The sequence below is a fragment of the Pleurodeles waltl genome, chromosome 9 (assembly GCF_031143425.1).
Source record: "Pleurodeles waltl isolate 20211129_DDA chromosome 9, aPleWal1.hap1.20221129, whole genome shotgun sequence".
Classification (NCBI taxonomy): domain Eukaryota; kingdom Metazoa; phylum Chordata; class Amphibia; order Caudata; family Salamandridae; genus Pleurodeles; species Pleurodeles waltl.
This window is the reverse complement of record NC_090448.1, coordinates 400,223,163-400,367,341: the sequence shown is the minus strand read 5'-3', so window position 1 is coordinate 400,367,341 and position 144,179 is coordinate 400,223,163. Positions and strand designations below refer to the sequence as shown.

At 43.6% G+C, this 144,179-nt stretch overlaps 1 protein-coding gene across 3 annotated transcripts; it reads left to right on the top strand.

The window, feature by feature from the left end:
- Positions 1-51,461: 51,461 nt before the first annotated feature.
- On the top strand, positions 51,462-132,467 carry OTUB1 (OTU deubiquitinase, ubiquitin aldehyde binding 1). Of its 3 annotated transcripts, XM_069207116.1 has the most exons (8): positions 62,747-62,764; positions 64,167-64,308; positions 77,045-77,106; positions 78,303-78,401; positions 92,778-92,896; positions 103,135-103,219; positions 119,561-119,755; positions 132,080-132,467. In XM_069207116.1, the coding sequence occupies exons 2-8, from the start codon at positions 64,254-64,256 to the stop codon at positions 132,275-132,277; spliced, it is 813 nt and encodes a 270-aa protein (XP_069063217.1). In that variant the 5' UTR covers positions 62,747-62,764; positions 64,167-64,253; the 3' UTR covers positions 132,278-132,467. The 3 variants fall into 3 exon arrangements, with proteins under 3 accessions (XP_069063215.1, XP_069063216.1, XP_069063217.1); XM_069207114.1 differs by lacking the exons at positions 62,747-62,764; positions 64,167-64,308 and adding an exon at positions 51,462-51,589; XM_069207115.1 differs by lacking the exons at positions 62,747-62,764; positions 64,167-64,308 and adding an exon at positions 51,754-51,775.
- Positions 132,468-144,179: the final 11,712 nt, after the last annotated feature.

Sequence of the window (144,179 nt, the reverse complement as noted above, 5' to 3'; positions counted from 1 at the left end):
TGATAAATACAGACTCAGCAGTGCAGCAATATTAGAATTAATTGACCTACTCAATCCGCAGCTGCAACGCCAGACTGCGCGGCAGCGCTATCCCCACACATGTGCAAGTGCTACGCTCACTGCACCTCTTGGCCTCAGGTAGCTATCATGGGGTAATTGCTGTGGCAGGTGGGGCACTCTCACGGTTCTTCAGATGTTTCTTGGATGCCATACTCACACACATGTCCAGATACATATACCTACCCAGGAATGAGGCAGAAATCAACAGCACCAAGTTGGAATTCTACAGAATTGCCAACTTCCCTCATGTGATAGGGTGTGTAGACGGGACACATATACAAATATGCCCTCCTGCAAATCTGGAATATCTGTTCCGCAACCGGAAGTGTATCCACTCACTGAACATCCAGGTGGTATGTGATGCCCATTATGTTATCACTGACATGGTAGCCAAATTTCCAGGGAGTACACATGACTCTTACATTTTCAGGCACAGTGGCATACACCAAAGCCTACAACGTGGGGAGTTTGGAGACGGATATCTCTTAGGTATTGCTGAATACACCCTGAAGCCGTACACACAGGTCACTGTAGAAACCATCCATGCCCTGCTAACATTGTCCATTTATGCCAAACAGGTGACAGTGCATATGCGCTACGACCATGGATACTTACCCCGTACCTAACACCCAGCAATGAGAATGAGAGGCGATATAACAGTGCACATAGGAGGACTAGAAATGTCACAGAGAGGACCTTTGGACTGTTAAAGGCAAGATTCCGATGCCTCCACAGAAGTGGAGGTGCGCTCCAGTATGCCCCAATAACAGCATTCAAAATAGTTGGCGCATGCGCTATACTGCACAACATTGCCACCAGACGTGGGATACCTCTCACTCCTGAAGACCCAGATTCGGAGGATGACGAGCAAGAGCTACCACATCGCCATCATGGGGATAGAAGCATTGCAAATCAAGGCAGGCAGAGACGGGACCACATTGCAAACCAATACTTTGGAAGGTACGTGCTAACTGTCACCACACACACTAATGTCACACACAAAGAGCCCAGTTGTGAAGTGGAACAAACAAGAACTTTTATTAAGTGAACTTAAGTAATGATGAACTGAACTTTTGGGAAGGGGCTGTAAATGTCCACCTGCAATGAGGACACATTCACTTCATGTGCCTCAAGTGTCCTGCAGTGCATGGGCTCATCACCTCCGCCTGGGACGCCCAGCATGGCTAGTGCTTGGTGTGTCAGCAGACTCCTGACGTGCACTGCCACTCCTCAAGACACGTGTGTCCGTGGCAGATGCGCTGCTGACGGTAGACCCCTCCTCACTATCCTGAGATGTCTCTGCCGTGCCCCTAGCCACCTGTCTAGCCTCCATCATGTCCACAGCGTGGCTGATGTGACCCAGTCCCCGAGCCACATCCCCTGCAAAGTGGCCCAAGTCCACCTGCAAACTAATTGTACGGCGTGACGGCCCTGTGGTGTTGACAGCGAGGCGGACGATGGATGCAGCCATGCGGTCCAGTCTGTGTACCAGTTGCTGCTCACGGTGCCTTGCACTCTGTCTCTCAGACACTAGTTCTGTGACCAGTTGACGTATGGAGAGTGCAAGGTCACCAACATTATCGTTCAGTCGTGTGAACTGTGTGTTCACCTGTGCCAGCCCAGTGGTGAAATTATGTTCCATACGTCGCATTGCCCCAGATATGACTCTCATCTGCCTTGTTTGCAGGCGCTGACCAGATATGAGTGCTGCCTCCGCTGCGGACATAGATGAGTCACCTACATCCTGCTGGGACACTGCTGGGACATGGAGTCTGTGTCTGCGACGCAGTGGAGCTTCAGGGTCCTGCTGTATGACACTGTGGCTGGGACCAGGTGCTGTGTCGATATCCACAATTTCCATTGGTGCAGCTGGAGGGGACTGTGGTGGTGTGGTGCTGGGCCCTGTAGAGGCTGCTTCGGACTCCTGTGCTGCCTGTTGGCTGCTCTCTGCACCCTGGACGGACTGGCTGGTGGGGGTGTCTTGTGGGAGACCTGTGGGACATAGGGAACACACTGTCAGTATCTAACATCTGTTGTATACCTCCTAATAAACTATTACCTATCAGCTGACTACTGAACTACATTGCCCATAATGCACCATTCTGGTGGTTGCAAGTCTGGAATGGAGCTAGTTTGATTGTGCATACTGCTGTGTACTGGGTGGGTGGGGGTATGGCAGTTATGGGTGTACATGCATGTTTCATGGTACTCACTTGTTGATGTCCCTGGCGCTGATGTGTCCAGCACTCCCATTCCAGCCACTGCCTCAGGCTCAAGGGTCTGTTCCACCAGTTCCTCCATAGGTGTGGGTGGTGGGACGGTGGATGGGCCTCCTCCTGTGCCCTGCATCTCCCTGAGGCTCTCTGCCACCCTCTCCTTGGTCCTGGAGCGCAGGTCATACCATCTCTTTTTTATCTCCTCTATACTCCTGTGGCTCACCCCTATTGCGTTGACCCTCTCCTGGATGTCATTCCAGATCCTCCTTTTTTCCATGTCTGGAACACTCAGGGCTGCCCTTCCAAAAAGCTGGTCATGGTGCTGGCAGCATTGCTCTGTCAGCACCTCAAGTTCCTTTTCTGAAAACTTCAGTTTTCTCTTCCTGCCTGCACTGCCAAAGTCTTCCATTCTTGCTGCTGTTCCTCCAGGTGGTTGCTCAGCAGTTAGAAAAGGGTGTGGTCCTCCCTCCTCCCAGGTGTATTTGTTAACTTCCTGGCTGTGATGTCATCAGCAAGAGCCAGGAAGTGTTTTTCAAACTGTTATGCTGCACCTGCATGCAATTTGCGACACAGTCGCAATTTGCGACACCCACTCGCAATTTGCGAGTCTGTTTTTAGCGAGGTCGCAAAAAGCGACCTCGCAAACAGCGGACTCGCAATCTGCGGTGCGACTTCACTTGCGAGTCGCAAAATGAAGTAACTTTTTCTTGTTGGATACCGTTTTGCGAGTCGGAAATTGCGAGTCGCAACGACTCGCAATTTCCGACTCGCAATTTTTTAGCTACCTACATCTGGCCCTTAGAATCACACATTTGAAATTCCCAGTATATTAAAAAAACTTGGAGAATACTATTTTGGCATATGATTGCTTTAAAAGAATGATTACACAACAATTCTGACTGTGGGAAATGGATAAGAAAGAAGATCTCACTCCTGTTACAAATGTAGTTTTGAAGAGAATAAGTGAAGGCTTTACAGTTAAAATCAACAAGAATAATGTAAACTATTTGGCTTCCATCAGATCATATTTGATGGGAAAAGCTGTAGTAGCTTCCTAAAAGATGTTGACTATTTATAATTTTATAAAGATATCACCAGGAATTGCTGACTGTCGGGTATATGATCTCAGTCCAAAATATTGCAGTTACCTGTTAAGGCTTCACCCTGAAGTCTATCAGAACTTTTACAAAGCAACCCTTTGGAGAATCATTTTCTGTTTCCAGTGTCAAAGACACTGCCCACATGTCTTTACTCATTTATTGCTTCTTTGCATTTTTTCATTAGCTACACTAAAAACTATATTTAATCGATATTCTATGAAACTGGAATACAAAATGTGGAAGGCATTTGGTTATTTGTTAGATCTGTGTTCAGAAAGAACTTTCCCTGCTGTGGCTTCATGTTTTAACACAACTAGGAAATGATTAGTGATTTTAACATTGGATATATCACTGTTTAAGTTTTTTGTGTTTTCAAATGCATGTTTGAACTGTTTAGTGTTAATACGTATATTTTTATGGACAAGAACTTTAACAAAACAATATCTACACTTGATGCTCCAGATCAACAACATCCTCATCATGTCTCATCTAGACAATGCAAACAAACTCTATCAACGGGCCTCTGTGTGACTACACTGAAGACTGCAAACAGTCCTAAAACAATCCTAAATATGGAAGAAATTAGGGTCATGGACCTTCGCCAGTGTGATATCACTTCAGCTCTTCAGTAGCTACCCACAAACAAAAGTTCTGCATTCAAAGCACTGCTCATGAAGACATCATCACCAAGGGCTGTACAAGAAGAAACACATAGGTGGAAAATTGCCCTCAATACAGCAGCAAACTATAGAACTCCCTTTTTGCCAAGACAGGCAACCTCCTAGACAATCTGGAATTCAGGAAGGCAGTAATTGATAGATGATGAAAGGTCTAACCATTCTGTAGAGAGACCCATTTTTCAACCCAAGAAGGGCATGAATGCCACAGAATCGAGGCTCATGGCCACTTCAAACTGAGTACCACTTCTTCCTTAAGGACAAAATGAAAACCACATGCACAGGTATTTCTCACTCTTTCACTCCACTCCATGCATAAATGTAGCTTCATGTTCGCAGTGACATGGTCTTTGGCATCTCTAACATTCATACACAACACAGAGACACTCAATACAAGGTCAGACTGCATTCCTGCACCCTTACAACCTAGTGCAAAGCTTTATAAGCTAAAGCATCTGTCATTTTTTGCTTCACTGCACACAGAGGTTGAGCGAAATATACCACAGTAAATGTGCAACTCTGGTCATCACATGCACACAAAACCTTTTTCCACGTTGGACATACTTGTGATACAAAATACTGTCCCCCTAACCACCCAGAGCTGCAGAGGTTGCATTTCTTACCCTCTGTGGCAAGGATTTAGTTCAATGCATCATCAATGAATTAGAAAATCAGTTGGACCGCAGCCCTGACATTAGCCACTGGGCAATCTTGCGCAGGCAGTGTTTTCTTTATGAATAGCACTCTCGAAGATAGCACTTAGGGCCATATGTACGAAAGCTTTTTCCCATAGACACAGAATGGGTAAAATCCATTGGTACATCTGGCCCTTAGAAACTGGAACATGTAGTTTAAAATGTTTATTTTTAAACTCTCAGTCTACTGCATGTAAAATGTACAGTAGCAACACAGAAAAAGAAAACAGAAGCAGTTAGGCATGTAACAGCCAGCGAAAACAAGATAAATGTTTCTAACATTTTTAGCGAGTTTTTTCATCTTAACACGGTTTCTAAACACTGTGTTAAACCTCAGCTACAGCAATACATAGCAAAACGTGCCCTGCGGGTTTCATAAGATGAATCATACTTTTGAGTAGTTGGCTGCAGCTATTTGTTATCAGATCTCTGCTGTAGAAGCAGGGTATGTGTTCACAGTGAGAAACACCTTCAGTTTGGCTTCTGGAAACAACTCTCCGACTGACAGCAGGGGGCTTGGCAATCTAGCATGAGCATTGGTGATAGCTCTAGTGCAAAGACCTCTCCTTATCAATGATCAAATCCTGGGGGGTTTAAACCATTTCACCACTGATTTTATCTCTCATTTATAAAATAAAACAGGCTTTGTAGACACTAGGGGCCAGATTTAAGGAATGTGGTGCTGCAACCAGTGCAGCGCCACTTTGCTTGCGCCCTTAGCGCCCTCCGACCCCAACCCCACCATGTGTGTCGAAAACTTCCACCATAATACTCCCTCAGGTCACGCCTGGAACTGCAGATAACATTATATAGAGATCGAACACGGGTTGCCTATTACCTAACGCCAACTGAGAGATATAGTGGACATGATCCGACCCTTCTCAGGAGGTGGAGGAGTTTACGAGGACCACTAAACAAAGATACACAACATTGTTTATTGTTTATTATATGATCCTGATTGGGGTCCTGGTCGGGGTGCCCAAGCTGCAGGTACTGGCCTGAGATTTCCCCATTCTGTTTATGTGGATCAACCCACATTGTTTGGTTGAATTTGAACTGGTTTGGACAGGGTTTTTTGTCCTGATTTGTCCTGGGGAGGGGATGGATATTGAAATGTTGGGAGGTTACTTGTTTGGGGTTGCAGAGATTGCATAAATACACTGAGCAGTTTGATGTGATTGGGGGCTCCAGGGGCACATGTGCTGGAATTGAGGGCGGACCTGCAGGGCATTCAGACAATTTATGGTTATCATGGCTCTGCAAGCGAACTATAAATTGATGTCCTGGAATGTCAGGGGCATGCATACGATTTCTAAAAGGTATAATGTCTTCTCATATTTAAATAGAGGAGGCACACATATATCACTGCTACATGAGACTCATCGGACGGACCAGGAAGGAGGCGGCATTGCAACGTAGATGGCGAGGACATGCTTCCTAAACTAGATACTCTGCCTTTGTTAGTGGGGGTTCTCATCTGGGTGAGAGCAGGGGTACCATTCCAATGTACAACACAAGCAGTGGATACCCAGGGATGATAAGTAGTAGTGAGCGGGAGGCTTGAGGGTAGGGACCTGACAATAGTTAGCATCTGTGCTCCAAATGTGGATCAGAGCTCATTCATAATGAACCTGTCAGGGCAGTTGGCTAATTTTTTGACGCACACTATACTAATTGAGGAAGACTTCAACTGTGTGGTGGATGTAGAGATGGATAGATCACACCCTCTGTTGAGAGAGCACCGGCAAGGAGACTAAAGTGGACGTTTGCGCATTGGCAGGGGGAATGGAGTTTGGTGGACACATGGTTAGCGACCCATCCCCAAGATAGGGATTATTCCTATTTTTCTAGTTTATATAATTTGCATGTAAGACTTGACACATTTCTGTGTTCTCCTGATGTGCATGGCACAGTGACGTACATGGAATACTTGGCCCTTACGATCTCAGACCATAATCCTATAATATTGAGCTGCGTCTGGCACCAGCCCCAACCTCAGATACCCACCTGGAGACTCAACCCTATAATGCTTGAGGATCAAGTAGTAAGAAAGAAGTTAAGACAAGGTATAAATGATTATTTCAAGGATAATGAAGGGACGGCCTCAAGCACGTAGGTAGAATGGGAAGTATTTCAAATTACTCTCATGGAGCAATGTTTAGCGACGGAAATGGGAGTGAGGAAGACCTTGGCGGAGGAAGTACCGTTTGGTGAGGAGGAGCAGCGCGAGATTGAGAGACAGTGGCCTGAGCACCTGGACATGCAGCAGCCTTTGTTAGAAAAGAAGGAGGAGGTAGCCACTAAAGTAGAGAGACCCGGATGTTTTGACTACAAGGGATATATGGGGCATGTGCATACGGAGAGTGATAAAGCAGGCACCTTGTTGGCCTGGTTGGCCAATCCTGCAAAGAGAGGGACCCCAATTCTAGCATTAGTAACGGACAAAGGGGCCCGAGAATTTAGGCAGCAGGAGATTAATGATTGTTTCCTTTAATACTATACTCAGTTATACTGGAGAACAAGCACCTGGGAGGTAGCAGCAGGAGGGGCGTATCTGGACTTAGTAGGTCTGTCGCAGCTTGCACCTGAGGAGGCTGAGGACTTGGGGACAGATGTCACACAACAGGAGATTAAAGCAGCCATAAAGGGCATGTCAAGGGGGAAACCCTAAGGGCAAATGGATTTCCAGGGGAATGGTATCAATCAATCAGTTTTTGTAAAGCAGTGCTACTCACCAGTGAGGGACTCAAGGTGCTGGGTTGGGGGAGGGGAACTCATCTGAAGAGCCACGTCTTGAGGTTCTTCCTGAAGATGATGAACCATGGGCTTTGTCAGAGGTGCAGGGGGAGGTTGTTCCAGCTCTTTGCTGTTATGTAGTTGAAGGATCATCCTCCGGCTGTGGTTTTACGAATGCAAGAGATGGTACATAACGTATGCAAATCAATTGGCACCCAAATTTGAAAAACTTCACAATGAAGCCAGAACAATGGGCCGACAGCCTGACACTACTCTGTAAGCATTGATAGTGCCATTATTGAGACCTAGCAAACCTCCCTGGGATTCAAAGGCCTACTGGCCCCTGTTGATGTTAAATGTAGATTATAAAATTCTCAGTAAAAATACTGGCCACGCAATTAATTTCCCATATGCCTCGGCTGGTGCACCCGGCCCATGCTGCGTTCATTCCTGGGCATAGCACGTTCCTCTACATTGGACGCCTACTCTCTATTCTGGACTAGGGAATCCGGACTACAGTGGGGCGGTGATCATGGCTGTTGATATAGGAAAGGCATTTGATAGCCTAGAATGGGACTATCTACATGCAGTGATGGCACAAATGGGACTAAGGAGCGGCTTTGAGGCCTGGACTAAGTTGCTGTACACAAACCCAACAGCAAGGGTGCAAACAAATAAGGTAATTTCACAAAGTTACAGGGTGGAGAGGGGGACGTGACAAGGGTGCCCACTATCCCCACTGCTGGTTGCTTTAGCCGTGGAGCCTCTGGAAGCCAGGGCCCGGTTGGGAACACACTACAGAGGACGGACAGTGAAAGGACATTCGCATAGAATAGCATTATATGCTGATGACATGTTGCTATTTCTACAAGGTGCTAGCTGGGGCTAGGATCAGGCTGGAGGAGTTTGGGAAATTATCGGGTCTTAAGGTAAACTGGCAGAAATCATGGGTGTTCCCAGTGGTTGCGGAATTGGCACCACCGAATGGCCTAGCCCCCTTGCAGTGGGCCCCAACATGTGTGTCTTACTTGGGTGTTTGGATCCACCATGATCAAGCAGATTAAATGGAAATGTGGGCAGTGCCCACTGAGCACTGAAAAGTAGCATAGCATTTTGGTCAACCCTCCCGCTGTCAGTCAGGTAGAATAGCGCTGCTGAAGATGACTGCCCTTCCTCGCCTCCTATATTACTTTGGAGCACTGCCCTTGTGGATACCCCGGGCTGCTTTCAGGGAGTTGAACTCGACCATGATATCATTCATATGGCGTTTCACCTGCAGACGGGTGATTTTAGAGCAGACTATGATGTCCCTAGGGAGCACTTCTTGTATAAAGCAACTACTATGGCAACACGCCGCCAATGGAGAAATGGTATTGTTGAGCCGCCGGTAATGGGCTGTTGTGGGTATATGGCCCTCTTCTCAGGTACTATTAAAATGGTTTCCAATCTGTTCAAGGCTATAGAAGACAATCGCCGCCAGCCACTTGAAAGGCTGAAGGCTAAGTGGGAGGAAGATTTGGGTACCCCGATATCAGAGCAACAGAATGCCCAAGGTCTCACCAATGCACGTTTTAAACTGATTTAGTTTTTAGTGCTGCATAGAGCGTATTTGACTCCAGAGCGTATACAACGGTGCTTTTGAGTGGAGGAGGCAGGTTGTCATAGATGTCGGAGAACGGGGCAGTGCTGCTCCACATGTCATGGAGCTGCCCTCAATTGTATCAATACTGGGGCGGGGGTCACAGAGCAGCTAACCTGTGTATTAGATGGGACCATCCCCTGCAAGCCGGGGCACTGTCTACTGAGCTGGTTCCCTCACACTTCAAAAAACTGAATGACCAGTAGGTTTCAGGATTTGGCCTTCCTACTAGCGAAGCGTGAACTAATGCATAATTGGAAAACAGTGGGTGGGGCCAGACTACCACAATGGCGTAAAGAACTGGAAAAATGGGCAACAAAAGAGGTTGCCATGTTATTAAGGGAGGCAAAAAAGGGGATTGGATGCCTGGAGAGCGCATGTGCATGGGACACCAGGCTGCCACGGTAGATGAGGCTGCCTCACCTTGAGAATATTTTTTCCTGGCAATGGCTGATGCTGATATGGGGTGACCTCTGAGGAAGGAGGGTTTGTTCTCCTACTCCCAGATGAATGCTAATGGAACTATCATGCATGTGGCCTGGATACCAAGCACACTGCGCAGCCTGAGACTCATCCAGATGAGGACTGTTTTAATACCTTACATCAGATGCAATCGAGGGGGGAGGGAAGGGTAGTCGTGGGATTGTTGTAGTTGTTGGTTGCTGAGGGCTGACGGAGAGCATCATTTGTAGTGGATGCATTCATATGATTATCTATGCCAGGTACGAAATGTATACTCATGATACTGCTACCTAATCTTATAAGTGAAATGAATGATGTAACAATGAGCCAAGCCGGGCCTCCTGCTTTATTGAAAACCAATAAAACATGTTTAAAAAAAAAAGACTTGCGGAGTTTATTATGTTTGTGGTTGTAGAAAATGTTGCGTATGTAAAAAAAAATTGGTGTTGATGAATGCATAATGTGTGTTGCTGCATGTAAGTTTAATAGCTTCGAGCACACCTGCTTATCCCATCCTAAGTTGTGTCCAACTTAGAACGCTAAATCCATGCAAAAAACCTCCTATCCAACACTTGTTATGAATGAATTAAATAGACAGTGAAAGCATTTCCTATGATAAAAATCAAAAATGAAAGCACTAATTCACTAGTAATCTTTCTTGCAATGTGAACCCACAACAGAAGGTACACCATATGCCCTTACCTTATAACATAAGTAATCTCAACCTTCAAATTCTATATAAGGTCCAAAAGTATCCAACCTATCCCAAAAGCTGGAAAGAAATACAAGAAATACCAATCAGAACACGCATCCTACCTACAAAGTTATAATATATCACTCCATTGTTAAGACCAAGGCCCATATTTATACTTATTGACGCAAACCTGCACTTGTGCAGGTTTGCGTCAAAAAGTTTAACGCCGGCTACCGCCATTCCAACGCATCAGCCGGGCGTCATATTTAGTGAATGATGGTAGCCGGCACATCGGCCTGGTTAACGTCAAAATAATTGACGCTAACCGGGCAGCGGAGGAGTAGGGAAGACTGGGGGTTGTGCGTCAAAGAATGGTGCAAGTCAGGTTAGAGTAAAAAATATTGACTCTAACCTGAGTAGCGCCATTTTTTGATGCACAACCCCCATGGAAATTACTCCTGTCTTAGCAAAGACAAGAGTCATGCCCCCCTGCCCAATGGCCATGCCCAGGGGACTTCTGGCCCAAGTTAGGCCCCCCTATGCCACTTAAAAAAAAAATACTTACCTGTACTTACCGTAAATGGGTCCCCTCACCCATGGGTGTCCTCCAGGGGTCGGCGAGGGTGGCAGGGGGTGTCCCTGGGTGAAGGGAAGGGCACCTGTGACTGCTTCCATGGTCAGAGACCATGGAAATTATCCCACAGGTCCTTTAACGCCTGCCCTGACCCAGGCGTTAAAAATTACTCTAAACAGGCTTAGAGCCATTTTTTAAGGCTCTCCTCCTCCTGTGCGTCATTTTTGCTCGGGAGTATAAATAAGGCGCAAATGCCTTTGAGTCATTTTTTGCCTGGGAACGCCTACTTTGCATCTCATTGACGCAAGGTAGGTTTCCACGGTATGACGAAATGACTAACTCCATAAATTTGGTTGGAGTTAGGTTTGCGCCGGATTTGCGTAAAAAATGACGCAAATCCGGCACAAACAGAGTATAAATATGGGCCCAAATTCACTCCCTAATAAATTGTGGGTGAGTTGCATATCACTAAGAGAACTGATGATGTATGCTCTTGAAAGAACTGGCAGGAGTACACATTTGATAGGTATGAGGGTGATCACTTGTGGATTTATAAGATGAGGAATTACCAATGTTCCTTTGATATGGCCGGTCATTGTTTCATAAAGAACCCAATGGATCAGTGAATTCATTGGTAGAGTGATTGGATTCATTTGGTTATTAAGTTTGTCTGGTAGGATAGTTAGTTAAGCAGAACAAAGTCTTGTATTGATGTTGAAAAGATTCTGGGATCAATCGCTGCTCGAAGGGAGTCACGGGACTCATTAGGGTGTTATTGAGGATGATTTCACTAAAGAAAATCAGTTGATAGTATGAGATTGATTATATTAGACAGTTTGGATTTGTCTTATTAATTGTGCGGGTTTATGTTGCCGTACTGAGTAATTACAAAATGATCCATAACCTTTATTACATGGTGGTTATGTGTATAGATGTACTGCCGAATTTAGATGCCCGGAGTTTGTAGTTTGTGCGGGGTGATATTGCCGTACCGAGTAATAACAAAATGATTTATAACCTTTATTACATGGCGGTTATGTGTACTGACGTACCGCCAAATTCAGATGCCCGAAGTTTGGAGTTTAAGGCCTTCCAATATGGCATCCGTTTTTATGAGAAAAGAGTACACTCTTTTACGTCCTGGATCACTTGACTATCGTAGTCTATGATCATGGAGCGTTATTTAAAGCCGGGCAAGATGGCACCTGAGTTTCATAGGTTGGAAGGTCTAGATGCGACGGGACCACTCTACCCGGTTATTGAGAGGTATGGTTTGTTGTGTATTAGTTGAATATTACATGGGTAGTGAGGAATTTTAAGTATACTGTTGATGAGATGTTATGCTTGGTTTGGCGTTTTTAATCCCATGGGATTACTGAATTTTTCCAATGTACACGGAAATGTAATTTGTGATATTCTAGTACATTGAAGATTGCGTGCTCCAAAGCGCATTGCTCAATTGAAAATGATTTGCATATAGTATGTTTTATTATAATTTTTTGTTATAGATAATTACCATTGTACTTTTCCTTGCTTTGTTTTGTACCGTAAATTGGATAAGAATACTGTAATTATTATTATTGCTTAACTAAGCTGTGGCCGTGCCAGGTGAAATGTATCCCTACCATGGGGGAGATTTAGAATGGCACTGACATGTACAGTGGGTATATCCAATGTGCTGTTCTTACGTGCTGCTCATATTTTGTTTAGTTAGCATGTGAAAATGGATTAGTTCTGCTAAGAGTGCTAGACTCTGATAGTGGTTGAGTGCGGATGAATTTGGTCTTAACAATGGAGTGATACATTATTACTGTATAGGTAGGATAAGTGTTCTGATTGGTATTTCCTGTATTTCTTTCCAACTTTTGGGATGGGTTGGATATGAATGTATGATGGAACAACTAATGTTGGAACCATGCTTGCCTGAACAACGCTGTTGGAACAACGGCTGCGTTGTTTCCACGAATGCCTTTACCACGCATGCCTTTACAACGATTTTTCATTGTAAAAGCATGCCTAGTAAAGGCATGTGTGGGAACGGTATGTGTGGTTCTAGCATGTGACCCCCCACCAGCCCTAAGGCCCAGAAGTACCCCACAGCTAATACTAAAACTACCTGACCCCCCACCCCTAAAACAAAACTGCCACGGACACCTTCCACCCACCCTGAGCCCTAAACTCTTCCCGACCTCCCCCACCTGCCCTGAAAACAACCAACCCCCCACCCCACCCCTAAAAACCAAACTACCCCAATTCCCCCAGCCCCAAAAACCAAACTACCCCGCTCCCCCCACCCGCCCCTAAAAACAAAAGTACCCCGAGCCCCCACCCTCAAAAACCAAACTACCCCGATTCCCCACTGCCAAAAACCAAACCACCCCCACCCCCAGAAACCTAACTACCCTGATCCCCCAACCCCCACCTCCAAAAACCAAATTACCCTGCCCATCCCCAAAAACAAAATTACCCCAAACCCCTACCCCAAAACCAAACTACCCTGATCCCCCACCCCCAAAAACCAAACTATCTGACCCCCACCACCAAAAAAAAAGTACCCCGATCTCCCACCCCCAAATACCAAATTACCCCCACTCTCAAAAACAAAAGTACCCCGATACCCCACCCTCAAAAACCAAACTACCCCGATTCCCCACTGCCAAAAACCATCCCACCCCACCCCCAAAAACCTAACTACCCTGATCCCCCAACCCCCACCTCCAAAAACCAAATTACCCTGCCCCATCCCCACAAACAAAAGTACCCCAAAACGACACTACCCTGATCCCCCCACCCCCTAAAACCAAAATATCTGACTCCCACCACCAAAAACAAAACTACCCCGACCTCCCACCCCCAAATACCAAATTACCCCCACTCTCAAAAACAAAAGTACCCTGACCCCCACCCCAAAACAAAACTACCCCAACCCCCATCCCCAAAAACCAAACTACCCCGATCCTCCCCCCCACACTTCTAAAAAACAAACTATCCGACCCCCTACCCCTAAAAATAAAAGTACCCTGATCCCCCCACCTCCAAAAACCAAATTACCCTGCCCCACCCCCAAAAATAAAAGTACCCCGAACCTCACCCCAAAACCAAACTAGCCTGATCCCCCAGCCAACACCCCCAAAAACCAAACTATCCCGACCCCTACCCCAAAAACAAAAGTACCCCAATCCCCCACCCCCAAAAAACAAATTACCCCACCCCAAAAACAAAAGTACCCTTGACCCCCCTACCCAAGACAAAACTACCCCGACCCCCACCCCAAAAATCAAACTACCCGATCCCCACCCCCAAAAAAGCAAACTACCCTGACCCCCCCATCCCCAAAACAAAATTACCCCGATCCCCCACCCCCAAAATCCAAACTACCCCAACCCCCACCCCCAAAAACCTAACTACCCTGATCCCCCACCCTCAAAAACCAAACTACCCCACCCTCAAAAACCAAACTACCCCGATCCCCACCCCCAAAAACCAAACTACCCCAATCCCCACCCCTCCACCCCCAAAAAACAAAATACCCTGCCCCACTCCCAAAAACCAAATTACCCTGACCCCCACCACCAAAAAATAAACTACCCCGATCCCCCACCCCAAAAACCAAACTACCCCGACCCCCCACCCCCAAAAAACAAATTATCCCGCCCCCAAAAACAACAGTACCCCAACACCACCGCCCCTAAAAACAGAACAGTCCAGATCCCCCACCCCTAAAAACCATAACTACCCAGATCCCCCCACCCCTCCCCTAAAAAAACAAGCTACCGCAACCACCCGCCCGAAGCCCCTCACCCTTAATAACTACCCCTATCCCTGCCCCAGCCCCACTAACCTGACTGCGTCCTCTCCCAATGCACTCTCCATTTTTCTCTGCCTTTACCACGCATGTGCGCTGTTCAGCACATGCGTGGTTAAGGCAGAGAAGAAGGGAGTTGTTGTTAACGCAAGTGGGGTTCCACTTGCGTTAACAACGGAATCGTTGTTAGTGAGTCGTTGTTCCGGACGTTTCCCATTAGATATACTTGGCCCTTCTATAGAATTTGAAGGTTGAGATTACTTAAGTTATAAGGTAGGCGGATATGGTATGCCTCGTGTTGGCATTGCAAGAAAGATTACTCGTAAATTAGTGCTTTAATTTTTCATTTTTATCAAAGGAAATGCTTTCACTGACAATTAGATACATTCATAACAATGAGTTTGGAGAAAGTTTTTGCATGGATTTAGCGTTCATTGATGGTTTTGGGCACAACTTGGGATGGGATGAGCATGTTTAGGTAACTTGATTGCGGTGGTTGTAGAGTTCCATTAGTTTTTATTTCCATCTTTTTCACTATTAATCATAATGTAATTTCTTTCATGGGTGATGATGGTTTCTATTGTGAGGGTACTAAAAGTGGAGGTTTGAATCAAAATTCTTAATAGATTTCCACTATTTGGTAGTGATTCACAACTTGGAATTGCTCCTCCCTATACTTATTTTTGTATATGGATTTATTTCAGCCCTGAAGAAGTGAGCTGCTACCCATGCAGCACTGATGAAACACGTGTTGGCTTTATCTTGTGTATTGTATAATTTTGAACGATACAAGAATTACAAGAAATCATTTATGAACCATTGCATGATCTATAGTTATGGTATGAAGTTCAACCAGACATGTGGGATGTAACGAATAAAGTTTTGATCAATCACAAATGTGTGCTCGAAGCTATTAAACTTGCAATTGACTGAGGGAGATTCTGGTAGTTTTCCTACCTTCTTGGGCACCAAGTAGTAAGCTCGTACTTTTTCCACTTGCTACTACTGTGGTAACTTAGTGAGAGCGCTGTCTATCCCAGCCACCCATTGGAGCTTTACTGTGTTGCTGAATGTAACTTGGGAGTACAAGGTTAAGGTGTAGTGGAATGCTTCAAGGCATTGCAGTGTTGGTGCAATACGTGCAGTTCCAGTGTAAAGTGAGGAGAAACGTGCTCAGGAGTTGCAGACTTGGTGCAAGTATTATGCAAACAATTCCTCTGTGGAGAAATTTATCAGGACATTGCTAATTGATAGGGAGTAACGCACTACCATTTAGCAACATCACAATGTGTTACATTTATATGTATATATATATATATATATATATATATATATATATATATATATATATATATATATATATATATATATATAACCAAACGGAGGAAATAGGTAAGATGTCCGTTGCCACAGTGTGTGAATGTTCTTCCTTTATTTCAACGGTGACACACAATTCAGGATCTACAGCAAGAATAATCCTGCTACTGAGGCCAGGAAGTTTGCACCAACGTAGTACAACTCCTGAATCTTCATGCCAGCCTCTGGCAAAGATGTTGGTTTAGACTGGTCTGCAAGGTAAATTCCCTTAGGAGCAAGGTAAATTCCCTCCCGGAGTAATTTATGGGAAGGGGAGGCACTGTCAGATTTAGTGGAAGGCAGTATATGAAATGAAAAGCCTGAGCACGTTCTTTAGGACATGCCACAGATGCTGTAGCCTGGGTGCAATGAATTATCGTGCTAAAATAACCTGTGAGAGAGAGGGTGCAGGCCAAAGCAATATGTCTCGCAGATGGAACCTATTACCTTTGCTAACAACTTTTATTTACGCTGTATAGCATCCCCGATTGTGTGCAGTGTGACTAAATAACTGCACCAAAAAAAAATTATACCAACACTTTTTTCTTCGTTTTATTTGCCGATCCAATTCGAATTTCATAAAGGAAAAATGGCCCCTTATCAGAACACTTACTGCTAATGTAATAGGAAAACAATTATGCCCATATATTTCGCCTAATAGACACATCCTGTGATATATCAGATTGTCATTCTGTGGCAGATTATCCTTAAACATGGCCTGATAAATCCACCTTGCAAGCATAGCAGCCTAGCTAAGCGGGATTGTACGCCAGTGCCGTTTGTCGCTCTAAATGCCCGCATCAGTCATGAGTCTTGTGGCAACCAATAGATTTATTTTGTGATTGTTGTAGTGAATCAGTTGAGCGCTCACTTTTTTTCGCCTTGAAGAGGCAGTGGTTGATTGTTAATCAGCCTTCTAACTGCATATTGCTTTATGCAAGGTCTCCGTATTCCTGGGCCCTGTTATCATATGAACAGCTCATTCTTGAGTACCATTATGTACAAAATCTGTCTGGCAACATTTTCTAAAGTCCTGATGATGATCCTATGATTCTGTAAGGATCAAAGAGCCAGATGTATCAAAGATCCGTTTTGCATTTCTTAAATAGCGAATTTTAAGAAATCGCTATTTAAGAAATGCATAATGGTATGTATGAAATTTGCGATTCGGTAGTAGCGATTTCTTAAAATTCGCAATCGCTATTACCGAATCGCAATTAGAGAATGTGACTCCATTTATCCCTATGGGCCTGTAGGTGCAAATGGTTTTGTATTTCCCAATTTGCGAATTCCAGTTAGAAATTTGCAAACTAGGTAATGCAAACCCCGGGCTGCTAGGGGCCTAAGGCCCCCTCTGATGCACCCCAAAAAAATATTTGCGGACATGTGAAGCACACACATGCCCTAAGGGGATGTGTGCGCTACATGTCATTTTTAAAAATGCATTTATAACTCATTTTAAAAATTGCACATGCTTACCACCAAATTGGATTTGGTGGTAATTGCCTTTCCTAAATGCCCAACTCGCATTTAGGAAATGCTTGATACAGGTGCTTTGGAAATCGTAAATAGGAATTCCCTATTTGCAATTTTCTATTTAGAGAATCACAATTTGCGATTCTCTAAATGTGGTCGCAATTTTAAGGAATTGCTATTTTAGCGATTCCTTAAAATTGCACAGCGAATGCCTTTCATACATCTTGAAAGGCATTTTTGCATTCACAAACGGCTAATTTTGCGATTCGCACCGTTTTTGAATGCAAAATTGCTTGATACATCTGGCCCAAAATGCCGTCGACTCTGCACCTTGCCCCTATTATAATGTTTATTGTAATAAGGACATAGGTGCTGCTTTAAATTGTGACTAACCTAATTTCTTGGTTTTTTTTTGTCACATACTAGTGTCTGAGTCTCTTTATGTGTGCAATTGTTTGCTTTTTGTGTTAACAATAAAAATGTTTATTAGACAAAATAAATTGGCATTATTGTTCAAATGAGTGACCATTGTTCCTTTATAATATTATGTACCCTTTGTCCCTCGCTATCCATGCGTTACCCTTGTCCTTTATAAAGATTCAAAAAAAGATTGCCAAATAAAAGGAAAAACAAACATGCTGAAGTATTTTTATTTTGGAAAGTGGGTTAGGGGGAATGGATATGGGCAGAAGGCGTGGAAGCAACAGAGGGGCAAAGCAAATGTGGGTGAGACATGCTGTGAGGGTGCAGAAGCAATATGGGGGGCTGTTGCAATAGGAGGACCAGGAAGCAACATGGTGGGTGCCAGCACAGAGGGTGAAGGGAGCAATCAGGCAAGAAAGAGAGCGACATGGTTTTAGGAGGGGGAGAAGCACAGGGATGAGAAAGAAATATATGCAGGGAGCACACAATAGTGAGTGCAACATAAAGGGAGGCTAGGGAGAAACTACACAGGTGATAGACAGCAGTGTGGAGAAGAGCAGAGAAGCACACTAGGGAGGTAGCTGGAAAACACCTGTGCTTTTGTGGGATGCTTAAACAAAAAGAAAAAAGTAGCACCTGAAAGAGAGAGCTGTGCAAGAACATAGTAATGCTTCCATGCTGCAAAGGAGCTCCAAACACAAAAAGAAGAAGTATAGCTCACTCATACTAACAAATGAAAGTGACATGGAAGCCAACTAATAATAAGCAGTGGGAGGGCTTTAAACCCACTATTAGCTAACTCTACGTCTCACAACAGACAGTGCATGCAATGTCTAGTATGCAAGACCTATAAAGGCACACCAAAAGCTATTTGAGAACAAGGCAAGATTTCCTTTTTTGAAAGGGGACCCGACTTACCTATAGGTAGCTTGGCTTTTCACTCTACCGTGTGCAATTTCAGGTTACATAAAAGCCTGATACAGATAAATAGGTTTTCCAGACAAAGCCTGGTACCCCTTGCCGGGGAACCTGAGCCTTTAGTGGCAATACAACGTACGCTTTGAATTTGAATGGGATTGCTTCAAAATTAAAACACCACTTATTAGAGTGCTTACATATGTAAAGGAAAATGATAACTAATAACAATTAGCAACAAGAATCTAAAGTTGATATCCCGACCACCAATAAAAGTACTTGGTTTTGGGAGTAGATTAGTACTACAGCATGATGGTAACAGAAGGACATTATACAAATGCTACTAACATAACTTTTAACAGAAACAAGATATCACTTAGATATGAAGTTAAAAGAACACTGAAGTTTGCACATAAAATGTCAGTCTCTGTGTTACAAATCTTGCATGTAGTGGTTCACCAATTAAATAGGAATCAGAAAAGGTTTCAGACATACTGGGGCTCCGGACTTTTATTCTTACAGTACCCTTGAAAGTCCTGGGGAAGATTAGAATATTCGAGACAGTTGCGGATTACATTCCCTAATATGAACTAGGTATGAAGTTGTAGGCAAAGGCCAACATCTGGACGAATGTATTAAAAATTGATGACTTTTAGATATTCTAGAACAGAACTTTTTCTTTAAGGGTAAAGGCTCAAGGCCATATCACATAAGTATGATATTGATTTAAGATACATTTACTTACAATTATTTTTTGGGGGAATTATTTGCATTGTTAGTGGTTATCCAGTATAATTGGCATAGACCCCAGCCCAGTATACCTATGTTACATAACCCTTTAGGAAAACACCCCTACTTCTCAAAGCAAGACAAAGGTTATATAAAGAAATAATCCATTTGAACCACATATGATGGCATCCCTTGGGGTAGATAAATTTAGTTCTGCTACTCTAGGATAAAATCTTTTGGCGTATTCAGGGCAGATGAATGTCCCTGCATAATTTCAAATTATATATTGCAACAGGCCCCTGGCAAATTAAAATGCTTCAGGTGCTTAAACACTTCAGCGTACCAATGTAAATAGGAGCAGTAGAATTTACAGTATCTACTCTGGAGAAGGGTACAGAAAAAGAGCAAGAACCCGTGTCTGTCTCTTTTAGACTTTGTTAATTTATATCTGAAACATAAAGTAACGGAAAACGAGAGGGAATGTTTTATTCAGTTATGCTATCCTGAAATTTAAAGAGATAAACATAAGTAATGAGAAATTCCAACAAGTAAATCCATTGTATGTATAGTGCTCACTTTCTACACTCTTACTGCCAGCCTACCCTGTATCTTGCTACACCCTTGCATTTAAATCTGAATACAAGAACGCTCTGGAAAGAAAGATATCATTATGAACCTTTCATCTTAATATATCTGAGTGGAATCTTAAGATAGTCCCAGTGTTATTTTTGTGTATCTACCATAGTTAAATGGGTAGACAGATCCATTTAAAGCGTTGTTGTATATAGGAATTTCAGTGTCCTTCTTTGCATCTTTTATTCTGTTTTTCAGATCTTGCTTTCACAACCTTATGTATCAAAGTGCATTTGTATCCATAGCCTTTGTGTGAGTATTAGATAAGAATGAATGTGACATCTCGGTTAGGTGGAATCCAGGGCTTTTTTTCTGTGCTGTTTTGCATGTTAAAGCTGCTTGATACAGATCTACTTTACTTCAGATATATCAAATTAAAATGGTATAGCATTAAAAATAAATGTTAATGTTGGGAGAATTGTATTTTCAGAATGTTGCTTCTTCCAATCAGGGATAGAAGGAACCCTGGCCATTTTAAAGGAGAGTTTTACTCCATACTGCATTTCTTTAGAATGATTGATGCAATTTTATTTACCTATGGGAGAGGAGACCAATGAAGGATCGTCCTCAGGGTGCTAGTGACATGGAGATCGTGAGATGGGATGTTGGGAACGGGGAACAGAGAGAACCTGAACTGTGGCGAGACTAACTGAGGACAAAATGAAAGATACTAAACCATCCAGAATAGACAATCAGCAAGGACATGGACTCGCCAAACCAAACTGAATGTGTAACATATACCACTGGGGTTGGGGGGGGGATGTGCGAGTATTGTTGCAATTGGTTACTACTTTGACAACCTTATGTCAATTGCAAATTGAAATAAAATGCTATTCTAAAAAACATAATAACCCATAAATTAAGCAGCCTCCTCTTGATAGTGTTGCTGTTCCAGATCATGATCTCACTCTTCTCTTCGTTCAGTTCATATTCTGTTAATCTTGAGAAGCTGTCTATAATTTCCTTGACTTTGGGGATAATAACTTCAAGGTTAGTTGACATAACCACCACATTGTCTATCATAACGCAATTTTAACTTAAAATATTTGAACATTGGTCTTAACAGAATGGTTGTCAGTTTACATGCCAGACGTTCTAAATATTTTCTAACTATGTCTGCTGCCCTATTCAATCATAACATTTCACATTAGTTTTGAGTTAATAAAAACTTTAGCTGTGGGTTTGAAATAGCATTTTGTATTGCTGAGATAAATGTCTGGCAAGGACAGCTTGACGCATTACTTTACAGAGGTATGGCCAAATTAACTATCAAATACATTGAATACATCAAGAGAGTGTGTAGCCAAAGGCTTTCCATCGGACTCAGCAATTTCAGTTGCAGCAATCATTAATTGAGTCAAGTCTTCAAGAAATCTGCCTTTGATACACCTCTTTTGGTTATTATGAATTAAGAAGTTTATTAGACTCTGGTGTATTTTAGACACAATGCAAGAGAACAGTTTTTGATCTGAATTTAATAATGGAAGAAGTGGATAATTTTGCAGTAATGGGGGTTTTATCAGGTTTGAATATTAGGTTAATAGCAGCATTAGAACACTATTTAGGTATTTTATTACGTTGCTGGATGTCATTATAAAGCATGGGTACTCACAAACATTTTCCCAGGGGCCGCACTGTTTGGTCTGTGATGTGACCGATGGCCACAGTCGGAGGGCTGGGGGTGGGGAGGGGTAGTGTTAAAGTGGTAGTAGGGTAAGTGAAGCGTATACATCTAGTGTCTGAATTGCGCAATGTGAAACCAGAAACTTGGGTATAAATCCCGGCTTTTCTACTTAACCAAATTGTGTGATCCTAGGCAAATGTTTGACTTCACTTTACCTCCTTTTTTCCTTTTTCTTCATCATCACATATAAGAACCTTGAAATACATCTTCAGGATGTATGCTGCATTATACCTTCTGTGTCTGATTTAATAAAATATGTTGTTCATGTATAATAGAAACCCAGCCCTCCCAAAGAGTTCACATAACAACTGGCTTGCCTCTTAGTTTACAGTTCACATTGTTGTCAGGTTGTGGGGGGGGGGGAGGGGGAGCGGATGAAAGTTTCTAAATTTATGTTTCAAAACTATCACTCTAAAAATACTCCTCAATACAGTGACATAATTGTGTGTACTAAGGTGAAACAGTTCTGCAGGTTAATGAAATGCACTTTTTAAATTTCAAACAGATCATACTTTTATATTTTTGCTGCATGATGTCTTTAATGATGAAGGTGTTTCTAAAGTTGAGTTCCAGGACAGCCTAGTTACTCACTTTTGAATTAGCCTCCAATTAAATACTTGCCCGTTTATTTAACCATTTTTAGTGCTGGTGCCAAGTCGAACAATCAGCAGCACAGTGCTGCTGTTGACCTGGGGCGGCATGTAAATGTCAGGAGGGCCGCATGCGGCCCCTGGGACGTACTTTGAGTATCACTGTTATAAAGCATAGTCCAAACTGGGGTCAGCTGATCTTTCTATAGTTTTTACAATTGTGACAGTGAACCAGCTGCTTTCTTATCTCCTGCAGGTTTATACCTTCCAGAATATTCAAGTAGTGAAATCCTTTTCCAGTTTCTCTCTGTCTTCTACGCTGTGTTGGGGATTCCAAACTTGTCAACCACTTTTCTATTTCATCTGACTAATGGTAGGTTTCCTCTTTCTGAAGACTTCCCAAACATTTCCAAAAAGTCGGTTTCATCTCGCCATCTGAGGTTATGAGTGCTGACCTATCCTGATTACATATAGCTTTGTTACAGGGTCCATCTGATTTACTCTTCCACACAAAGATCAATTTCACTTTCTCACTATACTAAAAATGTTTTAGCTTGCTGGTTTCCCATTTTTAATATGATAGTGTCTAATGTGGGCTGCAGTTCAGCCTTAGCTCTGTTAACATTATTTTTGATTTGTAATCTGCAGGTATCTCCTATATCTAAACCTAACATTTCTAATGTTAATTGCTGATATATTACTCATAATGCTTAATCTCTTCTCTTCTTGTTTATGTTGAGTTACACTAGTGGAGGTGGTTACCCCTTTTGTATGTATCCCAGTCTGAATTGCAGTTGGAAGACCCAAGGTTAACCAGGAAAGAACCTTTTCCGGATCCTGAGATAAATTTATTTGCATGCTCTGCCTTTTAGTGAAGACATCTCCTGTGTACTTTGTGGAATTGATTTTACCTTAACAATTATACTGTTGGTTGTTTCCACAATTGCATGATCTGTGAGCTGAATTGGAAAATGAAGACTTTTAGTTACTACAGCTATTATCTGTGATTTACAAGGAAGCATTAATTAATTTCTATTGCTCTATATAGCATTAAGGTCGAACTCAGTCATGATTCTTTTTAAAACGAATCTAATTTTATTCATTTGAGGAGGTAAGTGTGAATTTGATCCATCCAGTTTGTCATCTACCACAATGTTACAATTGTTTCCTACTGTATAAGGGGAAACAAACCAGGCCATTTTCAATAATACATTTTTGTAACAGGCTTATCTAGATTTTGGCTGCACAGTCTGCTTGGTTACGCAGGTGCACAGTATTTTTTTGTATGTCAATAGCTGTACCACCTGTTATTAATAATTAAAGTATCTCCCCTTCTTGACATCAGCCCAATATTTGATTCTGCTTGCTTAAGAATGTCTCCTGCAAAAATGTTATGTCATTTTGTTCCTGATCAATATACTCCAGGATTCTGTTCTTTTTGGGAGTGATTCCATAGATCATTGACATTCCACGTTCAAAATCTCAGAAGAGAAGTATTGTCATCACAAAGGCTCATACCTATAAATCTTGGTTACTGGTGAAATTATTCGCCCCCCCACCTCTATTTGAATTGTAGTGGTACCACTCACCCACCCTGAGCAGTCTCTTAACCTCTCCCTACATTGACAAACATCCATGTCCAAAATATATCCATATTGGAGACTTTTCAAGCTCTCTTGTGTTTTCGCTCTCGCTGTGGTGGGTGTACTAAACTTTAAAGTACAAAAGTACAATACAGGTGCAAAATATTTAGGAACATTAACAAATTAAGTGATGAAGTGATTCAAAATTTACATTCCCATTGCTTAAGCTCCTTAATACATATTTCTGTCAGTAATCCGTCCACTTCCTTAATAGTTTGCCAAATGTACCTCTTATTCTCACACATAACTTTCAATAAAGCTGGGAATACTCTCTTTTAAGCTTTGATAAACGTTTTATCAAAATTTTCCTGAGTTTTGCTGTAGCAGGGTTATACTTAAATGGTTGATTTTGTACTCTCTGAATATCACATCTTGAATCTTCACTTAGCTTGTCCTTTCAAACTGACTCCTGTAAAAATGTGACCACTAACTCCTTTATTTCAGCGCCTTCTTCTTTTTTTGTTAGTTAAAAGGTTAATTCATCCTGAATGGTTCTGCAGACTTTCACGACTAGCTGACGGAGACTGAGTATTCTTTTCCAACCTAAGAATACCTTGCACATTATTTAAAGTTGTATCTGTGAGATCCTGCAGGCTGGTTTATAAGTGTTTTATCTAAACTACAAGCTTCCTAAATTTTGTTTTGGTATTGCTCAGCTTCTTTCAGTTTTTCTAAGCTCTCCACCCTCATTGCTCTTAAGACAGCTGCTAATCATTCTCTGTCAGGGTTTTCGATAACAGGGTAAGTTGTTCCTATTGCTGGTGTTACTCCTCTACCCAAAGCTCACGATTCCTCTTCTACAGATAAAGAGGAAAGTGACTATGTATTGCTATTCCTTCAGGTATTCTATCAAAGGATGTTTAATTGTCTTCTGGAAGTTTTTTTCCTTCGGACTAGCACCAGGGCTTGATTTATCATCTGTCACTGAGGTCCCTATATTTCTGGCTTTAGTTCCCAACCCTGTATGCCTTTTGATTTTATTGGGTGGGTCTAATGATTATATTCATTATTTTTAGTATCATATTTCTGTATCTGTGCTTTTTTGTTTGTCCTACATCCACTATGTGTCCCTCATTGCCAGTTGTTTTATCGGACATCATGTTGGAGACTTTGTGAAAATAATCTTGCAGAGAGAGTATTTGATAATGTTGTTTTTATGTTTTATTTTTGAGGTACAAGGCCTTGTCTTTCAGTGAATTATCAGAATTACCTTTACAGCCCTGAAGATAATTGGTATCTGCAGGTTTAGCTCTCTCTCTCAGGTTAACCCCCAACATTTTGTCTTATTTGAATAAAGAGTCTTGGGGCATTTTAGGGCGTGATTGGTATTTTCTGAAGAGGTTTATACGCACTTATTATTTCCCTTTTGTTCAGTTGTGTCCCTTGTTGCCTCCCTCTCTAATTACCACTGAAGGCTGAGGGGCTGGTCCCTGCCTAAAAGACAGCTGTCTGGTTGCTAAAAAAATACTGTGGGCTTACCAGAAATATACAAGGGTTTGAAGCATGCCCACTGCCCACTGCTAACAACTGGTTGGCCTCCTGTCACGCTCAGTTTATTGCTTCTTATTCACGTCCCAGCTCATCAATGTTGTGTTTGTCTCTCTAAAGGAGCACCACCTCCTTACCGTCTCTTTTGATTGGTTGGCATCTGTGTTTCCACTGCTTCCTTTTCAAGCACTATTTTTTTCCTTTGGTTAAGCACTCCATGAGAATGCATGTGTTTTGTCAGCTGCCCCCTTGTGTACTTCTCTTCTGCACTCAGTGTTGCTCAATGTTCCTATGTGATTCTCCCGTCCACCTCCATGTTGCGCTTGCCCTTGTGTCCTCCTTGTTGCCTTGTCACCTGTGTGCTTCTCTCCTGCTAGTTCCATGTTGCTCTCTCGCCTGCCTTCTCCTCACCCACACTCTCTGTGTTGCTTCCCCCACCCACTCCTTCCTTCTGCAGTACCCACTGTTTCTCCTACTTACCCACTGCGTGGCTTCCCCAACTCACACCCTCTGTGTTGCCCCACCTGTGCTTTGTTGCTGTCCCCACCTGCACCCTCAGTGCTGCTCCCCTACAACTGAACTTTAAAAAAACAACATTTTTATATGTTTTCTTTTTATTTACCAGTCCGATTCGGACCGGCAAATAAAAAGAGCCATACAAGGTCACATAATTGGTTCTCACACCTACAAAATCCTTTTGATAGGCTTTCTTTCTCATTTAGCCACGCCGTGCTAAATGGCTAAAAACCACTGACAAAGCCAATATGTCTCAAAGGCAAGACCTAATGGCTTTGCAAATGCGTGTTTAATCTCTGGTAAACTTTCCCCAAAGTAAATACATGAGAGGTTGTCGGTCCAACTCAGACCGGCAAATAAAAAGAGCAATAAGACGTCACGTCAGTGGTCTCACACCTACAAAATTCTGTCACCGACCATTTGATAGGCTTTTTTTTCTCTTTTAGACATGCCGTGGCTAAATGGCTGAAAACCACTGACAAAGCCAATATGTCTCAAAGGCAAGACCTAATGGCTTTGAAAATGACTGTGTAATCTCAGGCAAACTTCCCCCAAAGTAAATGTCATGTAAAGGTCAGGAGGTCTGCATGCAGCCCCTTGCACTACTTTGAGTATCAATGTCCTAGGGAAATATTTTATTTTACTGTGCTTCTTTTTCCTTATTGTATTTAAGAGCACTTTGAAATGTGGGAGTTCAGGGTGTGTACTATAAACTCAGCTGTCATGTGGCAGATTTAAATATACTCTAACGTTGCCCCATGTGTGAAGTTAGGCCACAAAGAGGGTGCACCCCGACTTGCCTCTTTACTTCGCTAACGGCATCGCTTTAAAAAATATATTTTTATTTGGTTTGGTAAGTCAGTGTAGCAGAGACTCAAATAATTGCCCATTGTAGAGAAGGATAGAATTCGGAAGATCGTCATTACATCAGGTATCTCTACATAATTCAATAACAGTGACTTGAGGGTACTATGTGAATCAACAATATATTGACAATCGTAATAATGCAAAATACATGGGTCACTCATTTTGGTATGTTAACACTTCATTTGTCTCACCCTGTATATCCAGCACATAATATTTGATCCAATCTCCCATATCGGATGGAATTTGTGTGGACAGCCCTCGCTCTTATACGTGACCCATTTACTGCCACGTATAAGTCCATCTCTCTTTTCCATTCCCGGTTAGTTGGGACCTCAGGGGCTCCCCAGTGTTTGGCCAGATCTCTTTTGGCTATCACCAGGCCCAAATTACAGAATTATACTTTAGCTCGGGAGAGGTCTACCTTGGTGGGTATGCCTAGGAGAATATACTTAGAGTCTACAGGTTGTGTTGTCCCTACGTCAGCTCTAGGTTTTGTTTTTGCCAGAAAGCATGTATAACTAGGCAGGCCAAAGTGTATGCAGAACACTCACCTCTGTTCTCTACAGCACAGGCATTCTGGTGATGTCGCCCCTCCTCCCCCCCAATTTGTGTAGTTGTGCCCTCTCATATTAGATCCAATGAAGGACCTTAAGCTGAATGAGAAGCAGCCTAGACATTGTCACTACTTCTCTCTGCAACATTAACGCTGCTTCCAAGTCCAAATCTTCCAATTCCCCTAGGTCATTCTCCCATTTATGTCTAAGCTTTTTAAGGGTATCTGGCATGTTATTTTTGATGGTCTTGTACACAAAGTAAATCACCTTTTCTAGAATTTTCCCTATCAGGAGCCTACCTTAAAGTGGTGCATATTCTGGGAGTTCTGCAGTTATGCCCTCAGTTCTCCAGGAATGCTTAAGTTGCAGATACATAAAATATAGCATTTTCTGGAGTTGATATTCATGTTGGAGGGAGAAAGGGGCATAATGGATCCTCCTTCAAGTAGGTAGCCCACCTTTGAGATGCCAATACAATCCCAGGTTTCAAATCCCTTCAGCTAGCCTAGCTTCTTAAAGTGACTCCCTACCCATAGTGGGTTCTCGCCGGTGAATTTCTAGCCTATCCCAAACACCTATTTGTTTTATTCCATGCATCTATTGCTATTTGAGTTGCAGGAAGAAATTGCCTTGTCCCATTCCCGCCATAAAGATAATGATGGTAGGTATGATTTTGAAACTGGGTCCTCTCTAGCGCATAAGTAGGGTGGTCCCCATCTGCATAGCCTCAGTCGTTTATAACAATTAAATGGAAGGCCTAATAGTATGCCCTAATGTCTGGGAGAGCTATGCCTCCATTGTATGCATTTCGTTGTAATGTCTGCAGGGCTATCCTGGGATGGGCTTTGTTCTACAGCAGCTTCCTGATTTCATCATCAATTTTGATGAAGACATTGTCTGTCATTCTATAATAAGTGTTTTGCATGGCATATAAAAATTTGAGAAGGGTGATCATTTTGATAATTGTTGCTCTGCCCAATATCGTTAAGGGTAGTGTCCTCCAGCGAACCGCATCTAGACAGAATTCTGTCCAAATCCCCCTTACATTGCACTCTATGCTCCTCTTAGAGTCTAATGTGGCATAGACTCACAAGTAGTGGAAGCCCTTCCAGTTTATTCAGAGCCTCCCCAGGAGAACTACTTGTTCGAGGTGACAACCTGTCGGGTATAGGACTTATTTGTCCCAATTGATAGTATATCCAGAATGGGCACCATATGTTCCAAAAGCCAGAAACACTGTGGGTGTAGGAGGCTGGATCAGTTTATGGTGTGGCACCCATACTGAGTCCGGGCAACCCTTAGTGATAGTGTTTAGGTGTCCAGATAGCAAAAGCTCTCTAAGGTAGCTGTGGTGAGCATCTAAAGCTTATCCAGGAGGAGTGTAAATGCACTTGGAATACCACAATAGTCAGTCAGTAACTGCTACACAAGAATGAACCACACCAGGTGTTGCAAAAATAAAGCATTCTTTATTACAACACTAAGACTATACTAACATTGATATATCTCCACTTGGAGATAGCTACACACAAACTATACACTTAGAAACAAGCAGGAAAAGCATAGATATACATTGGACCCTATTGGGGGCCAAACCATATACTAAGAAAGTGGTAAAGGAAAATGGAGGAGCCCAACCAAGGTAAGTATGTTAGAATCCCAGGGGCAGTATGAAATTACTAAAGGTAAGTACCAGGGATCCCACAGGCGCCCATGTGCAGAGCTGTTATCGAGCTGGGTGTCCATAGGCTAACACAGGACCACTGTGGTTGGATTTGTATGGATTCAGGACCCTTCCCAGTGGACCCTAAGGAAACCAGTTGGCACAAAGAAGGTTGAAGAGTGCCCTCACCCGTGGATCTGTGGATACCCAGAAGACCGAAGTACCTACACCAGGCAGCCCAGGTGCATTGGGGTGAATTGGCATTGGAAACCTTTGGTGGAGTTACAGGATGCCTCGGTTGACCAGCTGCTGTCCCGACCAGTGGACCAGGCTGGTGAAACCCAAGGGTGGATTCCGGACATGAAGAACCTGAAAAAGAAGGGGGCAGTGTCCAGACCACTCCGAGATGTCCAGGCGGTGCAGGTAGGCAATGCCCACCCTCTTGGAGGTAAAGTTCCAGCATGATGGTAAAGGGAGAAGTCCAGCTGCAGAGTCCAAGGGATGCAGGAGATCCTTGGAGTGGTCCCACAAGGTGTCCCATGTTGGTTACCGGATTGCAGGAGTGTCAATGGTCAGCAGGACCACCAACAAGCCTTGGTAAATGCAAATAGTTGTTGCACAGAAGATTGTAGGTTTTTGAGGACCAGCAATGTCCTAGAGACTCAACCCTTGGAAAAGGGTCAGGGCAGGCCTTCAGCAGGGAGGAAAGCCAGCCACAGTCGGAGGAGCCCCTACGAGTGACCTACTGGCAGCAGGCACACGGAGTCACAGTGAAGCTTCAGCAGCACAACAAAACAGGAGTCTCACATCACAGGAGCTTCAGAGTGGAAGCGGATCTCAGAGTTGCAGAGTGCTGGAGCACAGTCGCGATGCACAGGGGTTCCGTTCCAGTGGCTGCAGCAAGGGCCCACCGTCTCCCAAGTTGGTCAGAAGACAAGTTGGACCCAGAGAAGACCACAGAACCATCACCTGTGAGTAGAGCCTTTTTGTTCTCCGTAGGAAAGCAGGATCCATCAGTGGGTCGTTATCTTGAGGTGCCTGCGGATGCAGGGGAGTGACTCTTTCACTCCAATGGAGATTCCTTCTTGCTTCTTAGATGCAGGCAATGTCCTTGTGACCCTGCAGGATGAATAGCCATGGAAGCTGCAGACATCTTGCAGAAGCTAGAGAAACAATGTTGAAGTGGGAGCCCTCCCAACTGGATACACAGTAAGTCTGTGGGTCCCCAGATGATCTTTTGCGGAGCTTTGGGAATCCCTGTCGCATTAATGTCTCAGGGAGGCTTCCGGGGATTGTGGTGGTTTGCATTAGCTCCCGTTGCCCTTATCATCCCCTTAGAGTCTTTGTTCTCTATATGTGCACTTTCTACTGCTTGCTCTGTAATATTTTAAAGTTTGCTCGTTTAATATTTTATATTTTTTACAATTTTTAAAGCTTTTAATTTTTTATTTGGAGGTTCCAGGCGACCTTTCGGCTACTGGATCACTACGTTCAGGGTGTAGGGCATGTTAGAGCCCTTCTCTATTCCCACGTAGCGGTGGCCATTTTGGAGGTAGCAGGCGGGGGCGGTCTAGCCGTCCGTCCGACAGACGCGGCCTGTTTTCCCGGCCGCATTTAAGCGGAGAGGATGCGGCCGCGCTGCTGGCGCGCCAGAGGCGCAACTAATACAAGCCTGACTGCGCCCGTCTGCATCCGAACGGGGCCGGGGACCGGACACTTTGCCTCAGGGAATTGCTCCACCACGCTTCGTAAATACTCCAGAAAGGAGCTTCTCGATATTGCAACCAGGCAGACTCTCAAGTTCTGCGCTCAAGTTGGTCCTAACCTTATGTGGGGATGGAGCTGTGAGACATGTGCCTGGGACCCTGCAGCGACACCCCACTACGATAACCCACCATTAAAGCAATTGACGGTATCGGTATGCAGAAATCAAGGAGGCGAGACTAGGCAATTTATTATATGTGGCTTAATTAATGCCCGATCACTAGGCCAACACTCCTTAGAAATCAGGGAGCTGATTGAATCCACCAACTTAGACTGCCTTTTTATCACAGAAACATGGGCTAGAGAAGATTCTAATCCCGATTTTCTGGCTTCCTCACCCCCAGGCTACTCATTCTCCAGACTTGACATGACAGGGAAAACGGGAGGGGGGCTCGCAGCAATTGTTAAGCGCAATCTTACCTGTACAGTTGAAGATATCAGTGTGAAACCAGCTGTCTGTGAAGGGGCCTATTTCAAGTTACGCCTTCATTACTCCATACTCTTTGAGGGCCTTTTAATATATCGCCCCCTGAGCCCCAAGAATGACTTTCTTTCTCCATGGCCTGCTATAATCGAACCCATTGCCTTGATCCCCAAAGCTGTTGTACTGGGAGATTTCAATTTCTTCATAGAGGATAAACGGGACCCAGTAACAAGAGAATTTCTTGATCTGATGTCAAGCCTTGACTGGTCTCTCACTGACATGGCTGCGTCACACCGTGCAGGACATACGCTGGATGGCATATTCATCCGACATGATAGTTTAACTAGCCTAGATAACACTGTCTTGGATTGGACAAATCACCACTTGTTAACCTTTAAGGTAGCCTATTCCATGGCTGGTATTAAATTGCCCGCTGCCCCTAGGTTAGGCAGGAAATGGCATAAGGTAGAGGAGCAGAGCCTGGCCAAGGCCCTTACGTCTGGATGGGATTATGCAAGAGAGCGGGGCCTCTCTAAATTGGAGGTCTTTGATTCGGGGCTCAGGGCTGCCATCGATATGCTTGCACCCTTGGTGACGTTAAGTCCCAGGCCGGGGTGGACCCCTTCCTCTCCATGGTACTCAGAGGATCTGAAGAAGCTACCGAGATTTTATTGCCGTCAGGAACGCAGATGGAAGGCCCGTAAGACTGTAGCGGAGAGAGTCAAGCTCAGGGCCTCTCTTGAAGGATTATAAATCAGCAATTAAAAAAGCTAAAACAGAATACTTCTCTTGTAAAATCAGGGAAGCACAGAATGGAGCTAAATAACTTTTTAAAGTGGTCCGCACACTGACCCACCCGCCGGCCTTTTCCTGGCTTGAGAACTCGCCTACCTTTTGCCAAAGAGTCACTGACTTATTTAAGAATAAAATTATTCAGTTGCATGCGTATTTTGCACAGCTCCCTCCAGAAGGGGATGGAGGAGACCCAGAGGGCACTCTGCCCTTAGATTCCAGTGCTGAGCTGCCAATTTTTCACCGTTATCAGCTAACAGAATTACAGAGTTGCTGGAAGGTGTAAAGTCAGGGTCAACTAATGACCCTTGACCCGAAAGGATACTAAAGTTAGTGCCTGACCTGGTTTCTGCTGCTTTGGAACCGGTTTACTCTGACATATTAAGAAAAGGGTGCTTCCCTCCCGCCTGTGATCCCCCTTATAAAGAAGCCTAGTGGTGAACCTAATGACTTGATAAATTTACGGCCCATTTCTCTTCTACCCACCACTGCCAAGATATTAGAGAAACATCTTAATACCAAACTGGCTGATTTTCTACAGGCCAGTGGCAGACTAGACCCCTCTCAACATGGGTTCCGCCAAGCTCATAGCACAGAATCCGCTCTGTTATCTCCGGCAAATATCATTCGGAGAAGAGTGGATCAGGGGGAGGGAGCCATTCTTGTTCTATTGGATCGTTCAGCAGCGTTTGACACTAGATCCCCTCAACTGTTGATCCAGCGGCTCTATCAGGCCTGAGTAAGAGGAAAGGCTCTTGATATTCTGAAATCTTTCCTGATGGACAGATCTATCACAGTGAGTTACAGCGACTTTAAGCCCACTAAGTTTCAACTTTCTTGTGGTGTCCCACAAGGGTCTTCGCTCAGCCCTACTTTGTTCAACCTTTATGTCGCACCTCTGGCCAGAAAGTTTAGTTCATTTGGCTTTCAAGTGGTGTCTTACGTGGATGATACTCAAAATTATTCCTGTCAACCATAATTAGGAGGAGGTGGCAGACAGATTTTATGACTGCATGAGCAAGATCAACAGCTGGATGAGACATAACTGGCTCAAAATGAATGGAGATAAGACAGAAATTCTTTTCTTTGGCATGGACACTAATTTATGGAGCCCACGCTGATGGCCAAAGTCTTGCAATGAGTGTCCAGTCCAGAGATCATCGGCCAGGAATCTTGGTATTGTATTCAACAGTATTCTATCATTTGAGCAACAAGTCAACCATACGGTCAAATGTTGCTACTGGTCTATGAAAATGCTAAAGAAAATCTTCCCATTTCTTCAGGATGAACTTAAAATTATAGTTATCCTAGCTTTAGTCATTTCTAAATTGGATTACTGTAATGCGCTCATGTTGAACATCAGCAAGGCTGCCCTACATAGACTACAGCTTATTCAGAGCACTGCGTCCCACCTTGTCCTGGATCTACCTCGCTCCGCATCAGCCAGCAGGAGCCTGAGATGGCTCCACTGGTTACCAGTGGAGAAACGGATTAAGTTTAAGACACTTTGCCTTACATATAAGGCTTACCACCAGGCAGGCTGCTCTTACCTGAGCTCGATTTTACATCCCTACCAGCCTTGTCGCCAGCTCATATCTGCTACTCTCCAGCTCATCTCGGTGCCCCGCTGCCATTGGGCTTGATGGGGAGACAAAGCCTTCTCTGCGGTGGTAGCGAGACTATGGAACACACTTCCGCCATCAATCAGGCTGGAGGAGACGTATCTCCACTTTAGAAAGCAACTCAAAACCTGGCTGTTTTCACATTAGGTAGAATGTACCTTCTTGTTGTCTTAGTGTCTTTTATTTCCTGGATCAGGACCCCTACGACTTACTGTCTCCCTCAGCGCTTCGATGCTACAGCCGGAATGCGCTTTACAAATACTACAATACAATACAGTCTTGTTTCGGTGCTTGGCTAGATCTGAGTACATACTTCACTGGTCACCCACTCCCTATATTCCGTTCACAGAACTTCAATTTGTTGTATTGTCAGAGGGTCTGGTGCAGCTGTATTCATTCCTTCTAGTCTCGTCAGTCGTCATTCTAATTCATCCACTTCCCCTTCTTTTTGAAGCCTATAATATTCTGCCCCCTCTCCCTCACTACCATCTAGTAAGCTTCCCACAATATTATCGCTGAAAGAGCTGAGTCTTTCTTTTCTTATAAATAGAGTTCCAATTACACTTGGAGCTCCGGTACTACTGTCTTGTCTCTTAGTTCCCACGCATTCAGTATCCACCCAGTCAGTTCCCTGGGGCTTCTGTCCCAATGATATCCCTATAAGGAGTGATCGGATAGCCCTCGGGCTAAATAGTCTGCCTTTTGGATTGTCTCCACTTCCCCGGCAGGTGCAAAAATATAGTCTAGTCTGGAAAATGGTTTGTGCATCCCGAATAGTAGGAATATCCTCTGTCTCTGAGGTGATGTCGGCCCCACAGATCCAACAGCCCCAGTGCTAATGGCATTGTTGTCAAGGCATGGCGAGGAGCAAGAATATTTTAGGTTCATGTTTAAAAACTGTCACTTTTAATAAATGCCTCTCTATACAGTCATGTAATGTGAATTACTAAGTAGAAATGCTTCTGCATGTTAAAGAAGTACACGTTTTTAAATTCTAGAGAATCTTTAGCTGATTTTTAAATGGTGTTTGTTGCACAATTTAGATACCAAACATTTTCAGGGCTCTGCTCATGGATGGACTCTTGGAGCCCATTCAGACACTCGATTTGGCTCTCCCTATTAATTTGTTGGCTCACCCACCTCCACTGGTAACAGAAGCTCCTGAAGCCTTATTAGGGGAAAGGGCACACCACCGCTTGGATTTCTTAGTCAAAGAAAATAATTGGCCATTGATAGCTGTTATAACCATGAGAAAAGTAAACTTCATAGGCATTGTAGTAGTCATATGTATATATGAATTATACGTACATTTGATCAGGACGTCTTACCTTTTAAATACTCACAGGGTATTATGCAACGAAGTTTGGACACTGTGCTTTAGTCACAGACGCATACATCAATATTATTTTATATATATATTTATTACCCCTTTCTAATGGGAGTTCTAGGTATCTGTAACACAATCTAATTTATTATTACACCTAGAACATGATTCAAATTATTCCCATTAGTAAACACAATAGAATGAAGAATAAAAAATATCTTTAAATAATAGGAGGAAGTAAGAAGTAAACAGGTTCACTCCACTTTCAATCTACCTCCTTCTCAAATATCTCAGAAGTAGAGCTTAGAGGACACTTATTAGGTCCTCCACAGGCCCTACACCTCGAGAAAAGTGTGACAATAGGGACTGCCTGAATAAGACTCTATGGGGAGGTAGAACATCAAGAAAGATATTATCTGACAAGAAATTTACTTGTGATAAAAGACAAACCGTAAGGCATACAAAAATAATATGATGTAATGTGGATTGATATATGTCAGGGGTGCACAAATCTTGTTGTTTTTAGAGAAACTATATGATTGGGAATTTCAAAGATCACTGGTCCTGAAGAAAGCCAGTTTAAGAGGTATTTCTAATATGACTAAAACAAAGACCCTGGTTTTGATATGGGCACGTATAATACCTCTACTCACATCAAGATTTTTTGTTTTTAACTTTATCATAGGTTCCCCCCAACAAATTTCAAATAAGGAAGGGGTGCCTGCGGATAATTTTTTAAATACAACATCTCTCAATAACATCTATCTTCCCTATAATTCAAGCATTGAAGCACATCCAGATACATTAAGTATACTGGGTGGGAACCCAATGATAAAGGATGCCACTAGTACAACTATTGGGTGATTGTTCTTTTACAATATCATGGGAACCCCTGTTGGCTTCTTTGATCAGGGAGGCAACACAAGATAAATACTTCTATGAGTTCTCTCTTCTGTGATATTTGAGAATAAAAAAATATATTATATTTGTCATTAGTTTAAAAAAAAAATTTCAATTGCTGGTTTTATCTCAAAACACTAGGGGGTTCATTTTGACCCCAGCGGTCAGAGGTAATGTGGCGGTGGTACCGCCAACAGGCTGGTGGTACATACCGCCACATTATGACATTGGTGGGTTGGCTGTAGCCAACCCGCCAATGTACCTCTCTGACCGCCATGGCGGTAGCAGCTGCTAGGCTGGAGATAACAATCTCCAGCCCGGCGGCCGCCATTGTACCGCCTCAGGCATTTTGACCCTGCCTACCGACATAGTTTTTGTGGCATTCGTAATGCCACGAAAACCATGGCGGTAGGCCCTATCAGTGACAGGGAGTTCCTTCCTTGTCACTGATAGGAGGCCCCCTCACCCCCAAACACTCCCCAGATGCCCCCCAAACACTTCCCATACGCCCCTGACCACCTCCTCCATCCATGCTCCCCCCTTCCAATCCCCACCCCCCTACACACACACACATGCAGACACACACCATGCATATACACACACTCACACAGGCATACACGCATGCATCCATTCATTCATACACACATCCGTACCACATTCACACTGACACGCAGACACGCATTCACATATCCATTCATAAACACATTCTCACACATGCATACACGCACGCAAACAACACTACACAAACATTTGCATTCACGCCCACACTCGCACATTGAAGCACACCCCCCCCCCACACACACACACACACAACACCCCCCGACACCCCTCCCTTGTCGGAAACCCGACCTACCTGAATCCAGGGGGTCTTCTGGCAGGGGACAGGATGGGGCGCTGCTACCGCCAGAAGCGCCTGCCAGCAGACCACCGCCAGGCCGTATTATTTTTCATAATACGGCTGGCGGCGGTCTACTGGCGTGGCGCTGTTGGTGGTAGCAGCGCCACCTTAACACCATCTGCCACCATGGCCACAGCCGGATTTCCAACCTTCTTGTGGCAGAACTCCAGCTGTGGTCATTATTTGGCAGACTGCTGTTAGCCGTGGCGACGGTCTTTTGGCGGCCGTCGCCGCAGTGCCAATGTTTTAATGAGAGCCAATATCCCTATTCTAATAACATCATTTCTTAGATTTTTTAAAGTAATATTAACTAACACTTTAGAAAAAAGAAGTACTAATTAACCAATCGAAACTCACACCTACACATACCTTGGAAATTGCAGGTGTACAGATATGACTATTTAAGGTTTCTCATTTAAGATCTTTCACATCTCATGAGAGAGGCATGACTGCTCCCTTATGGAAACATTCCAAGTATCTGGTTCAGGATATAGCACTCAAATGAGGGGAAAGAGGTGCCAGTTATAGATGCAGGCTTTCCTGTTTCTTTGGCATTGTTCCAACCAGCATCTGATTGAACACTCAGACATCTATCTCCTCTATCTCCATAAACAGATCATAAAGACTGTCAAGACCAGTTTTTATGACTGATGTGAATACGTCTTTGCACATGATTGGCTCTCCCTATCAGATTTCAACAAATAAGATCTAAGTACATCAACTGCACGTGCTTGCAAATCTATCTTTTTTTTCTGGGTGATGGAAATCTAAATTAAGCCTCCAGTCAGAGACCAGTTCATGCCAGAAGGAATTACATCCCTCCCTTCTCTGTTCCAGACTTGCGAAGAAAGTTTCAACACGTTCTCAAATATCCTCCTGTTCTCACATCGAACACAAACATTCCAATATTAGCATGTTGATTACTGCACAACACACAAGCACCAGAATTAAATGGTCAAACTGTATGTATAACGTTAAATGTTAATTCTGTGAGAGCTTCATCATGCTATTTTGAATATTAAGAAGAGTTCAAAAGAATAAAGAGATCGCAACAGCAGGGAATTTGAGGAATCCAAACCGCTCCCCTTCAGCTGAATACAGAATGTCTGGAGTACTTTTACGGTTTGGGGGGATGTCTTTGTCCCTTTTTGTTCATTTACAGACCTTAAGGATGGGTCAAGAAATCCAATCTGTTTCCCACCGCAGGATCCAGGATGCCTGGAGTGCTCTTGTGGTGTGCTGCCTTGTCTGTGTCCCACTTTGTGGCGTTGCTGGACATTTCCGCTTCACTTCATTAGTGCGTCCCCTTACTGTAGGCTCCTTTCTGGTTCAGAAAGTAGGCAACTTTAGACAGAGTCTTTACTGGAGCACCTGCATCCAATCCTGCTTTCCTGGTGAAAGCCAGTGCCACAGCTTTCACTGAGGATCAAGCTCTGCAGACCACAAAGCCTGCAGCAGCCATTTGCGGGTGCATGTACACCCAAAAAGAAGGCATCTTCAAAGCTTCAAACTTAAAAATAATAAATGTGTAAGATAAGTGAGTGCAGGTGCACAAGGCATGATAGCTTCGGCAAACTGTCCTTGCTGCTGCCAGTTCCCCTTCTGCTTAAAACAATGCATGTCAAACCACATCTTGGTGAGGTTTATGCCTGGTTAGAAATGTGCTGGAAGCAATACTTCTGGCAATTGTCTCTATATGCCTGCAGAGCTTTGAAGATTGAGATTTACATAGCAGCCATCTGAACCCCTGCTACTTACACTGGTTATAAATCAAACAAAAATAATGTTTTATAAAACATTATGGTAGATTTCAGTTGTTTATGCAGGAATAATAACTATTGCTTTTAGGGTTTGGAGGCCTCAATGAAAGTGCTCATGCTGCCGCTATTGTCTTTATTTGTTTAAGTAAATCCTCAATATAGAATTGTCGAATGTTTCTTGGGCACCAAAGTGCTGTACTTTCTCCCATTTTAGGCTGTTGAATGGAACATATTAGATTGAATCTAACACAACAGATATAATATTATAAATCGACGATGGAGTCTTCACAAATACAAAGGTTACTGACATGCAGAAACAGTTCCATATACAGAGAAATGTTATTGTACCAAATGGGTTTTACGTACAACATAAAGTCGAACCTATTCAATAAAATCCATCACAAAATACATTAGGCTACACAAAGTCCGCTGGTATGTTACGTCAGTGGGTGAGCCCACTGCGCAATACAGCGGAAGGGATGATCCTATATGGTAACCCTGTGGAGGTGTTCCCCATGGTGCAGGCCATGACGTAAGGAGACAAAGTAATGAAAATGCCGGGGTGCGCACTTCATGGTCATTCCAGCCACCTACTAGTGTGCAAGTCGGTCATTCAGCATGCCGCTACTTTTTTTATATAAGGGCCTGCATCGCATATAACAACTCGCGACGAGGAGGGCAGATTCTGCTGCCTCACCTCATCCATTCCTTCGCTGTCGGCTGCCTACCACTGCTCAGTTGGTGGTCGAGCTGTACCACTTTTTTTTCAGTTCATCAGTGTATGGCCTGACGAACTGGACCTCGTCCTGCGGTGTCTCCCTGTTGGCTGTGATCATCGTGTGCAGACTGTCGCCTTTGTGCGCTTTACTGCACTTTCCTGCACAAGTATATGCTGTGGCTGCCAGCTACTGGCGGTTAGTGGTAACGCGCCCTCCTCGGGTCCTATATTTGAACCAGATTCTTCACTATCACTATCCTTCAACTGACTACGGAGGAATCATGAAGCCCAAGGCCATTGATGAGGTACCGTGTAAGGTTCACAATAAGGCCACACGACTCACTGCTTGTGGGATGCTGGCCACATACATCTGACCACTGCAATATACACGAGGGACAACCTCTTCTGTGGTGGTGGTGTTCTAGTCACATGACTGTAGGAGACTGTTAGTGGGAGAGGAGAGCGCGTGCTGTGTTTTCAAGAATCCAACTGCACGACAACATTGTACAATTGTTACCAGCTGCAATCCCCAAGGTGACAACCATTCCTCCAATTGAACTATTCATAGTTGATGGCCCACCATTTGTGCAAGCCACGAAGTGGAAAGAATGGGTGGAGTGCCTCAAAGCATATTTCCCAGCTGTGGCACTAAACAATGATAGACAGTGTTCCGATGCTCCTGCATTTGGGTGGCACAGCTATCCACAAGCTAGGGAAATCCGTCGCAGAGGGACCACCGTTCACCCATGGCACTCTGAAACAAGCCTTAACTTCACACTTCGAACCACTTTCAAACCCGGACACAAATGTTTCCTGCTGCGCCAAGCTAGACAACTACTTGATGAGCCAGTGAATGCTCTTTATTCCCACCTGAGTGATCTGGCCAGCACCTGCATGCTGTCCGATGTCAAGGATGAGATTTGAGCCCAATTCATCCAGGGGTGTTGTTCTGCTTTACTGCTGACCGAGCTGAAATACAAACACACTGAAAAGAATCTCTGGAATGCACCTCTTAGGCTAGAGAAGACATTTATTAAATCACTCTGCAAGGCTCGTAAAGGAAGGTCAGTACAACTGAAAGTGCACGTTTAAGATGTGCGCAATAATGAAATGAAAACATGTACAAAGAATCTTCAATCTATAGACAGTAAATATATATTTGCAAAGATACAAATACCTATATAGATATATTCATACACAATGCAAAGCAAATAATTAGTAAAAATTCATCATCATCGGGCACAGTTGCTCCTTCATCTTTCTCTCAGTAGCATCAAGTCATAGACCCCGAAGATCGACTGTCAGGAAAAAGAGAGATCTACCCTCACGGGATGGCAGACGTCAGCGTTCCAACTCTGCCTGAGGTCTCTGAATCTCCCCACCGTCAATCCTGCATCTCTTATATACCTTAAACAAGCTAGACATGAGATTTGTATAAACCCTCCCCCCCCTCGCTCCGCAATTTGTTATTCAGAAATGCTGGCTACTTCAGGTCAGCTTTGAAAGGAACATGTTGGAACTGTCCAGATTCCCAAGGTGTCCCTCCCAAAACTAAACCATTCCCTGCTGTATCCTAAACATCATCCTAGTACATTCTTATCATACTAACTCCCCTGTGTTATGCCTTAGCTCTTGATGAGAAAGAACACGCAGACATGTAGAATAAAAACATGAGCGAAAACATGTTGCGCACAGAAAAATACTTCAGTTTTAACGTGGCAGTGAAGCTAAGGCTAAGATAATTACAAAATGGAGTCTGTAGTTGGTAGCTGCTAATGTGACAGTGGACAAGCTAAGCCAAGTGCAACGTAGTGCAACATGGAGTCAGTGGTCAAAACACAGATATCATTACAGGTGTCCATCTGTAAAGCTAAGAGAAAGCCTTCTCTACGTCCCAGGTATGCCAATGGCAGACATGCTGACGATGGGAAGGTCTAAAGAATTGTCCAGGCTGGAAGCAGCGTATATGGAAGCTGCATTGCAATGCCAAGTGAAGACGGAACCTGTCAACACAGTCACTGCCGGAGCCCCTTAAAAGAGGAAAACATGTGGGAGGCCCAATCCAACACCCATAACGTGCTACAGATGTGGAGGTTCGCACCCTCACCAAGGACCATGCCAAGCACAAGGAAAGAGGTGCTCAGCATGCAACAAACCAAACCAATTTTGTAAAGGAGTGCCATTCCTCAACGCCCCAGAAAGGACAGAAGACAAAACCTGTCAACGTTATGCACATCTCAAACATCCCAGGCGATAAGGAAGACATGGATGATGACAACACTGAAAGGGTGGTTTACGTCATACATGCTATACAACCAGGGGGACATTCCTGAAAACGCATCCCAAAATGCAATGTGTTGCTTGCCAGCCATCAAGTGCAGGCGCTGATTGACACTGGAGCATTCATTAACATTATGGCACAGTCAGTAATGCAGACATTCCCTTATGCAGCCTATCCTGTGCCCCACCTCCACACAAAAATTTGCACATGGATCTACAACTCCAAACCCTTTGGCCAGTGTGTTCATGATGGAGATTGCTCAAGAATCTCACTCCACTCGTGCCAAAGTGTATGTCACAAAAGGGGTTCAGGAATGCTATTAATCCCTTAGCTGCTGGGCTGCCCCCCCACCCCCAGTGCTGAGCCCTTTTTAGGCTATTTGGGGTAGTTCGCGCTTAGGCTTTCATAACTTTTTGACCACATAAGCTATCCACGCCAAATTTGCGTCCTTTCTTTTCCAACATCCTAGGGATTCTAAAAGTACCCAGAGTTTGTGGATTCCCCTGGAAAAGACCAGGAAATTAGCCAAAATACAGCTAACTTTTGTTTTTTCCAGAAAAATGGGAAGAAAGGGCTGCAGAAGAAAGCATGTGTTTTTCTCCCTGAAAATGGAATCAACAAAGGGTTTGCGGTGCTATAATCACCTTCTTCCCACCTTTCAGGAACAGGCAGACTTGGATCAGAAAACCACATTTTTCAGCACAATTTTGGTATTTTACTGGGACATACCCCATTTTTACTATTTTTTGTGCTTTTAGCCTCCTTCCATTTAGTGACAGAAATGGGTGTGAAACCAGTGCTGGATCTCAGACAGCTAAACATTTCTGAAAAGTAGACAGAATTCTGAATTGAGCAAGGGGTCATTTGTGTAGCTCCTACAAGGTTTTCCCACAGAAAATAACAGCTGAAATAAAAAAATACTGAAATTGAGGTGCAAAAAACTGCAATTTTTCTCTACGTTTTACTCTGTAACTTTTTCCTGTGATGTAATATTTTCAAAAGTAATATACCGCTACGTCTGCTGGACTCTTCTGGTTGCAGGGATATATAGAGCTTGAAGGTTCATCAAGAACCCTAGGTACCCAGAGCCAATAAAGGATCGGCACCTTGCAATGGGTTTTTATTGTATACCGGATGTACAGCAATTCATTTGGTGAAATATAAAGAGTGAAAAATAGGTATCAAGGAAACCTTTGTATTTCCAAAATGGACACAAGATAAGGTGTAGAGAAGCAGTGGTTATTTGCACATCTCTAAATTCCGGGGTACCCATCTTAGCAGGTGAATTACAGGGCATTTCCCAAATAGACGTCCTTTTTATACACTGTCTTACATTTGGAAGGACAAAATGTAGAGAAAGACAAGGGGCAATAACACTTGTTCTGCTATTCTGTGTTCCCCCAAGTCTCCCAATACAAATGGTACCTCACTTGTGTGGGTAGGCCTAATGCCTGTGACAGGAAACGCAACATGAACACATCACATATATACATTGAAATCTGACGTGTTTTTTGGAAAGTGCCTAGTTGTGGATTTTGGCCTCTAGCGCAGCCGGCACCTAGGGAAAACTTACCAAACCTGTGCATGTTTGAAAACTAGACACCTAGAAGAATCCAGGATGGGGTGACTTGTGGGGCTCTCACCAGGTTCTGTTACCCAGAATCCTTTGCAAACCTCAAAATACGGCAAAAAAACACTTTTCCATCAGATTTTGGTGCTGCAGAGTTCTGGAATCTGAGAGGAGCCACAAATGTCCTTCCACCCAGCATTCCCCCAAGTCTCCTGATACAAATAGTACCTCACTTATGTGGGTAAGCCTAGTGCCCACAACAGGAAATGCCCTAAAACACAACGTGGACACATCAAATTTTTCCAATGAAAACGGATGTGTTTTTTGCAAAGTGCCTAGCTGTGGATTTTGGCCTCTACCTCAGCCAGCACCGTGGGAAACCTATCAAACCTATAAATTTTGGAAAACTAGACACCTAGGGGAATTCAGAATGGGGTGACTTGTGGGGCTCTCACCATGGTCTGTTACCCAGAATCCTTTGCAAACCTCAACATTTGGCAAAAAAACACTTTTTCCTCACATTTCCGTGATGGAAAGTTCTGGAATCTGAGAGGAGCCACAAATTTCCTTCCACCCAGCTTTCCCCCAAGTTTCCCGATACAAATGGTCTCACTTGTGTGGGTAGGCCTAGTACCCGCGACAGAAATAGATCACACAACGGTCAATGCTGGTCCTTACATGAAGACAACTGTTGACCCTAGGGTGATCCATTCCTGAAGCAGGCACTAGGTACAGGCACTCAAGGGGGGTAGCGTTTATATCCAGACAGGTGGGGAAACACTGGGTGGTAGGAATTTTGTGGATCCCAGCATATTCCTGTAGTTTGTGTGACAGAAATGTAAGAGAAAATTTAGTTTTTATTCAACATTTCACCTTTGCAGGCTATTCTGGGTAAGAAAACTTTTGGGAATCCACACAAGTCACACCTCTGTAGACTCCCCCGGATGTCTAGTTTCCAAAAATGTCTGGGTTTGGTAGGTTTCCCTATATGGCCGCCGAGCCCAGGACCAAAAACGCAGGTCCTTACCTTACAAAACCATGTTGTTTGGTGATAGATAATTTTCATGTCTCCACAATACGATTTGTGCTGCGGAATTTGGGGCTGAACTAAATTGGGGAGCTCCCAAGAGAGCACTCTCTCTTTGCTTGCCGCCGCATGCACCTGCTCTCTGGGTTGGGCTAACCCAATATTGTCCCGCTGCACAGACTGTGCTTGTGAAGGGACAGCAGGACTGTCCTCATCACCTCCTTCATAATCAACAGAAGAGGAGTTATTGAATGTGACTCCTCTGACTGAAAAATCACGCCAGAGTCTGCGCCACTGTCCTATCCCTCAGATGCTGTCTCAGTATCTGCTGTCTCAGTCTCTAATCCTACGTCAGATCTGTCCCCTATAACCCGAGTGAGGGCTTGAGCAGGAGTCATCCAATGAGATGCCAACTCTGCAACTGACTAAACTGTCGCCCTGAAACACTAGCCTATGTAGAAAGTCACAAAATTGCTGGTGGCTGTGTGTGTGTGTGTGTGTGTGAGATACGTGTAACAGTAGAGGTTACCTTACCTTCGCTTCTTCCCTCAATCAGCACCTTCTTTCAAGACACTCAAAAAAAGACGCACTATTACTTCACCTTGTCATACACCAATCGTCATAGTCTTTAGCGCCTCTAGTGCCCAGTCCCACAATCATTATTGGTGCTCCCACTCCCAGGACCTCCTCCTCGGATTCCCTCACTACCACCCAGCAAAAATGCCCTTCATCTCTCCATAGCCCCCCCGCACATACATTTCATTTGTATTATAGCGCAGGTAATGGCTGACTTTACTAATCTACTCAGCTATTTACATAAAATACAGAATTGATCTTTGCAATAGGCATATGAACCTTCTGCGCTACCTTATGGCATCAAAACTGCCACTAGACAAAAGTCAGATCCTTTTGTAGCAGAAACATAATCACAAGACTTACTTAACTTTTTTATTGCTGCCTAAAAGCCACAGTTGAAACGCGTCAGTTGACAAAAGTGATCGCTATATATATCTATATATAGACATCTATAGATATATACATATCTATAGATATATATATATGTAGATGTCTATATATACATGATATATATACAGGGAGTGCAGAATTATTAGGCAAGTTGTATTTTTGAGGATTAATTTTATTATTGAACAACAACCATGTTCTCAATGAACCCAAAAAACTCATTAATATCAAAGCTGAATATTTTTGGAAGTAGTTTTTAGTTTGTTTTTAGTTTTAGCTATGTTAGGGGGATATCTGTGTGTGCAGGTGACTATTACTGTGCATAATTATTAGGCAACTTAACAAAAAAAAATATATACCCATTTCAATTATTTATTATTACCAGTGAAACCAATATAACATCTCAACATTCACAAATATACATTTCTGACATTCAAAAACAAAACAAAAACAAATCAGTGACCAATATAGCCACCTTTCTTTGCAAGGACACTCAAAAGCTTGCCATCCATGGATTCTGTCAGTGTTTTGATCTGTTCACCATCAACATTGCGTGCAGCAGCAACCACAGCCTCCCAGACACTGTTCAGAGAGGTGTACTGTTTTCCCTCCTTGCAAATCTCACATTTGATGATGGACCACAGGTTCTCAATGGGGTTCAGATCAGGTGAACAAGGAGGCCATGTCATTAGATTTCCTTCTTTTATACCCTTTCTTGCCAGCCACGCTGTGGAGTACTTGGACGCGTGTGATGGAGCATTGTCCTGCATGAAAATCATGTTTTTCTTGAAGGATGCAGACTTCTTCCTGTACCACTGCTTGAAGAAGGTGTCTTCCAGGAACTGCCAGTAGGACTGGGAGTTGAGCTTGACTCCATCCTCAACCCGAAAAGGCCCCACAAGCTCATCTTTGATGATACCAGCCCAAACCAGTACTCCACCTCCACCTTGCTGGCGTCTGAGTCGGACTGGAGCTCTCTGCCCTTTACCAATCCAGCCACGGGCCCATCCATCTGGCCCATCAAGACTCACTCTCATTTCATCAGTCCATAAAACCTTAGAAAAATCAGTCTTGAGATATTTCTTGGCCCAGTCTTGACGTTTCAGCTTGTGTGTCTTGTTCAGTGGTGGTCGTCTTTCAGCCTTTCTTACCTTGGCCATGTCTCTGAGTATTGCACACCTTGTGCTTTTGGGCACTCCAGTGATGTTGCAGCTCTGAAATATGGCCAAACTGGTGGCAAGTGGCATCGTGGCAGCTGCACGCTTGACTTTTCTCAGTTCATGGGCAGTTATTTTGCGCCTTGGTTTTTCCACACGCTTCTTGCGACCCTGTTGACTATTTTGAATGAAACGCTTGATTGTTCGATGATCACGCTTCAGAAGCTTTGCAATTTTAAGAGTGCTGCATCCCTCTGCAAGATATCTCACTATTTTTTACTTTTCTGAGCCTGTCAAGTCCTTCTTTTGACCCATTTTGCCAAAGGAAAGGAAGTTGCCTAATAATTATGCACACCTGATATAGGGTGTTGATGTCATTAGACCACACCCCTTCTCATTACAGAGATGCACATCACCTAATATGCTTAATTGGTAGTAGGCTTTCGAGCCTATACAGCTTGGAGTAAGACAACATGCATAAAGAGGATGATGTGGTCAAAATACTCATTTGCCTAATAATTCTGCACTCCCTGTATATATACTTATAGATCTATATAACCATACAAATATTGAAAAAGATTATTGCCCCCACAGGGGGTCACCCTGCTCATGGGCGACCCCCTGTCAATTTAATTTTTTCTAAATGTATTTATTTATTTATTACATTGTTAAACCCCTTGGGGGCGCGGTCGAGCGTGACCGTGCCCCCCACCCCCGGGAGTAAACCTACCTCTTTTTTAAATAAAATATACCTGTGGGGGGAGAGGCCGGCCCCTTTTCTGAGGGGGCCGACCCCCCCCAAGTGAAACCCCTGCTGCGATCGAGGGCCAGGAAACCGATTCAGAAAGGCCTTGTTTCAAAGGAGAGAATCTCTGCTTTCAAACAAGGCCTTCCCGAACGTCGGGGAGGCCGTTTGGGCCTATTTTCTCCACTGGAGCTGGAAGCGGGCGCAAGGTCACTTACTGCTCTGGTGGAGAAAATTGATAGTGACGTCAGCGCGCCTCACGGTATGCTGACGCCACAAAGGGGCGGGTGGAAACATGGAAGATCTTCTGTGTCTCCCGGGGTTTTTTTAAATAATTTTTAACCCCCTCCCTGGTTTCAGCCACTAGTCGTGACTCGCACCAGGGAGGTAGTGTGGGCGTCAGCCAGTGGCCAACACCTGCACTGAAGCAGTTAAGCTGCCGGATGGCAGAGCATTTTCAACTGGTCGCCTTCGCTTTCAGTGTGCACCAGGAAAGTGTGGATGGTCTCGTGAGAGAGTATGCACCTCTGTTTGAAGGTATGGGGTGTCTCAAAAGATCGTCTGATACATCTCCACATCAACAACTCGAACCAACCCGTGGCACTAAAACACTGCAGAGCAGCCTTTTACCTGAGACCAAAAGCGGAAGAGGAACTGAATAAGTTGGAACAGGCTGATATCATCTAGAGGGTCGAAGGTCCAACTCCAGGGGTGTCCCCAGTTGCAGTAGTGTGCAAACTTAACCAACCCGGGAGATTTGGATTTGCGTTAACATGCGCCTACCCAGCCTATTCAGTTTGGCCATTAAACAGGAATGTTACTTAATGCCCACCGTGGATGTAATTGTGGCAGAAGTGAGCGGATCCAACTGGTTCTTCAAGATAATGACCCAGAGTCTCGGGCCATCACTACTTTCTCCACCCATGTGGGCCTCAGGAGATACAAGCGCCTCAGTTTTGGAGTTTCAAGCACAGGTGAAGTATTTCAGGACACATTCAGGAGCATGCTGGCTGGCTTTGAGGGGGTCCTCAACATTAATGACGACATATTCATATATGCTCCCTCACTGGAAGAACACATTGACTGCCTGACAGCCACATTCAGATGACTGTGCGACAAGGGTCTCACGCTTAACAGAGAAAAAGTGTGCATTCCTCCATAAGCAAATAGCATTCTTTGGCTAATGATTCTCCCACAATGGAGTACAACCCGACCCAGTCAAAGTTCAGGACATCCAGTCAGCACTGGTGCCCACTACAGTTGCAGGAGTGAGAAGCTTCCTAGGCACAGTCACATATTGTGGACAATTCTTTGAAACCTGACTGACCTCGCAGCCCCGTTGAGAGAACTATCAAAGAACAATACACTCTGCAACTGGGGACCTGATCAAGAAAAGGCTTTCCAAGTGACAAAACTAGCATTGTCTGCCAGCATCACCCTAGTTTACTTTGATCCCACCTGAGAATCAGAACTGTTGAGGGATGCAAGTCCTACTGACAGGGGGTAGTGTGATCACAAAGACAGAACAATGAGAAATGGGCTTCAGTGGCCTATGCCAGCTGTGCGCTGACAGAGTCTGAACAACGGTATTCCCATATTGAAAAGGAGGCTATTGCCATACACTGGGGCTGCTGTCACTTTCACCTGTATCTATATGGCCAGCCTTTCATTGTTCATACAGATCATAAACCCTTCATTCTGCTGTTTCTGGGATTAACCTCAAAATCCCAGCCGAGGATCGAAAAAGGGATTCTGCAACTGCAGGAGTATCATTTCACAGTCGCCTAGCACTCTAGGATCCAGAATCCAGAAGATTATCTATTGCGACAAGCACGACCGGCCACAAAAGAGGAAGAGTTGGACCCGGAAGAAGTGGAGGAATATGTTCGGCTGGTTGTGGCACGTTCCAGACCGCTACCCATTTCTCTTGCAGAGATTGTCAAGACCATGGCTGCTGATGAGTGTCTCCAGTTGACTGTTTCAGCTGTAGCTTCAGGAAGATGGTGCACCTTAATCGACAAAACCTATTGCATGGAGAAAGCAAAGTTGACGTTAAACTCCCTGCATGATGTCTGCCCAGAACTGGCAGTGTCTCCTGAAGGATGCCTTATGAGAGGCTCTTGTCTGGTGGTTCCTGGGCCTCTCCAACAATGAGGGGTTGACCTCACTCACCTGGCTCATCAAGGAATTGTTAAGACAAAGTCCCGACTGAGATGCAAAAGCTGGTTTCCCTGTTTAGTTCGTTAGTGCCCACTGTACCAAGCTGCTGGCTCAGCAGAACCGCCAGCACACATCATCAAAGAGAATATCCCGCCGATCCCGTGGAGGAGACTAAGTGCAGATTTTGGAAGCCTGCCTTATGGCAGGCACATGTTAGTTGTTATAGATGACTTTTCAAAATATCCAGAAGTTGATGTCATGGACTCGATGACTGCAAGTCAAACAATATCGAGGTTGGAAATCATGATCACCCATTGGCTCCCTAAGAAACTGCGCACAGACAATGGCCCTCCGTTCTCGAGTCAAGAGCTTACGAACCCAGGGCATTAATCAACCGAAGGTCACACCACGCTGGCCACAGGCAAATGGAGAAGAACAATGTATGTGCACTCAGTTTCCTCAGGGAATACCGCCTGACACCTCACTCGACAACACACATCAGTCCCACCTCCCTGTGTTTGAACCGGCCAGTGGGTGATGTCATTCCCCAGATTGAGGGGCCACCAGTGATACAGAGACAGGTTGCTGAAACACTACAATAGCGCCTGATACAGAATGACTGCATGCCCCCAGTCCACAGAGCGAAACAATGTTCCATCACTGTTGGAAATCTGGTGATGGTGAAGAATAGAAATCCCAGGAGTAAATTTATGCTACCTTTTGAGATTGAGCCATGGAAGGTGCAGTCAGTAAAAGGGACAATGATAACTGCTCAGAAAGCTGGAGAGACTATCACAAGAAACATATCCTTCTTTGAGCAATATGGGTCTCCTCTGAGCAGTCCTAGGATGGATCGGTCCACAATCCCAGGAATTGAAACGGAGACTGATGAAAAAGTTCCACGGGCCAAACTCCCCAGACCACTAGAACCATCTCCGACTGTGAATTTGCGCCAAGCAGCTGTAGGAGGTGCTCTTTCTCGGAGCAGGATCCAGATGTGCCGTCAGATTCTAGCAAATCCCCACGGCTGGCAAGTGAAGATGAGATGAGAGAAGAAGCCACTCGCCAAGGAACCGAAAGATATCATCTCCAACCTTGTCTGAAGGATTTTGTATTAAACTGAATCATAGTTGTATTCTCTCTCTCTCTCTTTTTCTTGTTCTCTCTGCTTGCTCTCGATATCTCCCTTCTGGTATCCATGTTTTTGTCTATGATCAGGGGGTCACAACTCTTATTATATCTGATTGATCCCCATATTTTTTTGTTTGGAGTAAAAGAGGAATGTTATGTTGCTTTAGTGGGTGAGCCCACTGGGCGGTAGAGCGTGAGGGATGTGCCTGTGTGGTATGCCTTCAAATGTGTTCCCTATGGTGCATGCCGTGAAGGGGACAATGTAATAAAAATGCCCGGGGCACGCAACTCGTGGTCATTCCAACCACCTTGTAGTGTGTGAGTCTGTCATTCAGCGTGCCCCTCCATATTTTATATAAGGTCCCGCATCACACATAACATTCGCCAGCTGCCGTATAAATGACTTGCTCTTCAACATTACGACACAAAAAAAAAATGTAATATCAATAGACCACTTGGTCAATGGGAATGACAGAACAGGAAAGAAGTTCATATTCCAAGAGTGAAAAAACATGCACCCAGTAGAAATACTCTATACTAACGCAAAACAAAATACATCTATTACATACTGCACACGTTTTCGATACAGATGCCACCAAATCTACAAACTGTAAAATACTCAAACCAACATTGGGTAGTATTCCTCAATAAGAATAAACTATACCTTTGTAAAAAACACAATCTTTGGTTCAAGGGCTTGCTTATACGTAAATTGAACTTTAAGGACACGGCGAGTAGTTTAATAGACAGCAAATGCAGCGATTCCACATTTACAAACACATTGGCTAGTCTACTTACAGTATTTATGGTTTATTTATGGGACCGCGTAGATTGATTTGTAAGACCGATAAAAGCAGCGTGTATAAACAAATTTAGTCCATTGTTTAAGAAAGCGAAAGATTTCCTTAATTTCAATAATAATCATGTGCACTCCAGCTCACATGTGCAACCCCCTCCAACACCCTAATCCAAGAAAAGGCACTTCCTGTTTAGCTTGCCTTTCCGAACCAGTGCGTCATTACTACATCACGTCCCGGAAGCTTCCTCTTTCAGAGCCGGTCGTGTCACTTCCGGCTTTTACTGACCCGGATGCTTTCAGTGCTGGAGAGTTTGCGAAGATGGAGCCGGAGGGACCGCGGGGGGGTCGAGAGGAGGAGGGTAACATCCGGGGTTTCAGGGTGTGGAGGGTGGGAGGACGTAGGTGAATGTGTTGCATGGGACACCTGGGAGGTGGTAACGCTCCATTGGGGGCTTACAGGAAGCAGCAACACACCGAGACTCGGGATATTGAATCGTATTAGTGGTCGGGGGAGGTGCACTGGTGATGCCGTGTCAGATTGGGCAGTAAGGGTGCTGCCTTGTAAATGCTGTATTTAGTGATGTGATTGTGGCCCCGGTTAGAAGATAGGTGAATTAATTACAGGGGTGGTCGTGAGAGCCTCTAGGCGATGAACTCGAAGATTGTACGTACGGTCCTGAAAGTCAGCGATATTGGGATGCAATGCTAAAACGTAGAGTGTTTTCGTGGGAGCGAAGGGTTTGAAGTCCAGTTGGTGACAACAGCAGGATTGACTTAGAGACTTTGTGTATGGTTTTCGTGGGGAAGCATGGACGAAGTTTGAGTTTTTAATATGTTTGTAGGTAGGGGTGGGCAGGACTTTGCAGCACACAGTGATAGAGTGAGGATGAATCAAGTAAAACATCTTTGTTTTCTTGCAGTTTGTTAGATTTTAGGGTCGTTAACCCTCCTCTCACTCTTTCCCATCTGCTTGCTTTCCAAAAGATCCCATTGTGTTGTGGCAGGTATGGAGATCCATCCTCTATCAGGGTCTTTCATTGGAGTGGCATGTGCCCCTGTGTGATGCAGTAAATCTCTAACAGTTTTTAACCAAATCTCAAATGGCCACTTTTGTATTATAACTTCACTGGACGCTTTGCCTGTGTGGAAAATTCAAGACATTTTTTGGTGGGTGATAGTGACTGTGCGTCTTGTACAGAAGTGTTGTTGTTTAATTCTATATCTCCCGCCTCTAAAGGAGTCCATCTTGAAAGTTCTAATTCGGTCCAGTGTGTACGTTTCAGCCATGGATCTAGGATACTTGATTGCTGGCCTCAGCTTTGCTCCTTCATCTAAATATGTTGAAAATAAACAGTATTCTAAAGAATGCAGGGCTCACACACAATGACCTTTCTCGAGGAAGAGCAGCCCCTTGGCCATACCATAGGAATTACTGTTGCTTCACTTGTAATCCAGTGTACTAGTTGGAAACGTGGAACCAGTAGACATTTTTTAATCACAGCCATCCATTTTGCCAAATTGTGTGCCTTGGGCATCACTTTTAGAACTCAATTCCACTGCTCTTTTTTTTGTTTGGCACAAATGTATTTAGAATACATTTAAAAGCATGTGGGTAAAAAAAAAAAAAGACTATTACCCGTCAAAAGTGTACGGTCTCATGGTATATTGCAATACGGTGGTAAGTGTATAGACTTTCAGCAAGTATCAATGTGGTGCAGTCTTGGTTTCTACAACTTTAACAAACGTTTTGATCCTGGGCAGATTATACGCTCCCCTTGCCTCTGTCCACAAACCTGTAAGAATGTCAACATTGGAAAACTGTCTTAATGGAAGAAATTAACTCCAAGATAGGTCCCCTGCACAGTTTTCGTTAGCACATCCAGGACTGTTTACAGGCAGGTGACTGAAATTGGTTCGCTGTAGCTGAACTTGTCCCACTAGCTGTATTATGCAGAATCCCTCCTGTGCTGTAGCTCCTCAACTCCTTTCACCAAAAGGTATCTTTTTTTTTTCACAGCTCACAAAGGGCCGATTGAAAGAGTCAGAGTTGCGTGTCCTTTGAGATAGTTTAAATTGGTAGGGAACTCAAATGCGGGACAATGAGCATCTTGTAATGCCTATGTGCAGGCAACTTGATAGGCGCCATGGTTGCAGGATAGACCTCCAAAATGCAGGGTGCTTGGCTATCCCAAGTTGAAAGTAAAGACACTTCATTACTGGGCCCCAGTATGGTAAAACATACAAAATGAATCCTTACTCTAGTAGTGAACTGACTGTCGTTTAACCTTGGCTGGAGTACGCATGGAAAAATAGTCTTCACAGGAATGCAAAATAAGCCAGTAACTAAAATATCTTCAGTGTGCATCAAAGTGAAAGCAAACAGTTCTCTACACAAGAACAAGTAGAGGATACCAACAGATCTTACAAATGCCGAGGTCCCCTTGTCAGAAAAGCTGTCTGCCCATATCCCTTTTACAATGTGGTTCAAGATCAGTTTAATTCCATCGTCCAACTTTCATTACCTCTTTCTTTATTTAGAAACATCAACGTAATGCTTTGATGAGATATGTACGTAGTATCTATGGTGCTACGTAGGTCAAGGAAGTTTTGATTACATGTATAATGCACACGATAGGTTTTGGCGAATTATAATATCTGTATATGATTGGTTAAAAACAACATCTAATACCAGGGCACTAGCCTAGTTAAGTTTGGTTCTAGGTTTTGAATAGTATGTTATAAACATGTGAGTTTGAATTCTTGTAATAAGTTTGAGACCCGGTGGCAGATGGTAAGGCATTCCAGAGGAGTGGGGTTAGCATTTAGTAGGCACAAAACTGGGAAAAGCATTTGCTGGTTAACTGTAGTCAAAAGGGTGTGGCTATCCCATAAAAAGGTATGTTGTGCCGAGTAGGGTGATAGGTTATCGTCTATATAGATAACTGCTGTTCTTTGCATTTAATCAGTCTACTTTGTGGCAGTAGGTGGATGTCTGCCAATAAAGGTTAAATAAAGTTCTGGTTTCAAAACTCAGGGCCTTATTTCGGGAGGCCTAGTGGTAGTTAACGAGGCCAACCAAAACACTAGTAATCCAATCTGCTGTAGACCAGTTGATGAGTAATGTGGCCTTTTTTAATAGATTTAGATAGTGAATATTCCACATGTTAGGTAATTGGAAGCATGCTGCTGTGACTGTGATGAATAAACAGTTCTATTCTGTTTGAAGAGAACAGAGAGCTTCTTGTGTGAAAAGACAGCTTTAAATGAGTTGGAGGGTGGGCCCAATATGGAGCTTGATAGATGGGAAGGTGCAGAGGAGTAGGGAAGGAAAGCACTTCAGTTTGACGGAATTACACTTCTACCAACATAGTGCTATCCAGTGGCGAATGGCTGTGAGACTGTCAGACATACATGTCTGGGGTTCAGGTGTGAAATATGGAAAGGAGAAGAAAAATAGTGTTGTCAGCATAGAGGTATTAGTAGAAGCCAAAGGAGGAAATTTTATCAAGAGAGGTGTGATTAGAAGGAAAAAAAAAAGGTCCGACAGCTGATCCGTGCAGGATGCCCATTGGGGAAAAGGATCGTACAGATTTGTAGAGTCCCATGTGAAATTAAAGGAGAGTGTAGAGACTTAGGGGGATATCCAGTAGTGCTCTAGGCCAGCAATGCTGACTGAATGAAGGGGGAAGATAGTGTGGGGGTAGTCAACAGTGTCAAATGCAGCACCCAGATCAAGAAGTCTGAGGGTTAAACAGAGTTAATTGTTGCGAGTAGTAGTGATAAAGTCAGTCACCTGTGAGCTGCTTCACTGCAGTGTGAAGTACAGCTGCATCATCATGATGGTGTAACTATGGTTCTTAGTGGATAGGTGTCATGAAAGACAATTAAAAGCCTGTCTTATATCCACTGAAAGAAAAATAAAGGGTGCAGGAATGTTATAGTAAGGTTCTGAATTTACTTGTACAGAACTATAGAAATTCAGCAGTTACACTTAGAGGTATTTCAAGTAACTATAACTCGCGCCCCAAGGTAACTATTACTTGCACGCTCACCATGCACTGTTTTTCCATCAATAATTTTTATTGTAAATGTAGTATTGATAATATCAAAGATGCCATGGAATGTGTCATCAGTGAGATAATATGTTGAATAATTAGCTGTGCATGGCGAAGGCGCAAGTTATAGCTTCTTTAGTGCACAAATTATAGTTACTTGAAATAACTCTAACTGCTGAATTTCTATGGTTTTGTACGAATGTAATTATATTTGTGTTTTGTCCACTGACTCCATGTTGCACTTAGCCTAGCAGTACACCGTCACATTGGTAATCAGAAGCTTCTTTTTGCCTATTGACTTTATTTTAGCGTTAGCCACTGCCATGTTAGAGGTGCAGATGTTAGAAGTGCAGAAGCTGCAAGTATTTTTCTGTGCCCATGGTATGCAATGTGCTTTTTGCTCATGTTTTTATTCTACGTGTCCTTTCTCACCAAGGGCGTAGAGAGAGAAGGATGTGCTAGGATGATGTTTATGGTTTGGCAGGGAACGGTTTTGTTTTGAGAGAGCACCTTGGGATCCTGGACAGTTCCAAAGTGTTCCTTTCAAAACTGACCTGAAGTAGCCAGCCTTTTCGAATGACGACTTGCGGAGCGTGAGGGTTTTTCTAGAAATCTCCTTTCTGGCTTGTTTAATGTATATCAAAGACTCAAAACCAGATTGACCGTGAAGTGATTTGGAGACCTCTGGCAGGGTCTGGAAGCTGATGCCTGTCATCCTTCCTGTGAGGGTTGATCTCTTTCTCTTCACAGTCGATCTGGGGTCAATGACTTTGTGCTGGTGGGAGAAAAATGAAGCAGCTGTGCCCATGGTGATGAATTTTTAATTCCTATTATCTGCTTTACATTGTGTGTCTTTGCATGTATATTTGCTGTTTATAGACTGAAGATTCCTTGTACGTGTTTTTCATTTAATTATTGCACACATTTTAAACATGCACTTTCAGTTGTACTGACCTTCCTTTATGAGCCTTGCAGCGTGATTTCATAAATGTATTCTCTAGACTAAGAGTTGCATACCAGAGATTATTTTCAGCTTGGTCAGCAGTGAAGCAAAACAACAAGTAAATGTAGAACTTAACTATAATGTCCCTGTAACCTTTTTTTTCTTTTCTTTTTTCAGTGAATTTCTATGGTTTAACGTAAAGTAATTTTAATTACTATAAATTAATCCAACCACCCATGTGCAGTAGGGGTTTGCAGCAGCCAAGCCTTTATAACCACCTAACCCCATGCAGTGATCAGCCTTTGGCTGTGTGCAGTGGGGGTTGGCCACAGGGCTTGTCTCTATCAATAGATCTGTAAGCGGTATGTGAGTGGGTCTGAAAGTGGCTGTATGAGTCTGAGTGGGTGTGTGATTGGGTGCACAAGTCTCTGAGTGCATGTATAAGTGAATGAGTCTGAATGTTTTTAAATTTTTTTTTTGTGTTGCTTCTTCCCGAATATCTCGCATGGTGAAGAAAAATCATTTAAAGCCCATAATGTGCCCATCAAACGCCCCTATATCAAACCCATAGGATCAGGGTATCTCCACCCAGACCCCTTATGCTACTTTCGTTTTTCAGGCCTGGGGACCCTGTCCCAGGACCCTAAAACATCTGCTGCAACTTTCTGTTCAGATTGGGGCCAGCCAATTACAACCCTTTTGTTCGCGCACGCATTCGTGAATATTCATGATTGTTCCCAAATTATTCACTGTCCTTGATTTCCCGTAAACTACTGAACGGATTTACACCAAATAACAAAACTGACCTTCTATGGACCAAAAGCTACCTTTCTGCCAAATGTGGTGGAATTCCATCCAGTGTCTCAGGCCGCAGGCATGTCTAAAGAGTTTATGGGAAATTAACATAGGAAATGCAACTTTTTTTACCCCCTTCTACTGCATTTTTCTTGGCCCCCGCTTTATGGATCATCCTGAAAGTTTCCCTGTGAGACAAGTATCACGGCTCACTTTTTTTGGGGAAGTTTTTGTGAAGGTTGGTCAAAGGTTTTTTATGTATGTGTGTATATATATACATATATATATATATATATATATATATATATATATATATATATATATATATATATATATATATATATATATATATATATATATATATATATTTTAAAGAATGATAATGTATGGGGCTGTCTTAAAGGACCTGTGGAGAGAGGAGTGTTCAATCCAAATGGTTCATATGAATATGTGGGTGAGGTTGGGGGCATTTAAAGTGTCTCAAAGTTGGAGAATTTGGCATCATCAAGAGCAGTAGATGGTATACATGGGGCCTTTTTGTACTTCTCCAAGTTTCTGGTCACTGAATTTGTTCCATTGGAATACAAGGGCTCTCATTTTGGTTCTAAGAGTACTGACATTAGGTGAGATCTGCTGGCAGCTTCATGAAGTTCGGGTGAAGGAACGCTGTGCGTCGTGATATTGAAAAATGCAGCAGAACATGGAGTTGAAGAGGCTGAGTGATGTGTTGTGCTGGAACCGGATGAGGCCATTGTAGGCTTGATAATAAAATGTTGGGAGATAGTTTCTTCCTACAAATGAGAATGTTTGTGGGGTGGGAGGTTCAAGCATGTTTATCATATTATGTATGATTTAGAGTGGGCAAGAGTTAAAAGTAGACCTCAAACCTTGATGTGTGCAGCTCACAGAGAGCGAGATGAAGTGGGCGCGAGCTGAGCTGGTGACAAGTGGGAGTGAGCAGAGTGATATGTTGTGTATGCCAATGGTGCTGTGAAAAACTAAGTGGGGGAGGATGGGATAGTAACATAGATAACATCATGGAAGAATGAGAGAGGATGAGTTTAAAGCAGGTGATGAAAAACAGAAGCAACTTCATAGCTTGAAAGGATCGTTGCCAGGTAGAACTAAAGAGTATCAGTTGTTACATGCATTTTTAATTGAGTAAATACGTTTGCTTAACAGCAATGTTAGTGTAGAAACGCAGAAACGTGAACTGTAATGCTGAATATAAAGTTAGGGCAAAGGTTACAGTAGATTGAAGCTTTGAATGATGTTAAGTATATTCCTTCTTTTTTCACCAAAGGGCACAGTATTCTGTCTTGAGGGAGGGAAGACACCAAGATTTTATATAAGCTGTCAAATTCCATCTGGTGGTGTGTTAGTGCATTGAACTAAGGCAGAAGGAAAGGCGATTTCATTTCATGGTGTAAGAAGAGAGCAGGATAGACACACACAAAAAAAAACATAGCATACTGATCGAGATGCATTGCTACCAGAGAATTTTCGTGTTCTAGTCTGAGTTTGGGGGGAAGCGACCAAGGTTGATGGCACTGGCCTATGACTATAGTCAAAACCGCCAAAAACATTGCACTTTCTCATAGCTTCTGTTACACTGTGCCCGGGTGTGCTGTGCAGCAGCCATAATGTGCTGCTTAAGTGCTCTTAACAGGAGCCTTGGATTTTATAGTACACTGCCTTGTGGTAGTTTGTGCAAACCTGTGTTTACAAGAGAAAAGTTAAACAAAAAATCCGGGTGAATGGTACAGCACCCACACTCCCAAAAAACACTCTTAATTACATCCTTTCACCTTATCCTGTTTACATAATATCCACAGTAGTATAGGTGGACCAGGACACCATCGAATAGTTCAGATCCTTTTGTCCAGTACTGGACTCAGAAGGTTTATTTAGGTCCTTGTATGTTTCAGATGTGCTATAATTAAATAACGTGTGGACTGCGGAGTATGTCTTTATTTCACCTTGTGCCGCTATTTTCCACCCTCCTTCACTTCCTCTCCCTCTTGAAGGTTCTTTTTATGCCATGCCACAGTTTTGATATGAAACTTTTACTCTATTTTCTGTGCTCCGAGTAAAAGTCTGGTGATGAAAAATAGACCCAGATTCCCCATAATGATTGCTTGAACCCAACACCAGCATTTATTATTACATCTAGCATTCGAACTCCCTTATGGCACTCCTTTGTCACAATTCTTTCCTCTGTTTACCTAGCCCCACTGGTTGACATTTTTAAGAACAACAGCATGGGTGTACATTCCGATGTTAATGACACACCGGTCTTTACAAAATGTAATGAAGGGCCATATGTACGAACACATTTTCCCATTGACACAGAATGGGAAAAACCCTTTGCTACATTTGGCCCGAAGACCCCCGCCTTGCTGGGTACATAGAGTACTGAGGGACGTATAGATGTGAAATAATAACAACTTTCTTCTCCTTGATACATACGAACCAAAGATGATCACGTTTGGGACCAAAGAAAATACTAACTTAGTATGGCTTCCGGACCAGAGAACTGCAATGTGGTGAACTTTTCTAATTTTCTAACTCCTAACAGTAGTAGGTATGGTTGTTGTGGTCAAGTGCTTCCAACAACTTTTGTACTTCTGACCCAGAGTGTCCTTGTTAATCTTCAGGCATGGAACTCTGATAGTGGGGGTAGCTGTTAATTTGAGATTAAGGCTTTCACAATTGTCTTCAGACTGGTTTACCAGCCACTCAGCTAAATGGCATCAGTGGCCTCGAAATAATGTGGTTAGATTGATTTAGAGTTGGGCAGGAGAAGACACAGAATTTCCCCTAGTACTACCTGTTAGGGATATAATTAGATTCGGGGTTAGCTTCTGCATGTTTAAGTGGCCCATTTGACTATTTTTGTCAGCTGGGTGCCTCGCTGCTGTCTGACTAGAGCATTAAGGATTTGAGGAAAAATACTACTTTGCCTCCCAAGGGTTACGCTGCAATACCACAGGCGCATGCTAGTACCAGTCTGGTTTTGAAATCTTAGCTTACAGTTAATGGAATGGATTTAGCAGTTACAAGGCACGAAAATGTCACAGTTTTGTAGTACCAGCTACCGCAGGCACCACCTAACCTTCCATGAGGTCTGCTGTACGCAGTCCGTGTTTAGAAGCATGTGTAAATGTTTTTCAAAATACTTGGATTGAACAACCAACCACCGTTAAGCCCCAAAGCATTTCTCTAAGTTGACATGTTCTTTAGTTATTAAATTTCCCAAAACGTTGCTTTACTCGCCTACTTTCTTTTTTTTACCATCTAGTTAGACTAAAGAGGATTGAGCAGCATGACAGTTTGCGTTGCCCCCCCCCGCCCCCCCCAGAACGTTCTGCGTTCAGGCTCAAAACTTCATAAACAAAACATTACTTGTCTTCGTTTGAGGTACATGGGTTTTCTCATTGTGCTGTTAGTTCAGTTGTCTGTGATCATTTTTTAAGGAAGACAGATGTCTTAGATCAGAATAGTTCCCTGTAGACAGCTTTCAGCCCAGCATGGACTTCATTTAGGAGTAGCCAGGGACATCCGTTGGGGCTCAAATCTTTGTTTTTTGTCATTTTTATCACATGAATATATCATGTATTATTCACTGTTCGTGTACTAAAAATTGAGTAGAATTAGCAGGAGGATGAACTTAACTGGCATCAGAGGACAGTAAAAAATGTTTTTAAATGTATGTTGTGTGCAGGTTAGTGTGTTTATATGAAAGTATGTGTAGGCATGTTTGTATGGGGGGGGCAAATGTAGGGATCAAATGTCGTGTGATGTTGCTTCTACACCAGATATTTTATTGAATTGACGACCATACAGCCCAGGCACTCAAAATGTAAGGGCATCTCTCTGAAAGTAAGTATTGTTTTTAAGATTTTTCAGGGCCGCTTTACAAGCTCATTGGCCTGCATTCTGTGCTTAGGTTGCTAGTGATACATTCCATAACCGTAATCTAGGTCCCACAATACCCTCTCTTCTTTTGTTGAACTCATCAACATGCTCCTGGCAACCGCATCATGCACAAGTTGTCTGGAACTTGCCCACTATGATCTCACAATTGGCTCTCGGTCCGGAACGCTGGTTACCCATCAGAGGTAATGACTTCCACTGAGCTTTGTCCTGACACAGGGGTCAGTCCGCTTCTGTCATCTTCCTGAGGTCAGGCCCCCACCTCTCCGAGTAGAAACCTGGCAAATAATTCAGAATGGCATTTGTCAGATGCCACTCCAGCCAACAGCAGTGTTTCCCTTTTCCCAGGTATGTGCCTATTATTTCCTTTGTAGGTGTTGGCTGTTGATAGCATATCCCTTCACATACTTGACAAGAGTGTCAAATATTGGCTCATCTTAAATCACTGCTGGTTCTGTCTCCATTTACGTACGATTCATTGTAACAGCCTGTGAATGTATTTGTGTAACTGCGCTCTATTAGTTTGTATGGAGATTAACCCCTTGGGTGCCATGGACGTAGTGGTTAAGTCCGTGGCTGAGGTGCCACGGACGTAACCATTACGTCCTCCTACTGGCACTCGGGGGAAACGCTAGCCAGCCCACTCTCCAACCCCCCCCCCCCGCAGCAGGGCTGGAAGGGGAATTGCTTCCCCTTCCACCCCGACCTCCCCCAGTGATGTCTGAAAACATCAGTACGCAATCGCGCATTGACCTCATCAGAGGGCTCCCCCTCAGCTTCCAGCGTGGATCGGAAGAGAAATGCCAAAGCATTCAAAGGGAGGGAAAGCAGGCTTCAAAGGGAAGGAAAGGAATTTCCTTCCCTTTAAGGGCTTTCAGAGCATTTCAGTAGCCAGATCTTGAAGCGATCTGGCTGCTGAAATGCCCCCTAAAACACCAGGGATTGTTTTTTAAAGTCAAATTGGCATAAGGGGAGTGACCCCTTGGAAAAGGGTCGCTCCCCTTGGGGGCAGAAACCTGTAGGCGCCAGGGATCATTTATTTTTATTTTCTGCCTATTTTTGGAAGGCCCATATGCCCCCAAGGGAGGCAGAAAGCACACCAGGGAAGATTTTGTTTTTCCAAAATAAGAGGGAGGGGGCGGGGTGGGGGGGGGGGGTGCAGAAAGTCTACTAGATGCCAGGGAATAAAAAAAAAAATGTGGTGGTGGCTACCAACCAGTATGGCCATGGTTATGCCCCCACCCCAACTGAAGGGGGTAACAGTCTTTCAGCTCTCCCCCGCACACTAAAACATCTAATCCCATGGCAAGCAAGAGGACATTTGATTATTTTGGGGTTTGGTTTTACATTTGGGCCATAAGAGCTTGGCTAACTCTCACAATCATCCCTCTTGGAATAGTGAGGGCTGCACTTTTTGGACTGGGACGCTGCCATGTAGAAAAATCCACAAGACCTAGACACATCTGAAAACTGAACAGCTGGGTGAGTCCAGGGTGGTGTGCTTCACTTGCACCCCGCACCATTTTCTTACCCACAATGCCCTGCAAACCTCCAACTTTGCTGGAAATCACACATTTTTTCCCACATTTTTGTGATGGAACCTTCCAGAATCTGCAGGAATTCACAAAATTCCTACCACCCAGCATTGTCTCGTCTATACAGGTACAAATTCTGCCATACTTGTCAGCCTAAACATTTTTTTTTTTTTCAGACTGCCCTCTTAGACCCGCTTTGGTCCCCCCTCAGTTTCAACATGTTTTTGGCTCTTCCATGTCACAGGCACTTGGCCCACCTACATAAGTGAGGTATCATTTTTACTTTTACTGGGAGACTGAGGGGAATGGCGGGTGGTAGGAAATCTGTCCCAGTGCGGTGGGAAAAATGTTTTCGCTAAAAGGTTTGCTGAGGATTCTGGTTAAGAAAACATTTGGGGATCCACTCAAGTCACACCTCCCTGGATTCCCTTGGGCGTCTAGTTTTCAGAAATATTTGAGTTTGGTAGGTTTCTCCTATGTGGCTGCTGAGTCCAGGACCAAAAACACAGCCCTCCCCCCCCCCCCCCCCCCCCAACCCAAGCTTCGACAGGTAGTTTAGTATTTGATCATTTTCATGTGTCCACATAGTGTTGTGGAGCGTTTCCTTTTGCGGGCACTAGGCCTAACCACACAAGTGAGGTACCATTTTTATCGGGAGACTTGGGGGGAAAGCTGGGTGGAAGGAAATTTGTGGCTCTTCTGAGATTCCAGAACTTTCTGTCATTGAAATGTGAGGAAAAAGTGTGTTTTTGGCCAAATTGAGGTTTGCAAAGGATTCTGGGTAACAGAACCTGGTGAGAGCCCCACAAGTCACCCCATCTTGGATTCCCCTAGGTGTCTAGTTTTAAAAAATGTGCAGGTTTAGTAGGTTTCCCTAAGTGCCGGCTGAGCTAGAGGCCAAAATCCACAGCTTGGCACTTCGCAAAAAACAGCTCTGTTTTCTGTGGGAAAATGTGATGTGTCCATGTTGTGTTTTGGGGCTTTTCCTGACACAGGCGCTAGGCCTACCCACATAAGTGAGGTACCATTTTTATCGGGATACTTGGGGGAACGCTGGGTAGAAGGAAATTTGTGGCTCCTCTCAGATTCCAGAACTTTCTGGCACCAAAATGTGAGGAAAAATGTTTATTTTTTATGCCAAATTGTGAGATTTGCATAGGATTCTGAGTAACAGAATCTGATGAGAGCCCCACAAGTCACCCCATCCTGGATTCCCCTGGGTGTCTAGTTTTCAGAAATGCACAGGTTTGGTAGGTTTCCCTAGGTGCTGGCTGAGCTAGAGGCCAAAATGTACAGGTATAGACTTTGCAAAAAACACGCCCGATTTCAATGCAAAAATGTGATGTGTCCATGTTGCGTTTCCTGTCGCGAGCATTAGGCCTACCCATGCAAGTGAGGTACCATTTTTATCGGGAGACTTGGGGGAACACAGAATAGGTAAACAAGTGTGTTATGCCCCTTGTCTTTCTCTATATTTTTTCCTTCCAAATGTAAGGCATTGTGTAAAAAAAAAAAGTCCATTTGAGAAATGCCCTGTAATTCACATGCTTGTATGGGCACCCCAGAATTCAGAGATGTGCAAATAACCACTGCTTCTCAACACCTTATCTTGTGCCCATTTTGGAAATACAAAGGTTTTCTTGATACCTATTTTTCACTCTTTATATTTCAGCAAAATAATTGCTGTATACCCGGTGTAGAAGGAAAACCCATTGCAAGGTGCAGCTCATTTATTGGCTCTGGGTACGTAGGGTCCTTGATGAACCTACAAGCCCTATATATCCTGCAACCAGAAGAGTCCAACAGACATAACGGTATATTGCGTTAAAAAATCAGACATTGCAGGAAAAAGCTACAGAGTAAAATGTGGAGAAAAATGACTGTTTTTTTCACCTCAATTTCAATATTTGTTTATTTCAGCTGTTATTTTCTGTAGGAAAACATTGTAGGATCTACACAAATTACCCCTTGCTGCATTCAGAATGTTGTCTACTTTTCAGAAATGTCTAGCTTTCTAGGATCCAGCATTGGTTTCTCACTCATTTCTGTCACTAACTGGAAGGAGGCTGAAAGCACAAACAATAGTAAAAATGGGGTATGTCCCAGTAAAATGCCAAAATTGTGTTTAGAAAATGGGCTATTCTGATTGAAGTCTGCCTGTTCCTGAAAGCTGCTCATTTTAGCACTGCAAACCCTTTGTTGGTGCCATTTTCAGGGAAAAAAACACTAGCCTTTTTCTGCAGCCCTTTTTCCCATTTAAAAAAAACAAACGATTTTTTTCTGTATTTTGGCTAATTTCTTGGTCTCCTTCAGGAGAACACATAAACTCTGGTGGGTACCTCTAGAATCCAAAGAATGTTGGGGTAAAAAGGATGCAAATTTGACGTGGGTAGCTTATGTGGACAAAAAGTTATGATGGTCTAAGCGTGAACTGCTCCAAATAGCCAAAAACAAAAAGCCTGGCACCTGAGGGGGGTAAAGGCCTGGCAGCGAAGGGGTTAAGCTGTAGAGTTTTCTCCGTAGCCAACAACACAGCTACACCAAATTAATTGTTGTGCTGGAAAAAAAAATGTTTTTTTTGTTTTTGTTGTTGTTGTTTTTTTTTTTTTTTTTTTTTTTTTTTTTACACGTAAACCAGGTTTGACAATCTACGTTATTAACGTGACTGCAAGTCAGATCAGTGGCCATTCCTAGCTTGAGTATTGAAAATTATGTGTTGTCTAAACCACACATATTCATGATATGTGCACAGTCACAGCTCAAATTACAGTAACGTAAACGAAACACTTAAAGGTAGAGAAACCACGCTCTGAACCTGGTATTAATATTGTGTAGCCTTGGTTTTCCAAAGAAAAGACTCCAACTCTCCATATAAATAGAATTGTGAGTGATAACACAGCTATAAATATTTCTTGATCTGAAGTACACAATGGACCAGAAATTCCCAATGTGTAACACATGTACATATTATACCTAGAAATGTGACTATAAGAATTATCTGATTTAACTACTCAGAGAAGGGCTGATGTTAACATTTTAGCAAAGTTAGAAAGCCCAATATATAACAAGCATTTACAATGCAGTGGGTCTTGCATTTGCTCAAGTTAGAACTATTAATGTTGTAAACTCCTAACCAGACTTTTCTTGCCACATAAATTGAAAATGAAAAGTAATACAGTTTCACATATGCGAGCCGATTCAAAGCGACACACCATGAGCGTGAAGGAGACACACAAAAGGAAAAAAGACGTTTGCTTGCAGTCAAACGTATCAGCAAAAGTGCAGTTAGCCATGGAACAGGGTCGTTGTCCAAGGCGGTAACCAAACTGCCCCAGGAGGGACAAATGTAAAGCATTTAACAATGATAACAAATGATTTTTGAAGGGCAAGCCCATGGACGAGCGATAGTGATGAGTGTGAGGTGGGCGTGGTAAAAAGCCCAAATAGATAACACGTCTGAAAAGCAGTGCTTGCATGCTACTATGCTCCACCTAATAAAGTTGAGCAAGTCTCCAACCTGCTGTATCGATGACATGATGTTTGTGTTTGATCGAACTACATTTGGCAGTGCAAACAGAAGAGCAGACAACGAAAATAACTAACCAGCCCTGCAAATAACCTTGATTCGAACTGAAAACATTTACAGTTGGCCTGTCTATGTATAATATTGTTCAGTAACAAGACGCATGCAACTAATTGGAAAGTCAGTTCCCGTATAATTTAGAACTAAATGCAACACTAGCACTACAAAGTCTTTAGTGCCTAATGAAGGTCAGTAAGTGATTTTATAAATATACAAAACAATCAAAGGGAATACACTGAAGTTAACCTTCCTCATGCATTTTCCGTAAAGAATATGCCAACTTCCACCCTCTTGTATTTCTTTCTTTTCTCTGCCTTTTCTTTTTCTAGATAGAAATCAGTTTACACTTTTGTGTGTTTGCATCATGTTCTTTTTTTCGTGCATAACAGAGGGTTACATCTACTAGGTGGATAGGCAGACCAAAATGTCCACCATCACATTGAGAGTGTGATTGTCGTTATCAAATTACTGATAAATATTCTATAAATCAAATTGCTGTATTGATGACAAACTTGGATTATCCAGCACGAAGTGCAACAAGGATATGGAATTACTATAGCCTGACACCCAGGACATATTATTTGGTGTCGAGGACAACAAGTTTTCATGTTTATTTCGTCCTTGGAACAGGTAGGCTCAACCCCATTGGAGCACAAACCCTTTGGCTGCCAGTTTACAGTACCACAAGGGAATTGTCTGCAGTTGAGGTAATATTTGTGTGCATATAATAATGCTGTACAAACTTGTGTTTATGGTTCATTCATGCAAAGCCTTTAATATTAGGCTGAGCACTCTAACCAAACGTTGTAAGCTCGGACTGCTGTACTGGCAGTGCTTCCAGTAAATAATGTGTACACATATTTGCAAAGTTTAACAGGATGATGCTACATATGATGCTTTCTGCTTGAATGCAAATATCTGCAAAAGCTTGAAAACAAGATTGATGATTCTTTACCTTCAAAATAAAATGTTCACAAAAAATGCAACTAGAATTTTTTTTTTCTTAATTACTGTGACATTTTAGGTACCATTTCTTTGAAGCATTGTTTAGTAAAAATGTGTTGATGTATTCTAGTTTTTCCAAAAATATTCATAAAGAAAAATCAGTGTAACTAGTTTAACCTCTTGGGTGCCTTGGACGAGATTATCTCGTCCAAGGCTACAGTTCCCCTGTGCCTTGGACGAGATCATCTCGTCCATGGCACAGGGGAACTTGGGGGCGCGCTAGCGCGCCCCCCGTGCACCCCCCTTCCCCCCCCAAGTCGGGGATGGAAGGGGAAGACCTTCCCCTTCCACCCCCGACCCCCCCCCACCCCCCTGTGACATCAGCGCGCGCGCGCTGATGTGTCACAGGGGCCTCCCTCGTCGCGCTATGAAAAAGAAATGCAAAAGCATTTCTTTTTCAATCACTTGGGAGGCCCGGAGGGGCTTCAAAGGGAAGGAAAAGTATTTCCTTCCCTTTGAAGTCCCTCCGAGGGTTTCAAAAGCCGGATTGCTTGCAATCCTGCTTTTGAAACCCCACTAGACACCAGGGATTTTTTTTTTTTTTTTAAATTGACAAAAGGGAGCGACCCCTTGGGCAAGGGTCGCTCCCAGGGGGGGCATTTTTTTTAAAAGGGCCAGAAACCTCTAGGCACCAGGGACCATTTCTTTTTTTTTTTTCTTTTTTTTTTATTGAGGTGGGGAGCGACCCCTTAGGCAAGGGTCGCTCCCCTTGGGGGAAAATTATATTTTGGCCATTTCTGCCCCCCTTGGGGGCAGATTGGCCTATTTTGATGAGGCCAATCTGCCCCCAAGGGGGGTAGAAACCACTAGACACCAGGGATTTTTTTTTATTTTTTATTGTTATTGACAAAAGGGAGCGACCCCTTGGGCAAGGGTCGCTCCCAGGGGGGGCATATTTTCGGGAAGGCCTTTTCTGCCCCCCCTGGGGGCAGATCGGCCTACTATTAGGCCGATCTGCCCCCAGGGGGGGCAGAAACCTCTAGGCACCAGGGACCATTTTTTTTTTTTGTTTCATTTTTTTTTTTTTTTGGTGGGGAGCGACCCCTTAGGCAAGGGTCGCTCCCCTTGGGGGAAAATTATATTTTGGCCATTTCTGCCCCCCTTGGGGGCAGATTGGCCTATTTTGATGAGGCCAATCTGCCCCCAAGGGGGGTAGAAACGACTAGACACCAGGGAGTTTTTTCTTTGCGTGAAAAAGGGAGCGACCCCTTAGGCAAGGGTCGCTCCCTGGGGGGGAGGGCAATTTATTTTAGGCCATTTCTGCCCCCCCTGGGGGCAGATCGGCCTATTATTAGGCCGATCTGCCCCCAGGGGGGGAAGAAACCTCTAGGCGCCAGGGCAATTTTTTTTTGTGTTTTTTTTTTTTTTTGTTCTTTCTTTTTTTTTTAGAGATGGGGAGCGACCCATCAGGCAAGGGTCGCTCCCCTGGGGGGCAAATTGTATTTAGACCATTTCTGCCCCCCTGGGGGCAGATTGGCCGATTTTAGGTCAATCTGCCCCCAAGGGGGAAGAAACCACTAGGCACCGGGGATTTGTTTTTTGGCGCCAATGTCACGCAGGGGGAGCGACCCCGTAGGCAAGGGTCGCTCCTGGGGGGGGGGGTTGGGGGGACAAATTTATTTTAGGCCATTTCTGCCCCCCCCGGGGGACAGATCGGCCTATTATTAGGCCGAACTGCCCCCGGGGGGGGGGGGGGGGGGCAGAACACTCTAGGCGCCAGGGCAATTTTTTTTTTGTGTTTTTTTTTGTTTGTTGTTTCTTTTTTTAGAGATGGGGAGCGACCCATCAGGCAAGGGTCGCTCCCCTGGGGGAGCAAATTGTATTTAGACCATTTCTGCCCCCCTGGGGGCAGATTGGCCAATTTTAGGTCAATCTGCCCCCAAGGGGGCAGAAACCACTAGGCACCAAGGATTTGTTTTTTGGCGCCAATGTCACGCAGGGGGAGCGACCCCGTAGGCAAGGGTCGCTCCCGGGGGGGGGGGGTGGGTGTTGGGGGGGCAAATTTATTTTAGGCCATTTCTGCCCCCCGGGGGGGCAGATCGGCCTATTATTAGGCCGATCTGTCCCCGGGGGGGGGGGGGGGCAGAAACCTCTAGGCGCCAGGGGAATTTTTCATTTTTTTCTTTGTTTTTTTTTTTTAGAGATGGGGAGCGACCCATCAGGCAAAAGTCGCTCCCCTGGGGGACAAATTGTATTTAGGCCATTTCTGCCCCCCTTGGGGGCAGATTGGCTGAGTTTAGGTCAACCTGCCCCCAAGGGGGCAGAAACCACTAGGCACCGGGGATTTGTTTTTTGGTGCCAATGTCACGCAGGGGGAGCGACCCCGTAGGCAAGGGTCGCTCCCGGCGGGGGAGGGTGGGGGTTGGGGGGGCAAATTTATTTTAGGGCATTTCTGCCCCCCCCCCCCCACCCCCCCACCCCCCCCCGCCCGGGGCCGGCTGAGCTACAGGCCAAACACCACAGGTAGGCACCTTGCAAAAAACACCTCTGTTTTCTGTGAAAAAATATGTTGTGTCCACGTTGTGTTTTGGGCCATTTCCTTTTGTGGGCGCTAGGCCTACCCACAGAAGTGATGTACCATTTTTATCGAGAGACTTAGGGGAACGCTGGGTGGAAGGAAATTTGTGGCTCCTCTCAGATTCCAGAACTTTCTGTCACCGTAATGAGGAAAAAGTGTTTTTTGGGCCAAATTTTGATGTTTGCAAAGGATTCTGGGTAACATAACCTGGTCAGAGCCCCGCAAGTCACCCCATCTTGGATTCCCCTGGGTTTCTAGTTTTAAAAAATGCACTGGTTTGCTAGGTTTCCTCAGGTGTCGGCTGAGCTACAGGCCAAAATCCACAGGTAGGCACTGCTTTTTATAAAAAAATGTGATGTGTCCACGTTGTGTTTTGGGCCCTTTCCTTTCGTGGGCGCTAGTCCTACCCACACAAGTGAGGTATTATTTTTATCGGGATACTTGGGGGAACGCTGGGTAGAAGGAAATTTGTGGCTCCTCTCAGATTCCAGAACTTTCTGCCACAGAAATGTGAGTAACATGTGTATTTTTAGCCAAATTTTGAGGTTTGCAAAGGATTCTGGGTAACAGAACCTGGTCCGAGCCCCGCAAGTCACCCCTCCTTGGATTCCCCTAGGTCTCTAGTTTTCAGAAATGCACAGGTTTGGTAGGTTTCCCTAGGTGCCGGCTGAGCTAGAGGCCAAAATCTACAGGTAGGCACTTCGCAAAAAACACCTCTGTTTTTTTTTCCAAAATGTAGGATGTGTCCACGTTGCGCTTTGGGGTGTTTCCTGTCGCCGGCGCTAGGCCTACCCACGCAAGTGAGGTATCATTTTTATCGGGAGACTTGGGGGAACGCTGGGTGGAAGGAAATTTGTAGCTCCTCTCAGATTCCAGAACTTTCTGCCACAGAAATGTGAGGGACATGTGTTTTTTTTAGCCAAATTTTGAGGTTTGCAAAAGATTCTGGGTAACAGAACCTGGTCCGAGCCCCGCAAGTCACCCCTCCTTGGATTCCCCTAGGTCTCTAGTTTTCAGAAATGCACAGGTTTGGTAGGTTTCCCTAGGTGCCGGCTGAGCTAGAGGCCAAAATCTACAGGTAGGCACTTCGCAAAAAACACCTCTGTTTTTTTCCAAAATTTAGGATGTGTCCACGTTGCGCTTTGGGGTGTTTCCTGTCGCCGGCGCTAGGCCTACCCACGCAAGTGAGGTATCATTTTTATCGGGAGACTTGGGGGAACGCTGAGTGGAAGGAAATTTGTAGCTCCTCTCAGATTCCAGAACTTTCTGCCACAGAAATGTGAGTAACATGTGTATTTTTAGCCAAATTTTGAGGTTTGCAAAGGATTCTGGGTAACAGAACCTGGTCCGAGCCCCGCAAGTCACCCCTCCTTGGATTCCCCTAGGTCTCTAGTTTTCAGAAATGCACAGGTTTGGTAGGTTTCCCTAGGTGCCGGCTGAGCTAGAGGCCAAAATCTACAGGTAGGCACTTCGCAAAAAACACCTCTGTTTTCTCCCAAAATTGTCGATGTGTCCACGTTGCGCTTTGGGGCGTTTCCTGTCGCGGGCGCTAGGCCTACCCACGCAAGTGAGGTATCATTTTTATCGGGAGACTTGGGGGAACATAGATTAGCAAAACAAGTGCTATTGCCCCTTGTCTTTCTCTACATTTTTTCCTTCCAAATATAGGAGAGTGTTTAAAAAAGACATCTATTTGAGAAATTCCCTATAATTCACATGCTTGTATGGTCACCACGGAACTCAGAGATGTGCAAATAACCACTGCTCCTCAGCACCTTATCTTGTGCCCTTTTTGGAAATGCAAAGGTTTTCTTGATAGCAATTTTTTACTCTTTATATTTCAGCAAATGAATTGCTGTATACCCGGTATAGAATGAAAACGCACTGCAGGGTGCAGCTCATTTATTGGCTCTGGGTTCCTCGGGTTCTTGATGAACCTACAAGCCCTATATATGCCCGCAACCAGAGGAGTCCAGCAGACGTAACAGTATATTGCTTTCCATAATCTGACATTGCAGGGAAAAGTTACAGAGTAAAACATAGAGAAAAATTGATGTGTTTTTCACCTCAATTTCAATATTTTTCTTTTTCAGCTGTTATTTTCTGTAGGAAACCCTTGTAGGATCTACACAAATGACCCCTTGCTGAATTCAGAATTTTGTCTACTTTTCAGAAATGGTTAGGTTTCTGGGATCCAGCATTGGTTTCATGCCCATTCCTGTCACTGACTGGAAGGAGGCTGAAAGCACAAAAAATTGCAAAAATGGGGTATGCCCCAGTAAAATGCCAAAATTGTGTTGAAAAATTGGGTTTTCTGATTCAAGTCTGCCTGTTCCTGAAAGCTAGGAAGCTGCTGAGTTTAGCACTACAAACCCTTTGTTGATGCCATTTTCGGGGGGAAATCCACAAGCCTTCTTCTGCAGCCACTTTTTCCATTTTTTTTAAAAAAAAACGAAATTTTCACTGTATTTTGGCCAATTTCTTGGCCTCCTTCAAGGGAACCCACAAAGTCTGGGTACCTCTAGAATCCCTAGGATGTTGGAAAAAAAGGACGCAAATTTGGCTTGGTTAGCTTATGTGAACAAAAAGTTATGAGGGCCTAAGCGCGAACTGCCCCAAATAGGCAAAAAAAGGCCTGGCACAGGAGGGGGAAAAGGCCTGGCAGCGAAGGGGTTAATCAAGATTATGGTAAATATGAAAATAAACAAGTACTGGCAAAGCCAGTTGGTCCAACATTGGTGGTCAATCTTTTGGTTTTGTCAGTGTCTTGGCTTTTGTAAAACTATTTTTTTTTTTTTTTTTTTTTACATATTTCATGAATTCACGAGAATTTACAGAAGTAGACCAGGAAATCATTCTCCCAGAAAATATTTGTGAACTGTATTTTAGCACGAACAAATATGCATGTGTAAATTTGCTCATGCGAAAATCTATTGAGTGTTTACAAGTTCATTGCCCCGCCAACCACTTGTTTCCCAGCCCTGAAATAAGTTTTACTTCTGCCCTTGTCAGGAGAAAATGTTCAACCTTTCTCAGTAGGGGAAAAGATTAGAGAGAAGTTGGTGAAACCCCTTTTAACATGCAAGTTAGTAGGTTTGCACAGACTTGAAAGGGCATGCCAACCCAGGGACTATTGCTTACTGCTACCTCCAGCCCCAGTGTGTAGATCTGCAACAAGATGGTAAAATAAGGAAATTGCTAGTATTCAAGCCTTATTATTGTATGAGCCCTGGCATATGTGAGGCTAATATTAGAGCTTTTATATAATGAGATTGCTGCCATAATTTGTCGCTGCACTGCTTGGCACCAAAGGGACAAGTACAGGGGTGTAGAATTTAACAAAATATCTGCTTGTCCATGGGACAGGCTGCTTCATAAATCTACATGTCCTGTAACTATATCTACTTGTCCTTTTGGTGCCATGTAGTGCAGCGACATATTATGCCAGGGCTAATGCTACAGGAGGGCTTGAATACTAGCAATGTCAAGCCATACAATAGCAATTAACTTTTTTTGCCACCTTTCCTCTGATCTACATACTGAGGCTGGAGGAAGCAGTAAGCAATAGTTCCAGGGCTGGAATGCATTTGAGTCTGTGCAAGCCTACTAACTTGCATGTTTTAAGGATTTTCACCAATCTTTTCTAATCTTTTCCCATACTGAGAAAGTTTGGAAGTTTACTCCTGACAAGGGCAGAAGTATAAGTTTTTCCAAGGTCGGGATAAAAGTGGTTGGAGGGAAATTGAACTTGTAAACGCTCAATAGATTTTCACATGAACAAATCTACACATGCGTATTTGCTTGTGCTAAAATACGGTTCACAAATAGTTTCGAGCAGTACGAATTCCTGGTCTACCTCTGTGAATTCTTGTGAATTCATGACAGCCACATAGATGTACACCATGGGTGCACTTTTGTGACTTTTGTTAAGAATTGGGCCCCTAATGAGGTCAACTGTTAACCAAAATTCTATTTCTCTCTCTATCCATCTATTGGCTCGCTTTACTGTGAGTGACTGCATTTTTCTGTCCCTCACGGAGCATATTGCCACACAAAGTAGTTTTGTTCAGTGCCAGGACTATTGTGGCAATGTGTGCTTTTTAAGACCAACATTATTTTTGTTGCTTTTTGTCAGTGTTTGTTACAGTGGCTAGTGCCTGGCAGCTCCCAAAGTGTTACAAAAGTCATGTCAAAACAAAACACGGATTGACAAAAACAAAAGACTGACTATCAGTGTCAGATCGGTTGCTTTGCCGTTGCTGGTTTGTTTTCATGTTTCACATAATTGTGTTGAAAATGGCTATACTGATTTTCCATTATGAATATTTTTTAAAATATTAGCACGTATCAACACATTTTAACAAATGATTCTTCAAAGAAATGGTACTTAAAATTTCACATTAAGTTAGCAAATTGTCTTTCCTGCTTGTATTTTTTTCTGAACTTTGTCTTTTGAAAGCAAAGAATCGCAAATCTTGCTTATAAGCTTCTGCGAACATTAACATCTATTCAGAGCATTCTGGGAGCATTATACTTAGCCTCATTGTTATATTTTCAAACATATGTGTACTTGTTATTTTTACTGGAACCACTGTCAGTAGTGCAGTGTGGCTTACAACGTTTATTTAGAGCACTCACCCTAATAATAAAGGCTTTGCATAATTGAAACATAAATACAAGTTTGAACAGCATTAACATATGTACTCAAATATTACCTCAACTGCAGACAGTTTCCTTACCTGTAAACTGTCAGGCATAGGGTTTGTGCTGCAGGGTGTTGGGCCTACTTGTCCCAAGGACGAAACAAACATGAAAACCTGTTGTCCTTGACCCCAAACAATATGCCCTTGGCATCGGGCTATAGGAATTCCACACAACTGGAAGTAAATATTTTTACAAGACAGGTAGATTTATGAAGCATCCTGTCCCATGGACAAGAAGATATTTTATAAAATTCCACAAACCTTGTGCAGTGATTAGTGTTTACGATGTTGAGCATAATATTAGTGTTTCCAAGTAATTCTGCTTAAAATGGACACCTGTCAGTGTGGTCTGCTCTCTATTGTATGACTTGTCGCATTTGAAGATTAGTAGCAACTAAACTTTCCTTACCTCGCTTAAAGGTAAGTAGTAACTAAGTGTTGCAGGGAAAAATATGAATTACATCTTCTGCTGTACGTTTGAGGACTTGTTTATTAAAAAAAGAAACACATCCACTATGCGGGCAGTGAAAAGACCCATGCGAGACCACATATGCATTTTGGCCTCTGGAGCCGTGGCACTGGGCTCACCACCAATTGGAGCGTTCTTGCTGACCCATTTATAAATGGTGGAGTTAGGGTTAGGGGTGGGGGTGGTGTGCAAGGGAAAAGTACAAATAAGACAGCAGGTCAATCAACATGTTTTGGGAGGTCAGTAATTTTCTCAGATACCACTTAAGTATGCCAATTGCTTTTTCTCTGGGTGTTTTTCCCAAATTTCTGGGTGAAAAATTATTTCACACCAATATTCATCATTTTTCCTAGAGTTCTACCAGTGGTCCTGTAGTAATACTAAGACCCTGTAAATGTTACCTTCCTCATCCCATGCACTCTAATGAACTCCTTTCTAGTTTTTCAAATTGCTTGTATATTAAAATACAAACACCATGGAGAATGTAGAGAATTCTGCGCAAAGCCAACAGATGGTGACATTGACTACTAGAGGTAACTGGCAGTTTTGCAGTCAGCCAGCGGTGGTCAAGAAAAGCAGAACTGGCATAGTAAGAATGAACTGGAACCTAATACTGAAGACCCTCATCATCTGGGTCGCTGCAGCTGACAGATTGTTTTTTAGCAGGCCCATTAATGGGTGTGGAATATCATGAACAGCAGCGTCTGCCTCTCACTATAGAGAGCGACAATCCTCAATTTGTTCCTGTTAAGGACATTTCTTCTAGGTTTTGTGATATATGATTTAGCTCATGACTTGAAGCATGCATTGTTACTGGTAAACTTTGCTTTTTGGAGGCTTAGTTTACACCTTTGTGATCTCACCACATTTGGAGTTTCTCCTTTGTGAATCCTTAAGTTTAGAAGCTTGGTCTGCTAAGACCATAGGTTGCCATCACCCCTGTGACTTTCCTCACACTCCTTGTATGATCTGTTGGAACCCAGCAGTGTTGATTCACAGGTCCTTAACTACCCGTTTCTTTTCCAGTGCACTTCACCAGATCTGGAAGTGTTTGTTTGTGGGTCTTGATCTGCTGCCTATGTTATCTGAAGAGGGAGTTCTTGATGTCTCCTTCAGTTATCTGTTCCTAGGAAATTTGATGGAATCTGTCTCTACTTTGGAAAAAATATAGATTTTGTTGTCTGTTAATTAATATTTTGAACTAACCATTCTGTCACCCCCAAGTAAGCAGTCAGTATCTCCCCTTAGGAGCTGCATGGATATATTTGCCTCTTGCAGCATTTAGTTTTCAGTTCCATAGACCCCTGGCTGTGCATATGGGCCCATTGCTCCATTGGCTCTGCATTCTCACACACTTTTTTTCACTGCCAGGGACCACCTACCTACCGTCTTATGCCTTCCTGAATTATGTCCTGTAAGCCTCTGGTGGTGGTGTGTTTTGTGCTGGGATAAGGAGTGGAAGAGGGTTTTCTAGTGCTTGTGGCAGCTGGGTGGGGGTAAATGGGGTGTGGATGGGCTGAGGAGTTGAAGAGGGAGAAGAGAAGATGCATATAGGGATACATTAGTAGTGGAGATAGTGAGTGGCTGAAGAGGTGTCTGTGGATTGGACTGTGAAGCTATTGAGTAATGGGCACGATTCTCATTTCAATTGAGCAGAGGCATTTCGGACATGGAATTGTTTTTATAGTATGTAATCTCAAGTTCTTAGATTTGTGAGAAGTTCTCCTGGGGTGAGGTTGCCGGTGAGCACCCAATGATTGGCCTTTCTGTAGGACATTTTCCTGAAGCAATAGGTCATAGCAAAACTGGATTCTCACTGATATCTGGGCAAAAGAAATAATATTGTGGTTTTATTTGGGGGAGGACATATTACTCACTTACTAGCACAGGGCATGTAGCCCCATTTTTCCTGTTATAGGTTTTATACGTTCCCATGAAGGTCTAGTAGGTGGGGATGGTTGGGAGGAGGGGGACGAGGCAAAAGGGGATTGTGCCTAGCCCACTTCAGTAGGGCTTCAAGTGGTTGGGTTGTGGAATGTCCATTGGAGACAACCGGTGCATAGTGGGAGGCTGCTTGCAGTCATAGAAGTCTTTTCCACAGTTGGGCTCCGGGATGTCCATGACACATGTTAACAGTCTGACACCTAATGGTATCCTTGTGATCTGTGAACCAAACCTCACCACCAACTTAGTGGCACATATTCTGTGTACTGCAAATTGTCACATATTTAAATTGTGTTAATTAACCTTTTTTTTTTTTTTTTAATTCAAGGTGTGAATTGCTTGGCATACGATGAAGCAATTATGGCACAGCAGGACCGCATTCAGCAGGAGGTATGCAACATAAGTCCTATAGATATTGGTGGAGTAGGAAGTCCTATTTTAGTGCAATAGTGTGTTCTAGGCAGAGTGGTGTCGATGTAAGAGTTTGTGGGGCAGGAGTATTCTCAGAGACTGACCCATGTTTCCAGCTGAATTTGAACGTTGCCTTTCATTCTACTCTGGCTGGCTGTGCAAAGTCAAAGTCTTGTGCTTGGTCCCTGCTTCATTGTGTCTAGATGCTCCTTTCCATGGTGAATCATTGTAAAGATTGGCAAATTCTTTATGCTATCCAAAAATTGGAGAGTAACTGGTAATGCTATTTTGCTTCTTATCTTTGCCTCGGAGCCATAGAGGTCACCTCGTCTCACTGAAAGGCTTAATAGCTGGTTAGAATAGACTATGATAACAACAAGCTGCTTGAACAGCTAAGTATGATGTGGAACACCTGACCCTGGAGTCACTGATATCCTTGCGACATTCACTGTAAGAATTGTACACATTTATACACCTACCATGGTAAGCTTCAGGCAGGGAAACATTTTCAGATCTCTGAGAGGTTTTTGAGAGGCTGCTGAGTTGCCTTCTGCATCCGAGCTGGATTTACACATATTTATGATACCTGTCAGAGTGGTCTCCAGTACCAATACAGAAGCAAATGTCAGAGCTTAAGGAATTATCAGCAGAGTTTACCAAATGTACTTATTGACCAAGTCTTTGAGCAGTACTTGTCATTGAGCTACCTACAAGAATGGCCCTCAAGCTCCATTGTTGTCTATGAGTAGTGTCCTCCCACATGCAAGTGCTCTGTTTGTGTACAGGTTCCACAACCATTCTTCCCCTGGTTGTGAGTAGGGATCTCCCCGGCTACACACTTTCACCTTGTATTTTGTTGCGTTATCAGACCCTCCCAGGTGCCATCCTGTCTGCAAGAAGGGAACCCTTAAAATACATTATCACTGTGTTAAACTTGTACCCAAAACCATAAGGAGTTTTGTGCTAGGCCAAAAGATGAGCAAGAGGTGTGGCTCTTCTCAAATTGCCAACACTGAAACTAGGGTGGGATCAGGATACTGACTGGTGAGTGTAGCTCATGTCTGTTTTCCTGTACCCTTTTTACAGTCTGACATCATTTGGTGGGAGAAAAAGATGTAAAGCAAACTGTGTAGGTTCTTTCCTTTTTTAGTGACTCAGTGCTCTCGTTTCTGCAGATAGCTGTTCAGAATCCACTGGTTTCAGATCGATTGGAACTCTCCGTCCTGTACAAGGAGTATGCCAATGATGACTACGTGTACCAACAGAAGATCAAGGTGTGTGTTATTCATTGTGCATAAGGCTGGGGCAATGAGTAGTCAATAGGGGCAAAAGACTAGGACAGTGGTCTTCAGAACTCTTAATGTTGCTGTCCCTCATCAGCTTCCCACCATCCCTTGTAAGAAAAATGCTTCAGGCCTCCCAGAGTGACAAACCTATTTTCTCACAATTATTGCATACATTTGGCAGGTTTGAACATAATGAAAATTCAACATTACCCCTTTAAAGAAATGCAGTCAGATACATGATTGCCACCATTATATTGACAGCCAGTTATCCTTAGAAGTGTAAAACTAGTCGGTGTTATCCTTCATTAGAAATGGTTGGAGGGAATTTGAAGGTTATTTGGAGGTCCCTATCCTAACCTCGACACCTACTTTAAGTGGTGACAGGAGTGACAAAGACATTACTTATGGCTCTTTACAGTGTATCAGTCCCACACTGTTTTCTTTCATTAAAACAAGCATTGGCAAAGCCAATACGTCTTGCTTATGCAAGAGCTATTGTCTTTGGCAATGTGTTTTAACCATTATGTACACCAGTGTGGCTGTTGTTCAGCATTGCTAAAAGATAGTGGGTTGGGGTGGGGTAGATAGGAGTTTAGTAGGTTGGGGCAGAGTGGAATCGGGTAGATTGGAGTGGGGTAGAATGGATTTGGATAGATTGGGGTAGATTGGAATGGGGTGGAGTGGGGTAGAATTGACAACATTCCAGCTGGACATGCATATATACTGCAAAACTTTTCCGCATTTTCCGGGATACGGGTTAACTGGGCGAAATCATGCTTGTTCCCCTTCAACCTAGACCTTCCAGATCCAGGCCTTTGCCTTTCCGGGATACATATTTCCTGGGAGCCTGGGACGTTCTGTTATCTTGACATCAGCATATTCCACACAGAAGAGGATCTCCATGATGGCAATCTTAGGCGGGCCGTGACTTCCATCCGAGCACAGATGAATTTCTGGCAAATATTACCGCTCTCTGTGATGGGAGGAATTGCCCTCCTGAAAATAGTGGTTCTCCCTTGCCTGCTCTACTGTTTCTCCAACCTCCCTTACTATGTTCCGGCCAAATTCTTTAGGGAGCTGGAAACCAAAATCAGGGAATTTATTTGGAACAAAAGCCGCAGTAGAGTAGCGTTGAAGAAACTGTACCTGCCTCTGGATCGGTGCAGAATATGTAGTAGTACTATCTGGCCTCTCAGCTCCAGTAGGTGGTGCGGTGGCTCTGCGGTTGACAGTTGTCTGACACAGCGATGACAACACCACCCTGGGCAATGCCCGGTATACTACACCTCTTCCACCCTCTTGCAAAGCCGAGAACGCCTGAGGCGCTGCTGGTGGGTGTGGCACACCACTGCTACAACAGAAGCTTGTGCCTCACGCACGCAGCCCTTCCCTGTGCACCTGCCTTGGCACCCTAGCATGCGGTAGAGTTGTATACCGTGTTAGATTTATACATTGAGGGCACGCTCATCCCATTTGCCATGTGAACAGCAGAGACTGGCCTGCCATCTGGGCAGTTCTTATTATACAATTTCTTGATAGCGACAATATCAGGACACTGGACAGACATAATGGCTGAGCCGCCAATGCACTTATTGTTGCAATATATGCAAGTCATGGGGCAAGGCAGTCACCTGGTACGTTGGTTCACTGACGCCCTTCGAATACACACGGCCCACTCTTGCGCTGCGTACCAACTGGGAAGAAGATCTGGCCAGACCCTGTCCTGATAAAGAATGGGCTGTAGCATTGTCAAGCAACACTAACATCCTGCACAACACGATGTTTCGCCTTATCCAGTTTTATATCCTTCACAGGGCCTACCTTACGCTGGTTAAACTCAATGAATATTTCCACAAAGTAGACTCCACCTTTCCCTGCTGTATGCTGGCAGAGGCAGTCTTGCTTCATATGTTATGGGCGTTGCCCCTCTTTAAATACTTACTGGCGCTGCGCCATGGCCCGACTGTCAAAATGCACATCATGTCCGCTTCTGTCAGCACAGGAAGCCTGCCTCCTAGGCCTCTTCCTAAGAGGCAAGAAACACAAAGCCTCAACGAGATTCCTAGACCTTCGTCTCTTGACAGCCAAACACCTAATTACCAGGCGATGAAAAGCCATGGAATGACAGCAGTAGTGGCTTGGGAGAAATCTTTCATGGTGTAGGCGGAAGCCAAGGGGGTGGCGCTGCGTAGGGAAGACAATTTGATCCTACGAAATACCCCCTGGCTGGGATGTGATGCTGGATAAATTGGGGGAGCTGGGGCGGAGGGCAGACACGGGAACAGCCGTGGTTAATGATGCATCATTGATAACTGGATGAGCTGCCTGCACGCAGGAATTGGCTGCTGCACCTTTGGTGATGTGCATACACCATCCCCATCCCTCTTTGCAGGGGATGAAACCCCGGTGACCGGGAGGGAAACAGCCTCTTTGGTCGCGTGGGAGAGTATTGAATGGGCGGGGTGTGCAGAATCACTGGATTGGGGGAAGGGTGCCTGAAACTGACTCTAAGTTGTTAACTGTTTTTGTGGTTGCTTGTTTCACATACTATTAATGCTGAATCTTTACCTTTAAATTATGCTATGTAACAGAGCTGTTCATTGAGAGGGCATCTCAAGACAACTTGTAAACCTGATGCGACAAATGCTCCTAATAGGGGTCTGTGTGTTATTAGCTTTCCCCCCACTGCAATGTAGGTTGATACAAAATGCTTGTTTTATAAGCTTGTAATGCAACTCTGAATACAGTATAAACAATAAAAAGATTCAAGCAAAAATGGGGTGGAGTGGGGTAGATTGCAGTGGGGGAGCTGGGTAGATGAGTGGGGTAGATTAAATTATGGCAAAGTGGGGTAGATTAGGGCTGAGTGGGGTATATTGGGCAGAGTGGCATGGGGTAGATTGGGAAAGAGTGGTGTGAGGTAGACTGGAAGATTGGGTGGGTTGGAGTGGGGTGGCTGAATTGGGGTGGAGTAGATTGCCATGGATTGAGGTAGATTGAAATGGAGTGGAGCAGATTTGGGAATTTTGGAACAGAGTGGGGTAGATTGTGGATTTTGGAATGGAATGGGGTAGATTGGAATGGAGTGGAGTAGATTGGGTAGATTATAATAGAGGTGATTGGAATGGAGGGGGGATAGATTGGGGTAGTTTGGAGTGGGGTGATAGGGGGAGTGGTATAGATTGTGATGGGGGTAGGGTAGATTGTGTTGGGGCAGGGAAGATTGGAGTGGGGCGGGGTAGATTGGGGCAGAGTGGAGTAGGGTAGATTGGGGCAGAGTGGGCCAGGGTGAATTGAAGTAAGTTGTGGAAAATTAGATTTCAGTGGGGTGGATTGATGTAGATTGTAATGGGGTGGGGTAGATTAAAATGGGATGGAGTAGATTGGGGAATTTTGGAATGGAGTGCAGTAGATTGAGGAATTTTGGAATGGGGCAGGATAGGTTGGAATGTAGCTAGGTAGATTGGAATGGAGCGGGGTAGCTTGACGTGGAGTGGGGTAGGTTGAAGTGGGGTAGATTGGGTGGATTATAGTAGAGGGGAATGGAGTGGGGATGGATTCGGGTAGTTTGGAGTGGGGTGATTGGGAGTGGAGTAGGTTGTGGAGCAGATTGGAATGATGTGGGGTAGATTGGAATGGAGTGGGTAGGTTGGATTGTAGAAGGGTGGATTGGAGTGGGGTGTATTGAAGTGGGGTAGATTGAGGGAGTGGGGTGATTGGGGGACTGGAGTCGATTGTGGAATAGAATAGAATGGATTGGAGTGCTGTGGGGGTAGATTGTGATGGGTGGGGTGGTTTGGGATGGGGTGGATTGGGTTGGGGTAGGTTGGAATGAAGTTGGGTAGAACGGAGTGGGGCAGGGTAGGTTTTAGGATGGGGTAGATCGTGTGGATCAGAGTATAATAAAGTGGATATATTGGGGTAGTTTGGAGAGCGGTAGATTGGGGGAGTGGAGTAGATTGTGCTGTGGATTGTGGTAAAGTGGTGTGGATTGGGGTAGACTGGAGTGGGGTAGATCAGGAGGAAGTGGTTAAATTGGAATGTAGTAGAATGGGGAGGCATAGGGTAGATTGGGGAAGAGTGAAGTGAATTTGATTTGGGTAGATTGGAGTGGATTGAGGTAGATTGGAGTGGGGTAGATCAGAGTGGATTATGGTAGGATATACTGGAGGGGAGTGGGGTAGATTGGCGTGAGCTAGGAGTGGGGTAGATTGGGATGGGGTGGGGTAGATTAGAATGAGGTAGATTAGGCTAAAGTGGGGTAGATTGGAGTGGGGCAGATTGGGGTATATTTGAGTGGGGTAGGGTAGATTGGGGTGAGATGTATTGGGATGGAGGAGGTTAGATTGGACTGGAGTGTGGGGTACATGTGGGTGATATAGGGTAGATTAAGGAGAGAGAGAGGAATGGAATGTAGTAGATTGAGGTAGAGTGGTTTTGAATAGATTGGGTGGGGTGACTTGGATTGATTTGGGTGGATTAGAGTAGGGTAGATTGGATTGGGGTGGGGTAAGAAGGGATGAGGTAGATTGCATTGGGGTGGATTGGGGTAGATTGGAGTAGATTGGGTTTGACTCGGGTAGATTTGAGTGAAATGCAGTAGATTGGGGTGGGGTGGATTGGGTTAGATTGAGTGGAGTGGGATAGATTGGTGTAAAGTGGAGTTTGGTAGATTGGAGTAGGGTAAGTCATGTGGAGTGTAGGGTCATGGAGTGGCATTTTGTTGTGTAGTAAGTGGCGTTAATTGAAGTCGAGTGGTGTGTTGTAGAGTGTCTTAGACTGGAGAGGTGTGGAGTGAAGCAACATAGAACTGAGCGGCGTGGCATAGTGTTAGAGTATGCATGGTGTGGTAGTGCACTGCCATTACAGACAGCACCTTTTCAGTTGAAATGACCATTACATTTGCACTGAAAAACGGTATTACCACACACAAACGATAATGTATGCAAATGTCATAACCTAGTGAACTGATGTGTTTTGATCGTATTCAAATATTTGTTGCCACCACCCTTCAGAATTACAATTTTTTTTTCATTTGTACTAATTCTGATATATTCTAAAACATCAGCACAGTTCTTTTTTTGGTGCTAGAAAACAATCCTATACCCTCTCCTCTTACATGTATACTCCGAAGCATTGTCACTTTGAAGTCAGAGAAAGAAAGGTAAACACTAAGCTCTGTTGGAAGAGAGAGATTGGCATTTGCCCTCCTTCTTTGAATGTACAGTAGAAGTAACAAGATAAGACAAATACGTTAACAGGAAGCAAGTTTGTGGAAGAATACAGTAGGCAAGGTTTGGGCAACAGAAGGGACAAACTCTTGCTGGACAGTTTAAAGCAAATAAAGCCAGCAAATAGAAATCTAGAAAATGTGGCTTAGACACCATGATAAGCAACAGGTGAAATGCATTCCTATGTCAACTTTCTGATTGCCCCGAGATATGTTTAGCAAACTAGACAGCTGCGCTGTCAGGCAGGCTTTGACCTAAACAACCTCTGTTTCAGCATGGTGTTTGTCTCTGAACCCCATGGGCATAAAACTGCTCTTCTTGGTCAGGACCAATCTCACCCATCTCTCGGCAAGATCCGTTAAGGCCCCCTCAGCCAGTTTACTCTTGAAGGCTGTTGTACTGAGAATGACAGTGACATGATTCACGGTGTACATTCCACACCATAATTAGTGAGTTTCGGGAGTGGCGGCATTTGAGATTTGTGTTTGCTAACCATATTTAACATTTATTTGCATTTTAGTCAGTGAATTTCTGTGGTTTTGTGATGTTCTGCAGTCACCTGAACTATACCTATTCTGAGGCCCTGGGCTGTACTCAGCTGGGATTTGTGCATGGCCAAGCCTTTGCTGGACCTTGCTCTTTGAGATCCCAGTCACATTGTTTTGATCCCTCGATCCAAAGTGGAGGACAGGAAAAAAAGCTTACTCGGGAAATCACTTTGTTTTTTTTAATTTGTGTACTTCAACCAGGGTTTGAGGACTTTTTGTATCGCGGTTTATGAATACTGTGATTAAAAAATATTATTTAAGACGAATGGACAACGGTGGGTGTTCCTTTTGGGTCCATCTCCATGATATCGCTTATTAATTTCTTCATTTTTATTACTGCACATGGGACCGAGACTATGTCCTGTAATTGCTGCCTCAAGAGACTGTATCAGGCCAAATCTGAATCATTGAATCAATGGACCCAGTCTGCAAACATGAAGTGGTTGAAAGGAGAAAAGTCTTCCTCATCCTAAGCCTTTATTTTTTAAGCTATCTCATTGAACTTTGATGCGAGGACTTAAATAGCCAAGATAGCTTTAAATTTTAAATCTTTGATGCCAACCCGACACATTTTTCAAGCACTAAATATCTCAAAAGCACTTTACACCAAATCAAAATGTGCATTGGCAGTGACAGTAGATTTGCTTGTTACTAAAAGTGCCTATTGAGTCACTGGCGGGTTTAGGCACTCAGTAAGTCAACATACGGTGCTCTGTCACTCATCCTTGTTCTCGTGCATCCATTCATCGACCTACTGACTGGTTCTTCCCTTCTGACTCGTTCTTCCCTTCAAACACTTACCCATCCAAAATAAGGCAGACCCACAACTCGGCTAGCATACATAAAATAAATTAAAGAAAAGGAAAAACAGGTTTATTCTGCCACCTAAACTTGGTTAGCATATGCCTGCATTGAAAAATAAAAGTAATCAAAGCAATTGCCTGCCGTCTTGCAGTGGTATTGTACATAAGGTGTCATTTTAAAGCTGCGACATAGCTACCACGTTCAGAATCAATGTTGCCCATTTTGAAGTGGTACAATCAATGATACACTGAACAAAATACCATTCGAAGGCATCAGCTCAGTTAACATAGCATTATGCAGCCATTTACAAATGCTAAATTACAGTTTTCGCACTGGTCCAAGGACCCTACACAGCACTTCTAAACTGGTGGCTATGTTGGAACAGTAAAATAATGATACACTATGGACAGTACCATTTAAATACGGCGCTCAATTTAGAACTAGCAGCACAGAAACTAGCACACTGAAACATGCAGCAAGTGTGTGGCATGGTCAGATTGCCTCTGTAGCTGCAGAATGTTTAAAACAACAAAAAAAAGCAGGAAAAGGAAAGAAATGAAGAGGCAAAAATGAAAAACTAAAGGATGGTCCACCAGCACAAACATTAATGTGAACTCAACAGATGTGCACATGTGATCAGGAAAGTGCTGATACCTGCAGGGCAATAGTGCCAGTGGCAAATTTGAGCTAACCAATTGCTCAATGCATTGTGTGTCATCTCTTGATTGACACTCAAGCGGAACAGGGCTGACTCAAAAAACCCTCTGTTAGTGTAAGTTCTTAGAGGGGTTTATTTGTATCCGAAGGGCCTGGCGGCCGACTACACCTGCCAAACCCTCCTAAAAAGGTTTTGCAAGGATTTTCACAGTGCATATCTTCTACCCTGATGTTTTGTCAAAAGAAGTAACAAACACAGAATGTCCTTGCCTACTACAGTAATCTTTGAGATTTCAGAAGAAATACTCCTTTGGTATATCATAAAGTTACAAATATGTACAACATTTCGGCTGCAAAACTATCTACTACCCCTCTTAAAAAGCGGCTGTCATAGAGGGTGTGTCACAGTTGGCAACCAATGTCTAAAGCTTGGCTTACTGTGGTAACCTGTGAGGTGACATGTAACAAAATATCTGTATACAGTCTTTAACTCAGTGTAATGACAATACACCCTTAAAGGCCTATAAGCTTTAACATATTCGTTTCACAATAAATAATTTGGCCCTACTGCCTTTGTCATGAATTTTCCTAATAACCAGATCAGACCTAGGTCCTCTCACTGATTTGTAATTCAGTCCTATGGTGGTGAGCATAAGAACTTTTTTTTTCTTTTTTTGCGGAAGCATGCTACTTATTCCCAATCTAAATCTGTGCTCAAAATCATTAACATCTGGTTGGGGGCAAAGCTCCTCTTAGTGCTTCTTCAAGATCTTTTTGTGTTGGTCACATAAAGTCTATTATCAACTGCACTATTAAGCCAGACCTAGAAAGCCACGCTTTCTGAGTGAAATTGTACTTTCATGCCAAGTTTGGTGTAAGTCAATTCTGCATTTTTTTGCGTGTAGCAGAGAGCAACATTTTTTATGAGAGTTAAAATGGGTAATACTGTAACCCCCCCCCCCTTTTCCATAACCCATTCCCCTTTCCACAATCTCTCACCACCCCCACTCCCACCCCTTCAGATGTACATGAAACTTAGCCTGCAGTGCCTCAACCACTTTCGCCGTGGCTGTGCATACGTTTGTGCTGGTTTGTCAAAAGTATGTTTATTAACAATTCAATAAAACATATATTTTCATTTATAGTGTGGCTGAACCATAACTTCAAAACTGCTATACATTTTTATAAATAATGCCCATATGCTGAGATGGGAATATTTTCTGCATGGTTTATGGGTTTGGTGCCCTGCCCAGAATTACACGACTATATGTGAAGCTGGCATCACTTTGCCTAACCTGGAGAGGTAACACCTTATTCTTACTGGAAGCAACTTCAAGCCTTTACTCAGAAAGCTCCCTACCTCACCCCAACCCCCCTCTCCCCGCCGCCAAAAGAATACTACTCGCTGACCAATACAGGACTTGCAAACATTCATGTGGTATTTCAGAATATCATATTTCAAGATTACGTTGTAGTCATTCACTAGTTGGGGGCTAATGATTTATGTGGCACGTACGTTGTAGTCATTCTCTTGTTGGAGGCTGGTGATATATGCGGCACGTTTTACCACTGGAATACAGGCTGGTGTTTACCAACTCCAAGAACTACAGATGATAGGCCGGGTCTTGAAAATATTACTTGTTTAGGACATGTCATAGTGTATCTAGGGGCTGCAAAAACAAGCTCTCATAGTGTCTAGTGGTACTAGCTTCACAACTTGGCATGGTGCTGATCAATGTACATCCTTTCCTCTACAGTTACCCCATGAAGGGATGTTGTTTTCAGAAATTTCAGTAGCATCACTTTACATATTTGTTGTATAGTTTACAGGTTCTCTTTGCACTTAAAGCACAGTCCAATTTCCTACAGGTTACAGAAATTCCAAGGCTACCTGCATCCCTGTATGTGTCAGGTCGTCGGCAGCAGACCATACTTCTTTACCAAATATCACAGTCAGTGACAGCATAGACCTCTATTAAGCTTTAAAGGGTGGTGACATAATACCTTCCGTAGGTTCCCAATGCATGAATATGCAAATGAGCCATGCAGGAGCCATTATTAGGAGTTAGGAGGAATTGGTGTCGATTATTGTGAAAATACTAACACATCTTGAAAGGTTTAGCACTCGTAATCTATGAAAAGAAGTAGCATTGAAGTAACTGCAACTAAGCTTGGTGCAAGAAACTATTATGACTGATGCTTCGATTATAATGTGCCATATGCAGACCATAACTTCAAGGCACAGTGTTGCGGAGAGTATTCTTCTGGAACTCAAAATGGCATGATTGGCCCTCAAGGACTTCAACACGTGTAGAACAAGGCAATATTGAAATGTATAGACTATATATAATTCTAAAGGATGGCAAAGGACATTCCCAAAAATTGTCAGGGAAAGCTCATATGGAATTGGACACGGCAAAGACAGGCGCGCGTTCCGACAAAATAATTTCCAGGTTTGAAAACTACCTTGTAGACTCTTCAGCAGATATAACAGGATACTGGAGTAGGGATTGAATCAGCACATTTCACATCAATATTTGAGAAATGCATGTCCACGACACAGATAATGCATGGAATGTCTACATTGTGTCCCGGATCTGCCCACTAATTTCAAGGCAACGGGAATAAGCTACGGGCAGACTAGTATGATATGTTTATGCATGTTTTACCTTTTTGCCTCTTATCGCACTGTCCATAGCTCTTGCTTGCCAGCGACAATTAATTTGTCATAACTAAAATGACAGCACTGAAGTGGCAATCATTGGTACACCCAAACCGAAGGGCACAGAATGAAGCAGTTTGGCAATAAAGCTCGTTGTATTTACCCCAACTGTAAATGGTCTGAATACATTTGTTATGCCTCTTGAATGAGAATGATTTTGTTGTATATTTTATTAACTTTGGTTTGTAATATAGTGCAGTATTTATCACCATTATTACAAGGGGTGTTAATATTCACATCTGTTAGGGTACATCCAGCTGCGTTTGCTGCCTGTATGCAAACTGAATGTTTTAATGACTGGAATTTTAAACAAAAATCTTCTAAAATGGTCACAATGTCACTGAAATCAAATGTGTTACTATCTTTAGTTGAATGAACCTATATAATTTAAAACAACCTTTCAGATAAGGTAGCTTTTCTGGAATCATAACTAGTCGAAGGCGTTTTGTATGCACCATCGACAGAAGAGTTGTCCATACCGATATAAAGATTCAGTGAGATTCTGAGATTGCTACCAGATTCTTACCAAAGATTGTTTCAACATTTTGTGTTCACCAGAACAAAACATTACAATTATTCTTTAAAAAAACTTGCAGAGGTCATTTGTACAGTGTTTTCATGTAATAAGGCTTAGAGCTTCAGAAAGACTAGAAAGGAACTAGACATAGTGATAGTCCAAAAGCTGAGAGGATGACATACACGTTAACTGGCCTTTAAGCAACTAAGACCCTTTTGTGAGTGAAAGGTGACCGTACAACTGGTGCAAGAGTACCGTGGAAGTGGCTGGGCATGCTTGTCCCACGTGCTTCTGCATGTTGCTCTCATGTGCTTCTGTCTGGAACTCAGTGCCGGTGACTGAGTCCCTCGGGAGGTTTTGGTGCGCACTGGGTTGGCGTTGCAAGAGCTGTGGGGTTGGAAGGGTGCTTATTGCACTGAAGGCATCTCCTAGCTTAGCTTCAGCGTGAATCGGCGACGGACACTGCTCGTGGGTCTGACTCTGTGTTCTGACATTGGCTCTTGGTTGAACGGAGGCTACAGGCGTAGGGATAAGCAGACACATGATCTGGTGCCAGGAAACCCTGTGGGGAACAGGAGTGCTGCAACCGGAGGCCGGGTTCACGTGTAGCAGGTGGTAGTTCCAGATTATCCAGTGTTTCCCCACGAGAAGCCCTTGGAGAAACGGGGGCTTGGTGGCAAGCACATTGGAACTCCGGTATGGAGCAGCTGCTAAAGTGAAGAACTATACCAATAATTACAGAGCCAAACCTCACTATTTCCCACCAGCTCATTAATACCTGCCCGTTATCATTTCCATTACCCTCAGCTGCCACTTCTGTTTAGTGCATCGACTGAACTGCCAGGGAATACACGTGCCTGAGGACTGGATGCAATCGTTTACCACCTATCACCAGTTAACTATCAGCACTGACCTATATAAGACCTAAATATATTTGGAAGACCTACTTACCAATTGCTACCACTTCCAGAGCTTTACTGCTTATTGTTGCATGCAGAAATTTTCTCTACCAGTTTTTTTCTTTTGGAATAGATCCCTCGCAATGATAGGAATGAATTTGACAGTCACTGCAAACGACCCCCACCGACAAGCCCGTACTCTGTCATTGCACCCTTGTCTGTCCTGATCCCTGTGCATCACAATGGCCACAAGCATTTAAGCCACCTCTCCTAATGGAACGTGTTCCATGTAAGGATCTACATTTCGGTCGAAGCACGTCATATGTGACGTTGTGCAGAAGTTGAATGGCTAAGAAAAGACAAAAGATACCAAGAACTGTGTTGTTAATGTGAAGTACGTGACGGGTGCCACAAACACACAAATGTAGTGATGTATAAATGTCCCAATTACTCTCCAGAGTTCTGATAATTCCTGAAACACGTGCTTAATTTTTGCTATTACTTGCCACTCGCGCTTATTTTTCAACACTAACATTTATTTCTGACAGTCCACCACATAATAGCGCTGCTGTCTGTTGTTCAGAAGAGCCCATCAGCAGTATTTAAACACTCAATATACATTAAAATAAAAATAATACATCATCTAGGCCATACTTCTAGCTTTGAGGACATATAAAAATACAAATGTTCACAATTGTTGGCATGTAATGCTTAATAGGAAACAGTGGCACTGCGCTGGAGAGACCCCCAAATTGTACTTTCATTGCCATTAACACTCTTCCTGGTACATATTCTGAATTACAGATCAAACGAGTCTGCTGCTGGGACAACAAAGGTGTGTGTGTGTGTGTGTGTTCAGGAGATCAGAATTACAATTCTAACACCAAGTTACACTGTTAAAGAGTCATTCTCCATTAGACCCAAGGTTGAACTGTCTCTTCAGCAGCAGTTCATCTCCAGCGATGGGGTGAAGTCATTAAGAAAATCTTTGTCACACCACACAAGTTTATGACCAAAGGCTTGATGGCACTTGAGATCATGAATAGGCTTGACAACCTGTATTCGAGCACACACTAGACTTTGACTTGCAGTTCATTGACTTGTTTCCCGATGCACAGTTCCACGTATTGATTAATAGATCATTAATCCTTAATATACTTCTCTTGGTATTGCATCTACATGTATTGTCAACAAGGGACATCAGGGTGGTAATTTTCACTTGGAGGGTTGATTTGTTGCGAGACAACATGCAACTGGTAGTTTTGTTTTATTCCTGCCACACTACTCAGCTAATCTGAAATTACGTTGAGCAGTTTAAGATACAATGTGTTGATATAATCAGAATAAGCAAATGTTTCCAGGACTGGTCTCTAGAAAGATTATTCTCGATATTAACAAAATTACTCTTCACTAAAAAGAAAAAGCTCCACATTTTCGAATGATCTCCCTCCAGAATTTGCAAATTTCACCAATGTGTAGTGATCATATTTCTAAGGGAGCATATAAGAAAATATTTTTAAACTGTTCTTCCATGTTGCAGAGCTTTTGATCATACTTTTGGGTCATCACTGCTATCCAGACACTCACACTGGTCATGCACCCTCAAATCCTTTTTTATGGGTACCGTGCAGTGCTGAGCTCGAGTTTCACCAGCCTTGGGTCCAATTTAAGTGACATAGATTTTAAAGAATATCTAAGCCAGGAGAGGCATGCATGCTTATTCCAGTGAATACAGAAGGGTATTGGTATTACTCTGTAACTAACAGTAAAGAGGTGCAGGGGTCGTCCATTAGGTGGTGTGTACTGATGCATGTTTATGGTTCTTAAGAGTGAGTTCCTCCAGCTCCCATTTGAAATCTGAGATATGAGGCCAGCCAAGTTCTGGATACAGACCATGAAAGTCCACTTATATGCAGTAGGTTCACAAAGGAAAATAATACACTGGACGCCGTAGAAGAGCTTAATCTGCATCTACAACAGTCTGATCTACATACATCATCCAGGGTAAGGCCAGTAGTTTTGATAGCAGGTGACTTCATTCTACCATACGGTGACCCAGTTCCAGCTGAACTGGAGTTTATTAACCCAAGCAAAATCTATTAAGTTATGGATATGGATTTTACACCTCTGTTACCAACCAGACAGACAAAATGTACTTCTGATTGAGCGGACCATTAGCTAGAAATGTTATTGGTCAATCCCCATCTGACATCCTTGTGAAGTACAGGTTTGCTCTGCAACTAGGAGAAGTCTCGTTGATTAAATCAGAGTTGGCATTTAACATTAGTTAGTGACTGTGAGGTAATCCTCATGGTCAAAAGGGCCATAATCGTTCTCTGGTGTGGCCTAATTTATACCACCTTCTCAGCAGTGTGCTGAAAGATCTCAGTGGGGACATAGGGGTAATTTCTAATTTTAAATGCATTAAATGGTAGCTTCTTGAACTGGCAGTTGGTTTCTAATTCACTTTTTGTCACAAATGACAACTTTTCTTGTGCTTTTTGGTTGCAGCCCAAAGTTCCAGACACAAAATAATCCATCTTCTGGCAAAATTATAGTCTGATCATGGAGGAGACTAAGTTGTACCAAACTAGTTTCATCTAAGTGTGAAAAAGGATCAGGCACATACAGAGTTTTAGGGGACTTTTATGGGAGTGTCCCTAATCGCTGGTCATGCTTTCAGTGTGATTCGAAAAACTTTTCCAGATTAGTTCGGCAGAAGCTCCAAGAATTGGTGACGAACCCAGAATTTTGGCCAATGCACAGGCCGGTGCCCCTAAGGGTATGGGGACAATAGACCAAGCATTCTGACTCTAATCATAGAAGCTTTGTGAGGGACTGGTAACTTATCTCTGTGCTGCTGTTCTCCCCTTTCATGGGGCAGAGTTTGGAAGTTAATTTGGGCAATTGTATGAAACAACCTAAATGTAAAAATGTTCATTTGCTCACTCTGCCATTTATTCCTGTTTTTGATTTTTGTTTGCAGGATTTACACAAAAAATACACACACATCCGAAAAACCCGACCTGATGGTAACTGCTTCTACCGGGCGTTTGGCTTCTCTCACCTGGAGGCGCTATTGGACGACAGCAAAGAGCTTGCACGGTATGTGTGTCGGGGGTGGCCAGGGGTTTGAAGAAGGCTGCAGTGAGGTTGCATGTGTATTTCTTTAGGCACGGCAAACACGAGTCCATCACTGACACCTGGTTTGCAGTGGAAGTATGTTGGTTTGAGTATGGTGTAGGCTGTGAGCTGATTTAAGATGGTGGCAAGAGTGAGGCTACCGTTAGCAGGTGCAAGATGAGAGCTCATCCAGTGGCTTTGTTCCAAACCCTGCTCTGGCTAATGTTTTTGATGGAGTTGGGATCAGTGAGAGCTTGACTGCCAATTAGAAAGTGCCTGCTCTTTACAAAGTAAATGCTTTGGTTTTGAAAGCGTAATGATGGCACCAAGAAGTGAATATGTGATCCGATGTATCGCAATCTATCTGCACAACTAATTACCAGAGGTCTAGGTTGTCCACTGTATTTTGCAGTGGCCTGAACCCTCACATTATGTCTCATAATAGTAGGGTGTTTAGCATTAGTTGCAATAGGAGCTAGCATGTGTTCAAGGTCACCCATAGTCATTATAAACATAACTGTATTACAGGGAGATGAACTAATGTGCCCTATAAAGTTGGGTTTATTACTGTTGTAGCAGTCTGTATTAGCTCTATGATGGCATGTCAATAGGAGCCTTAACAGTTTGTGAGATGTGATGAGGATGCTTTTTTACACAACTCTTGTCGCAGTGGCACTAGTTATATTTTGAAGTCATTGTAGTAATTCATTGTGTTGCTAATGCAGAGGGTGTTTCAATAAAGGTTTTAATATTAATTCTTTACAGGGTATAGGTTAAACTTCTAAATGATTCTAATAAAAGAATAGCATTCTTTAAAAAGTGCTTGCACAAACCCCCTCTGCTTTGAGTCCTCGTAGATAAAAGTACAAAACATTTTGACTTTTGTGTCAATCTGAAGAAAATAGCCCCCCTTTTAGTTTGCTGAGCAAATAAATGAGTTGTTAAATCTTCTGAAGTTTCCTAAAAAAGTAATTCATGACTATTCCCCATTTATATTTTTCCCTGTTGAACGGTTTTCACATTATTGATTCATACTGTTCTTATGCTACCCCGTGGGAATGAGTGATCAAAGCTTAGTGGCTAAGGTCTGTTGCCCAGTTCAGACTGAAGCCTGGTAAGGATAAGGCTTTCTGCATCGCCTAGGACTGCGCATGCGTTGTCTGCTTCAAGACATTTTGTTATCTTACAGTGGGTTTATAGCGAGCACATTCTTTACCATTTTTTGGCCGCATTGTCACTCTTACTTTCTTGTTTCTAAATTGATGACTTGTCTGGGATTTACTACCCCAGCTTGAGATTGTACCTCCACTGGAGGATGGACGAATTTTTGTGACCTCATAATACTTTTCTTTAATGCTGCTTTATGCTTGTTAACTAACCACTCTGTGATAGTACGTGTATTTTCCAGCTTTCCCTCATTTGCTTTTCTGACCTACGCTCCCCTCCTTATATGTGTTTCTCTATCTTGTTTTGTGCTGCTCTGTCCCCATCCTCGGTCTATATCGCTGTCTCGCCATGCGCTTCTCTGCCCTGGCTTTAACTCTCTCAGTACTCCACTGGTCTCCATGTTGCTCTGCCTCGCCATGTGCTTCTGTGATCCAACTCAGATCAGTTACTAAAAAGAAGAAGCACCCGCATCATATTTTTTTAAGTGGACACGTGTGGTGCACATGCATACAAAATGGCACGGCTCTCTGTGTCAAAAGTTTGTTTATTTCAATTCTTAAGCCATGCTGCACTGCATCTGGGGTGCAGCATGACTACAACACATTGACAAGGCAAATCTGTCCCAAAAGTGAGGCCTATTGCCTTTGCCAATACTATTTTTTGTTTCTTTTTTGGAACTCTCTGCCGCAAGAAATTAGGCACAGACCACAAATTAGCCAAAACTCTTCTAGTTAAGGTAACTCATTCTTTTTAACACCTCCGCCAACAGGCCTTCCAATAGTGTACAAGTTACAAATGTACTGAATTAATCAACCATGAAAAACAACCATCATACAATAAATGTTCGTGAATATCGCACATAACCTCATCTGTATTTTTCCTTAAATACATAAAAATATTGACACCTTGGCATGTATCATTTTTAGAGGCAAAGATGTTTTGTAACTATATTTTAATCGTTTTCTGAAGAAGCAAAATTGTAAAAGTAAATTGGTATGTGAGCCTTCAATGCGTGACTTTAAATCGAAGCATATACCGTGTAATATTTACTGTTTTGAAATTCCATCTATTCCAGAGGAGCTATATAATTTAATCTTCTATGACATTGTTGCTGTCCCGGGCACTCACATTATGATGATGCTCAGCATAATATGATGTGGAAGTTTGAGATACTGCCTCCAGCTCCAACTTTCCATGTTTATTTTTTTGTTGGTTTGTGACAGTCCATGGCATTCTGCCCATGCATCCCATATTTTGTAAGAACTTTTTTGGGGACTCTTTTCCCTGCATAGGCTTTTATTTTTGCACTAATCCATGTAGTTCCTCTGTTCGGTTATGTTTGGAGGGGGAATCAGATTTTCCCAGGGTTGTGCAGTGCATCGCTTGGCTACCACCAGTCATGTGCTCTAACAATTTCTGGTTCTCCACATTACTCCTAAAACTATCGAGGTCTGGTCCAGATCCAGCCTAACCCCCTGAATTGAGTCCTTTCATCCCAAGACTCTGGCCCAGTATCTTTGTTTCACAGGGCATTTCCACACTCTGTGGAACATTTTCTCTGCATCCCTCTGCAGTGTCACTTGCCATCCATCTTAAGCTGTGTTTCTATACAGTAGTATGATTTTATCCTGTGTGAGATTTTCAGGTGCGTTAGTTAAAATCCTGGTCTGATTGAGACCTCCCTGGGGTGTAAAAGGGCTTCCTCCCATAGAACATCCTCCAGCGTATCTGTCATCCTCTGATCTGGATACAGAGAAGATGAGTATTTCTATATATTGTTCCTTATTTGTTGTATATTTTGTTTATTGTATACTCTTTTGACACTCCTTGCCACTGTGGGGTCTTGGTGCTTGTCTTACTTGCATATATTTAAATTTCAGAGTCCATGTGTGCAGTTACACTTGTGCAAGTGGTCTAATTTGTGTCTTTACTTGCACCTCACCAAGAGTAGAGATGCTTATTTATCGTCTCATCTGTTGAACTTTCCAAGATTTGTTAGGGACAGTAGTCTGTTCCCCACACAATGTGGGGTTTTGAGGGTTTATCATTGTTTCCACACTGTATCTTTGTTGCCCTTTTCCTTCACTTCCACTACATGCCTGTAGCAGTTAATGTAGTATTCTGTGTGAGTCTACTGCCAGAAATCACATTTATGTATCTCCTTTTGCCCGTCACATGTCTGTTTAGTGCTGGCCCCACCAGGAACACTAATGTCCATTCGTTGACCACAAATAATTGTGCAGCTATGCAATATTACTGCACCTTTTGGAGGACAGGCTTCCCCTTTAACATATTTCTGTATATATTGATGGGGCTATTCTAGGATTGTAGCAGATTTAAATCAGGGAGCTCATTGACGTCTGTTTTTTTTTTTTTTTTTTTTTTTTTTTTTTTTAAAGAGTCATTTGGATAGCAGTTCAGGAATATTATAGATACTAGAGCGAAAGCTTCTGTGTCCAAACTGATGTATGACAGGTCTATCTGTCACCTCCACAATCATTCTCCACCTATATGCTGTGTACCACAAAAGGTCAAGCAGTTTGCTTGTATTTTAGCTAAATTTTGGATTCACTGTTATGAAACGAGATGGGGCGGTATGATGAGCAATCCTTTACATTTTTGCCCTGTTTCTGTGCCAGAATGAAGCATGGTAAACCCCGGGTCACGTGGTAGGACTCCCTCTTGTCTGGCTTCTAATAACTTAATAAAAAGGGGAAGGGCGGTTGAGATTGTTAGTCTCTAATATAGTTCTGTTGATTTACCAATGGGACTGCTTATTTTCCCTTTCTTTAGCTGTGTGACACAGTTTTCGATTTCATTAAGAGTAATTTCTTTGTCGAGCTCCTTTTCTGTTCCTCAGTTAACGGTTTTGTTGTACAGTCCGAGATAAAATTTACCAATTCCGCCATATCGCTCCCTGTTTTCGTCATAAAAATGGCCAAAGTGATCTGCAAATACGTGTGCTATATCTTGGTCTCCATTATGTGTGCCCGTCTTTATTGCGTGCATATGCCAAATCCGGTTCTCCTTTCTGCTAAACACCCTTTCCATTTCCCAGCTTTGTTACAAGTTTCTTAAGGCATTTTTTGGGCTGAAATTGTGTGTGGTGTTCTTTTTTTAGCACCACTATAGTCAAAGATCATTTTTAGTTGTTTGTTCGCTGAAGCCTTCGTCCTTAGTACATTCATTAATTTCTTTCCACATTGGCCACAGCAGCTTCAGGCGAAGTCGAAAACAATGACCTAAAATGTGTTCTCATACCAACCCAATCTGTTCAGTCATTCAAGCTCCAGCTTTTACTGTCCCAGGAAGGTGTCATACCCAACCAAAAAAGAAGACATCTAATCTGCTCTATGGGGCAGGTGAGTTTTGATGAATTTCAGTGGACATACATTTGGGTGGAGGGAGGCTGCTGACTGAGAGGCGTTTGAATTAGCCTGATCTATCATTGTTGATCATTGCAAGCTGGCTTTCTTGGGCTCTTTTACGCCTTTCTATAACAATGCCCTTCATGCATGGAGAAACAGTCTGCCCTGTTGCAATCACAATTACTTTTTTAACTGCTAGCTTTTAAAACCTGGCATCAATACAGTCTTCAATTGTATTTGCAGTTGGGGCAGGAAAGTAATGTTATTTCTGATGGAATCTTTCTAGCACAAGGTTCCTTACAGAATTCTGTGCTCCAAATACAAGTAAGAGGCTGTAGGGATTAAACCAAAGTCAGTCATTAATAAAAGACGCATTAATAGGAGCGTCCAGAACTTTCACTGTTTTCAAGGCATTTTTTTTTTATACAACAACATTTTATTGTTTTTATGGTTTGAACTTACAAGCATGAGTAACAACAATTCCATAGTTACAGTGATAGCTCAGCAACCCACCTAAACAAGTAATTAGTGGCCCGAAAAAGACCCCCCACCAAAAATCAAACATGTGAGAAAGTGAACTCTCATTAGCTGTACTACAAATATTCCTTGTATGCAAATGTAGTTCCAGCATACATGTCCCACACCTCTAGTTTTCATGTGCAGGGATCTGGGAAACCCAAACGCCATCCCTTTGTCCGACAAATAGTCCACCAGTGGGTCCCCCTGGTTGTCGACTTTGTGGTCTACTTTGACAAGTGAGCATGTCAACTTCTCCATGGCCTGCAGTGTCCCAAAGCCTCACTGCCTCTTCCTGCATTGTTGGTAGATATGGAGGCTTCTACTTCAACGCTAATGACTGCTTAATAGCCAGTAATGTGTTTGTTATAAGTCTTCAGTCCCCTTTTGTCATGTGAGCACGTTCCAGTGGAAGGATGCCCAGGATGAGTACTGCCTAGTTTGGTCTTAGTGGAGATGCTATTAGCCCACAAATATGATTAAGGATCTCTTTCCGGAATATCTTTAATTTCAAGCATGGCCGCCAGACATGTATTGTATCTCCTTTTTGGTTGCATCCTCTACACCACAGACCTTCTGCACTGCTATACATTTACCTTAAGTGGCCTGATGTCAATGCTTCATTATCTTGAACATCAGTTCTGTTTTGGACACTCTTAATCAGTACAGGAATATCAGATCATATGTTTTTCTATTGTAAAGTTGTTATAGAGATCCCCAGACTCCCGGCCGATTTTTCAATGTAGGACACTTCTTTATTTGGATCCACCTCTGTTTATAGACCGGTTTAATGTGGCTAAGATGAATCCAGGTACATTTTCATCTAATGTAACATAAGTCGGTTTGAAAAGCTAGCCTGTTGGAGATCTCCATGTTTAGTTTGAGTGGAATATTTGCAGTAAATATATGAATTTAAATATGTAATGATGTTTTTTTTTCACGTAAGGCATTTGATATTTATTCCTTAGGTCTTCAGAGGATAAGAAACAAAAACCTCAGACATGTGTAACAGATTAACCAAGCGAGGCGCTCACATTTGATCAAGTATTCCCGTGTCAGATAGGCCAGTATGTTTATTACACCAATTGCAACCAAAGATCACAATGCACTTGTGTTGACAGACGTCAGTGTCTCGTCAATAGAAAGCTATTAATCTATTTTAGCTGATTTTCTTTCTTCTGATTTAAGGTTTTATATTTTACGCCTTAATTTATTTAGGCTTGGATGATGTGATCATCATTGGCCACCATGGAGAATTGCAGGCGTTTGTGCAACTCTTACTATTATAGCATTCTGAATCAAAGGAGTTTTTAGTCTTGCCCTTTGATTTATTTTTTTATTTTTTTTGGACTCCAAATGTAACAGTATTCAATCGGATTTTCATTTTGTCTAGGTCCACAGCTATGGTGTCAGCCTCAGGGAAGAAATCTAAAAAAACACAAGTTTAGCAAGAGCCTGATCCGACTTAATTATGGGATCTCCTTCCTATTTTACCCGTTTCTACAGATTCTCCCTGTTAACTTTTAGGGATCTGAGACAGTTGAGGTGGAGCATGAGAAGAGTGACTAAAGGTCATCGCTACTGGCTCACAACAAGACCCTTAAGCAGGGGTCCCCAACCTATGTATAGTGAGAGCTACTTCTGCTCAGGGAAAGTCTCCCTGAGCTATTACCAGATTATATAACTGTAAAATAGTGACCAAATAATGTTGACATTACGGTATGACTACCCAAAGCAAGATTATCAGTAGTGACCACTCAAGCGATTCAAGAGAGGTTATTAACAAAAATGCCATGGAAAAACCTTTTCAGTACCAAAGGCCTCCACCTCACTACTAATTAAACAACAACCAAAGCATCTGATTTTGAGTTGTCATTCAACTATCAACTTTAAATGTGCTTTTGAAATTGAAAGATTTTGTCTTCCTTAGCATATCACTTTCTGAAAATACACACATTTTCTTATCAAATGCCACATTCCATTTGAGGTAAGCAGTCAAATTTGCATAAGAAAAGCCCTTTAAAACAATTTTGACATCAAAATATCAGTTTTCATTTTTTTTAGGAAACACTGTCTCCAGGCACCAGCTTGTCGTTTTTATTGTGTAATCATGTGAACACATGCCTCACCTGGACAGATTTTTCATTCAATATCCAGGTATTACAGTTATAGACCATAGATGCTTACCTCAATGTCAAGGATTCCTTAATATGCCAACAATGCCCACCATGATACCAGGGCCACCATTGTTTCAAGGTTGGGCACAGTAATGAGCAGGATATCCACCATATATCAATCATGGCCATTGTTATGTGAAGGTGGCCACCATTATGTCAGGGATGGCTAAAATTAGACCAGTCATGTTCTTTTGTCAGTGATGACTACCAATCTTAGCAACACAAAAGGATGATGGACGGAGTGCTGAACCCCAGTCACAGATCGGGGTTCGATCCATTGTTCTTTTGCTCGCCATGCCACCCCAGTTTGGACCTAGCCATATGCAAATCTGTCTTGACCCTGTTCCTCATGGGAACAGTCCAGCCTGAACTGCCAAGCCAAGTCCTCCCTAGACCGGAAACAAGCATCCTGGGACCGGTTTCAGGGTTTCACCCTTCATCAGCCAGGCTAGTTTGAATCCAGTGGCACAGTGAGCAAGGGACCCATGTCTGGGCATACTCTTCCCACTTAGGGCAACTTTAGCAACACAAAAGGATGATGGACTGAGTGCTGAACAATGCAAACACTCACCCCCTGTCACAGATCTGGGTTTAATCCATCGTTCTTTTGCTCACCATGCACCCCCAGTTTGGACATAGCCATATGCAAATCAGTCTTGACCCTGTAAAATAATGATGGATTAAACCCAGATTTGTGACTGGGGGTGAGTGTTTGAAAAGTTTCAACACTCCGTCCATCATTTTATTTTGTTTTATGACTACCAATGTGCCATGACTACATCACAAATACCCAAGATATGTCAGGGATGACCATTGTTGTGCTGCTGTCACTATTATACCATGAGCAGACAACTGTGCCGGAGACCAACCTTTGTGATTCGGGGGGCACGAGGGGGATGTTATATACATTTCATGGTCCTCGGTACCAGCCATAGCTTCCAGGGTGCAACACTGTTTATTAGGGAGGGAGCAATGTCAAACACAGACACACACATAAATGTGCACACATGCATACATACACACAGACAATGCACAAGAGGCTCTTAATGTTCTCTGCCCTGGATACATATTGTGCTCTCCTTCGCTCTCGGGCAAATCATGCACCCAAATAATACATTCATTCTGGCTTGTGCAGTCCCACACTTGAGTAGATCAGCGCTGGTTGCTACAGCTAATGCTGTTGCTAGCACTCTTATTTCATAGCCCATTGTTCACACTCCTGGTGTGACTGACAGAGAAGGACATACAACATGGTCCATCTCCATGTGGTTTAGCTAGACTGAGAGTGGAGACAGGCAAATAGACACCTTGGGATGACGCAGTGTGTGTCTGAGTATTGCCTTGAAGCCCTGCCTTTGGTTTGGCCGGCTGCCACATGAGATGAGCAGTGCTGCTTTATTTAATAAGGAGAGGCCCTCTGAATTGAGGGCTTGGCTTCCCCTTTGAAAGATACTTTCAAGGTGTTCCTAAGCTACCTGTTGGGAGACTCCTGTCCTAAAGCTGCCACAGTACCTAAACCACCAGTGGGCTATTAAGTAGTCGACTGGAGAATTGCAGTGGCATCTGGCGTAGGTATGCCTCACAGAGGAGTTCTCCCGAAGTGCCCCATTATTAAGCATAAAAAGTGATCGTCTTCATTTAACGCACACAATGTTTATGTGAAGTTCTGTGTAAAAACACACAATATAACATAGACAACAGCTACATAACACACAGCATAAGACAACTACATAACATATCAAACACTTGCTAAATAACCTAACATATACAGGAATTGCATATTACGTAACATAAACAGACGGCCGCAACATAACAGAAAGCAACTAAGAGGAAGGTGGAGATTGTGGTGTCCACTTACCTTGCTGGTGTGTGTGATGTTCTTCCCTGTGGATAACAATGAATAGGAAGAGAGGTAGAATTCGCTTTCAACTCAGTCCTTCCTGCTCCACACCATTTAGTCCTCTCTCTCCCACTCCAGAAGGGCCACTAGGATGTTCATCAAACACAAAACAAATCTAGTAACTTTGAATGTGATGGTTGGTGAACCAAAGGAGAGGCCTGGCTGCTTACATCCTCTTTAAGATCCCTGCTGTTGCCAGTGTCCTGCAAAAGTCAGGCTTTCTTCTTTCATTGGGTTACTGAGGCCCATTAGTGGCCAGTCCTGCCGGAGAGGGCTATTTATGCATGCAAAGAACCCCAGTCTTGACACTGGCTAGCACCATTTTCCTTCAAGTGTAACTGGATTTTGGGTCCTCTAGTTACATAGCCGGTAATCCAAGCCTCTCTGTTTTGCTGGAATACAGCTCTCAACTTCTGCAACTGCACTTATACAATTTCACCTCGGTCCCTCCAGTTAGCATTGTGAACTCACTTTTGGTGCGGATTCCATTGTGAATTGGCTAACATTATCAGTGTTCTGGCCTTACCCTTTGCCAGAACACGCACAAAAACTGAAAAAAAAATGTTGTCATTGCTCAACTGCATTGTTCAGAGTGATACTTGAAAGCAGACGGTTTACTTGGAAAACAAGATTAATTCGTGGCTATATAATCCTTAGCTTTTGTGCAATGTAGAAGTTTCGTCACAGCCCGAGAAATTAACAATGTATTACTGTCACTTATGGAATGTCTGAGCGCGAACCGAATGACAACGTCACGCTGTTTCATAACCACCACAAGTCCGGTACATTCGTGTCCACGTGTAACACACTCATGTAGACCCCGACCAGTGAACAGAGCTGCCTCCCTTCTGCTCAGAGTCCCTTTTTACAGGTAGTCATGCCATGCCTGTGGTGTTTGTAAGTGGCCAAACCTAAATCTAGCATTCCACAAACATCAATCTATGTCAAACAGAGGCGGGTTTCTTACTGCAAACCTGCAACTGTAAGGTTTTATTTAGGGGCAAGGAGAGAGACGACATGCAAGCTTTACGTCAGAACATGACCGTCTACAAAGTCAGCTCTTGTTTCATTGTATTTTTGCTTGTTTTCCAGGTTCAAAGCAATAGCGGCCAAAAGCAAAGAGGATCTTGTAAACCAAGGCTTCACAGAATTTACCATTGAAGATTTCCACAACACAGTAAGTCCCATGAAGAACTGTAGGGGTGCCTGCCAGAGTTGGCAAGAGAGTGGCTGCCATTGTTTCTCCTACTGCATTGCTGTGTATCTTGCTTTGGCGATTGTACTGCAGCCAGAGAGCGCTGTTCACATCTTCTCAGGTGAGAGCAGCCTTTAAAGTATTTTGCACCCGGGTTGCCGCCACTCTCTTTTCTTGTGCTGTGTGATTACTTTAATGGAGGAGTTGAACCAGCTGCACCACAGGTTTACTTGCAACAGCGCTTGATCAGGTACTCTCACTGTTCTCCCCTCTTTATGGACTGGACAATCCTACGTGTGTTTCACCTACCATTGGAATGGACTTCTTGCAGGACATGTGTAGGGCAGACACTCCAGTTTAATGCTATTAAAAAATAACAAAAAATCACTAAAGGTAAATAGAGGTTGAAACCGCATGTAAGGGCATACCTGTGCAAGTGGACTTCCATAAAATATCCCTTTGAAAGAATAGAAATGCTCACATGTGTTCCATTTCATTAAAAAAAAAAAAAAACCTTAGAAGTACAGGACCCAGAGATAAAACTGTACAGCTTATTACAGTAGTCTCAGATACGTAAGTGGGAGGACTAGTCAAGTAGAGAAGGTAAGCATCACAGATTAATTGCTTCACATGTCTAAGGAAGTGGCTGCTCATGTCCATTAAACTATACAAGTTAAGAATTGAGCCCAGTATTAGGAATTGCTCCTCCACTCATGGAAAATGACTGTGGCTCTCTACGACTGCTAGCCTACCCTCACCTGTCCTTTATGAGCCTACAGGAAGAATTTCAGATGAAACGAATGTGGAGCACAAAGAAAGACCCAAAATGCAGATAGAGCGTTACACCTAGATAAATCTTTCCTGACATAGTAGCAAAGCATGCAGGCGGTAGGTAATCCCTGCTTTTTTAGCTGTTGTCTAATCTAAGACCCATGACTATATGCAATCATTCTTTGTTAGACCAGGAGATAATTAATTAAGCTGTGACTGCCATTATGACATGATGGTATGACCCAAGGCACGATTTCTGGTAGCTGCTGTTATTTGGGTAGTTATGCAGGTGCAACTTCTGAAATTTGAGGAGAGAGGAAAAGAAACTAGGTGTTCGATGGCATGTGTAGCTGTAGATACAGTTGCTGTGCATAAGTTCGCCATCTAGTGTTGGGTTCGGAATAGGACAACTTGTTTTTGTTCGAAGAAAGTTTTCAAGTCACGGGATCGAGTGACTCCTCCTCTCGGTAATAATGCGTATGGACATCGAGTCCTTTGTTAGATTGTTTTTCTCCACCATCTGGTTTGGATGCGTCTTCCTCTCGCTCCAAGTTCTCGGCTCCAAACAGTGTAAAACAGGATTCTTTCCATCTTTTATTTGTTGTCCGTATTGTTTCCTAAAGCATATTCCTTAATATTCAACCCTTGGTTCCTTTTTCGACACTCTGAGTCAAATTTTTTCAAACTTTTCGGGGCAGAAAGGCCCGTTTGGGTCCTCCTTGGGCCTACTTCTTCCACGTGGTATCAAACAATGCAGCCCTGATGGAAAGTACTCCATTCCGGTTTTGCCCTCAATGCCATTCGAAGTTTCCACACACTGACCAACACCAGTTGTGTCATTTGTGTCTTTCACCAGACCACAACGATCAGACCTGCAAAGAGTGCCGTTCTTTTCGGTCAAAGACGATACTTAAAGACCAGAGGGCTCGTCGAATGGAAATGGTGTCTTGACAGATAGAAGATACTCCATACATCTTCGGAGAGGAGCATGCACAAGAAGATGTGGAACAAGAAGGGGCTTCTCTGTTCAAGATCCAGACTGTGATGTACAGTCGGACATCGAGAGTCAACCCTTACAACCAGCACAAACTGTAAGTAAAAAAAAACCTTTCCCATCGGATATGACAAAAGAGGTCACCAGTCCGCCACTGCCTTCTAGCCATGGTCGGAGGCAAGAAACGTATTCAGATGCTTTGCATACCAGCTCGGCACCGAAAAGAGCCAAAGACAAGTCTTCGCATCGACCTCCAGTAGCTCCATTTCGGCACCAACAAAATAAAAACTGTACGTTGCATTGGTACCAACCTCTCCGGCACTGAAAAAGAAACCACAAGAAGCCACAATTTTGCCACCAAAAATTTTCCATCTGAAAAAACCTTCAGAACTGAAAAAACAACAAAAGACTCTGGACAGTCTGTAACATCCCCCACACCACAGGTGGAACCAGTTTTGGAAGATATGGACACTAGGCAGCGCCAACTTCAAATTCAACAATGAACAGGGCGGAATATAACATCCCCTCCGCCACCTCTAAAGAGGAAATTAACTTTAGAAGAAAGTCTTGATTCCTCTGTACCTCCAAAGAAGACTACCACAGAAAAGACCTCTTCTCATACTCCTACATCTCCACCTTTACCTACTTCTCCACAGCATACTCCACCAACATCTCCCACTCATTTAGGGTTCACACCACCTAGTTCACCACCTGCTGGGTCGCAGGATATAGGGGATGCATTAGAAGAGCAAGATGCATGGGATGAGTACGATCCGGATCCTATTACAAAAGATGATCCAGATCTTTACCCAGTTGGACTCTCACCACCTGAGAATTCCACATCATATCAACGGGTTATATCAAGTGCAGCGACATAACACAATGTAAATATGTACACTGATCCGATGGAGTAGCATTTCTTATTTGACACCCCCGGCGCAACGCATAAGGAAAGCCATTTTCTTCCAGTGCTCCCAGGAATGATCAGACATGCAGAAGAAATATATTAAAGAGCCTGTTAGAGTAAGGGTTATCACTCTTAGAGTTGATTAAAAAAGTACAAAGCTGCACCCACTGAACCTCTATATATAAAAGCACAAATTACTCCAGACTCTATTGTGGCATGTACTGCAAGAAATAAGCCAGTCAACATGAGACACACATCCTTCTGATGAGGAAAGTAAGAAATAAGATGCTTTGGGGAAGAGAGTGGCTGCTCAAGCAGCCAATCATTGGTGAATCGCTAATGCTCAAGCTTTAGTTTCCAGATATGACAGAGCTCATAGGGATGCTATGGAGGAACGTTAACAATACCTACCAGAAGAACATCATAAAAGAGGGGTAGAGATGGTAAACGAAGGACAAACAATAGCCAATAACACCTTTAGATGTGCACCTGATGTTGCTGATACAGCAGCACCTAGTATTAATACAAGTATCATTAGAAGACGTCATGTATGGCTCAGATATTCCGGCTTGAAACAAGAAATACAACAGGCAGTTTTAAATATGCCCTTCGATAAGGAGCACTTATTTGGTCCACAAGTGGATACCACACTTGAAAAATTAAATAAAAACAATCAAACTGCCAGAACCATGGAAGCTTTACAGGCCAGAACACCTAGGAGTTATTTTCGTCTTGCAGGGTTCAGTAGGGGATTTAGGTCATCATTCTAAGAAAAAGCCACAGATCAAACTAAACCCACCTCACAATATACCAGAGGTTATTTTAGAGGATCATATTGAGGAAACAATAATAAAGGAAGACAAACACCATCTACATCTAGAGGTTCCTCATCGGTCACTAAACAGTGACTTGACTTAAACACAATACTAAATCACACCACTCCTGTAGGGGGAAGATTACAACTCTTTTACCCTCAATGGACTCAATTGCCACTGATGAATGGGTACTTCAAATTATCCGCAGTGGTTATTGTCTAGAGCTCATTTCCACTCCACCCATGTATTTTGTATTTCCCCCAAAAGATGGGTCTCTCAGACCAATATTAGATCTTTGACCCTTAAATCACTACATCCTATCAGAACATTTTCACATGGTCACTCTTCAGGATGTTATTCCTCTATCACAAATAGAAGACTTCATGACAGCCCTAGATCTAAAGGACACTTACTTTCACATTCCCATTCATCCTGCACACCGCAAATATCTAAGATTTGTAGTAGCAGGAAAACATTACCAATTCAAAGTGTTGGCTCATCAAAACCAATTAATTCTCACAGTGTCAAAAAGATACTCAAACTACAATACACCTCTTTTATTCTCTAGGATTCACCATAAACTATGACAAATCTCATCTCCAACCTCTGCAAACACACAACCATACTTAGGAGCTCTCCTCAATACATATTTAGTAATAGCATTTCCCAAACAAAACAGGATACTGGCTTTTCAAACACTAATTGCAATGTTAAAACAGAACCAAACATACACAGAAAGAACTGTTATGAAACTGTTAGGAATGATGGCATCTTGTATTGTCATAGTGCCTCATACCAGACTTCAGATGCGTCCTCTTCAACAGTGTCTCTCTTGTCAGTGGTCTCAGGCACAGGGTCATATGGAAGGTCTAGAGTTGTTGGACCGCCAGACTTATCTCCCTGTACATTGGTGGAATACCACAAACCTTATGAAGAGGCGGTCCATTGTAGACCCTGTGCCTCAGATTACTCACAACAGATGCCTCCAACAGCGATTGGGGAGCTCATCTTCTCAACCTAACAGTTCAGGAAATATGGGACGACACTAACCGGTCTCTTTATATCAATTACCTCAAACTGCAAGCAATATTCTTGGCAATGAAAGCATTCCTTCCACGATTGGAACACAAAACAGTGCTGATACGTACAGACAATATAACTGCCATGTACTATCTCCCGAAAAAAGGGAAGGAGGACACAATCTCAACAACTGTCCCAACTAGCTCAATCCGTATGGAAATGGGCGATTCGTCACCATATTCACATAGTGGCACACTATCTGCCAGGAACAGACAACCATTTAGCAGATCTGCTAAGCAGAATGCATCAGCAAACACACGAGTGGGAACTCCACCCACAAGTCCTTCAACAATACTTCACAAAATGGGGAACACCTCAAATAGATCTGTTTGCAACAAACCTGTAGGAAGTTGGCTCTGTATGTAGTATTTCAAAGTAAGAAATAGCATGCACAGAGTCCAGGGGCTCCCCTTAGAGGTAAGATAGTGGCAAAAAGAGATAATTCTAATGCTCTATTTTGTGGTAGTGTGGTAGATCAGTAGGCTTATCAGAGGGTAGTGTTAAGCATTTGTTGTACCCACACAGGCAATAAATGAGGAACACACACTCAAAGACAATTCCAGGCCAATAGGTTTTTATATAGAAAAATATATTTTCTTGGTTTATTTTAAGAACCACAGGCTCAAGATTTACAAGTAATACTTCAAATGAAAGGTATTTCACTCGGGTATCCTAGGAACTTTGAATCAACACAATTTCATGTACAGTTTTAGCAAAAATGGCAATAAGCTATTTTAAAACTAGACAGTGCAGTTTTCAACAGTTCCTGGGGGAGGTAAGTATTGGTTAGTTTTGCAGGTAAGTAAACCACCTACAGGGTTCAAAGTTGGGTCCAAGGTAGCCCACCGTTGGGGGTTCAGGGCAACCCCAAAGTTACCACACCAGCAGCTCAGGGCCGGTCAGGTGCAGAGGTCAAAGTGGTGCCCAAAACGCATAGGCTTCAATGGAGAAGGGGGTGCCCTGGTTCCAGTCTGCCAGCAGGTAAGTACCCGCGACTTCGGAGGGCAGACCAGGGGTATTTTGTAGGGCACCGGTGGGGACACAAGTCAGCACAAAAAGTACACCCTCAGCGGCACAGGGGCGGCCGGGTGCAGAGTGCAAACAGGCGTTGGGTTTGCAATTGGTTTCAATGGGAGACCCAGGGGTGTCTTCAGCGAAGCAGGCAAGGGGGGGGGCTCCTCGGGGTATCCACCACCTGGGCAAGGGAGAGGGCCACCTCGGGGTCGCTTCTGTTCTGGAGGTCGGATACTTCAGGTCCGGGGGGGCTGCGGGTGCAGTGTCTTTACCAGGCGTCGGGTTCTTTGAAGCAGGCAGTCGCGGTCAGGGGGAGCCTCTGGATTCCCTCTGCAGGCGTCGCTGTGGCGGCTCAGGGGGGTCAACTCTGGCTACTCACGGGCTCCCAGTCGCCGGGGAGTCCTCCCTGTAGTGTTTCTCCGCAGGCCGAGCCGGTGGTGTCGGGTGCAGAGTGGAAAGTCTCACGCTTCCGGCGGGAAACGTGGAGTCCTTTAAAAGTTGTTTCTTTGTTGCAAGTTTCAGTCTTTGTGGAACAGGGTCGCTGTCCTCAGGAGTTCTTGGTCCTTTTAGATGCAGGGTAGTCCTCGGAGGCTTCAGAGGTCGCTGGACCCTGTGGGACGCATCGCTGTTGCAGTTTTTCTCGAAGTGGGGAGACAGGCCGGTAGGGCTGGGGCCAAAGCAGTTGGTGTCTCCGTCTTTTCTGCAGGGCTTCAGGTCAGCAGTCCTTCTTCATCTTAGGTTGCAGGAATCTAGTTTCCTAGGTTCTGGGGGCCCCTAAATACTCAATTTAGTGGTGTGTTTAGGTCTGGGGGGTTAGTAGTCAATGGCTACTAGCCCAGAGGGTGGATACACCCTCTTTGTGCCTCCTCCCTGAGGGGAGGGGGGCACATCCCTAATCCTATTGGGGGAATCCGCCATCTGCAAGATGGAGGATTTCTAAAAGTCAGTCACCTCAGCTCAGGACACCTTAGGGGTTGTCCTGACTGGCCAGTGACTCCTCCTTGTTTTTCCTCATTATCTCCTCCGGCCTTGCCGCCAAAAGTGGGGCTGTGGCCGGAGGGGGCGGGCATCTCCACTAGCTGGGATGCCCTGTGGCACTGTAACAAAGGGGGTGAGCCTTTGAGGCTCACCGCCAAGTGTTACAGTTCCTGCAGGGGGAGGTGAGAAGGACCTCCACCCAGTACAGGCTTTGTTACTAGCCATAGAGTGACAAAGGCACTCTTCCCCATGTGGCCAGCAACATGTCTGGTGTGTGGCAGGCTGGCAAAACTAGTCAGCCCACACTGGAAGTCGTGTACGTTTTTAGGGGGCATCTCTAAGATGCCCTTCGGGGTGTATTTCACAATAAAATGTACACTGGCATTAGTGTGCATTTATTGTGCTGAGAAGTTTGATAACAAACTTCCCAGTTTTCAGTGTAGCCATTACGGTGCTGTCGAGTTTGTGTTTGACAGACTCCCAGACCATATACTCTTATGGCTACCCTGCACTTACAGTGTCTAAGGTTTTGCTTAGACACTGTAGAGGCATAGTGCTCATGCACCTATGCCCTCACCTGTGGTATAGTGCACCCTGCCTTAGGGCTGTAAGGACTCCTAGAGGGGTGACTTATCTATGCCATAGGCCAGTGTGAGGTTGGCATGGCACCCTGAGGGGAGTGCCATGTCGACTTAGTCATTTTCTCCTCACCAGCACACACAAGCTGGCAAGCAGTGTGCATGTGCTGAGTGAGGGGTCCCCAGGGTGGCATAAGACATGCTGCAGCCCTTAGAGACCTTCCCTGGCATCAGGGCCCTTGGTACCAGTTACAGGGGACTTACCTGGATGCCAGGGTGTGCCAATTGTGGAGACAAAAGGTACATTTTTAGGGAAAGAACACTGGTGCTGGGGCCTGGTTAGCAGGCCTCAGCACACTTTCAAATCATAACTTGGCTTCAGCAAAGGCAAAAAGTCAGGGGGTAACCCTGCCAAGGAGGCATTTCCTTACACAAAAAACAAAAAATGTCAAAACTTCGCCTCCAGGTACCCACACCCTCAGTCCAAGGGCAATGCTCTATGGATGAGTTGGTCAGGGATATTTGCTTACGCTTTTCCCCCTCTCCCACTCTTACCATTCCTAGTATGGAAGATAAAACAATCTTCCCTCAGCATGATCTTAGTGACCCCAACTTGGGCACGTCGACCATGGTATACAGCATTTTAGAACTCTCATTTGTTCCTCATCAAAAACTTCCCAACAGACCAGATCTTATAACACAAAAACAGGGACAGATAAAACATCCAGATCCCAAATCACTCATCTAGCGATATGGCTCCTGAAGTTGTAGAATTTGTATATTTAAATTTACCACAAGAATGTATGGATATCCTTAAACAAGCACGCAAACCTACCACCAGACAGTGCTATGCGGCAAAATGGAAACGTTTTGTTTGTTATTCTCAAACAATAAACATTGACCCTCTTCAATTAACAGTACAAGAAATTGTACAATATTTCTTACATTTACAAAAGGCAAATTTAGCCTAGAACTCTATTCTTACATTTAGCCGCCATAGCTACATATCTGCAAAATAGACAACATATTTCCTTGTTTAGAATTCAGGTTATCAAAGCATTTATAGAAGGGCTAAAAACAATAATCCCACCAAGAGTTCCTTCAGCTCGGAACTAAAATATTGTACTCACAAGAATCATGGCTCCACAATTTGAGCCACTCCACTCCTGCACATTACAAAACCTTTCATGGAAAGTAACATTCTTAATTCCTATCGCCTCTCTTAGGTGTGTCAGTGAGCTTCAGGCATTAACTTTAGGAGAACCTTTCTTTCAGGTTCATAAAGAAAAGGTTGTATTAAGAACAAATCCAAAAGTCATTTCATATTAATCAAACAATAGAATTGCCAGTTTTCTTCCCAAAACCAGAGATTGTGGCAGAAAGAGGTCTACATACTCTAGATGTCAAAAGAGCGCTTATGTACTATGTAGACAGGACAAAAGATTTTTGGAAAACAAAACAACTTTTTGTGGCTTTCTGATTACCATACAAAGGAGACCCAATATCTGAAACAACTATAGCAAGATGGATAGTCAAATGCATTCAAACTTGCTATACTAAACCTAAGAGACAATTACCTGTACCACCTAGGGCACATTCTACTAGGAAAAAACGTGCCTCTATGGCCTTTTTAGGTAACATACCTATGGCAGACATTTGTAAAGCAGCAACATGGTCTACACCACACACGTTTACTAAACATTATTGTGTAGACGTCTTTGCCAGACAACAGGCAAATATTGGACAAGCTGCACTTAAAACACTTTTTCAAACAATAGCAACCCCTACACACTAGCCACTACTTTATGGAGGGACTACTTTACAGTCTATGCACAGCATGTGTATCTACAGCTACACATGCCATCAAACAGAATGTTATTTACCAGTAGACATCTGTTCGTGGCATGTAGTGCTCGTATTTGCATCAGGGATGGACCATTTCCCTGCATTTAATTTTCTTCCAAAAACAAAGCGCGGCACTCCAAAAGACTTTGTATAATTCTTTAATGTATTCCAAAACAACCCATCACATCTGGTCGCAACCCTAAAACTGGGCCAATGTCTGGATCCTTCTTTATCACAGTCCGATATTTGTTTAAAATATTGAGCACTTTATGATTCTCTCTGCTGTAGATCAAAATTTATATAATAGTAGCATCATCCACCTCTTTGGATGAATTTGGATTGTTCATATACCCATGGTGGATAGATCAAGTATAAGAGCTTGAAATAATAGCCACACTCGTGGGGGAGAGATGGTGTAGACATGTATCTGGAATACCCAGTTTTGCATATGTAAAAACAATGTATAAATAGTAGAAATAGAGAAAGGAATCAGCAGTGTCTGTGAAAATGTATTAGACATTTTGTCGGTAGTTAGTTAGATGTGTTTTTAATTTGCACCGTGACTATGTTTGATTTGCACTACATCTCCCAGAATGCTGGATATGACAGAGGGTAGGAATATATATATATATATATATATATATATATATATTTATATATATATATATATATATATATATATATATATATATGTGTGTTCGATGGCATGTGTAGCTGCAGATACACATGCTTTGCACATCCCGCCATCTAGTGTTGGGCTCGGAGTGTTACAAGTTGTTTTTCTTCGAAGAAGTCTTTCGAGTCACAAGATCGAGGGACTCCTTCCCTTTCGGCTCCATTGCGCATGGGCGTCGACTCCATCTTAGATTGTTTTTTTTCTGCCATCGGGTTCGCATGTGTTCCTTTTCGCTCCCTGTTTCGGGTCGGAAAGTTAGTTAGAATCTCAGAAAAATCGTTGGTATTGTTTTCGTTCGGTATCGGGTTAGTTACAACAGATCGACACCGACTTTTGAAGAGCTCCGGTGGCCCTTCGGGGTTTTTTCGATCCCCCGTCGGGGCATGGTCGGCCCAGCCTCGTGTCTCTTCAAGGCTGATGGAACGGACCCCATTCCGCTTCTGCCCAAAATGTCACAACATGTATCCGTATACAGATCAGCATCTGGTCTGTAACTTGTGTCTGTCTCCAGAGCACAAGGAAGATACTTGTGAAGCCTGTTGAGCTTTTCGGTCGAGGAAGACCTTAAGAGACCGAAGAGCGAGGAGACTGCAGATGGCGTCGGCGCCGACAGGACAAGGGCGTTTCGAGAAGGAAGAAGAAACCTTCTCCATTCAGGAATCGGACTCAGACGAGCTTGATCCCGAAGAAACGCCGAAAACCATGAGTAAGACGTCGAAACATAAAACTCACGAGAAGACCACAAAAGCCCAGGGGACGCCACCGCCAACAGGCCATGGCTTAACCCGAAAAATAGGTGACCGATCATCCGCACCGAAAAAGGGCACGCTTGTGTCGAAGTTATCCGACTCCGGTTGAGATACTGGCACACAGCAATCTCGGGCCCGAGACAGTGGCACCGAAATGGGTCGGCACCGAGACAGTGGCACCGAAATGGGTCGGCACCGAGACACCACGACGCCGAACATAAAGAAGGTTTCCTCGGAGCCCAAAAAGGCGACCGAAAAGGTTTTGATTCCGACACATCCAGCCTCGGAACCGAAAACGGGTTCCTACACAGAGGAACAGGGATTGTCCTCCCAAATGCAAGGACATAAGTTCGGAGAAGAACTTGAATCAATGGAGCCAGACTACACTCAAAGGAGGCTCCACATTCAAAAGGACACAGGGAAGATAAGCACTCTTCCCCCAATTAAGATGAAAAGAAGACTTGCCTTTCAAGAAAAGGACGAGCAGCCACAGGCAAAGGTGGCAAGACAAACAACTCCGCCACCATTTCCACCACCATCAATGCACACATCACCGGTAGCCACTCCACCACTGATGCAAACCCCGACTCATACTGCAATGAGTCAAGTTGATCCCGACGCATGGGACCTTTATGATGCTCCGGTATCAGATAACAGCCCAGACTGTTACCCTGCGAGGCCGTCGCCACCTGAAGACAGTACATCCTACACGCAGGTGGTCTCAAGGGCAGCTGCTTTTCATAACGTCACCTTGCATGCAGAACCAATTGAGGATGATTTTTTGTTTAATACACTATCCTCCACCCATAGCCAATACCAAAGCTTACCTATGCTCCCTGGAATGCTAAAACACTCCAAACAAATATTTCAGGATCCTGTAAAAGGCAGAGCCATAACTCCAAGGGTGGAGAAGAAGTACAAGCCACCGCCAACAGACCCTGTTTATATTACGCAGCAATTAACTCCAGACTCTGTGGTTGTCGGGGCAGCTCGCAAGAGAGCAAACTCTCATACCTCAGGAGACGCACCACCTCCAGACAAGGAGAGTCGCAAATTCGACGCTGCGGGGAAAAGGGTTGCAGCACAAGCAGCAAACCAATGGCGCATTGCCAACTCCCAAGCACTTCTGGCAAGATACAATAGAGCTCATTGGGACGAAATGCAGCATTTCATAGAACACTTACCCAAAGAGTTCCAGAAAAGGGCACAACAAGTGGTGGAAGAAGGACAAAGTATCTCCAATAATCAGATACGGTCAGCAATGGATGCAGCAGATACGGCTGCAAGGACAGTAAATACTGCAATAACGATAAGGAGACACGCATGGTTGCGTACCTCAGGATTCAAGCCGGAAATACAACAAGCTATGCTGAATATGCCCTTTAATGAACAGCAGTTGTTTGGGCCGGAGGTGGACACTGCTATTGAGAAACTCAAAAAAGACACTGATACAGCAAAAGCCATGGGCGCACTCTACTCCCCACAGAGCAGAGGCACATTTCGCAAGACACAATGTAGGGGAGGGTTTCGAGGTCAACCTACAGAAGCCACAACCTCACAAGCAAGGCCCACTTATCAAAGCCAATATCAGCGGCGAAGTTTTCGGGGGCAATATAGAGGGGGACAATTCCAAAAGAATAGAGGTAAGTTCCAAAGCCCCAAAACTCCTCAAAACAAGCAGTGACTTCCAAGTCACACATCCCCAACACGACACCTGTGGGGGGGAGACTAAGCAAATTCTACAAACATTGGGAGGTGATAACAACAGACACTTGGGTACTGGCAATTATCCAGCATGGTTATTGCATAGAATTTCTCAAATTCCCTCCAAACGTCCCACCGAAAACACACAATATGTCAAAACAACATATAGATCTTCTAGGACCAGAAGTCCAGGCATTGCTACAGAAAGGAGCAATAGAATTAGTACCAATCCAACAGAAGGGAACAGGAGTTTACTCTCTCTACTTTCTCATACCCAAAAAGGACAAAACACTAAGACCTATATTAGATCTAAGAACATTAAATACCTACATCAAATCAGACCACTTTCACATGGTGACATTACAAGACGTAATCCCACTGCTCAAACAACAAGACTACATGGCAACACTAGACCTCAAGGATGCATATTTCCATATACCAATACATCCTTCACACAGAAAGTACTTAAGATTTGTATTCCAAAGGGTACACTACCAGTTCAAAGTGTTGCCATTCGGAATAACTACTGCGCCAAGAGTCTTTACAAAATGCCTGGCAGTAGTAGCTGCACATATCAGAAGACAGCAAATACATGTGTTTCCATACCTGGACGATTGGTTAATCAAAACCAACACACTAAAACAATGTTCACAAAGTACGTCATAGAAACCCTACACAAACTAGGTTTCTCAATCAACTACACAAAGTCACACCTTCAGCTGTGTCAAAAACAGCAATACTTGGGGGCAACAATCGACACAACAAGAGCAATTGCCACGCCAAGTCCACAAAGAGTACAAGCATTTCACAATGTAATACAGGTCATATATCCAAACCAAAAGATACAAGTCAAAATAGTAATGAAACTACTAGGCATGATGTCCTCATGCATAGCCATTGTCCCAAATGCAAGATTGCACATGCGGCCCTTACAACGGTGCCTAGCATCACAATGGTCACAGGCACAAGGTCAACTTCTAGATCTAGTGTTGCTAGACCGCCAAACATACACCTCGCTTCAATGGTGGAACAATATAAATTTAAATCAAGGGCGGCCTTTTCAAGACCCAGGGCCTCAATACGTAATAACTACAGATGCCTCCATGATAGGGTGGGGAGCACACCTCGATCAACACAGCATTCAGGGGCAATGGGACTATCGGCAAAAACTGTTTCACATAAATCACCTAGAACTATTGGCAGTATTTCTAGCGTTAAAAGCATTTCAACCAATAATAAGCCACAAACACATTCTTGTCAAAACAGACATGACAACAATGTATTACCTAAACAAACAGGGAGGAACACACTCAGCACAGTTGTGTCTCCTGACACAGAAAATATGGCATTGGGCGATACACAACCACATTCGCCTAATAGCACAGTTCATTCCAGGGATTCAGAATCAATTAGCAGACAATCTCTCTCGGGATCACCAACAGATCCACGAATGGGAGATTCATCCCCAAGTACTACACACTTACTTCCAAAATTGGGGAACACCACAAATAGACCTGTTTGCAACAAAAGAAAACGCAAAATGCCAAAACTTCGCATCCAGGTACCCACAAGATCAGGGCAGTGCGTTATGGATGAGTTGGTCAGGGATATTTGCATATGCTTTTCCCCCTCTCCCACTCCTTCCATATCTAGTAAACAAGTTGAGTCAAAACAAACTCACTCATACTCATACCACCAACTTGGGCAAGACAACCTTGGTACACAACACTACTAGACCTCTCAGTAGTGCCTCATATCAAACTACCAAACAGACCAGATCTGTTAACTCAACACAATCAACAGATCAGACACCCCAATCCAGCATCACTGAATCTAGCAATCTGGCTCTTGAAGTCTTAGAATTCGGACACTTAGACCTTACACATGAATGTATGGAAGTCATAAAACAAGCTAGAAAACCAACCACTAGACATTGCTATGCAAATAAGTGGAAAAGGTTTGTTTATTATTGTCATAATAATCAAATTAAACCATTACACGCATCTGCTAAAGATATCGTAAGCTACTTACTACATTTGCAAAAGTCAAAACTAGCTTTTTCATCCATTAAGATACATCTTACCGCAATTTCAGCTTACCTGCAAATTACCCACTCAACTTCACTGTTTAGGATACCAGTCATAAAAGCCTTTATGGAAGGCCTAAAAAGAATTATACCACCAAGAACACCACCAGTTCCTTCATGGAACCTCAACATTGTCTTAACGCGACTCATGGGGCCACCTTTTGAACCCATGCATTCATGTGAAATGCAATATTTAACATGGAAAGTTGCATTTCTAATTGCCATCACATCTCTAAGAAGAGTCAGTGAAATCCAAGCATTTACCATACAAGAACCATTTATTCAAATACACAAGCATAAAGTAGTTCTACGGACAAATCCAATATTTTTACCAAAAGTCATATTACCGTTCCACTTGAATCAAACAGTAGAACTACCAGTGTTCTTCCCACAGCCAGATTCTGTAGCTGAGAGAGCACTACATACATTAGACATCAAAAGAGCGTTAATGTACTACATTGACAGAACAAAACAAATTTGGAAAACAAAACAATTATTTGTTGCTTTCCAAAAACCTCATACAGGAAATCCAATTTCCAAACAAGGCATTGCTAGATGGATAGTTAAATGCATTCAAACCTGTTATCTCAAAGCAAAAAGAGAACTGCCTATTACACCGAGTGCACACTCAACTAGAAAGAAAGGTGCTACCATGGCCTTTCTAGGAAACATTCCAATGACTGAAATATGTAAGGCAGCCACATGGTCTACGCCTCATACGTTTACCAAGCACTACCGTGTGGATGTGTTAACAGCACAACAAGCCACAGTAGGACAAGCAGTACTACGAACTTTGTTTCAAACAACTTCAACTCCTACAGGCTGAACCACCGCTTTTGGGGAGATAACTGCTTACTAGTCTATGCAAAGCATGTGTATCTGCAGCTACACATGCCATCGAACGGAAAATGTCACTTACCCAGTGTACATCTGTTTGTGGCATGAGTCGCTGCAGATTCACATGCGCCCACCCGCCTCCCCGGGAGCCTGTAGCCGTTTCGAAGTTGATCTTGAACATTTGTAAATTCGTAAATATATCACTTTAAACTACATTATGTACAGATATGTTTACTCCATTGCATGGGCACTATTACTATAATACACAACTCCTACCTCACCCTCTGCGGGGAAAACAATCTAAGATGGAGTCGACGCCCATGCGCAATGGAGCCGAAAGGGGAGGAGTCCCTCGATCTCGTGACTCTAAAGACTTCTTCGAAGAAAAACAACTTGTAACACTCCGAGCCCAACACTAGATGGCGGGATGTGCAAAGCATGTGAATCTGCAGCGACTCATGCCACGAACAGATGTACACTGGGTAAGTGACATTTTCCATATATATATATATATATAGGCAAAACAAAAGATGCACTGACTGTGATAGTCAAAACACGTTGGTGGTGATGATTATTTGTTTTGGAATACATTAAAGAATTATACGAAGTCTTCTGGAGGGCTGAGCTTTGTTTTTGGAAGAAAAAGAAAAACACACACTCACACTCTCTCTGCATGATTGCACGGACATTTTTTATATCCTTCTATGTACTCTTTTCCCTACCTCACTCTCCCGCCTGCGGACAGTCTAACAAAGGACTCAATGCCCATGCGCAGTATTACCGAGAGGAGGAGTCACTCGATCCTGTGACTCAAACTTTCTTCGAACTGAACCAAGTTGTAGTACTCTGAACCCAAAACTAGATGGCAAGCTTACTCACAGCATGTGAATCTACAGCACTACCTGCCACAAACAGATGTCTACTTGTAAGTAACATTTTCCTTCTCTGCACGTGCATCCACCTAAGACAATCACGCTTCAGAGTGCCAGACTGTTGAGTTTCATAAGTCCTCATCTACTCCCATTGTCATCATCTCGGTCTTGTCATGGCTCGTTTTGAGCCAGTGACAGCATACACCAGCCCCAGATCTCCTTCTTGCGCTTCTGAAATCTAGCACCTGTCACACACCCATTGCTATCCAGAAACAGGATGATTCTCTTACCATGCTGCAACCTGTTATAGTCAAGCAGTAACACTAGGTGGTGAGGGATGTGGTGGTGGGGGGCAGGGCTGGATACATGCTTGAGTCCGGGACTAACAATCTTCCTTCAATGTGTCGCTTTATTCAGTTCATGGACCTCATCGAGCTAGTGGAAAAGCGCGTGCCACTGACCGACCTGCTTGCTGCCTTCAATGACCAAGGCATTTCTGACTACCTGGTGGTGTACCTTCGACTGCTGACCTCAGGCTACCTGCAGCGGGAGCACCACTTCTTCGAACACTTCATTGAGGGTGGCCGCACTGTCAAGGAGTTCTGCCAGCAGGTAAGGTTGCTTCTGGGTCATTGCCTTGTGCCTTTCTCTTACAGTAGTGTACTGTAGATGCATAGTGCAACCAAGGCAGTTGCTATTTATTGTTAATAGGGAAGGACTTTGCCCTCATCCCGTCATCCCCTCATGTCCTTTCAGAACTAATAGCATTTACAAAGTTTATTTTCTCAGTTGTCCGACGATCCTCTCCCGCTTGTTGAATTGTTCATTTACTCAGTGTCACGTTTCTGGTCAAGACTTTGGGTGAATCACTTTTTTTGGGTGAATGCTTTCTTTTTTGTGCACAACCTTACTTTTAGCCAGCAAAAACACCGAAACATAATCTTGTCTGTCAATGTGCATCTTCATCGTTTTTGACCACTGTCAGCATATTGGTAGACGGAGCCTTAACTCATGAATCCTAAGTGGGTTTCTCCTCCCTGCAAGAATATGTAGGGATCCTGACTATTTCAATAGGGCAAACTGCTTGTTAGCGTTATTACTTGTGAGTACATTATGTCCCCCACTGGTTAAAGAATTGCTTTTTCCATTATTTTGCTCAAGTGGAAATAATTTACCTTTTTTCCTGACGGCGATGTGGAAGAAATTTCAAATGCTGACACTTCAGATCAAGAGTTCACTATTAGCCACATAAGGTCTTCATTTTGGGATGGGAAGTAGGGTGATGAATGATCACATAATTCTTCTAAGGAGCAGTTATGTGCTCAGTGACTGTGATGCTTTCACAGCTTAGCTGTTTGTTATGAGCTCGCCGTAGTCCATGAAACCAAACTGCACAGAATATACATCAGTATCAGATTATGTTAATCACAATTAAAATCAAAAGTAACGTCAGATTTTGCAGACCTTTTAAAGTAAAAAAAAAAAAAAAATCTTCACACTGCACAAATATAATATCTATTATTACATTTCATATCGAAACCTCAAATGCTTGCAAGTGTGAATTAATACCGTAAATTCCCAGTTTTCTAAATTTGATGCCTCATCTCCGTATTCAGGAGAAGATAAGTATGTGGAAATGCTATATCTGTTTGGTTTGCCACGACTCTCTTAAAAATATAGTGGACTTCCTCACTATTAAATAATTCAATTCATTTTTATTAAGGACAACTTCAACCCTAGAGCACAATTAAAATTTTCACAGACTTAACTGTTATTCATTTGGAGGCATTTAGGAAACACTGCTTTGCCATTACAACCAACTGCTCTGTCAGCCTCGGTGCCCACTTTAAATCACTATTCACATTTTCTTCTTTGCCAAACATAGCAATTTTAGTTTACTTAAACACCTGGGGTCCACAAAGCCCACTCAGAGGTCCCCAACTGTTTAGAAAATTGTCAATTAACAGATTAATAAAGTGTTAAAGATGCAGTCTGTTAACCTGAACATTTTAAAACGTTCTGTGAATGAATTTCAAATTGGAAACCTCATTAAAAGTAAAAAAAAAAAAGTGTTATTTGTTTGCCAATTAAATAAAATATTTAATCATTTTCTATTGTTTTGCTTTTAAAAACATCAAAATTATATAGGCCAGGGTTCTGGGTTCCCGTAATAACTCAGTGTGAGTCCCGAGATTTCAATTATTATTCAGCAGGAGTTCAGGGATTCCAGTACTGATTAGGTGGGTGTCAACAGAAGTCAAAATGTTAGGAAACACTGATTGGAATTTTTTTAAACAAAGAGCTACTTAAATCTAATTCCACCCATGACCAATATGCCACGGGAGCTCTTGCAATACTTATAATAAACCTGGAGTATTAAAAATTATTTAATTTCTCCAAGAGTAGGTCACGGTTGGCCAATTCAAATGCTGTGCAAAAGTTTACCAAACAGCAACATAAGTTGCCTCTTACCTCCATCGGCTTCCACACAGTTGTCTGTAAACTAAAGCAGTGGTCTGCCATTGAATGACCTGCTTTAAACCTACTTGGTTCAATGTGGATTAATTCATGGATCTCAAATGCATATTTCATAGATTTTAGTATTATCTTTGAAAAAACCTTTACACCCACAACTATAAATCTTAAAAGTATCATTTTCCAGGCAGAGGTATCCTCCTTCCCAGAAGTTGGCTTTATAACTAACCCGTTCCACATTTCAGGGAAATGCTCAGTTATTGTTGTGTGACTAAATAAAAGCACAACAATCCATGCCCTCCAGTCTACTTTGGATTTAATTATGATTGCTAGTAAATCGTCACATACAGATTCAACTGATGGATAATTCATAGCACCCGTTGGTATAAATTTCCTCCAGGTATTTATCCAAGAATCGTCTGAATCTATATAAACTACCATGTTTCCTACCCATGCCTTGCTGAAATAGTCTTGGGCACTTGGTGTTATGTTTAGATGAGGTAACTGATAGCATCTGTTCCCATTTGGCATTATAGAATGCACACTTTTTCTTCAAAAAACTTATATTATGATCTTAATCAAATATATTCTTCCTCAAGTAAGTTTTCTTAGGTTATTCTTTTCTACTTTAAACTCTTAGGTGGCTTTTTAGAGTGCGAGTCAAACCATCCTACATTCCTTACATTTTTATTTTATTTTTCTTGGCTTGACCAGTCAAAGTCCTTCAATTTAACTTGAATAAGCTGACCAGCTTTGTTAATATTCCATTATACCAGCAAATTATTTTATGGGCCAACATCTCATCAGATTATTCAAATTAACACTTGCCTAGAGTTGTGAAAGTGGTGCCACTCATTCCTCATCTATTCAAGTTTATAACAGCCTTGGAAATTTCACATGAAGAGGAAACACCTTTTGATATACATTTGTTACCTAGACTTGTAGCAGTGCTCTTAACAGAGGGTGACCACTTCCTTCTTTATCGACAACCTGGATGTCTGAAATCATTCTAAAATATCAATCTGCCAAAAAAATGAGTTTGGCATTTTGCTTTATCTTGGCAAACGTTTGTGATTCTGAAATATAGGAGCTAAAACAACTATTCAAGCAGCAGTCAGCCAAATTTTTTTTTTTTTTTACATATTATGAGCCAGCTTAGAGGCAGCACTTCAGGAAAGACAGCCAGTGGAATACTGTAGGCAGGAAATAGCTTATTCCGGTATAAATGCTCTAACTACAATGCATATTTAGCCCAACATTGAATAATCTAACTACTGCGGAACAAACTCATTATCCCATACAGATCATTACTAAAAAGGTTTAATTGGCTATTATATATTTTTTATCAAGTATAGCTACATATACATTGACAGGAATTAAAATATCAATACAAACTGAATTATGATATAAATTTTACAGTCCTGTATCCACTCCCGTTTAGTGGTCACCTGAGTTGTACTTCATGCAATCTAGGTGGAAATAAGGCTTAGTAAACTACCAGAATCCCTTCCTGTACCTTTAGCTTTTGTTAGGTATATATTTGTAGGAATCCATCAGACATTGGTATTTCCCTAAAAAGCTTCGTTTCTTGAGAACAAATTATCGTTTTATAAAATATTTTCTTTGTGTTGTCGAATTTAGCAAACTCCTTAAGCCATGGGAATTCCAAGAGAAAGGAGCATTATATTATTTTCGAGAGATTTCTACAGCATGAACATGACCCAAGGGTATCAGAGCACTGTACAAGGTACTCGTTTCAGTAATATAAAGGGCTACAAATGGGTCTATTTACAGATACTTATTTCATGATTACAAGAGTCTGCATGTCTACATGTATCTGAGCACTGTCGTGGAGATTGTTTCAATATTCCAAGTGTATACAGTAGATTCCTTATTTAGAACAGGGGCGGCTCCTTCATTAGGGCGGAGGAGCGTTACATTGCCTTTGTAATGGAAAGAACCCCCTCCAGAGTAATGAGTCTTTGCCCCTTTCCTGCAGACTCTGAAGGCGCTTGTAACTCACTCCTGCCCCCACACTCTCTGCTGTACTTTTTCATTCCTCTCCCTTGACTTCTGTCTCCTGTTCACCCCTAACATCCCCCTACAACTGCACCTGTTCACCCCTAACATATCCCTACGCCTGCACCTTTATTTATTTTGCATTTTTTAAAGGACAGTCTTGCTACAAAGACATTAGGCAGCATCCATTCTCCTACCCTTCTGTGCTATACCTCTCTTGCCTCCCTCTTCCCATGATCCATCTAGCCCTCAAACCCCCCCGCCCCACCACCCCGTCTTATGACCTCCACCCCTGCGCCTGTGCCCCCTCGCTAAAGTCCTTGCTGCCCTGCACACTGAAAGGAATGCAAGCACGTTGTCTTATTCCAGCGAGAGCAGAGGTTTTAATCTGCACTTTGTGGCTTCAGATATCCTTCAGATCCAGACGCTGTGCTGCTGGAGTCTCTGTGAACTTAAAGACTGTGACAGAGCAGAGTCTCCAGCCGTGGCCGAGCACAGGCATTACATACATTTTGTCGCAGTCACATTTTCTGCCTACCAAAATACTGCGAATTTTGAGGTTTCTAGAAACAAATGTTTGCTTATTTTGCCACATACTTTTCCACCTATAGCAGCAAAATCCTAGGGCAGTGGTTCCCAACCTGTGGTCCAGGGACCCCTGGGGGTCCGCGAAGCCTCTTCAGGGGGTCCGCAACTGCTTAGAAAATTAAACAATATTAACAGATTAGGTCCCTAGCTTTCAGTAATGACTTAGCGGGGGCCCCCAGACTCCAATAATGAGTCAGTGGGGGTCCCCGAGTTCCAGTAATCATAAAGTGGGTGGTCCACAGATGTCAAAAGGTTGGGAACCACTGTCGTAGGGGATCTGATAATAGTTATTCAATTTTGTTTTCCTCATGTTCTTTTGTCTGTGCTGTGAACCTTATTTTTTAACTCCTGTGGTTCTGACCATCAGTTCTTTTACGTGTCCTTTGCGTTCTTCTTTCAGAGGCAGCAATATTGATTATAGCCTAAACTAGCATGGTTCTTTAAAATGGTTTAACTTGCTGCGCTCCATATCTTTATTTAGAATGATTTTAATTCTGTAGGTGTTAAGATTTTGTTCCGCATGGAGTATCGGAAACTAAACTAGCTGGGAAAAAAATCATGTTTAACTTCTTTTCTATCTGTTCTTGTTACAAACGCAATCTCTTTCAAATAATTAGATGAAACCGTTTTACTAAAGCTATGGAATATCTGCAGTAGACACCCAAAATTTTATGGTGTCAATTTTTACTGTATTTTGCCTTATCTGACTAGGTCTACTTACAAACACAGATTAATATCCCTTTCCTTGTCCTACTGTAAGGATACTTCAAACTTTACCTTATTTCCTGTACTTCAGGAGGGCTGCTATATTTCTGCATCCCTTTCTGCTTTCCCCTGAACCTTAACCCTATCCATTTTTAGTGTCGAGCCTGCGCTAGCATGCGTATCGCTTGTGAGACGCTGTAGTAGTTAGAAAAGGGCTCGGAGCTCCGTCCATGTCACGTCAGTGTCTTTCATTGGTTCATGGGCTTGCATTTTAAAATCTGCTTGCTTTCATTAGTGGACGGCATACGGGGTGGTTAGCCCTCCTCGAGCGCAGCGACTAAGTACTGAAAACATAGGAAGCTCGCTGTTTTCGGTCCGGTTTGTGGACTACTTTTTCTCTTTTTTTCGCAGCACGATTTTGCTGGGCAGAAGTCGAGCGCTTTGCATGACATCGACCCTGTTACATAGTTAATTGCACATTTGCCGGTTACGTAGATAATTGCACTTTTGCCAATAGGTTTCACTACGAGTGAACTGTAGCAGCGCAATCACGCTCTTTTTAAAAAAAAAACTGCTAATAGTTCTAACTCTGAGAAATGCGAGACCCGTGGCATTGCAAAAGCTTGTTTTAACTTATGTCAACCTGTTATTTTGAACAGAAGAACAACCCCCTCTTCCCACACATCCTTGCTGTTGGAAGAGATCTCCTACCTTGGTGTTTTTCACCATCTTGGGTAGTCCTACATGGGACACACGTTTGATTTGGCTGCTGGTATTGTGTTTTTGACTGTCTTATTAATATCAATGTACATTTTTTCTTTCTCTCTTAAATTATGAACATAAAAATAAGTTAGATTCTAAAACTCTATTACAAAGTCTAAAAATAACTGAGATCAAACCATATCTTGAAAGGTAGCAGTTTCAGCTCGCCTTTTCCTTGCCGTGAACTTCATTAGAAGGTTTGGAAAGCATATCTTGCACCCATTTTGTCTTAAAATGCTTTCCAGCATTTGTTTTCTTTATTATTATAGAGGAAACTACGCCAAGCAAGCAGCTTGAGTTAACTGTTTGGCTATAAATCCTTGTGACCTTTTAATAAATGGGAAGTGTTTTTAGAACCCTCAGCAGTTACTTAATTTCAACATGTATTCTTCCTATCAGACTAGGTAGTTTAAGTCCTTTCTGTTTGTGGATTAGTACTTCACAGTGATCTATTTTTAGTAATATGTGCCATCAGTGGAAAACCTAATTGGGCTGCCTTTTTTTCCCAGTTAGTTATCTCAGTTGCCATGCCTTCATTATTTATGTAGTGGCCTTCATGCGGCTGGAAAAAAAGCAGTTTTGGACCCACAAGTTCACATTATACTGCTCAACGTGAATTTGTCTGGGAATGTCCAAAAGGACACCTAAAATTGAGAAGGTATTAGATTGAGGGACAAGTTTGAAGGCCAAGAAGAAGGGAAAATCATGGAAGCCTCCAGAGAGGGTTATTTCTCTACATAGTCTAAGCCCTGAGCCTCAAAAAGACCTCCTGAAGAGGGAGATAAAGGGATAAAAGATTCAAAAGAGAAGAAAAAGATTTCACCATTCCTGCCTCCTCAGTTGATCCTACTCACTATCGACGAGATCGATGTTGGCTAGTGGTAAGTCGCTGACATCTTTGCCATCAATAATTAGATCTTTTCATCACCAAAGCACCACCACCATTTGGCAAATTAAGATCTTCCTCATCAAAGAGTTCCCATCGTCCAAAGTCACCTTCTTGATCGTCATAACCCTTGGCATCCAGATACTCGAATCTGAGCTTTATACAAGTTCAGTTAAAGGATTGCAGTATCTTCTGCATCTTCAGTAGCAGAGATACCTTAGCCAAGAAAGAAGTTCATTTTGTGACCCTACTCAGGTTGTGGACCAACTGCACTTGGGCTGCATTTTTTTCAGAATTCCTGTGGAAGATCCAGTGCATACTCCTCTAAGGCTACTACATATGCCACCTCTGCTACTTTGTAGATTTATCTCCTCTTATTGTATGATCATCCCTCAAGTTTTTGGATTGATCATACTGGTTTTCTTGACTCTGCAGTGCACTCAGCCCTGCTGTCCAGGCCCCAGTGCATGTGCTCTGACCCCAAAAGTACTTGGACAGTTGGCTAATATTCGATTGACTCTCCTAACTACATACAAGTCCATAATATAGGGTACAACACAGGGCCGGACTGGGAACCCAAAGCAGCATGGGCAAATGTTGTCCGACCAGACCCCTATAAGGTCTATAGCAAGCAAGCCCGACCACTACAATGGGGTTTGGAGATATGCCCCTGAAGAAAAAGGGAAAAAATTTTAAAAAATAAAAAATAGTACATTCTATGACACATTTTCATTATATATTCAATTGTATTGGTTTTTAAGGCATAGTAAATTATAGCGTTACAGTGCACCAAGATGCAGCAATCTTTAGTGGGTTCTTCAATGATTCTCTCACCATCACCCTTTAACAGTCCCTCTCATCTCCCCATAGCCGCTCTCACATGTATTTCATTTGTTTTATAGCACCTCTTAACAGCATCGGGTGTTGGAGCACTTTATATCACATGCACACACACATACAGAGACAATGAATCATATGCGTGTAAATCATTGTATAGAAAATGTTGACAAAGGGAATTGCAAGGTGTTGGATTCACTTGTCATCCATGCTGGTAGGCAATTTTTAAGAGTGCTTAGTCTGAAAAAGCACAAACTTAGGATTCAGAACATAATGCAGAGGTTAGGGTTGACTTTACTGATAACAATTTATTTCTACCCAAACAAACCCTTTTAAGCACAATTTGGGTAATCAAAAGCCTGAGGAAAAAACAACTTTCTAACCTGTACCATCCAGTTTGCGTGCAGCTTTTTGATGGTTTTCTTAGCTCACTGTGCTAGATAGTGATTGTAAATTATAAACTGCACAGTAACAAAAGGAGCTCTGTGACGAAAGCAGTATCCCACTGAGCTGTGCACATCAAATACTGTTCTGTGATCAGCATTGTACACGTTCTTTGCAGCAGGCATATTAGCCATCTGCACTACCTTAGAGTAATCAAAACTGCCACTAGACAAACCCCCCATCTCTCTCCAGCCAAAGTTATCTTGGCATTTTTATTGTTGCCTAAAAACTGTTGAATATACAAAAAAGAAGTGACAAGGTGATAACGTGACTCTAGGCCTGCCGCTGCAGCCTATTCAGGCAGCTTTAAATGTGCCAACTTGACAGGGCAAAATAATCCCTTTGCTGGGTAAAATCCCACCTTTTTAATATTAGTAAGACACCCCAAGGAAGGCCTTGGTAGCAAAAAGAAGGGCATGGTTCTTTTGTATTTAACATGCCCTGACAGTGAAAATACAAGTTTGCCATTTTTGCTGTAGCAATGCTCATAGCCCATTGGCTAACATGGTGTTTTCACTAGCCACCGTGCTAAGTGCTAACTTCATTTGCAACCACCAAAGATATTCTGCCAATACATCATAATTATTGTTACATTAAATCCAATTCATTGCTGATGTCGGATTTAAGGTCACTTGTAAAAGAAAGGTGCTTTATAAAGTCAACATTTTGTTGCTCAAACCTTTGGTAGCCTTTCCTGTTTATCTGCAGCAGCTGTCAACCGAGACAGCATGCCGCCTCCATGTGAGTAAATGTGAAGGTGTCCCAGGAACAGAGAACAAAGAGAATTGTTGAGGGGAAGGTGTGACCTCCCCCAGCAGAATGACTACAGGATGGTCGCCGCACTGACCTGTGGACATTGGCTGAGGACTGCTGTAACCGAAGACGAGTCGACTAGTGACAGCTAGAGCTTCACTGTGGGGGATTGAGTCCTGAGGCCAGAGATGACCACTGAAGTTTGTGGACCTCGTGATGGCAACTCTTCCAGAGATCCAGCATCTTCTCAGCATCTGGCATACCCAGCATCAGGTCCACTTCTTGGCTGAAACCTCGATCCAGGTTAAATCGCCTGTGAGGACTTGGAGACTGCTGGACCAACAGGTGATTAAGTGGTCCCTGTGACTGGTTCCAGACACGTTGTGGGCAGTACAAGAGACAATTGGGAGTTGTGCTAGCCGTTGGCTCAGGAACCGCACCACTGATTACAAAGATTTGTTTGAACTTCCTTCCTTTTTAAAAATCATATCTCCAGCTCCCTTTGATAGATTTTTGTCATTACAATTACAAAGAATTTATAGAGTGACAGCTGCTTCTGAAGAGGTGTCCCGGTGCTAGTGGCATTGGTCGGTAAAGACAGAGAATTATATGGCAGAGTTAAAAAACAAAATAAAAAAAAAGGTTTCAGATTTTCTTTTCTAAAAATTGCTTCAGAAGATGTTAGCCATGGGTTGGTTGGAAGGGCATTCCAAAGCTTTGCAGTAAGAAATAGGAAAGATCTACCACGTGTTCTTGCTTTGAGCATCAGAGGAATTTTAAGTAGTCTTTGACTCATAGAATTCAAGGGTCTAAATTGAGAGTATGCCTTAATCCTGTTTCTTAAATATGCAGGACCTCTGAGGTCCAAGGCTCTAAAGGCCAAAGTGAGAGCTTCGAATTGAACTTGTTTGGCAATTATCAGCCAGTGAAAATGTTGTAGGTGGGGTTTTACTGATTGAAAAGCTGAAGGTTTCAAAATAAGTCAAGCAGCAGCATTTTGCACAATCTGTAAACAACGCAGTAAATAAACGGGAATGTCCAGATAAAGACTATTAGCATAGTCCAGTTTGGAAGTCACTAAAGAGTGAACAATCTATTTAAGAGTGTCCTTGGACACAAGATGTAAGATTCTCTTTAAGGATTTAAGAGTGGAAAAATAGCTGACTGATATATCTTCCACTTGAGGAACAAAGGAAAGATCAAAGTCAAAAATGATCCCAAGGTTCCTGGCAGTTGATGCAGGGGAAGGAGCCCCGAGTTCAGAAGGCTTCCCACTTGCATAAAGTCAAGATGGCACATAGTGCCAAAAAAGAGGACCTGTGTTTTATCAGAGTTAAGTCTGAGGCAGTTATAACTCATCCAATTTCCAACAGACTTTAGGCCTTTTTCAAAGGAGTTGAGGGCCCGCTAATCTTTCTCATGGAAGGATAGAAGTAATTGGGTGTCGTCAGTTAAGGAAATTGCCCTGAGACCCCATGTTTTGGCTAGACTTGCTAATGGCTCCAGATAAATATAAAAAAATGGAGATCAGAGCTGAACCCTGTGGCCCGCCACACTCCACTGGTTTTGCAGAGGAGGAAGAGGGTGATAACAGAACCAACTGCATTCTGTCCTCTGAGAAAGACTTAAACCAAGAGATGATCTGACCTGTCATTCGGGTTTATAATTTGAAAATACACTCTATTTTTATTCATTTGTGTTCGATTTTCTAATGTGGTGTTTTCTTGTCTGTTGTTTTAGTACCTGTTACATGGTTTACCTCTATTCCTTTGACTGACAGCTCTTTGCTACAGCGACTAAGGGCTGAGTTAAAGGATTTGTTAAAGAAACCTAATTGAACGTAATAGAGATTGTGACTTTTTCACATGGTGCTGTCTCACCACCACACCACACAATAATCCACCTTCCAACAGTCATCAATTTAAACAATGCCTTCTTCCCCTAGTAAGTCACCTAAGAATTGTCCTTGATCACTATGTTCATCTCTACTACCACAAGAACTACCTCCACACGACTATCATCTCCGCAGAAGCATTAACGTGAAAGTTCACCTTTACCATAAAGTGGATATAACACTGACACCCGATTTGATACGCTCACATCATTTGCTGGGTCACCAGCTAGTGTGTGTCCTGTTAATGAAGACATTACCACAGTTGAAGATGTTCTCCGTCTCTTTGCCAGTTTCTTGGAGCTAGCTGGAGATACATTTTTTAAGACCAGTGACCACTAAGGCTACAACACCTAGGTAATAAAAATATATATATATATGTCTCCAGAACAAAATCAGCTTAACTTGATTCCTGTCTAAATTATTGTCAGCAGTCAGAAAACGCCACTCCTCCGCTACAGAAACTTCTTCTCCCCTTAACAGGGAAAACAAGGAATGAGTGCTGCAGAAAAAAATCTGTAGTACTGTTACCACTGTGCAGCCCTGGGAGGGAAATAACCTCGGGCACTCTGGGAAACTGCAGAAATTCTCAGCTTAGCTTCCTGTAGACAAAAGGCAAAATGCATCTGAAATAATTCTGGGTGGCATTCTTATTTCAAACTAAATCAGTGCCTGGATAGACTTCACTGATCTGGCGATATCGGAGTACTCTTATAGGATGACTTTGAGACGATCATCCTAGTTATGGCTGACATCTCTGAAACCAGATGTCCAGTAAAAGATTCTTAATCTTTATTTTTTTCCCTTTTTGTACAACATACAGATAATGAAATCTGTGGGATTAGAAGAAAGGCAGAAGTACTACGAGTCTCGGCATCGTCACAAAGACCGCAGATATTATCTGCAGCAGAGGATTCAATCCTCTTGTTGGCCCTATCAACTCCATCAGCAGCAACCTGAGCAGAAATATGCATGCTTTAATAAATGAGGGACCAAGTCGAGAGCTTCCAGCGCCCACAGCTCACCAACGCTTCCGGACACCTACCGTCCAACTCCAGTCAATGGTGCAGAACATTTACTCACTTCATTTTAGAGCACAGCACCACCCATACCACCACCATCATCTACACCATCACACCAGCTAGCTCCGCTGCATATTTCAGTCCATTGTTTTTTCGCCCACTGTGTCACTCTAGACCTATGCAAGTTAGTAGTGCCCCTGCTCCTCAAGGAAATAGTCCATTTCAGACTGCCAGACAGGGCCTCTTGTCGATAGGACCACAAACAAAGTTAGACCCTTCTCGGCCTTCTTAGGCTTCGTCACTAAGGTATATTTTAAGTCCAATGGATCGGGATTGACTGCCTAGTCGTGCTCTGTTGCGTCTGCTATTGATCACTCTTGATCTACCTCTCGTCATTTCTTTAGGATATAATTTAAAACAAGTGGCGTTTTATTGACTGCATTTGAATTGCCCTTTCTATGAAGATAATTGTCCTTTTTAACCTGTACTTGTTTATATGTACATGACTTTTGATGTCTGTAATGTGATGCTGATTTGCGTTCTCTTCCCAACAGGAAGTGGAGCCAATGGCCAAGGAAAGTGACCACATCCACATTATTGCACTGGCTCAGGCGCTGCACGTCTCCATCCTGGTGGAGTATATGGACCGTGGCGAGGGTGGCAGTACTAACCACCACATCTTCCCTGAGGGCTCGGATCCCAACGTGTTCTTACTGTACAGGCCAGGACACTATGACATTCTATATAAATGAGATGCCCCCTGCGGGAGAGGAGACTATCGCTTGGGGGGAGTGTCTGGGGTGAACCCAAAAAAAAAAAAAAAAAAAAAAATCTAGCACTGTACAGAGTTTGTGTGGGTTGTAAATGATATTAATTGATTTTTTTTTTCTTCCTTTGTTACACTACCGTTCATGTTTTATTAAAAGTGTCCTGGTAAGAGACGATGCTGGCTCCTGCTGCTGTGTAATGTGTTTGGGAGAAGGAGGCATGTGAAAGGGTGGATGTGATTGAGGGAAACCTTACTGAATTGCCTTTGTAATAGCTTTCTTAGTGATCATTATGTGTGGATGTGTTCCGTGTGTGTGGCTTGCACATTATTCCAGAATGCCAGGGCCACGAGTATGCCTGCCTCAGGTGCTTCTGAATGATTGGCCATTTGAGGGTTGGCTTTGCGTTTAGTTATTGTGTGACCATGACTGGCTGAATCTGCCTTGGCTGCACCAGTTCACTCAGCATTCTGGGATCAGAAACTTTAGCTCAGCAGAGCCACTAAAGGAGACTTGAGAAGGTGTCTTTTAGGTCAAGCCTACTGGATTGTGCAAGCTGTCTGGTTACGAAAGACATAATGTGGGCTTACCAAGAACATACAAGGACTGACAAGCACACCCATTGCTAACCATTGTCTGGCTTTATTGTCATTCTTATTTCCTTACTTTTCTATTCAATGGACTGCATTCCTCTTGTGTTTATCTCTTCCATGAACAATAGCCTCTTTAATTTCCTTTTGATTGGCTCACATTTATGCTTCCTCTGTCTGTCTTGAGCCAACAACGTTTTATTTTGTTTGAGCACACCATGAGAGTGCATCTATGTTTCAGCTGCCTAAATCGTGTGCTTTACTTTCCCCCTCTCTCTCTCCCATGTGCTTATTTCCACCACCGTCCTTGCTTTAAGCCGTGGTTCACGCCACCTTTTGCACTCCATGTTTCTCTTTTTCACCATTGCTTCTGCCTTTCTCTGTGTTCTCTCCCTCATGTTGCTTTGCTTCACTCCCACCCACTGTCTTCCTTCAACCCTCCCTTTTCAACCTGCTTCCTCAGTTGGCACATCTGGTTTGTTTGTTTAATTGTTTTAAAAAACACTTTAGTGCTTCCTGTTTTTTAATCAACGAATCCATCACAGATTGATAAAAATGAAAAAAGTGTCCTTTCGTAGGCATGGACATGAATGTGCAGGTTTACAGAATGGCATGCTGCATTTGCATTATCATGCATCTTTGCTTTCCCAAGTGATGGAAAACATTAAGGGAGAGGGACCTAACTAATTTGCTCGTGGCAATATGAACATTCATTGCTGGTACAGGGTCTGCATCTCCCAAACTCCAGGTACAAGTCATATCCGTGTGTACTTTTTTTGAGCTGGAGCTTTGAGGGTTGTTTTCAAACGGGCTTGGAGCTGCTACTTGCCATCTTCTACCCTCTACCTTTGGAGGTCTGTTGGTGTCCTTAAGCATGGAGGGCGCCCCCCTTACTGCACAGCTCTGTCCTAATGCTCTACATATATTTTGCTGTAGTTGGTCCTGGCCACTGGCAGATTACCTGTAAAGGTCCTTGTGTGCCAAGAGTTTTCACTTTAGTAAACACACAATTTCAGTGCATCTAAAACATGTAGCATGTACTGTGCTACAAGTAGCGAGTGTACATGTATGCCCACAAACAGGATAACATAAACATTTATTTCAATCCCAATGGTGGCCCGGTCGGTGGAGAGTGTAACAGAAAATTACAAAGCATTTATTGCTCAAAGATAAAGGTTCACCCTTCCTTAAAAACATCACCAGCAAGCGGCATACACAAAATTGTATCATTTTGCATCCAGTATTTATTTAGTTGCCCCTGTGGACGTCAAAGCTTTTAGCAGGAATACAAAGCAGTGTGTCCCTGAAATACAATAAGTGAGGCAAACTGCAACTGCATCACTTGATATAATGGCTTCACCTTTTGTCAAGTGGTCCTGAGACATGTAATCTGTCTTGCTGCATGTTTGTTATAATACACTCAATCTCTGGTTCTCCATGAAGTATCATCTTTGAGCAGCTTATGGAATGGAGCTCCCCCCTCTATGTCAACATCATTGACTGTGAGAAGGGATTTGCCAACGTTAACAGAGAGACCCTTTGGTAACTCCTACACCACTAGAGGGTGCCAGATAAACACGTAAGAATTATCAGGCACTATTATGAGGGACTAACCTTCAAGGTAAACCGTGGAGGAGAACTAATGGAAAGCTTTCCAAGTGAGGACCAGAGTCTGCCAGGGTTATTTGCTCTTGCCTTTTCTCTTCCTGTTGGCCACAGATTGATCATGAAGACGTCCACAGCAAGGAGAAGAAATGGTATCCAATGGGCACAGTCCTGGTTGATGGCCTATAACACAGGATTGATAGTAGGCATAAGTAAGTTTTGTCAAGATGTACTGAGACATGTAGCTTGTCTTGTTGCTTGTTTGTTATAATACACTCAATCTCTAGTTCTGTATGAAGCTCTAACTGTGCTTGGGTGCAACCATTTTAAGTGAATATCTGCTTGTGACCCAGAATGCTACACAACAGAAAGCAAGCAACTCCTGTCCCAAATGCTGCACACACTCAGACTTGCTAAAGAATAACACAATCCTTTCACATTATGCATTTTTTTACTTTAAGGCTGTCCTTTGAGAAAAATTCACGTGGCACAGAGGTGTTGAATTGCAGCAGAGCTTGTGCTTGGTTTCCTCAAGACTCCTAAGTTCAATCACCAGCTTTGCACATATTTTGTCTGCCATCCCTACTGCTTGACTCCTAGAGAATCGGAGGATAAGCACATGACTCCCAAAGAAGCCTTGTATCGGATTTGCCGAGGAGCAGATCACCTGCCTGACTTTTTGATCTACTTTGCAGGGAAACAAATAGTAACACTTCCCTTCTCAAGGGGGTGCTGTGGCGCAGGGTGAAAAAGTGGGGGCCAGGCTTTCTTTTACACAGTAGCATGACTTCCCTCTCTCTCTCTCCTAACACCAGTTGTGATTGTGCCTTCCCATAGATGCCATGAAGGAGCAAAGCAGCTTCTTGTTCTTTTGTTTTGGATTTGATTCTAAGGATTCTATAGTTTTACAGCATCACAAAGTTTAGGTCTCACCTACGAGACCTCTTTTAGTGCTGTGTAGGCGAAACTCTATTGTGGACAACAGTGCTTTATGTGGGATGGAAAAGGTTGTTTGTCCCTCTCCTTCAGCATAGCCTCATTACCACCTGGCTGCCTTTTATCCTTCCATTGCTCACTGTGAGGTAACCACATTTTTTAGTTGCTTAATCGCTCCATCAGAATGCCTGTGCTTTCCGGCTCTATCCGTTGTGTGCTTCTCCTGCCCCACCGCACTCAGTGTTGCTGTCTCCCTAGTGCTGCAAGTTCTCTCTTAGGGAGGGTTCTCCCCTGCCAAACTCCCTCCCCATGCTCCTTGTTGGTTTCTCTCTTGTGTGCTTCTCCCCCTACCCCATGTTGCTTTTATGCTGCTATTCCCCATCCACTTCCCATTGCTTCCCCCACCTGCTTCTCCATTGCCCTATTCTCCCTCTATGCTTTTCGGTGTCCGTCATTGTTAGACCGGGCATCCTTGGCAAGGTTCCTTCTGTCTTTTTGTCTCTGCCTCCTGTATTTTGTTTTTGCTGGTTTTGGTACTCTGGGCACTTTACCACTGCTGATCAGTGCTAAAGTGCAAGTGTTTCTGTGTAAATTGTGATTGATTTGTTATCCATGACTGGCATATTTGATTTACTGGTATGTCTCTAGTCTAGTGCACCATGTGTGCCCAGGGCCTGTAAATCTAATGCTACTAGTGGGACTGCAGCACTGATTGTGCCACCCACAGGAGTAGCCCTGTAAATATGTCTCAGACCTGCCATTGCAGCGTCTATGTGTGAAATTTTAAACTGCCGTGTCGACCTGGCAAGTGCACTCATTTGCCAGGCCCACATCTTCCCTTTTAGTACATGTGAGGCATCCCTAAGGTAGGCCCCAGATAGTCCAATGGGCAGGGTGTAGTGTATTTAAAAGGTAGGTGTGTTTTACATGTCCCAGTAGTGAAATACTGCCCAATTCTGTTCTCACTACTGCATGGCCTATCTCTCCCATGGGTTAACATTGGGATTGCCTTGAATATCATTTTAGTGTAATTTCCCATTGTGAGCAGATGGAGATGCGGAGTATGGGATCCTCGAACTCACAATTTAAAAATACATCTTTTAGTGAAGGTGGTTTTTAACTTGTGTGTTGGAAAATGCCATTTTTAAAAAGTAGGCCTTTTCTTCCTTAACTATTCTGTGCCTCTGCCTGACTGTCTGTGGAATACAGGTCTGCGGCAGAATGACAGTTGGGCTGGTTGTGAATTCACTCTAGACAGTTTCACACGCTGAGGTGTGACCTCCATATCCTGATGGATCATTCTGGGCTAAAATGGTGGGAGGAGCTCAACCCCCTAGAGTGTGTCTGGGACAAAGCAGGGTCTTGTACTTACAAAGACTTTCCTTTGAAGTTTGCATACTTCAAAGGCAGAAATGAGCATAAGTATTGGACCTAAACCCCCAAACGTTTAGAACACTTCTGGATCAAGAGGAGACTCTGCCAAGGACAAGAGTTGAAGAATTGTGAGGAGGAGTACTGCCCCTTTGCTGTGTGAGCTTTGCTGGGTCGGCCTGCAGTTGCTGCTTCTGCTTTGAAGAGGATGATGACTGGACTTTGCTGTGTAGCCTGCTTGTGAAGTTTCACCAAGGGCTTGGGCAGAGCTTGCCTCCTGTTAAAAAGTATCAAGGACATCTAAGACTTCACCTTCCAGCCCTGGGTTCTCTTGAAGAGGAGCCGGACATGCCAAGAGGTCAGTTTCTGGGACTTTCAGAATGAAATCTGTCAAAAAACAAGAAGAAACAGGCACATCGACTTTGGACAACTCCAGACCCAGCTCTGCTGCCCGACTTTGCGCCACTGCCTGCACTTGAAGCCATGGTCTCTGTCCAAGTGGAACGACCGCGACTGACACTGCAGGCCCGACACCGCTTCAGCGCCTTCGAAGTGCTGCAACATTGTGAGTCATGAGTGCCGTGTCACCGACGTCCGTGATGCACAACTCCACTGCGGTGCCTGTGGCCCCGTGGTGTGACCCCGAGAGGTCATCCCATGGTGTCTTGACCCGCTGGACTCGTGGACCCCGCCAGATCATAAGGAACAGATGCCTTGCAGCCAACACCGCTTCACCTTCACTGCCTCTGTAAGGAACTGACGCCTAACCTCCTGCGTAGCAGTACTGAACGGATGCCGCACCGGCTCCAGCGACTCCTCACCTTCTTGACTCCATCTCACGTTTTTGACTATGCCTAGTTTCTAAGGTACTGTGCATGGGGTCTGTGCGACTCAGTGACTGGCACCGCACTCCCTCGCAAGTGGCGTCGGCCTATTGGGAATGACTCCTTCACGACACTGTGATAGCACCAGTTGGAACTAGAGTGTTCTAAGAGCTTTATTGGGATTTAATCTTTTAAATTTCATATCTTTGCTTGTTTATGTTGTATTTTTGTCATTTGGGCTTGTTTTACATAGATAAATATTAGCTATTTTTCTAAACTGGTGTGGGGTCAGTTTGTAGTGTTTTCACTGTTAGTGTGTGTGGGTACAAATACTTAATGCATTGCCTCTGAGATACGCCTGACTGCTCGTGCCAAGCTACTAACGGGGTGAGCAGGGGTTATCTTAGGAGTGTGACTCCCTTACCATGACTAAAGTGAGGGTCCCTACTTGAACAGGGTGTAAACTGACTGTCAACTAGTAACCCCATTTCTAACAGTCATCAAACAGTGGATCCCCTGACCCTCATGGCACCACAGCCATTTAGGGCCCCTTTTCTGCCATAGTGACTCTGCAGAATGAGAAGGTGTAGAGGGTGGTGGAACAGAAGTTCTTCGGGAAGTGCCCTCAGTGCCACACCATATACCCCTGGACTGATGTGCACAAGGTGTGCAATCTTTGCCTCTACCCAAAGCACAGTGACAGTCATTGCGCCTTCTGCCTCACTATTGGTGCAAAAAGTTCGTTCGGCACGAAGAGACAGATGCTGGGCTCACCTCAAGATTCAGCGTTCCATCAATGAGACGCAGAATGTCTACTGGTGAAGCAGACCCTCGAGTGCTGAGGGAAGTAGAGGACATAGGTTCACCAAACAACCCTTCCCATCAGCCCAGCCCAGAGATCATTGGCTCCAATTCTTTAAAGCTGTAACAGATAGAGGAAGAGGACAACAGTGCTCCATCCACTGGCATGTGAAACAAGATGATGGCCCAGAGCTGTGAGTACAACTGACACACAAACTCATAAGCTACACAAACAGCCACATGTTGAGGGGAAGTACTGCTCAACAGGGGTTGGTCATGTAGTCCAGTGCATAAGTCTACTGCCTTCTGGCTCCGGTCGTCATTGAGGCACAGCATCAGAGCAGAAATGGGATCTAAGACATGCCTTGCACAGAAGCACCTAAAGACACTTTAAAGCTGAAGGCCCTGTCAGTCCCTCTGCCACGTTCGGCTCTGAAAACTGTTGGCCCTGAAACCAACCTCTAAGGCCAACTCCAAAGAAGCTTTGGCACAAGCTTGATGAGAGACAAAAGACCATTGTCGTCTACCTCTACAGTGGAATGATTTGCTCCAGCCCTGCAGCAATGGGGCCCAGAAAACATAGGCTTGCCTTCCAGGACACTTCTGAGTCAGATCCGTCTTCAGGGCCCCAAAAAAGCACTCCTCAATAAGGCCACTACACCTCCATCAAAACTTCCACCACACACAACTCTTCTTCCTATTTCCCCTAAAGGATTACCAAAGTCCTTTTCAGATACAGGGCGTTCTAGTCCCTACTCTCCTATAGAGGACTTTGTCTCCTCTCTCTACCTACACCGTACAGACAACCCCTCCACAGACTACCACTTAGACCTTCCATGGGACCGCAACCTTCAGCCTTTCCCAGTAAAGACATCTCCTGCTCACCAGCCCCCTTCGATGACACCACTGCATTCTGTAGGGTTTTCCAAAGTGCAGCTGCCTACTACTACTACTACTACTACTACTACAAAGTAGATCTGCACACTAACCTGAGGATGATAATGATTTCTGGTGGGAAAAACATGTTTCCTCCAGCAGTTCCCTATGCTGAAGGGCATTCTTAAGACTGCCCCAGAGACATTCAAGGAGTCCTTGTAGTCCCAGGATTTCACATCACTTGAATAAGTTCAAATCTTTACATTTTGACTGTTGTACATCAGAGGCCATGTCAGCCCCAGACTCCCTAGTGGTTGTCACTGTTGCAATCGAGTAGTAACACTAGCTACAGGTGACAGTCCTCCCCAGATAAGGAGAGCAAGCAGATTGATGCAGTGGGTAAGAGGGTTGCCATTGGTGCTATGACTCACTGGTGCATCACCAAATCTGATGGCCTTGAATCGCGCTACGACAGGGCACATTAGGATGAGATGGAGGACCTGTTCTAAGACTCCCTCCTGAGCATGGAAATGGGTACGAAAGGTAGTGGCAGAGTGGAAGCTCATTTCTAATGCCGCTATTCATTGTACCCTGATACTGCTGACACCTCGGCCAGAGGGATTAATACTTTCATCATCTTGTGCCGCCACTCCTCTTTGCACATATCTGATTTAGGCCAGAAGTCCAGCAGCCTCTCCTCAACTTGCCTTTTGATAGGGAACACCTTTTTGAGCCACATGTTGATCAGATGTTGGAAAAGATTGACAAGAAAACTGCTAAAGCCGTTGCTGCCAGCTAGGGGTTTCTTTCAAAGACGGCAGGGTAGCGGCACATCACATGACCAATCCTAGTCCTGTTAGCGCCAGCAGCAGGTCTCCCACCAGCAGGATTACAAGAGGTACTCAGGGTTTTCTTCTAGGGTAACAACTGCAAGGGTAGAAGCAGTGGGACTCCCTCTAAGGGAGATTCTACCTCCTTGCCTCTCATTAACATTCCCCTCCCCCCTCAACCACACAACACCTGTGGAGAAAGAGACATATATATATTTTTTTTTTTCTCCCTTTTGGGAGATCACCTCTGATTGGTGGCTTCTTCCCATCATCAAGCATGGCTACTGCTTCAAGCTCACCTCAACTTCACTAAACATCCCACCCTGCAAACACACCCTCAGCCTGGAACACCAGCATCTTCAAGAAGAGGTTCAGACATTCCTTTCCAAAGGTCAGAGCCAGTACCACCGCAACATCACAGCAAGGGGGTGTACTCCCTATACTTTCTGATTTCCTAAAAGGGGTGGTTCCCCAAGGCCCATTCTAGACTTCAGGCCCCTCAACCAGTACATCTTTTCAAACACTTCCACATGACTACTCTGCAAACTTTCACATTGCTGCTGCAGCAAGGCAACTTTATGACCAAATTCTATTGTAAGGACACATACATCCACATTCTATCCATCTCAATCATTGCAGCTACCTTAGATTCCTTGGTAAGAAGCCAGCATTAACAATTCAGAACGTTGTCATTTGGTGTCACCATAGTTCTAAATGAGACCACCTCTCTCTTACTCCCATCGTTTTGGGAGGGGGGCGTTGGCAAAGTCGACCCCTTCTCCATCGCCCAAAACACTCAATGCCAAATCTTTGCCTCCAGATTTCCACTCCCACTGTCGAGGGTCTATTTATGAAAATATCAGGGATCTTTGCAAACGCTTTTTCCTCCTCTCCCACTCCTTCCATGTGTTGTCAGAAAGCTTCGACAAACTTCCCTCACACTCATCCTAATGGCTTCCAGATGGGGGAGAGAACTCTGGTTCTCAACCCTTCTTGAGAGATCTATTGTTACCTACAACAAGCTCCCAAACAAGCCAGACTTAGTCATACAGAACCAAGGCAGAATCGGGCAGCAGAACCCCAGGCAGCTCAAACTAGGAATCTGGCTGCTGAGAGCCTAGAGATGTTGGTCACCCTTCCTCAGGAATGCAATACTGGATCTCCCATCATCCATCTACATAGGAAGTGACTTCTCTGGTTTCAAGCAAAAATTGTCTTTAAACGAAGAAACCAAGCAAAAGAACTTCATTTCCCATCATCCATCAGCACTTGAAGTGATATCACTGCACTTCCCTTCAGCCATAGGCACAGAAAGTGAAATCACTGGTTTGTTACCCATGGTCCCCTGTGCTCTGCCCATGTCCAAGTACCTATTATATGGTGCCTGCGGTGTGGAGCACACCCAGAGCCAGGAAACCTGGTCCTTCCACCACTACCCTGCAGTGCTCTTCTGTGCTTGCAACCTGGCCACTGCCTACTACACTGCTGCCACGCAGCACAGAAAGATCATTCACATGCACCCCTGAAAGTTCTCATGCACTCTCCCACATTCTACTAAGGGTGGGTGGTGAGCTCCACTCCTCTGGCGGAGTTAACAGAGTTTTTGGCACTCTGTGCTCCAAGTTCGGCCAAAAACTCTGCTAGCCCCGGCAGCGGACCGGAGCTCACTGATGTGTCTGTGCACTAGTCTGCAGACCAGTTATGGGCCATACAGCGCGAGCAGACAGTCTGCGCTTGCGATGTCTGGCCAATAACTGGGCTGCATTTTATTATGCCAGTCGGCAGGGAGCTGCTGCTGAGGGGCTGCACCGGTGCCAGCTCGGGATCCAGGCCTCCCTCCTTTCACTGTCCTTACCAGCCCTGGACCAGGAGGCAGAGAGCCAGGCCGCTGACAATGGGGACCCTCCTGGACACTTAACCCAGGTAATACCCTAATTTTGCTTTCTCTTCTCTTTGCACACGGGGCTGGCACTGGCCATAGACCGTATTTGCATATGAGGGGGGGGGTCTGTGCTTGGAAAAAAGGAAACATGCAGTCACAGCTCCACTTGAAAAGAACCTGTCTCCCCAGAATCCATGGGAAAGGAAATGGTGTTATGGGGTGCGGTGCTAAGGCCAGCAAGACCGGGTGAGCATCAGATGCTGAGTGGTAGTCCGGCAGCCCTTGCCTGGTAGAGATGTGTGTCCTGAGAAAGTGCCTTAGAACACTGTTGCAAGCCAGACTAGACACTTTGTGAAAATACCATGCTGCTGGTGGTGAGCACATTTGCTGCTGCTAGTGCTGAGCCCTAACGCAAGGGCTGTCTGACGCTGTGTGTAAGTGCAGCAGAAGTAATTGCAAGGCTGGTATAAGACAGGGGGTGTGCTTGGCCCTCCGTAGCAAGTTTGTGAAGCAGGGCAGTTGCTGAAGGGAAGTGTGCAGGTGTGCAGAGCTGCAGGCTGGTGGGCTTTGTCAGCAGAAGAGGCCTGTAACAGCAGCTTTCACTGCCTACGGCATACCACCCTACCCTGTATGCACCTGATCTCGGAAGAGCTAAGCAGGGTCGAGTGGCCCGACCCTGCTTAGTGCTTCCGAGATCAGGTGCATTCTGGCCAGGGTGGTAGAGAAGGCAGCACTCCACCGCACACAGAATTCCACTGAGTGTAGCCAACTGTTGAATTCAACAGAGTAGAACTCTGAGAGCTCCATCCACCCCTACAATCTACACCATAGCATACAGCGCCCTACTCGCAGACCAGCTGTCACCCTCACAACATGCTGTCACCCGCATGCATGCTCCACAGCACCTGCTGGCTCACCAAACATGCCACGGAGATATGGGACCTATTGCACAACCATGCTCTGGACCTGCTCTTCGTCACTGGAGTGTGGCTGAATCCTGCATCTGCACCGGACATGACTACACTTGTCCTGCCAGCTACAAGATCACTAGACAAGATAATCAGTACAAGCCCGGAGGTGAAGTTGCTATCCTAGTCAAAAATACCATCAGCTGCACCACCCACCAGTACACCTCACACTCAAGATACTCATCATAGCCAACTAAACTAAATTTCCCACCAGGGCTGAAGAACAAACTCTGACCTTGTGGTTCGCTATCGCCACCATGGAAACAGCCCCTGCCATGAAGACCATCTACTAGGAGGTCCCGTCTGACGATTGCCCACACCACACTTTCACTATAGGACTCCTACCAATCAGGGAAGCATTAACACCTATCCTTGACACCTCCATCGACTTGGCCACATTCCCGGACTCCTGGAAATATGTCATTGCCATGCCCCTGCTCAAGAAACCATCTGCTGACCCCACCACACTTTTGAACTACAGACTCGTTTCCCTCCTACCATACCAGGCAATGGTCCTAGAGAAACGAATCAACCAATCAACCGACCCCTCGCCAAACACCAGCTCCTCGATGCCACGCAGTCTGGATTCAGGCCAAATTACAGTACAGAAACTGCACCTATCCCAACCAACGACAACATATAGATGATTCTTAATAGAGGAGAGATAGCATCCCACATTCTCCTGGACCTGTCTGCAGCGTTTGACACGGTCTCACACCCCAACCTCATCATGTTCCTGCATGAGATTGGCATCCAAGGACCAACTCTGCTGAATGAGCTCCTCCTTAGCAGATAGGACACAAGTTCTCATCTTGCTGCCTTACTCCTTAGAAGCCCACAACTCATCCGCAGAGTGCCACAAGGTTTTTCACTCAGCCCCACTTTCTTTAGCGCATTTATGAGGCCGTAGGGCCATCGTCACCCAAGCACACGCTATCAGCACCTATGCAGACGACATGCAGCCAGTAATCTCACTCTCAAGCAAGACCGCCAACACAAACAATTTCTCCACCTGCGTAACTGAAGTCGCTAATTGGATGGAAGTCAATTGGCTCAAGCTCAACACCGACCAGACAGAAGTAGGGATCTTCAGCAAAAACACCTCACCATGAGACTTCAACTGGTGACTGTCCAAACACTGACCCACACCCAGCATCCATGCTAGGAACCTCATAATCATCAACAGCAAAGTGGTCATCACCAC

Bases quoted from the DNA above. Each gene is read 5' to 3' on its own strand.
- OTUB1 (XM_069207116.1), top strand. From the start codon at position 64,254: ATGAACCTACAAGCCCTATATATCCTGCAACCAGAAGAGTCCAACAGA. The intron at 78,402-92,777 runs GTGTGTGTTATT...TTTTGTTTGCAG, and splicing joins TGTACCAACAGAAGATCAAG to GATTTACACAAAAAATACAC. The intron at 103,220-119,560 runs GTAAGTCCCATG...CGCTTTATTCAG, and splicing joins TTGAAGATTTCCACAACACA to TTCATGGACCTCATCGAGCT.